The 144,179-nt window shown below is 40.1% G+C and overlaps 1 protein-coding gene across 1 annotated transcript; it reads right to left on the bottom strand.

Annotated features, from left to right (window-relative positions):
* Positions 1 to 35,539: 35,539 nt before the first annotated feature.
* Positions 35,540 to 97,516, bottom strand: EDNRA (endothelin receptor type A). The gene is made up of 8 exons (XM_081242253.1): positions 97,148 to 97,516; positions 92,525 to 93,011; positions 62,381 to 62,508; positions 48,721 to 48,919; positions 44,121 to 44,273; positions 39,354 to 39,487; positions 38,606 to 38,714; positions 35,540 to 36,102 (listed from the first exon to the last, which is right to left on the bottom strand). Exons 2-8 carry the CDS (start codon positions 92,942 to 92,944, stop codon positions 35,962 to 35,964), a joined length of 1,284 nt encoding a protein of 427 aa, XP_081098379.1. The 5' UTR covers positions 92,945 to 93,011; positions 97,148 to 97,516; the 3' UTR covers positions 35,540 to 35,961.
* Positions 97,517 to 144,179: the final 46,663 nt, after the last annotated feature.

Raw genomic sequence — 144,179 nt, 5'->3', positions numbered from 1 at the left:
CAGTCTATGGTATTTAGTTATGGCAGCCTGAGCTGCTTAAGACACGTGGTGAGTCTCAGTGGGAAAGACAGGACAAGAATGAGGTGGGAGTATACTGAAGGCAGATCTGCTCTCTTGTTTTGTTCCAGGCTGGTTGTACCTTGGAGCAGGAGATGATAGATTCAGGCAACTGTGTGAGTTTATCAAAATGGCAGTCCTTCTCACCAATCCTCTCCTCCTCATAAGTTCACCAGGCACAGAGAGGCACGCCCCAGCAGAGAGCCCAGTGCTGATGCTGAAAACGTGGCCTCTGTGCACCGGTGCCAAATTGAATCTCAGAGACAGAGTTTTGGGTAAAGTAGAAAAGAATGGCTTTATTGCTTTGCCAGACACAGTGGGCTTGTGCCTCTCAAAATTGTGTGTCCCAACCCGGGAGGAGTTGGTGAGGAGTTTTATAGCAAGAGTTCAAGGGCGGGGTTGCTGATAAGATCAGGGTGTGCACAGGGCCTGCACTCCTTTAATCTGGTCTCAGGGAATCACTTGATGAGCTTCTCTGTTTCCTTTCATCTGGCCTCAGGTGGTCTCCTCTGGAATGAAGAATGCTGACATCTTCCATTTGTTGGGGGTTTTAGTTCTGTAAAGAGCTTAAAGATAGTGTTATATGTATCCCTTGCACTATTGTTTCTTGGCTGCTCCTCCCTTGTCTCTGCTCTCCTCTCTTCCCTGATTAGCAATTGTTCTAATCTGCCCTTTTGGAACTCAAGGAAGGTCATGAAGTGTGTGTGTGGGGGGTCTGTTCCCTGGAAACAAGGAATGGGAGACACAGAAAGGCTTCCATGCCCAGGAGCCCCACAGAATCCTGCTCGGTTTCAGTGCTAGCCAGGAAACAAGGCGACTGAAGCATCACCTGTCCCTATGTCCCTCAAGAGACCAAAATCAAAGTGAATATGTATTTGAACTTCTCTGACGAAGAACCATCATGTTCTTTGACCCACATTCCTGAGTCATGAATGTACCATAAAGTATTTGGAGTAATTGCAACTATGCTTGTTTACTTCTATTGATGGTTGCTCAATGACTTCTTAATACTGGAGAGAGGGTGGGGCGTGGGGACAGGAAGATCATCACCCCCATATGTTTGCCTGGAGAAGAGCAACAACTCCCAAATAGGCCTCCGTTTTCCATAGTTGTACTTTTCAGCAACCATGAGGGTCCAATGACTTCTTGGTGTTGTGTGTGGGGAAACGCTCTGAGTTTGAATGAGTACCTCGAAGGGGAAGTTTCCTAAGTCACATCTCCATGTCTTGTTGGATTATTTGGCCCTTGCAGTCTGGCTCTCACTTAGCTCTGCAGACCTACCTCGTCATAATCTCCTTCCTTTCTCCCTCCTCCACCCTACACAGCCCCTTGCTGCAGGCACATTGAACTACTTACTCCCCCTGCCAAGAAAGCTGGGGTCTTTGAAGAGTCTGTGCTTTGCATATGCATTTCCTTGGCCTGGAAGTCACTCTCGCCTTCTTTGTTTGGCACAATTTCTCCAACCTTCAAACACCCCGATATTTTATGAGCTGTGAGAAACCTTAGACATCACATCACACTGGCCTGCAATTAAATGTTAGAAATGACTCTAGGGAGAATGGAATTTGGTTTCCCCCCCGGGTCTTTTCTTTAGATAGAAAAGATACCATCTGAGTTCTTAACTGAACTTGGTAGAAAAATATACAGGAAAGCATTTTGTAAGAGCAGATTCCCTGAGGGTGGTTGACCTTGAGGACTCTTGTTCTGTTCTGTGAAATGCAGGAAAAGAATCAGGAACTCCTGAGTCTTTGCCATTTCAGGCCTGAGCAGTCAGTCGTCTGCTACAAAGGGATCCTTAGAATGTGCATTCTCCTGACCCAGCTAAGCAAGGGAAATTGTAGCGAAGAAAAAAAAAAAAAAGCTCATTACTTGTGCTATTATTCATCTACCTCTGGGTTAAACTGAACAGTGAGATCAAAGTGGTTTGTTTGTTCAACTGGTTTGTTTTTTAGTGAAGTACTTGTTTTTTTTATTTTGAGGTAGTTTCTTTGGGGGGGCTTAAGGGCAGAGCAGAGTGGAAATGACTTGTTTCTACCATGTAATCCTGTAATAAGTACAGGTTTGTTATAGTCTTTTGGTTCCCATAAAGGGGTCTGCATCCATGTGTGTGTGTGTGTGTGTGTGTGTGTGTGTGTGTGTGTGTGTATGTAGGGATGTGGGGAGGCACGAAGCTGAATGCAGGGGAATTGCGCCTTGAGAAAGTAAGAGAAGGAAAACAGGGAATGCTGTGGTGGAAAGTGAAATAAATACAGCAGAACCTGTGTAAAGGGATGAGAAACTCACAAAGGATAGTGGGGAGAAAACATAAAGGTATGTAACACAGTCAGAAGGAATTAGAGCTGAGTTGGCTCTTCAGAAATATTGAATCCATTCTCTTTATTTCAAAGATGAGGGAACTGAAGTCCAGGGAGGCTATATGAATTAATGAATTGGTTAAGGTCTGAGCTAAAACCAGCACCTGGGTCTCCTGCCCCATGAAGTACATGGCTGTGTGCAGTGGGTGGAGGTCAGGGGTGGGGGAGAGCTCTGAGCTAAAGACAGGACAGTGATGTGATTTTCCTGTTCACTATTGTTAGAGAATAGTATTTTTAAGTGGCAAAATCATGCCTCTGATACAAATATAAGATGAACATGCATTATAGATTTTAACTCATCAGTTGTTGAGGGAACCAGTAGGATGTTATAGGCTGAAAGAATTCAAAGTAACACACATATACACAGGCAGATAAGGAATGCTGAAATGAATTAACAAATAAATGCAGCATGGCATAGATTTTATTGAACTCATTAATTATTGAGGGAACTTGATAAGAAGTTACAACTTGTTGAAAGGAGAATTCAAAGTACCACACACTTATACAGCAACATAAGGAATGCTGAAATGAATTTTAACATTAACAAACACATGTAATATGGATCTATCCACAGGCAATAATCAATTGCTTCTATCTGACACAACTAATTTGCATTTGTGTGGACAAGAATCGTTTGTATTGTTTTCAGCTTTCTACAAATTATAGAGTTGTATAGCTCAGAAACAGTAAAGGGCAGATATAATCAGGAAAGGTACAATGAACAGGACACACAATAATCTTACTTATTTTTCCAGTCCAAAGTCTTGCATAATTTCTCCCAACAGAAGTGTATAATGGGGGCTTCCCTGGTGGCGCAGTGGTTGAGAGTCCGCCTGCCGATGCAGGGGACACGGGTTCGTGCCCCGGTCCGGGAAGATCCCACATGCCGCGGAGCGGCTGGGCCCGTGAGCCATGGCCGCTGAGCCTGCGCGGCCGGAGCCTGTGCTCCGCAACGGGAGAGGCCACAACAGTGAGAGGTCTGCGTACCGCAAAAAAAAAAAGAAGTGTATAATGGGAGCTGAAAAAGATGCTCCTTTTCATCTCTTTCGGCTCGCAAAATTGTTAGCAGTGATGAAACCAAGCTGGTAAAATGGGAGGAGTCAGCGCTCCAGCCAAGGTCCTGCTGCGGGCGCTTTGGGTCAGGGTGCTGCCGCCGCCACTGCCGCTGACGGACACTTGCCACCAGCGTTGCTAGACGACCCATATTGGACTACCCCTCAGGATTTAAAGGCTAGGGCAGGGGCATCAAGTTGGGCCAGGCCCCACGCTCTCACCCCGACTGCCACGGGCTAGGGAGAAGGAATATCTGGTCATTTGGTTTCACTCTGGCAAGCCGAGGCTCACAAGTGGGGACTTCTCTCCAAATAGGAAGGATATGTGATATGTTGGATAGTAAAAAAAAAAAGGCAAATATTTATTGCAATTACTATACTAGGGATACACAAAACAATTGGAGAGGCTGTAAGCTTTGTCTGGAGAGAGATAATACAATGAAGTGGAAAAAGCAAGGGTGTTAGACCCAGATGTACGTTGGGTCTATGCTGGGCTCCACCATTTACTAGCTAAGTTATTGCAGGCAATTTACAAACCACTCTGAATTCCAGTTATCTCATTTGCACCACTAGTACTATCTGTCTCACAGATACCTAAGACTCTACGTGATCTGGTTAATTGCTGTTTCAGTGACCTTATCTACTACTGCTCTTCCCTTGCTAGCCCTGCTCCAGCCCTACTGGCTTCCTGGATGTTTTTTGAGCATACAAACACCCACCTGCCTCAGGCCCTTTGTGCAGGCTGATTCCATATATCTCCCCACATGACTTGTTTCCTCACCTCTTCATCCAGCTCTGTTCTCAAATGTCATCTTGGCTACAGGAATGCTTTCTCTGACAACCCTATTGAAACTTTCAAAAATTATAATTCCTTCTACCTAGTACTACCTATCCCTTCTTTTTGCTTTCTTTTTCTCCGTAACATTTGTTACTTGTCTGTCTCCCTTCTCTAAACTGTAAGATCCACGAGAGCAGGAAAACAAGTCTGTGTCTACACGGCTCTATCCCCAGCACCTTGAACAATGTCTGACACATAAAAAAGTGCTCAGTAATATCTGCTGGATGAATGAATGATTGCAAAGTGCATGGCATGCAATAGGCACCAATAGGCTATTTTTTTTTTTATCAGGCTTTTCTTTCTTTTCCCTTTCCTTGGCCAGCTACCCACAAGCTGACCTGCTTTCCCAGAGGGCTTCTGATCTAGTAATAGAATTTTACCAGTCCAGGACCTTAACCTCCAAATTTCCCAGCTAATCAACGTAAGACAGCCAGAATAGTACAGTACTCCTTTTAGCAGTGATGTTTGGGAGTTCATTCTCATTCTGCCTCTTGGTCCATTAATGTATCTGAACTATGGTGGTGGTACCAAATGGTTTATATGGAAGCTGTGCAAAAGCTTGTAAAATCACCTTGAAAGTGTATTTTGAGGCACCTGAGAGACACAACATCTGAACATTAGGAAAGCTCACTTATTAGTCAGGATTCTCCAGAGAAACAGAATCTTTCTTCCATGCCTCCCTTCCTCCCTCCCTTTCTCTCTCTCTCTCTCTCTCTCTATTTATTATAAAGAATTGGCTCACATGTTTATGGAAGCTGACAGTCCCAAGATCTACACGGTGCATTGACAAGGTGGAGGCCCAGGAGAGCTGATGGTGTAGGTTCCAGTCTGAGTCTGAAGGTGTGAGAACCAGTGGTGTAGTTCTAGCCTGAAGGCTGGCAGGCTGGAGACCCAGGAAGAGCTGATGTTTCAATTAAAGCCTAAAGGCGGGAAAAAGCTGTTGTCCCAGTTCAAGGCTGTTGGGCAGGAATTCTTTTCTTAATTGGGAGATGGTCAGCCTTTTTGTTCTTTTCAAGCCTTCAACTGATTGAATGAGGCCCACCCACACTAGGGACACCCACATGAGGGAGGACAATGTACTTCATTCAGTCTACTGAGTTAAATGTTAATCTTATCCAAAAAACTCCCACAGAAACCCCCAGAATAATGTTTGACCAAATATCTGGGCACCCTATAGTCCAGTCAAGTTGACATATAAAATTAACCATCTAACTCACTCTTTTATATCCACCATTAATTCTTTTTTTTTTTTTTTTGCAGTTCGTGGGGCTCTCACTGTTGTGGCCTCTCCCATGGCAGAGCACAGGCTATGGATGCACAGGCTCAGCGGCCATGGCTCACAGGCCCAGCCGCTCCGTGGCACGTGGGATCTTCCCGGACCGGGGCACGAACCCGTGTCCCCTGCATCGGCAGGCGGACTCTCAACCACTGCGCCACCAGGGAAGCCCCACCATTAATTCTTTAGTGTCATGGTACAGCTGTTTTAAAGAAACTGTGATGACAACAATATCCCAAGTAAAAAGAGATATAGGTCAGCTACCTTATGTAGGTAAACCCTATTTAGTGTATGTGTAAAGGCTCTTAACGTTGAAATTAGCACAGAGAGACTACAAGCAAAATAAAATCAAGACTGCAGCACCTTCATTCTAGTTACTAACTAGAGATTTGGTCTTTAGCAATTCATTTCACCTTTTGGGAATTTGCTCTCTTCTTTTGAAAACTAGGTGATTTTTACTTTAAAATTTTTTTTATTTACTTTCTAAAAATCCCCACTTTATTAATTTATTTCATTTTTTATTTAAAAATTTTTTGTTTTTTTAAAATTTTTTTATTGAAGTATTAGTTGATTTACAATATTGTGTAAGTTTCAGGAGTGCAGCACAGTGATTCAGTCATACATATATACATGTGTATTTATATATTCTTTATCCCTTATAGGTTATTACATAACATTAAGTAGAGTTCCCTGTGCTATACAGTAGGTCCTTGTTGGTTATCTATTTTATACATAGTAGTGAGTATATATTAATCCCAGCCTCCTAATTTATCCCTCCCTCCCACCCCCCAGGTGATTTTTAAAGATCCCCAGCAACCCCAAGATCTTGGGTTCTTGATGAATGAATAAAAGGGGGAGTCCTGTGTGTTGACCAGCAGTGTCACACACAGTGACACATCCTTGAAGTTCTGTGCATGGTGTTACCTGTATTTGCAACCGAATGATAAAAATAATTCAGCCTGGCCTTTATTTGTTCCCAGTCAGTGGAAAGTAAACAGTTCATCCTAGGAAATATCATGTCTTCTTTATGAATGTCCTCACCCCGAGTCTCTTCCTTCCCCAGTTACCCTGTCCTCACACGGAATCCGAAATGGCTTCCCACCTCACCTGATTAACTTTGATTAAAATGTATTTATGCCGCAACATTACCTCAGCCAGACTTTGGAAATTTAATCTTGTCATTTCCTTTTTTGAAGTGAAAGACTTAGCCCTGGCCTTTAAGAAAATGTGGAACTCTGCAGTCCCCAGAATTCACATTTTATTTAAATCAATGGATCAGGAAGACTTGAATACCAGTTTTACTTTGCACAATGAGAAGAAGGAAGGTCAGAAGGGATGGAGAATAGCTTTCCCACACTGCTTTCTCCAACCCCACAGTGAGGATGGGGGTGAGGAGTCAGGTCCAGATTGCTGGTGGGAGCTCAGGAGCGCCACCTGCAGGCCCTGCGAAACCACACCCTGGGGCAATTGAACCACCTCTTTTTTTTTTTTTTTCCGGTACGCAGGCCTCTCACTGTTGTGGCCTCTCCCATTGCGGAGCACAGGCTCCGGACGCGCAGGCTCAGCGGCCATGGCTCATGGGCCCAGCCGCTCCGCGGCATGTGGGATCTTCCTGGACCGGGGCACGAACCCGTGTCCCCTGAATCAGCAGGTGGACTCCCAACCACTGCGCCACCAGGGAAGCCCAAACCACCTCTTTTAACTGACTCTATCCTCCCCTGCCTCTCCCCAGGGTCCTCGGATATGTTCTGTGTTTTCTAATACAACAAAATTCCTTTAGTCTGAGTTTTGGATGGTAACTTAACTGTTTTAAAAAATACATCCATGGATCTCTTATATTATTAATCCATTGCTGCATAGTTGGGTCATTGGAACATATTCCCTTTATCAGGAAAGATGTTTTTGCCATATATAGAAAGTCAGTGCTGCTAAATCCGCTAAAGAAGCCTGATTGCTAAGAGGAGTCAGAGTTCAAAATAGAGTAGTGAATTTATTGAAAAGTTTAAAAATTGGCCGAAAAGTTTACACAGTGAATTAACAGTGGTTGTCTCTGGTATTTAATTTTCATCTGCATTTGTCTTCCCCCCCCACCCCGCAGTATGAGCAGGTGTTATTTTTGTAAACAGGAAAAAACAGCATTAAAACATTTACAGAACAAACCATTTTATTTTAAGCAAATGCACTTCCATGAACACCAGCACAATGAAACCTTTTGGGAAAAAAATCAAGAATAATTTTGCAGTTGAGAAGACGTTGCATGTCCATTTTCACAGATCTGCTGCCCAAGAATTGTGAAAAATTTTGCCCCCTTGAGTAAAGCTTACATCTCACCTCAGTGCTGAATAAGATATTTCCTTATCACATTTGGAGTATTATTAATTTTATTACTTTTTTTTTTTGCTTTACGTAACTCCTTAGAAACTAAATGTTGTATTAAGTGGGACTTAGTTTGCAAATTGTTTTCCTTATTAGGAGAAACCCAATCTCCTTGAAATAATAAAGCAATTATCAGGAAAAAGAAGAATATATTATTTCCCACATTACTGTGACATAGTTATCTTCCTTGCTTTGGCTCATTTATTGTAGAATTGTCTAGGTGCCCAGGATTTCCGATGAGTTCAGTTTTACTGTGTACCAAATTTCTGAAGATGGTAATAACAACAAGGACATGTGATTACAACAGCAGTAACATGTGCTTAGTGTTTTACAGTTTACGGAGCACTTGTATACATATTCTCAGATGATCCACAATATTGTTATGTCCCGATAAGGAAACTGATTCTGAATGGTCAAAAGGTCGGCCCAGTGTCAGCAATGCATGGTGGGCTGAAAAAAGATCGTGCACTTTAGAATTAGACAGACTTGGATTCAAAACCAAGGCCAGGCAAGGACTCACTGGCAAACAAACCATTTCTCCACTTAAAGACCCGTTTTCTTCCTTTTTCCTAAGGACGTCTTGAGATAATCAACGTTAAGTGCCTACAGTAGACTTCCAGGCAGAGTGGGTTCTCGATAAATCTTAGTTCTCCTGCCTCTTTCCTTTTACCAACTGCATCCGGAGTTCAGAGCATCGTTTGGGAAATGGACCTCTTGGTCATGGAGTGTCTGGCCTCTCTGTTCTTTCTTGTTAATTATACTGAGGGACTCTTGGGCACCTTTATGCTCTGGTAGACCAGGACCCTAGGAGAACCAGGTGCCTACTCTCGGCACCTTGCACCGTACCTAGCACATAGGTCCTTGATACACATTTGTTGGGTGAATTATTGAGCTATTGAGCCAATGCATGTTTAACTCCTGGAAACAGCACTTGGGACATGCTAGGGTGCCTGACCCACTTAGGAGTTTGCTCTGGCTGGTTAGTTGCACAGTAGCCTGTGAAGCAACCCCACCCCCCTTTCTGCCTGCTTTCTGCCTTTCCAGTAGAGGTCAGATAATTTCTACTCTCCATTCTGTCTCCATTAATTTGAATCTCTGATACTGGTGACAATGGCCCTCTTGCCCATGCCCCAGGGATGGTTGCCCCTGACATGGTGGCAGAGGTGGGATAGATATGAATGTCCCCCATTAGAACAGCCATGAGCAGGAGCTGTAAGAGTAGGGGTTTCTGAGGGTATGTTTCTTCATCCAGGCCTGTTGCCCCTTGTGAGCACTGAGGAAATGAGAACGTTTTTGGTGTTAGTTCAATGCAAATCTTTCTTCATTTGCCAGTAATCTCCTCCCGTTTTCCACTTCAGGACCATTTTATCAGTTTTGAGACCTCTAATTGAATTACGTCTGCTTTCAGCACAGGGCAAAAGGAGTTGGCACAAATACTGATGAAGTCTTGACAGGGACAACCCAAGAGAGAGACCACTAAAGAGGACAAGCTTTATACAACTTGTTTCGAGATCCTTCTGTCGATGTCTTAAATCTTGCCTCTCTATTTAAAAAAAAATGTATTAAGACTTTTGGAACCACTTTTCAGGCTTCTGTATTTAAATATCTATCATAATAACAGATTTCTATAGCACATTATAACTTATAGTGTACTTTCATACACATTATCTTGCTTATTTTTTCACAGCAGCCTTATGTGTTAGGTAAAGCAAGTGTTACAAAATCTTCACATCGTAGGTGAACAATCTGAGCTTCAGAGAAGTTGGATTATTACCCAAGCTCATTCCACTGTTTTGTAGTAGAGCTTAAATTTGAGTTGAGGTATTTTGCTCCTAGAACCAGGATTACTCATCATGCTGTCTCGTGTAGTATATAGTACTCATGATGCATTATCTGTGTTGTTTTGAGATGTCCACCATTCCTTGTCTTTCTGCCCAAAGTAAAACTAAAGAAAAGTGATAGAACTTTTGAAATCATAGAGAACCTTGTGGAGGAGTTCTGAATCTGGGGGGGGGGGCTGAGTATGTGAATGGGAAAAAACTGCAATTTTATATTCACTCACTTCAAACTGGATAATAAACATTTCCTTCAATGATGAACATAGGCAACACACCTCAGTAGTTAGCCAAACCTATGATTTTGTGATCAATAGAAATCACGGATATTTTCACGTCATATTACAGTTATTGGTAGATCTTTCAATATATCACCTATACTCATCACTACTTTGAAGTGATGATTGTTATTTGTCCTGCCACTAGATCTTATTATTTAATGTGTCAATACAGAAGACGTATGTTGCCTTATCACAAATTTGTTTTCAAAAAAGATTCTGTATTTTAATGTAAATGGTATTCTTGTATTATTTCTTTCTTTTTAGGGGGTGCAGAATTGATCCCTAAACCAGAATTCTACCTCCAAGTAATGTTTACTGTCATATATGTGGGTGAGGATGTGTGTGTGCATTCACATACACAGGCATGTATGTTGTAGCTTTTCTAGTCTCCCTAGGAATACATTCCATGTATTGCAAAACTGCATTTAAGAATATTCTTCACTGGCCTCCCAAAGGCGTGCATGATCCCCAAAAGGTTAAGAGCCCCTGCTGTGGTCTAAATGTTTGTGTGACCCTCCAAATTCCTATGTTTGAAGCCCTAACCCCAATATGATGGTATTTGGAGGTGTAGCCTTTGGGAGGTAACTAGGGTTAGATGAGGCCTAGAGGGTGGAGCCCCCGTGATGGAATTATCGCCTTTACAAGAAGAGGAAGATGGCCTTCTCTCTTTCCACCATGTGCGGCAACAGCAAGAAGGTAGCCGTCAGCAAGCCAGGAAGCAACTCTTACCAGACACTGAGTCTGTGGACGCCTTGATCTTGGACTTCGCAGCTCCAGAACTGCGAGAAATAATTGTGTGTTTTGTTTTTTTTTAGCCACTGAGCCTATGGTATCTTATTATAGGAGCTCAGAGCAAGACAGCCCCTTGCACCAAAAAGAATTAGTCACACAGGTGGAGTTGGTGGCACAGTGTTCATTGGACGAAATATCCTGTATTCAGGTCTCACACAATTCTTGTAATACTACTTAGCAAAATTTTGATATCAGAATTGTTCCCAACTAGCTATTAGCCCCATATCAGACTCAGCTAGTTCTAAAATATGAGAATTAATAGGTTAAACTATTAAACTATTTAACACAACAAATTAAAGTGTTTTCTTGGGAGCAGGACTCTAGAAAAACTTAACTGAGACCCATTGCCTCATAGGCCTTGGCGTCTTGACAGATAATTCCCCCCTTTGGTAAAGACTCTAAAGCCACAGCGAATGGCTTACGTCTCACTTTTTTTATGTCCTGTGGGTTTGTGGGGAAGGATGTTTCTTCCTTTAAATGTCATTTTATTTATTTCTTTCTCCACACATAAACATTTCTCTTTGGAGAGATCAAAAGATATAAATTATATTGATTTATTTACATTGAATGCTTTTATTTGGCCTTGTATGCATGCTGAGTGCTCACAGAAGTTATTAGATTAATGAGTCTGGAGACTAAAGTCTTCTGTTTATCTACGTATTTGGGAAACAGAAGATCTCTAAGACATTTAGTGTAAACTTGCCTGCACTATGTAGCTAATTGCCTCAAACTCGACCCAGGAAACTCTAGAGCTTCATCTATGAGTATATCATAGGGCCATAAAAACACTAGCTACCACTCTAAATCATTGTATAAGGAGGCCCTTCCTTTTCCTGTCATCCTTTAACCCTCTCCCCTGGTGTTACCAGGAGGCCACAAATTGGTATTTTGTGACTTTCCCTCTCCCAGATACTTATGGTGCCCATAACCGTCTCCTCTCCAGCCCTTCATAAATTCATTTTATTCTTCCCTTTACCTCTTCTCTTAGTCCTTATGTAGCTATTTTGCTCTATATTCAGGGTATTTATCAATTGCTTCCTGAACTAAACAGAAAAGTAGATAAGTGCCAGCTTACCCATAATAATAATAATAAATAGTTAACATATGTTAAAAAAAGTAGATAAGTGGATTTCCAGTAATATTCTGTGAAGCTCCTTTCCTCATAATCTGATCCAGGATGAGGAGACCCTGGTCCTTCTAGCTCCACTTCTACCAGAGAAACTTTTATCCATTATATTTGTCTGAATACTCCTAGTAAAACTTCATTTGAACAGAGGGTTCTGTGGGTAAAGGAGTTTAGAAACCATTGAACTAGAGAGTGTTCTTAGCAAAGTTTACCACTACACTTTGGCTCTGGCACAGGCTAGGGGAAAACTTTAATTGTCCAGTTATCCAATGATGTACACCATGATAAGTGTGTAGTAATACCTACTATGTTGGCCCCTGAAGCCGCATGTCTATGTGGACAAATGGCCAGATCTATCTGGTTAGTTATTCGTCTTTGGGGACTGTACTGGGCTGAATAGTGTCCCTCCAAAATCCATGTCCACCAGGAACCTCAGAGTGTTACCTTATTTGGAAATAGATTTTTACAGATGTTATCGAGTTAAGATGAGCCCATATTGGATTAGATTAGGCCCTAATCCAACAACTGGCATCCTGATAAGAAGACGGGAGTTTGGACACAGACACATAGACATACAGAGGGAGAACACCATGAGAAGTAAAGATTTGGGGAAAGAAGAAGGTGGACCTATGAGTGTGGGCACAAAAATCTTTGGACTTATAACAGTGTCTACTAGGAAGCATTTATGGCAGAGAAGGCACCAGGCAGTAAGGTGGATAAAATGATGCATCTGGCGGATGTCAGCCAGACGCTGTTGGTACTTGTGCACCATGAGTGCAGTGGCCATGTGTTCCAATGATCCTTTGAGATGTAACAAACCACACCAAAATGTAAGGGCTTAAAACAACAATGATTGTTTTATTTTTTAATTTCTCCTGATTCTGTGGATTGCATAGCTCGTTCTTCTTCATGATTGATTCTGGTTGAGCTAGACCTATTGTCTAGGGAGCTTCGGAGCTCTTCCACAAAGCCCCTTGACTTAGCCAGCGTGGGCTTCCTCATAACATGATGGTCTCAGAGTATCTTCTGGCTTTTTACATGGTGGCTGGCTTCTAAGAGAAAGGATTCCCAAGAGCATGAAAATAGAAGCTACTGGCTTCTTGCTGCTAGTAAGTCATCCCAAAACTTAGTGGCTCAAACTAAAAGTGATTTATTGTTTTTTATCATCCTGTGGGTGAGGAATTTGGGCCAAGCTGTAATGGATGGTTCTTCTGCTCCCTGTGGTGTCAGCCATGCACCTTGCTTCATTCAGTGAGAAGCTGGTCTGGTTTTGTGGTCCAAGAAGTCTTACTACTTGTCTGGCACCCCAGTGCTTTGGTGCTTCTCTGTGGTCTCTATTTTAGTTCAGGCTCATCATTCATTCACCTAGATCAAGTTTTGTTTAGCAGAAGATGGGTTTACATTCCCTGCCATTAGTAGTGTCTTATGACCTACAGTACCTGATTTACTGACATGGATTCTCCATAACATTGCCTTGGACCAAGTGACCTAATTTGGGGGTAAAGGACGTGTGTCCATGGGCTTATGACCATAAGATCCATGAGTACTACAATAGACCACATCACTGGGAAGCAACGGCCTGATAAAATGTTGGGAAAATCTATTAAAGGGTCAGATAAGATGAGAGCTTGGAGACAACACCCTGTGGGCTTGGGGCACTGTCTCCCAATTCTGAGCTGCATAATACCAGGTTCTTCAGAGGGTCTCCAGCAGGACCAGATCCTAGTTACCTACAGATGTCATGAGCTTAAAATAAACCATTTGTTGACTTTTCTTTCTTCTCTCTCTTAATTTTCCATCTCCTATATTATGTTTCCTAGAGTCACCTTTCAAATAAGCCACCTGTCCAAGTCTGTGTCTCAGTCTCTGTTTTAGAGGGAAGCCATATTCAGACCCTTCTTAAGATGTATTACTTTTTGCTAGCATGAAAAAAATGGAAATTGACATTGTTAGTATACAATTTGCTTTTCAGATAACTTTTTGGGTAGATTCCCAGAATTGCAATTGTTGGATCAAGATGTGTAGATTGCACTTAAGGCTCTTGCTATGTCCATTGAAAATAGTGTTATTTCTAGAACAAATTTGATCTGTTATGTCTCGTTTTCCTTGTCAATTTTCATTTCTGGAGTTGCAAGAAAAAAGCTTGGGAAATCACTGGCTTGTTTCAAAAGTCATGAAATAGGAGTGACTTGAAATAATGGTTCTCATGCCATGTTTCATTAGTCAAGTCCACTTCTCACTAATTGACAAAGTACAGCTAGAAACAGCTAAATACAGTTGTCCTTCACAAAAGAAAATTCTCAGAAAAAAATATGTTCATGTGAAAGGAAATTCTGGGACTCTGAACACTTTCTGATAAATCATTTCAATAAAATTGCTGTGGGTGTTAGGGAAACAAATGAAAGTCTCTTCTCACTTAAAGTCTTTACCAGGTAATAAAGTATCACTTAAACCTTTCGTCTTTTGATGGGGGTGGAGTTTATGAAGATAGAAAGCAAAAAATAATAAGCTAAATCAGAAAATTCCTTTCCCCCCTCAGATTTATAGTGTTCATTTATCTCTCTATATATAAACCACATCCTTTGGCTCAAGAAAAATGGACCTTAAAAATAGTTGACTTTCCTGGTAAGTGATGGTTGTTTGTGCAATGGAAAACTCCACTAACTTTGAAGATTGAGAACTTAATTGATATCAAAGTTGTTTTTAATATGAGTTCACGTAAGAAATAATGTGAAATTTTTAAGGGGAAGTTCACAAGTGCCCCAGAAATGTATTGTGTTAGTGTGTAACTTAAGCTCTGGTGGCTATGACTAAGGTTAACAAATTATAGGTGACCAGATTGTTTTAAAACCAGTATACCACTCACATATTTCTGATTACTTAAACATTTGTCATTAAAAGAAACCAGATTTTGGTTCAAATGGACACTAATTCCTCTTCTTCTCAAAGTTCCAAAATAATAGAAAATATACTTTGCAAAAGAATAAGACCAAAAAAAATCACTTGAAAGTGAGGAAAAGTACCATCAGCAGCAAACTAGAAGATCTGGAGAATTCCTGATTGAAAGCAGAAGGTGTTTTATTGATGGAAAAGGCACAACAGAGGAAAAACAGAAAAATGCAATGGCAAAGAGTTTAAGGATATTTATTGGTAGAAAAACTTGGTAAAATGCCCAGTGGGGAGTCAGGGCTGTCTCAATGGGCATGTGACCTGTACAGTGGCAAAGTGCCTATGCTTGAAAGAGACCTCTGCTTGGTTTAGTGCTCTGACATTGTCTTGAAATTCTTAATAATTTTTAAACAAGGGACCTTGCATTTTTGTTTTGCATCAAGACCTGCAAATTATATACTGGGTTCTGTTAGTACTATTCTTCCACCCCCTAAATTGGGGCTGTGAGGAGCAGTTGCTTTACTCTTAGGCCCAAGTTAACCACGGCTTTTAGTTAACAATGGGCTTGCATGAGGCTCCTAGAGAGATCATTCTGAGCAAAAAGTAGCACAGAATTTAAGATAACTGTCGACTTGTGAAACAAAACAAGAAGAAGAATGAGGAGGAGGAGGTGGAGGAAGAAGTTATCTAGGAGTAAAATACACTAAAAAGTCCTTCATAATTTGATATTTGAAAGTGTTCTTGGCTGCTCACCCATATTGGCTGCCTGGAAACAACCCACTGTCCACTTAACTACTGTCAGATTCCAAGGGAGAGCCCACTGCAGAAAGGGACCCACACAACTAGAGAGAAAAACTGTCTCAGTTCCCTATGTTAACTAATAGCATCCACCATTAATAACTATGAATAGGTAACAGCTCACCAGACACAGGAGGAAAACAAACAATGGGCAGTGGAAGACTAAAGTTGAAACAATAACCAGTCCTGGAGAAAACAGATAATTCAGGGGACAGAAGAGAATTTTTAAAATTCTAGACTATCCTCAGAGATATTTAAGAAAATATTGTGTCTATCAAAACCAGGCTGCTATATAAAAGGAGAAAGCAGAGTTTAAGAAAGAATACACGTAAATTAGAGAAAGAATGCCCCCCCCCAAAATGTATGGACTAGCTGAGTTATAAAATTAATGGGGAAAAAGATCACGTTGATAGTTTAAGGATAAAATGAGATAAGCTCTTAGAATTTAGAACTGAAAAGAAAAAGAGATGGAAAAAATGAGAAATCTTTTCCTTTAACTCTTATGCCCTGCTTTCTTGAGTAAAATAAAAATACAAGTAAATTATAATTAATACATTTCCCTGAATCTTAAGACTCTATAGTTTTCAGATGGCAAGGGCTCACAGAGCTCCAAGCAAAGAACAACAACAACAACCAAAACAGAACAGAAGAGAACATTAATCTGTTTTGTTCCCAGCTATATTGCTTGCACTCCTATATCACTTGTTCGGTAAAAACTTGTCGAATGAATGAACGAACAGATGAAAATATCCCCATAAAGCCTCAAAATTCCAAGGGAAAAGAGAAGAATCTCGACTGTGACCAGAGAGAATAAAAGAACATCTTACTTCAAAAGAATAAACATTTGATTGTTAGCAAATGTCTCTTCAACATCTATGGATACTGATGACACAAGCGATACCTTCAAAATTTTGAGGGAAAAAGAGTTTGTACCTAGAATTCATTACACAGCAGAATTATCATTCCAATATGAAGGAAAAATAAAGACATTTCCAATACTTCCAAAAGAAAGACATTTTTCTCCCATCTGAAAAAATTACCTAAGGATATTCACTAGGAGAAAAAAAAAACAAGAGGAAGATACAGAATCCAGAAGCAGTAGAAGCCAGGAGTTCAATGATAAGTGATTGCAGGATGGCACTTGTATAGAGGCTTAGAAAGCAATAATCCATAACAGAACAGGAAGACAGAGGCTCTGGAAAGAACCTCTTTAAGAAGAAAACGATTTCTAACCACAACTGGTGTGATTAAAAACACAGAGCATCTTAATATCATGAAAGCATATTTCTCTTTAGCTGTCAAAATAATAAAAGACAATTAGAAGGTAAAATGCTTTATCCCATTCATAGTCCAAATATACACCGAAGCAAATCTTACTCCTCTTTTGGTTTGTAGGGCAATTTCTAGATAGTTCTGCCTGGTCCCATCTTAGCTGGAAGATGAGGCTTTCTCATTATGTTACTGTCATCCCACAAAGTATTAAAGTCTCCAAAGGTTGATGAGCATTATTGCAACTGGATACTCACTGATGATGAATGGTGAATGCTCCTTGGTTCATGGCCTGAGTGAATTCATTTTGCTAATATTTTGTTGAAAATTTTTGCATCTATGTTCATCAGGAATATTGGCCTGTAGCTTTCTTTTCTTGTAATGTCCTTGTCTGGCTTTGATATCAGGTTTTGCTGGCCTCAGAAAATGAGTTTGGAAGTGTTCCCTTCTCTTCAATTTTTTAGAAGAGTTTGAGAAGAATTGGTGTTGATTCTTTAAATGTTTGATAGAATTTCACCAGTGAAACCAGCTGATCCTGAGCTTTCTTTTGTTAGCAGGGTTTTGATTATTGATTCAAGCTCCTTACTTAGTAGTGATCTGTTCAGATTTTCTATTTCTTCATGACTCGTTCTTGGTAGGTTGTATGTTTCTAGGAATTTATTCATGTCTCCTAGGTTATCCAGTTTGTTGGTAGATAATTATTCATAGTCATCTGTAATGATCCTTCACATTTCTGTTGTATCAGTTGTAATGTCTCCTCTTTCATTTCTTTTTGTTTTTTGGCCACACTGCAAGGCATTCAGGATCTTAGTTCCCTGACTGGGGATCGAACCTGTGCCCCCTGCAGTGGAAGCATGGCTTCTTAACCACTGGACCACCAGTGAAGTCTCTCCTCTTTTATTTCTGATGTTATCTACTTGAATCTGTCAAAGCTCACTCTCACCGCTGTTGTGAGCATGCACAGGGAGCTGGCCATGGGGTGGAAGGTACGTGTGTGGGTGAGGTGTGTGGCGTGAGGCATGCTGGGGGTGTCTGAGGGCCACTTGGGGACATCTGAGGCAAGGTGTCCCCAGGTGCTTGTGGGCGGGCTTCCTGAAGGAATCTGTGACATGGGTGGTAGGATCTGCTTCCCTTTCACGCCCTCTGAGAGTCTTATCTGCCTCTCTTTCTGTCACTCCCCACTGCCCCCAGTCGTGCATCTCACGATTCAGTACTCTTTTGGTGTGAGCAGGAAATGGGCCTCTTCGGCAGCATCCTGCACAGTTGGAGAAGCCAGGTGCTCACTCACACATTCCCTCTCCCTGCACCGTGCCCTCCCACCCTACCCCCTTGTGGGAGGAGTCACAGCCGAGGGCTCTCAGGGCCTTAGGCTGTGCTATTTTCCAGGAGGGGTGGTGCAGATAAAGTCAGGCTGCTCCTCTTACCCTCTCCAATATGTCCAAGCTTGGTTGTTTGTTTGTTTGTTTGTTTTCTTCTTCAGTGGTGTACTGGCACTTCTCTGCTGAAAACTTGGACTCCCACAGAGACTCCCATCTGTGGGTGGCTGTCTAAGGCAGTGTGCTCCAGGGGCTCCCAGACTGAGGCTGAGAGGAGCTGGAGCTGGCTCATGGGCCACGTCAGGGTCCACAGCTGGGACCAAGATCTACAGGCCTCTTACCCAATGCAAAGTGGTGGGAGATGGGGCAAGAGTGTTCCTGGGTCCCTTGGCCTATGATACTGAATCCCACAGCTCCCACAAAGGCACTTTTGTCTGAGGATGAGTGCTACATTGTTGTTGGAGTAGGCACTAAGAGTGAGGGATGGGTTGTTTGGCCATCTTGCTGATGTCATTCCTAGTCTGAATAATTTTGGAGAGCTCTGGGGCTTAGGGGCTGTCCCAAGTGGTTTGGTACTTGACTCTGGGGGTACTTAGGGCAAGAAGTTAGTGTCCCTGAGTGCCAGAGCCATATAAAGGTGGTGGTGGAGTGTGGGCTTGGAATTAGTTGGCTTGCATATGAAAGGTGTGCTTTGCAGGCCAGTTGTTTGCTGTTTTAGCAATTAGCGAACTCTAAGAGGGGCAGTAGGAGGAGAATAAAAAACCTCTTCTTTTATTTTACCCAATTAGGTTCATCCTGCTTAGTAAACTGATGAATTCCTATGGTGCTGTTTGAGTCGTGGGCCTGGGTTGGGGAGGAAAGATAGACTTTAATTTTTCCTTTTATACTTTCATAATTGTTATCATGTTCCTGTATTCCTTTTATAAACCAACAAGTATCATTTCAAGAAAAAAGATAATCTTGCAAAAGAAAGAATAAGAAAGTGAAGAAAAAGTTTGTAGAATCCATATTTTTGGGTTTCCCAATGCAAAAGACTTCATAAAAATTGCGACTGTGTCTTGGATGAAAACTTTGCGTCTGATCTTTCACCGCTATCTAATTTAGCATTTATCAAACTCTCTGCAGGATGGAAACTAGTTCATTTCTTTTGCTCTCTCTCTTCCTCCCTCCCTCCCTTCCCCTCCCTTCCTCCCTCCCTCCCTCTCTCCTTCCCTCCCTCCCTTCCTCCCTCCCTTCCTCCATTCCCCTCCCTCCCTCCGTCCCTCCCTTCCCCTCCCTCCCTCCCTCCCTCCCTTCCCCTTCCTCCCTTCCTCCCTCCCTCCCTCCTTCCTCTCCTCCCTCCCTCCCTTCCCCTCCCTTCCTTCCTCCCTTCCTCCCCTCCCTCCCTCCCTTCCCTCCCTTCCTTCCTCCCTTCCTCCCCTCCCTCCCTCCCTTCCCTCCCTTCCTTCCTCCCTTCCTCCCTCTCTTCCTCCCTCCCTCCCTCCCTTCCCCTCCCTTCCTCCCTCCCTCCCTCCCTCTCTCCCTCTCTCCTTCCCTCCCTCCCTTCCTCCCTCCCTCCCTCCCTTCCCCTCTCTCCCTCCCTCCCTCCCTTCCCCTCCCTCCCTTCCTCCCTCCCTCCCTCCCTTCCCCTCTCTCCCTCCCTCCCTCCCTTCCCCTCCCTCCCTTCCTCCCTCCCTCCCTCCTTCCTCTCCTCCCTTCCTTCCTCTCCTCCCTCCCTCCCTTCCCCTCCCTTCCTTCCTCCCTTCCTCCCCTCCCTCCCTCCCTTCCCTCCCTTCCTTCCTCCCTTCCTCCCTCTCTTCCTCCCTCCCTCCCTCCCTTCCCCTCCCTTCCTCCCTCCCTCCCTCCCTCTCTACCTCTCTCCTTCCCTCCCTCCCTTCCTCCCTCCCTCCCTCCCTTCCCCTCCCTCCCTCCCTCCCTCCCTTCCCCTCCCTCCCTTCCTCCCTCCCTCCCTCCTTCCTCTCCTCCCTCCCTCCCTCCCTTCCCCTCCCTTCCTTCCTCCCTTCCTCCCTCCCTTCCTTCCTTCCTACCTTTTCTGCTATTTTTCACGTAAGCAGATTTCCAATGACCTGAGTACCATTGGAAGTAGATCTATCATACCTAGAGTGATAACTAGGGTTATCATTCTTAACCAGGACACATTGGAATGTGAAAAGGAGCACTATTAATTAAGAATTACCCTGGGGCATCCGGCATCAACTGGAATAGTCTTGGTCAGACTGGAACATATGTTCACCCTAAGCAAAGCTCTTCTTCATTGGATCGCCCTGAGTGGAGGAAGAAACTTCAAGCTCTGCAGAAAGGCACACAGCCCTGTATGATTTGGCCATAGGCTATCTCTCATGTCACTCTGTGCTTCCAGTGCCTACTTGGGCATCATATAACTGCTTGTAGAGCCATCTCTGACCATGGACCATCCCTGCCTGCAAGCTACACTCAACTTGATCCTTGCTTTGGGACTTTGCCCATCCTGCCCTTCTCCTGGAATGACCTCTCTCTCCCCACCTATGATGCCTTTTCCTACTTTAAGATTTTGTTAATTTCCTTCATAAAAGCTTTGAGTGCCCTCCTCCATGCTACAATGTGCTTATTTATTTATTTATTTATATTATTGTCTGCCACATAGTTTATACTTGTCTATTTGATTCTTTGTCCCTACACTAGAGTATGAGCTCCTCCAGGGCCACAGCTGACCTTGTCTGCTCCTGACACACTATTAGACACTTAAATATTTGTTGAATGAATGAATGAGTAATACACTTCAGATGCACTTTCTTAAAAGCACAAGAGTCTTTAGAAGGCAGTGTGACTTATTCTTGTCCAGAAATCTATGGCTGTATCCACCTAGAACATCGTTTTTACTTTTTCTTTTGACCTTAATGACATCATTAGTGTAAAACATGCTACTCAGATTAAATGATTATTTTGGGAGGATGGGTATTGGAAGCATTGAGATTTGAGACCTAGTTTTCAAGATCAGTTCTTTCTTTCATATATTTGTGTTCTTTTCTGGTTTCACTTTTTCTTTTTTTTTGGCCACGCTTCGGGGCATGCAGGATCTTAGTTCCCTGAACAGGGATGGAACCCGGGCCCCCTGCAGCGGAAGTGCAGAGTCCTAACCATTGGACCGCCAGGGAATTCCCTGGTTTCACTTTTTCTAGAACCCCTTCAAACAGGGTGACTTAGGGCTGGGATTTTGAGTTTTAGTTGTTATGTTTTTTCCTGACATCTAGCAGTTTGAGTTGCAATATGCTACCCAGAAGCTGAGTTAGCTATGTATATATATGTGGACACTTCCTGGATTTAAAAGAAGAAGGCTTAATGATTCTATAACTGCCTATGGAAGTTGTAAAGATAGGAAAGGAATTATCATAAGAAGGGTAGAAATAACTACCTTCAGTTTAGAGTAGGGGGAATATTGCCACGTTGCCTAGCCTCTGATTTTATGACTCAGGGAAATTAAAATTCTGACCTGATAGAGTACATAGTCTCTAGAAAGAACAACAACCTAAATATCCATCAGTAATGTGCTAGCTAAATAAATTATAGTAAATCCATATAGTGGAATATTATGGAGTCATTTAAATTAATAAGCTATATCTTTAAGTGCTGACTTAGAAATAGGTATTAATACAAAATGTATTAAATGGAAAATGTAGATAATATGTAAAGTATGACACAATTTTTGTTAAAAATATATAAATGTGACAAGATACAAACATTCAACTCTTCAAGTTATTTAAAAAATTTTTCATTTTTAGGTTACTGTAGAGTCTTATGCAGTTGTAAGAAATAATAGAGAGGGACCCCACATGCACTTCCCTCCGTCTTCCCCAATGGTAAAATCTTGTATAACTACAGCACAGTATTGAAACCGTGACATTGACATCAATACAATCCATTGACCTTATTCAGATCAAACTATTTAAAATTAATTTCTATTTTAATGAAAATTGTGCATGTACATTTAAAAAATTGTCACTAAAGACTCGCTACTCTAGTACTACAAGACTTAAGTTCTAGTTATCTATCACTGTATAACAAACTACTCCAATATGTAATATGTTAAATCAACTGCAATTTTATTATGTCTCATGATTTTGCCCATCAGAAATTCAAGCAGAGCTTGGCTGGGTGAGTTTTCTGTTCCACATGGTGTTAATTGGTTGTGGTCCTCTGGTCTGGTCTGGTCTGGCGGTTTGAAGACAAGCTTCATTCACGTATCTGGTGTCTTGGTGGGGTGGGTAGAAGGCTGGGCTGAGCTGGTTATTTCTCTCTTAATGCTGTCTCAGGGCCGCTGTATGTGGCCTCTCAAGGGAGTGGTTGGTCTTCTTACATGTTGGTTCAGGGATTCATGAGCCACAGTGGAAGCTTCTAATCAGTTATAGGCCAGCCCAAATTCATTCATGGGGATGTGAAATAGACTCCACCTCTCCATGGGAAGAGTGGCAAAGAATTTGTGACCATCTTTAATCCACCATAGCTAATAATGAAGAAAAGAAGCTCCCTGCCCCATCCTTTACCTCTCCTGAGACCTGCTCCCCAGAGGCAACCACTTTCAACTTTTTAACTGTTTTTACTAGTATTTAACTCCATATTTTTGAACAATGTGGTTACACTGCATTCCCTAGATTTGTCAAATTTATACATTATTTTTTGGCTTCTTTTCAGGGTAAATGAGATCTTACCTCAATCAATCTCCCCACCCCCACCCCGCCCCCATCTTACACACACACACACACACACACACACACCTATATTTTTCCTTTCTCTGATTACTACAATGGAGCAAGGTCATAATTTGGACAATATTAGATCATCTACTAATTCTGTCTTTTTCCTCTGGAGATAAGACCCCCTTCCCAGAACTTTCTGTCCTCCTGCTCTCATCTGGACTGGTTGCTCTAGGCCAGCTGCTGCTCAGCTGTCATCCTGGGACTTCTCTTCATCTTATTCTGGGACGTCTCTTTGTCTCTCTACTGTGTTGGAGCCTCTGTTTTTCTGGATCCCACATTTTATCTTGGTTAACCATCTTGTTTTACTAGTGTCAATCTCTCTTGTTCACCAAACTCTCTTAGGTTTATCTTTTCTTTTTGGCATTGGTAGAAGTCATTTGTCTTTCTGGGGATGGGAATGTTTGCCTGACCTTCTCCAGCATGGGAAGCAAAGCTCTCTCTTCCCTTCCAGGAATGGGAGATCTGGAAAAACTGTTCCTGCTCCTGAAAAAAAAGAACTGGTGCTATGGGACCTAGGTTCAATGGATGATCATGACTCTACCTATTAGCCATTAATACTGTGTTAGAAAAAGAGAAGAGAGAACTTTTTTGTAGTGGCAACAGGAAAAGTGGGAAATAGGTTTAACTGGGAGAGGCTAAGGAAGAGAGGAGAAGTATATGGGGGGTGTGGAGGTGAACACAGGGCTTGGAGAGCCCTGATCACTGCCTGAGAAGTTCAAGGTCATGCCATCAATGGTCCTGGCCATTGGGGAATTTCATATTGCCGGCCTCAAGTATCCTACCCATAAATCACACAGCCACTGTGGGTGTGGAAGCAATGCCCAGCTGAGTCTCCTCTCCTTGACTCTACAGCACATAGAAGAAGCAACTCTCTTATTTGCACCATACCTCTGCCTCCAGGACAAGTAAAGATCAAAGGAATCCTCGGGCACCCAGTGAGGTTTGTGAGTTGAACTAAGCATGCTTGAGCTTCTCAAGCTGGAACGTTAGGAGGGGACACTTGCACTGTACATACAGGGTATGGTTAAACTGGAATCAATCTAAAGTCACTGTGTGACAAGTTTAGCTTCTCTGTTTCTATACCTGACTTCATCTTCCTCTGCACCTACTTAAATTGCTGGTGATTGTAGAAAATCATTTTTTAAAGCTTACAATCAGAAGGTAATTTATACTCATATTCAAGCAATTTAAAATCCAAACTCCCTCCCAGAGTTGTTTCTCTTCTGGAGAGTTTCCCTTCCTTCTCCTTATACCCAAGATAGTGTCTGGGTGCAAAAGGGAGCTTGTTTATCTTCATAGCTTTGGGGAAGATCTCCTTGCCCAAGTGTTACCATTCTCTCTGTTTTCCTATTGCTCACCACTTGAGCCACAGCCTCACCTCTGCAGGGAGTGACTTCTGTCTTCGCTGCATCCACTGCTGACATGTCCAGCCTTGTCCTCCTGGCTCTCTGGCAGACTCTGTCTCACCTGGGGTCTTCAGTGTCATTGCAACTCTCTCTCTAGTGGCCCAAGGGCAAGCTCCCTCATCTTGACCCTTGGCTAGCTTTCATGACATTCTCTGGGAGCAAGTGGAACTTCTGTATCCTTTCTGCACTGCATAGGGAAGTATGGGAGACTTGAGGATAGTTAGGACAATCCTCTCTCTCTAATAACTCATGCTTATTCCTCCTTTGCTGCAGACACCCATGTTGATTTAGGTCAGCAGACACTCTGTGAGGTGGTCTGTTTATGTGTTCCAAATAGGAGCTGTAATGCACTGGACCTTTTTTCTACATAGGGCATGATTCACCATCCTGAGGCTTCTAGCTTGTCTCTCTTGGCCTGGTTTCTGTCTCCATAATCAACAAACCCCTCAACAGGCTAAGTCTTAGGAGTGTAGGGTAGGAGCATTGAAACCCTGAAGAACCCAGGTGGGATGTGCACATAGTTCCCCCCAGACTTTCCCACTGCTCATCAGAAGAGCATGTATTCTCCCCACTCTGGTGGATACTTCCCCCACCATGTCTTCCACGTGGACTTTTGTTCTAGATGGTATCTGCCATCACTTCCCTTCAGGTGGTTAAGCCTTAATGGTGGAAGGAGCTTCAGGGACAAAGGAAAAAAAAATCTGGCATACTACAAAGGAAAATGTTCTGGGAGGCATTGAAAATGATTTCTCTCATTACCTCTTTTTAAACCCACTCTGTAAGTTCAGTCCTATACCTGTTCTGTTGAAATCTTGGGTCAAGACCATAATGTTTTGGGTCACTCTTCAACAGTTAAAAAGCCCTTTGTTAACAAGAACAGTCTCATATCAAAGTAAAAATGAACAGGCCAGTGTAATAATCAAAACCTTTTTCTTTTTTTTGGCCACACTGTACGGCTTGCGGAATCTTAGTTCCCCAACTAGGGATTGAACCCAGGCCCACGGCAGTGAGAATGCTGAGTCCTAACCACTGGATCGCCAGGGAATTCCTGTACTCTTATCAAATTGTCATTATATAGCTTTTAACTCAAAAATCGTCTCCCCAGAAAGACCTTCTCTGACCATCCTATATTAAAAGTAGCCTTGAGGTGGCCTCCTAGCCATTTTTTTTTATTGTTTCACCTTGATTTAATTCATTTAACATATACATACTGGGGGCTTCGTCTGTGCCATCCAGAATTATTCCAGGCACTGGGTATATTACAATAAACAAGATAGACCAGATCCTTTTTATAATAGAAGGGACTAGACAGTAGACAGCCTTAAATGAGCAGGAAAAATATCATTCAGCGATATGTGCTGTGCAGAGAATTAAAACAGACTGAACGATAGAGTGCGTGGGTGACTAATTTACATTGTGCGGTCAGGAAAATTCTCTCTGAGGAAGTGACCTTTCAGCTGAAATCAGAATGACAACCTTTTTCTTGTTGCATTCTGTGTAATCAGCAGTGGCAAGAGCTTGTAAGATCGTACGTCATGCAGCATAAATTTCAGATGCGAGTACTTGACTGTTACCACACAGTGTTCCCAGGAGTACTGGGACAACCTGGTGGAATGATGACTAATCCCAAGTGTGGTCAGAAGTTGTGCCATTATTTTGCCTGAACTAATTCATTGTTCGGTAGAATAGTAAGTTCCCATGACCCTTCAACTTTTTGATTGAATGAGACCATGGGATGGTGGGCTGATGACAAAAGCGTGTGGCTGTACCAACTAACTAAGCCCAAGGTATTGTGCAATTTACAGTATAGAGCAATTGCTGAATACCTGCAGATGACGCAGAATCTGAGAAACAGAGGGTCAACGTGGAAGAAGTGCTGAACTCCAGGTTGAATTGATGAATTGTGGAAACGGAGCATTCAGTGGAGTGGGAGGACTTAGAAAAAGTCTAGCATTTTATAGATTCTCCATGGATACACAGACGAAGGGGAGGAAAAGGTGTTAGACCACTTCAGGGTTTAAGCTCCACCAGCCATCCTGACTGATGGATTTGGAAGGCTGAGAAAGACTCTTTAATGTGGAACAGCTATGAGATTAGGAAATGTTTGTAAAATAAAGGCTTTAAGGCATAGGTATGTGGATAGTATTATTATCCAGCTTAATGAAAATTTATTTTCCCTGACAGAGTCTCTGAGAAAGCATGTAATAAAATGATTTTGATTTATCTTAAATATTTATTGCATAACTGTGATGATTAATTTTATGTGTTAATTTTATTTTTACTTGATTGGACTAAGGGATGCTTAGATAGTTGGTAAAATGTTCTTTCTGAGTGTGCCTGTGAGGGTGTCCCTGGAAGGATAAACATTTGGTAGACTGAGTGAAGAAGATTGCTGTCAGCAACGAGGGAGGACATCACCCAATCTGCTGAGGGCTTGAATAGAACAAAAAGTTGGAGGAAGGGTGAATTTGTTCTCTCTGCTTGAGCTGAGTGATGTATCTTCTCCTGTTCTTGGACATTGGAGGCCCTGGTACTCGGGCTTTCAGACTCAGGCCAGGATTTATGCAATCCCCTTCGATTCTAGGGGCTTTTCACTTGGACTGAATTATATAACTGACTTTCTTGGTTCTCCAGCTTGAAGTTGGTAGATTGTGGAACTTCTCGGCCTCCATAATCATGCAAGCAAATTCCTGTGATATATCTCTTATATGTAGCTATGTATGTATGTTCTATTGGTTTGGTTTCTCTGAAGAATCCTGACTAATACAATTGGTAAATTGAAGAAAGTTTAACACTATCATCACCGAAAACCAAAGATAAATTTTCTCTCTTTCTATGTATATGCTGTTTACAGAGCAACACATGTTTATTACAGGAAAGTCATACAGTTATGGTTTCCACTGGCATCTATGGACAGCCTGGAGTGTGGATGAGATGGTCTGACTCTAGCTGTAGGTCAGTCTTCCCTGAGTCCATCTAACGAGGAGCTGACCTAGCTGAAGAGTTCATTCAGACAGTGCACTTGGGTGGGTATCTTTCCAGGATGTTCCTGTAAGGTACCATTTAAAAGGGACACTCTTCTACCTATAGTACAAGCAGGCCTTTTCTTGTTCTTAATATAGACAAAGGACATTCATGAGTAGAAACTCACAGGAAATCACATGCCTGAAGAAACAGATGCTGTTGATTAGTCAGTGAGGAAGAATCCTTCTTCCTTTCCAAGGCTGCCATTTGCGTCTCCTCTGGGACCTTGATCCATCAGTTATCTTCTTTTTTTCATCCATCTGCGATCTCTTCCTATCACGGGCCTAATTCTACTGTCCTAAAAATGCTGAGGTTGTCTTTCTCTTGAAGAGATAAAAACCTTTCCTTTGGCCCTGCCTTCCTCATGCTGTCATCTTAGCTCTTAGTACTCTCACGGGCAAACCCTTTGAAAGAGTGGGCTGTGCTTGTGACCTGCATTTCCCAACCCACAGCTGACTGATCTTGTTACCCGTCTCATTGATTTCCAGCTTCATAGATGACCTAAACCTTCATTTGGCGGCCACTTGGGAGAGGCACGTTCTTCTAAGGGCAATAGCAGTGGAATTCTGATATGAAGAATGTTTGGATACACAGAAAAACTTAACAGCCATGCTCCAAAGAGCCCGAAATGGTGTTCCTAAAGTGGTCAATTGGGCCTTCACAGAAAATGGGACTGAGGCTGAGGAAGTCTGGATTGCCAGTTAGCAGAGAGCTCTCATACACACTCAGCTGCCCCAGACAGAGAAAAACTGAAAGAGTGGTTTCAAATACCAGATGCCGTTTAGTTTGCTAAAGAACCTGACATGTTCAATGCCTGCAATTTGCCATTTAAGTTCAGCAGTGAGATAGAAATGTGTGCTGTCTTTGGTCAGGTTCTTCCAGAGGGAGACCTTGAGCCAGGGATTTGGGTGTCGGTGGTTTGTTAAGGCACAGCCCCCAGAAGAAACCAGTGAGGGGGTAGAAGAGGCCGGCTGGGGAAAGGGAATAAGCTTCCTCACCTTTCTTAGGGTGAGGGTTCAGGTGAGGCTGCTCTCCGGGGGTGCTTGCTGTTTACCCCACCGGAGGCACAAGAGCTGGGCTTTTGCACTCACACGCTGGTAAGTCCTTGGCCACAGGTCATGGTGGTGCTCGAGGTGGATATAAAATTCCCAGGCTCCCCTTCTTCTCCTTACAGGCTAGAGGGCTCCAGTGTCCAAAGGCAGGCCACTGAAAGTTACAGGAGAAAATAGTAGCAAAAACACTGAAGGTGGGGATGGGTGAACAGAGCTGGTATAAAGGATCCAAGAGAATCTGGTCAGGTCTCCAACAGTGTCTGCTACAGAGACCTAGAGGTATGTCCCCCTCCAGTGTGATGGCGCCCGTGTAAAGAGGAGCAATATCAAGGCACCCAGAGCCCTGAAATCTTTAATAATGGATCAATCCAGGACTGGTGGGGCCATTGTGGAGACAATCTGGCAGGATGTATGATTCAGCTGCAATCCTGCTTCTCTTTAATTTTCCTAAAGAAATCACACACGTCTCCATGGAGACTTGTAAAAAGATGTACAGTCAGTGTAGCTTGGTTGTGGTAGCAAAGAACTGGATAAATTAAAAGTAAGATATTGAAGTGTAAGACATTATATATATATATAAAATGCCCCATGTAGAGGGATTTCTCCCCTTGCATACATGGATCATTCATTAATTATTGTTTTGTTCTGCAAGGACTTTAGATATATCCTACATCTATTTTATATATTATTTTTTATAATTTGAAGAGCAAAAATTATTTTTAAAGAAAAGAATAAAAATCAAGGAATTAACTGAGCTAAAAATGTGAAAAAGCAGCAGAAAACAAGGAGGAGCAGGATATATGAACAACATCCTTAAAGATGGAGAAAAGAAGTGGTGCAGCTGTTCTCCTTTCCCCCTTTTTCAAAATTAATTAATTAATTAATTAATTAATTTTTGGCTGTGTTGGGTCTTTGTTGCTGCGCGCGGGCTTTCTCTAGTTGTGGCGAGCGGGGGCTACTCTTTGTTGCGGTGTGCGGGCTACTCATTGCGGTGGCTCCTCTTGTAGTGCAGTATGGGCTCTAGGTGCGCAGGCTTCAGTAGTTGTGGCACGTGGGCTTCAGTAGTTGTGGCTCACGGGCTCTAGAGCACAGGCTCAGTAGTTGTGGCACACGGGCTTATTTGCCTCGCGGCATGTGGGATCTTCCCGGACCAGGACTCAAACCTGTGTCCCCTGCATTGGCAGGTGGATTCTTAACCACTGAACCACCAGGGAAGCCCCTCCTTTCCCCTTACTAAGGCCACATGAGTTTTCCTTTGGGAAGTAACTCCTCCCTACCCTGTCCCAACTTCAGCTCCAGGAGTTATCCCTTCTTGGCCTAAGCTGGTCAGCAGAATTCCATCCCTCCCAACAGGGGCTTGATTGAGAGTGAGTGATCCAGGCCTAACCCCACTGGGTTGCCTAAAATAGAGAAAAGACTGGATCTGGGAGATCAAATTTTCATTATGCGCGAATGTTTGCCCTGAAAAGCCTAAAAAGGCACATATGTTCCCCTTACTTGATCGCATTTCGTAGATTTTCTCATTTCAGGATCCTTTAAAAGACAAGAATTTAATTGTAGTGAATCCCAATTGTCATACTCTGAGAGAAATAGAGAGGTATATGTCATGGAGAAATGGCTTATTCTGTAAAAACTTGTGTAAATGGAGGGAGACAAGCTGTGACTTGTAGGTGCCTGGGGCCTGTGGTTTGGCTGATCATGTGATACTACATAGTCTGGGCAGCGTCGGTTACTCTCTCCCATCTGGGACAAATCTGTCACACAACACCAAGCACACAGTTTCCTCCACTGTCATGGAATCAGATTCAAATAAAAGATGATCAGTTCCATGTACATAAATTAGGTAAGGAGACTATGTGGATTAGGACCAAAAAGGAAAAATCTGTGGAATTCTCTACATTCCCTTAGGAAGATTCATGACTCTTCTGATTCTATCTAGGGCGGCATTGCTCTTCCTAATTTATTACCTCCCAGGAAGAAACACAGAATCAACTGAATATTATTGATGCTACAACCTTGGGAAACCATGAGATATTAGGACTTCTGGCTACATCAAATCAAAAGTGAACTCTGTTAGCATGCTTCATGGGGAAAGCTGGCTTTGCAGTTACAATGTTATTTTCAGTCCTTGATTATTCCCTGATTCTAAGAGCTGTGGCCTGTCTCCTTTCAGTTTTAGAAACAAAAAAGTGGAAGTATCAGTGCAGACCAAATATAGATGCTGGTTTTTCTTTGTTACTACTTAGAGAAGAGTGTGACAGAAGCTTCTCTAATGTAGGATTATTAAAAAACACTGGGATTTTTCAATGTGAAGACTCCCTTGGAATTTCAGAAAAGATCAACTGCATGTGGTGGACTTGTACCTTGATTTAACTTTGCTTGTTTGAAGTATGGAGAAAAATCAATAAGTACAGTACTGTGTTAGGTTATGTTATAGACAAAAGAATCAGAATTTCAGGCCTAGAAAGGTTTTGGAAGACTGACTGCATTTTCTTCACTCTACACATATATAGTGTTTAATACTCTCTCATGGACTAACAATACTACTAAAAATAACATTAGAGGTAATAGACTAGTGAAAGATTCACATGTGTCTTGGCTGTTTCTTGGACTTAATCTCCAATTTGTTTTACTACTGTAATAATTTAAAATTTCCTGGGTGGGTTTATTTTCAGATGGTGAATAACGTGTATTTACAGACTTTTAAAAAGCTCCTAATGTAGAGACAATGCTATATTGCTTATTGTAATGCCATTGTCTCAGCTGTGACATGATTATATTGGCTAAAATAAGAACTGTAGAAGCAAGAGCCCTCACACTGTGCTCATTGATGTCACTCGCTGAAGTTTAAAGAATTTTGACTGCTTTTGCCTTTGTGCTCTTACTGTCCCCGATGCTGATGGCTACAGATTCACCACTAGGCACTTCAGTGCATGTATTTATTTATACATCCGGTTTTACATTCTCAGCAACTAGAACAGGGTAATATGCTGTTGCTACATCTGTGTTGAGTGAAAAGATAAATCAAGAGGGAGGGGAGGAGGGAAGGGAAGGTGGAGCACAGGGGATTTTTAGGGCAGTGAAACTATTCTGAATGATACTATAATGGTAGATTAACTGTCACTCTCCATTTGTCAAAACCCATTGAATGTACAACACAAGGAGCGAACCCTAATGTAAACCGTGGACTTTAGTTAATAATATCATATCAATATCGGTTCATCAAATACACCACACTAATACAAGGGGTAGAGAATAGGGGGGACTATGTATGAGGAAGCAGGGAAAAGAGGCTATATGGGAACTCTCTGGACTTTCTAATCAATTTTTTTTGTAAACCTAAAACTACTCTAAAAAACATAGTCCATTAATTTAAACAAGTAATAAGAAGAGATAAATAAAAATAACTTAGATGAGATGTTCTTCGACCATGTGATTGTAAGCAACAGAAAACCAAATTTAACTAGCATGGGCACAAAGGTAAATGTGTTCGTTGGCTTACTCAAGCCACGGAAAAGCATCAGGGCAAACTAGACCCAGGGACTTAAATGTGCTTTTTCATCTCTGTTACACTCTAGACTGACTTTCTTCACAATGCCCACCCTCCCAGGCTTGCAACAGTGAGAAAGGGCTCTTTCTTACGTTAGTTGTTAGTAGAAAACTCCCTAGGGGTTGCTGATCAGCCTAGCTTGGAAATGTGAACACCTTTAGACCACTTATGGGGGTTGAGAGAGAGGCTCCAGTTAGAGTATGGTGTTTCCAAGGCTGGAAACGAGGAGGCATGTAGGATCTGATTGCAATTATCCTGGCAAGAGATGTTGTGGCTCAGAAAAGGGAGGTGGGAGGTGTGTGTGTGTGGCGGGGGGAGAGAGAGAGAGAGAGAAAGAGGGAGAGTCAGATTCTGGAGATGGTCTGAGGATGCGCCTGTCACAATTTATTGAGAAGTTGGGTATAAGCTGTGAGAGAAAGAAGTGGGACAGGACTTCAAGGCTTTTGTCCTGACACCTCAAAAGTTGGGCTGTGATGGTTCATTTTCTGTGTAACTTGGCTGGGCTAAGGGACAGACACCCTGTAGCTAGGAATATATTCTTTCTGGGTGTGTCTGTGAGGGTGCTTCTGGAAGAGATTAGCATTTGAATCAGGAGGCTGAGTAAAGCAGATCTGCTCTCACCAGCATGGGCAGGCATCACCCATCAGTAGACGGCCTGAAAAGAACAAAAGGAGGAGGAAGAATGAATTTCCTCTGTCTCTTCTTGGGCTGGGACATCCATCTTCTCCTGCCTGTGGACACTGGTGCCCCTGGTTCTCCGGCCTTTGGACCCTGGGACTTAACACCAGCGAGCTGTTCACGGTTCTCAGGCTTTTGACCTCAGACTGGGAGTTATACCAGCAGCTCCCTTGTTCTTCAGGCTTTAGGATTTGGACTGAATTATATTCCTGGCTTTCCTGGTTCTCTAGCTTGTAGATGGCACATCATGGCATACATATCTCAGCCTCCATAATCATGTGAGCCAATTCTCACAAAGAATCTTCTACGTATATATGTATGTATCTATCTATCTATTCATCGATCTATCCCATTGGTTCTGTTTCTCTGGAGAACCTTGACTAATACACGAGCAGAGGAATATTATAGCAGCACAGGTTAGAAGGATATCAGGACCTTAGTTTCAGCTATAGTAAGTCTATTAGTCATCCAGTTGGAAATGTCAAATAAGCAGTTGTATGTAGATGAGTCTTTCCTCCAGGTATCCACCTGACACATTGTTTATTGATCCTAATTGTTTATTGTCCAACTCCTTCTTCTAGAACACAAGCTCCATGAGAGCAGGCATTTTGCCTGTTTTGTTCCCTGCTATATCCCCAATACCTAGAACTCCTGGTGCATAGCAGATGCTCAGTAAAATTTACAGGAAAGATGAAGGAAGGAATGAATGGGAGAGTTAAGTGTTCAATACAGCAAAGTTGGTTGAGAGTAGAGTACAGTTAGGAAGCAACTGTTTGAAAGTAAAACTGCTCACCTGGCTATTACTAGGGAGATGTTTTCAATAGGTATTGTGTAACAAACATTTCCTACATAGAACTATATGCAAATGAAGAGACACCTGCAAGGCTTCTGTAAACTTTTATTTTATATTTATGGGCCACTGCCAGTGCAGGGCCTTGGCTTCTGGCTCATTTCTACAGATTTACTTGAAAAGATGTGATAAAGGTAGAAATTGGAAATATTCCTACTAGTCAACCACGGTCACTTAACTGGTCCATAAACAAAATGCACATGGAAGCCTGTGTGGTTATTCAGAAATCTATGACTTTTTGAACTTGTAAAATGCATTTTAACATGCAAGAGACAAAGCATCTTTAAAAAAAGACAACTGTCTAAACAAAATGGTGTGAACGTATGGCTTACATTATAGAGATATATCACTGCATGTGACACACCAGTGGGCTAATGGAACTTGACTGCTAACACGTAAAGGAGCCCTGCAGTTGGATGGCTGGAACCTGATATCATTTTATACATGACTGTGCTAAAGTACAGCCCAAAGAATCAGCTGAGCTAATTTATTATCAGCAATCTTTCTGGCGAAGTCTGATAGAAACATCTGCTCACTTGTCAGTCTCATCACCATGCTGAGTTAGGAATTGGGACAATATAATACTTCAAATGTTAATGACTTTTGCTCCAGCACAGGAAAAAATATAACCCCAAATACTGCTTTTTTCTAACCAACCAACCAGCGAACCCAAACCCCATTGTCTACCCATGGCTCGTCCTTTTTCATGCTGCCTGCCACATTCCATTTGTAATACTAACACTGTCACAAGATTTATGAACACAGACAGATTAAAACTGACTGAGGCTGGTTGTCGAGAGGAACATCTACCTAGATTCCACTTAGAGTGTGTGCTTTGGCACAACTGCTGGGCATTGGTATTAGATTATGTGAACTCCATATAACCGTCCCACCACATACAAATACCACACCCAAGAGTGCATTCCATAGAGACAATCACAGAAAAATTGGCTAAAAGAACTGTATGGTTGTTTATATATATATATATATATGTTTATATACACACAGTAAAAGATTTTCTGCTGTACTCACAGTCTGTAAACATCGTGGAAAACGCCCGGCAGAAATCACTGTGGGCCTCTTGAAATGGTGACTATGTGAGGAGTTGGGGTGAGGGAGGTGTTTAGGTGCATACTGGAAATCCAGAGAACCTTAAGTTCATGGTGGCAATTATATTTCACAGACATGATAAACTCAGCTGGCCTCTTTGAAATTATGTTTCCTATATTCCTATATGAAAAAGGGAATGACCAAAAAAGTCTTACTGCCAGTTAACATTTTAAAAGTAATCAAGAGACTATGAGGTGATTTGTATACCTATGTATGTATATATGTATGTACATTTGCATACATATACACATGTATACATGTTACTAAAACCAATAATAAACCTCAATGAAAATTTCCAAATCTTCTAAAAATACTCAGTCCTTTTCTCCTGGCCGTGCTTTGGACTTCTGTGCATTGCACTGAAAGTCTTGGGCATAGTTAAATGACACATACATTTAAATTTTAGTATATGGTATTGATTTTACATAACATGCTTCCATTAAAAAAATTGGGTTTATGAAAAATAGAACTATTTCATTCAAGCATTATTTTTAAATTTAACATAAAAATATGCACAAGGTCTCCTGTAATGAAACACCATTAAAAAAAGAAAATATAGATTCTTAAAAATTGTTTGAATAGCAGCTATTAAACTGCCATATGTGGATATCGGTCTGTGCTTTAAGTTCTTGTAAGCTCTTGCAGCTTGAGAATTTATGTTTTAAAACTAAGCCAGTGACATGAGAAACATTAACCTAATTGCTCACCTGAAGTCCATTTTATGTCTTCTTCTTTTTGGGGGGCAAAATATGCGTAAATAAGCTCAAATCATCATTTGTATAGGCAACTATGCAGTTAAAAAATACTGGCACTGAATGACATTTCAAATAAAAGAGACTTAAACCCATACCGTGTTTGGCCAAAAAAACAAAATTACTTCAAAAAAATAGAAAACCTTGTTATAATTTCTAAACTTTTCATGGTGACCAGTTCTTACGGAACATTCTACAGAACCGCCATGAAAGCTAGCCACGTACTCGAAAACTCTATTTTCATGCAAAGATAGTATATATCCTTCTGGTTTAACTGAACAATCTCCTTTCCCCCACCAACTCCCACCACTTTTTAGGGCTGAATATAACATGCAGAATATGTAAATTAGATAAATCAAAGTAAGATTCGTTGAATTTGTGGGTATAAACCAGTCGACCCTTCAACGTTTTGGAAAACATTTTTCCAGGGGGTGGTACTGAGTCATGGGAGAAGGATGGAAGAAGAGATTTCTGGAGATGCAGTTGTGTTGATTTTTTTTTTCTCCAATAGGATTTGAAGTATATTGATGAATGTTCCTTAAGATATTTAGTTTATACTGTCCTTATGGCTGCTCCTCTCTGTGTTATGGTTGTTTTGTTCATGGTTCTTCCATTGGATGCTTGTTCCATTCATGGGGACTGAGGTCATCAGACTCTTGGACTGGTAACAGCAGCAGCAGAGGCAAGACTGGGAGAAGGAATAGACTCGAATTAAGACGAGGCCACCAGGGCTTCCCTGGTGGCACAGTGGTTAAGAATCTGCCTGCCAATGCAGGGCACATGGGTTCGAGCCCTGGCCTGGGAAGGTCCCACATGCCGTGGAGCAACTAAGCCTGTGAGCTACAACTACTGAAGCCTACAGCTACTGAAACCCGTGCACCTAGAGCCCGTGCTCCGCAACAAGAGAGGTCACTGCAATGAGAAGCCCGCGCACTGCAACGAAGAGCAGCTCCTGCTCACCACAACTAGAGAAAGCCCACGCTCAGCAATGAAGACCCAATGCAGCAAAAAATAATTAAAAAAAAAAAAGATGAGGCCACCAACCTGTTCCCTGCAGAACCTGGAGGCCTACCAACAAGGGGTGAATGTCTGTAGACATTTGAGGACAGAGTGTGAGCCTTACTAGTAATGCAGGGTAGGGAGTTTGTAACCTCTAGGGAGAAGTTAAACAAGTGTATTCTAGTGCAAAGCGACAGATCCCTTGTTTCTTGTTTGAATTTATTCACCAAGTCAAAGAGTAAGGGAAGGCAGTGTTGGTGGAGGGAGAGTGTTCAATGACTTGGAGTGGGTATGGGTGGAAAGCGCTGGGAGGGTCCTGGCATTTCATTTTTTTAAAGTGTTTTTAAAAATTATTATTATTAAAAAAATATTGATTTGGTTGTGCTGTGTCTTAGTTGCGGCACACAGGATCTTTCAGTTGCGGCACACAGGATCTTTCAGTTGCGGCATGTGGGATCTAGTTCCCTGAACAAGGGTTGAACCCAGGCCCCCTGCATTGGGAGTGTGAAGCCTTAGCCACTGGACCACCAGGGAAGTCTCAGGCCTGGCATTTCTTCAGTGTGTACCACCTACTTGGCTCTCTGCATTGGCCACCTCATCTGATGCTCTTAACAGCTTTTGGGGGTAGGTGCTATTTTCCTCATTTTATGAATGAGAACAGGGAGGCTTAGAGAGGGTAATAAGAGGCAGAACTGAACTTAGAACCCAGGACTCTCTCTATTGGGCTCTTACCCCTGGGGATGCTGCCTTTTTATGAAGATCAGTCAAAACTGTGTTCAATGTCTGAGGGTTTGCACCTTCATTTTTTCCCCTTTCCCTCTAGTTAATGTGTAAACGAATTAGAAACTGATATTAACTCCAGATGACATCATGTATTTGTTAGGACCTGCATTTTAGTCAATCTTTCTTAGGGCATTTCATGACTTGTAAACATGACCCACTAGACTTCAAAAGTGTGGCAACAAGAACTTCCACACCAGGTTTCATCGATTCCTATGATTTTTTTAAAAAAAATATTTGTCTGTTTCCTTCTAGATTATAAGTTCCACAAGGGCAGTCGCTTGTGTTTTTCCTCTCTTCTACCCCTAATAATAAGAACTCACACTGAGCACTCTCTGTTCTCTCAAGCACTTAACATATATTAACCCACTGCATTCCACCTTATGAGATAGATACAGTGAGCATCTGATTTTACAGATGAGCAAACTGAGGAAGCAGGAGGGGTACCACTGGGAACTGATAAGACCGTTAGCTAGGGCAGAGCTGTGATCTAAATCAAGATTGTTGGCCTCCAGATCCTGCACCCTTGAACTCTATGCTACCCTTTCTAATACGTACCATAAACTGAAGTTAAACATCCTGGCCAAAGATAACAGAATCCAGTTAGGATTAACTTTAGGCTAAAATCATTCTAGGAACTGGAAAAATGACACCTCTGTAAGAAGTGCTTGGAGCTTCGGGAGGACGAGGGTTGGCTTAGCTACAGGGAACTTTGAAGAACGGAAGGAAACTGATTTCGAATTAAATTACATTAGTTCAGATTTCCAGAGCCATAAACATTTACTTTCCTTGAAAAGGCTATTATTAAGTGTACTATTAAATAGCATTTAGCAAGAGATTTCTTAACAATGAGTTTATGTTTTGTTGAGATCATGAATAAGTTTTATCTATTCTGTTGGCCTAGAGCTCAAGTTGGAGCATTTCTTTTTTTTTTTTTTTTTTTGCGGTACGCGGGCCTCTCACTGTTGTGGCCTCTCCCGTTGCAGAGCACAGGCTCCTGACGCGCAGGCTCAGCGGCCATGGCTCACGGGCCCAGCCGCTCCGTGGCATGTGGGATTTTCCCGGACTGGGGCATGAACCCATGTCCCCTGCATCGGCAGGCGGACTCTCAACCACTGCGCCACCGGGAAGCCCTGGAGTATTTCTTTTTAAGGCAGGACACTAAATTGGCATGTTATTAAGTTAGCTCTTTTTGCTTTAACCTCTGAATATGTTGTTGTCTGAATAGATATTGCTTTTCTGTTATGCTGACAATTTGACCCCCTTTCTGGGTAACAAAATGTGATTTTTCACTTCTCTACTGAAAAGTATAGCTAATGAAAGTGATATTTACAACTGGAATGAACCATGCCTGTTGGTTACTTAATATACTCATTTGGTTGTTCTTAAAAAATGCTTGCAAAATGTCTTACCTGGAAACAATTTTTAAATTTCTTGCTCACAAAATATAGAGCTATTGGGTTTATACATGAATTCATGGTTGCCAAGTTAATACCGATGTAATCCATGAGCAGCAAGAAACTAGAGCAAAAGAAAATAGAGGAGATAGATTAGAACATGTTTTCAAATCTGCTAACTAGCATTTATCTCTAGAATAAGCATTTTTCTTGCCCAGAAGCCATTTCTTATAGGTGCAGTCAGAATTTTTCTTTTTAAGTCCTTTTTTTTTTTTTGCGGTACGCGGGCCTCCCACTGCTGTGACCTCTCCCGCCGCGGAGCACAGGCCCCGGACGGGCAGGCCCAGCGGCCATGGCTCACGGGCCTAGCCGCTCCGCGGCATATGGGACCCTCCCGGACTGGGGCACGAACCTGCGTCCCCTGCATCGGCAGGCGGACCCCCAACCACTGTGCCACCAGGGAAGCCCTTAAGTCCTTGTTTAAATGGTAATTTCAGTTCTGCAGAACATTTACACATATACCCAGCACTTGGTTAACCCAAACTATTATGCACAGCCCCAGGAGGGGAGCAGCAAAATTACTGATATGGCTTGTGCACATTTTTGAGATCAGTTATGGGCTATGTCAGCTAAAGAAAAACAATCAACTTTGCAGTTTTAATTTTCAGGGCTATTGAGAATGTAGAGTAGGTGGTTTTGTAAAAGTCTTATAAGTATGAAATCAGAGAAACTCCAATTTCCTCCTGAGTACAGAGGATCATACCTAAGTAATTCACATCGGTTCGTGTCCATTTCATCATACACGGTTTTCTTCAAAATACGGCTTAAATGAAGAGGGAACCAGCACAGAGCGAAAATTACGACCAAACAGAAAACTGTTTTTGCCACTTCTCGACGCTAAAGGAAAGTGAGAAAAAAAAAAAAGACAATAAGTTTAGTGTTTTTCTACTAGAGGAAAGAGCTACACAAAAGGAAGTAGTAAATTGGGGAAGAGTAACTCGAAGAAATGTCAGAGCAGCCTGCCCCTCACCATGCCTCCAGTTCTTCAAGATTTGGAGTCCAGGGAATTCCCTGGAGATCCAGTGTTTAGGACTCTGTGCTTCCACTGCAGGGGACACAGGTTCTATCCCTGGTCGGGGAACTAAGATCCTTCACGCAGCACAGTGTGGCCAGAAAAAAAAAAAAAAAAAAAGAAAGAAAAGAAAAAGAAAACATTTGGAGTCCAATTTCCAAGCAAGGAGTTGCTAGTGATTCTTTTGGGGCAGCTGCCAGGAAGGATGTTGGTCTCAGGCTGGTCATCAGGGCCAAGACAGAGGTTCGATGGTGGGCAGAGGTGGAGACTGGCTGGGGTTGAGCCAACACTGTGGCTGGGTCTGTGTGTGTGTGTATGTTGAATATGTGGGGTGAGGGTTAGTTAAAAGTCTCAATAGCAGTTAATTCACCAGCATTAATGACAGCATGGCAGTCAAGGTGACTGACCCTAGCATGATAAAAAATGGACAAATCTAGGGAATTCCCCGGTGGTTCAGTGGTTAGGATTGTGTGCTTTCACTGCCAAAGGCTGGGTTCAATCCCTGGTTGGGGAACTAAGATCCCGCAAGCCGTGCATCATGGGGGGGAAGAAAAAGGACAAGTCTAAAAAGATATTTGGAAAACAAAACAGGAGTAGGAAACAGAAAAGAAAAAGGAAGAGCAATGTGTTTTTTCCATTTCTTGATCTTAGAGAAACCTGGCATTGGGATTTTTTTGCTTTTAAAATTCTTTCATTAATGACATGGACATGTAGTTTCCAAGGATATATTGTTTACAAATAGAGGGATGAGGGTAAAGGATTATCAGCAATGACGATTAGAAAAACTGGGACATGTTGACCCTGGCTTGACTCCAATGGCAGGTTTACATGCTTTGGAGTCTGCATAGGATCAGCAAAACCATAGGTTAAGAATTATCTGCAACCAGTCATTTGTGTGCATTGTACTTGAGTATTACAGGGCATGCGTTTGGAAGCCCAACTGGGAATGTAAAATGCAACTTGTCTGTAACTGGAATCACTTAATGTCAAAATAAAACTGATTGAAAACAGGGTTTGGAAGGGTAATGCTGGTTCAACCCGAAGCATATAGTGTTAAGTATGGGAAGCCTACAATAAACCCACATGATTAATAGAGCCATTTAAAAAGATTTCAGGGCAGTTGTCACAAATTGTGGCTCTAGTCCCAAGAACTGGGAGTTCTTTAATCTTGCAGAGTTAGCTGGCTAGTTAGCTGTTATACATTCAGAGAATGTATAAACTGAACGATGATTGAGAGAAATAAAGGATTCCTTTATTTATTAATCTAGAGGAATGGGGGATCATTTTAAAGGGCCAATTTTGTATACACAGAAAAACAGTGTGCCCAGAAAAATAGAAAAGGAGGGTACTGGGGAGAGGTTACATCCCCTGTGCACATCCTCAAAGAGGATAATTTTTTTTTTTTTTTTTTTTTTTGGTGGTATGCGGGCCTTTCACTGTTGTGGCCTCTCCCGTTGCGGAGCACAGGTTCCGGATGCACAGGCTCAGTGGCCATGGCTCACGGGCCCAGCCGCTCCGCGGCACATGGGATCCTCCTGGACCGGGGCACGAACCCGTGTCCCCTGCATCGGCAGGCGGACTCTCAACCACTGTGCCACCAGGGAAGCCCAAGAGGATAACTTTTTAAAAGGTAATATTAGTATGTTGCCATGATAGTCTGATATTTGGTTAATCAATATCCATTCTTCTGTTTTCCTTACTATCAGTCAGATCCTTGATTTTGTCATGGCAGCACGGGAGCCTGGCCTCCTCATCTGCATAGTTCTTACCAATTACATTAAGTAGAAATCGTTGTGTGGAGTTTCTGGAAAAGCTACTTAAAAGTGGGGGATAGGACTTCCCTGGTGGTCCAGTGGTTAAGATTCTGTTCTTCCAGTGCATGGGGCACGGGTTCAATCCCTGGTCAGGGAACTAAGATCCCACATGCTGTGGGGCGTGGCCAAAAAAAAACGTGGGGTATACTCCTTTGGTGCACACACATTAATGTGATCTGTGTTCTTCCCTTTCTTGCTGCCTGGATAGAAGACATAATGGTAGAGCTATAGCGGCTGTCTTCCAATAAAAATGGAAAGGTCAGTACACCAGCAGAACCCTGGCTTCTGAGTCCCTTGACCACTGAGCCAATGACATCTGAACTTCTTGCCATGGGAGAAAAATAACCCCCTACTTGGTCTACTCCCTGTTATTTTGGGTTTTCTGCTACCAGCATCCAAAAACAATCCCTAACTGATAAAGGTATTGTTGGGGGCTTCCCTGGTGGCGCAGTGGTTGAGAGTCCGCCTGCTGATGCAGGGGACATGGGTTCGTGCCCCGGTCTGGGAAGATCCCACATGCCGCGGAGCGGCTGGGCCCGTGAGCCATGGCCGCTGAGCCTGCGCATACGGAGCCTGTGCTCCGCAACGGGAGAGGCCACAACAGTGAGAGGCCCGCGTACCACAAAAAAAAAAAAAAGGTATTGTTGGTATAATGAAGAGAAATTTGAGAAAAACACACAAGAAGCAAGACCAAAAGCCATATTGGATATTGGACAGGGTGGCAGGGTCTTTCACTCTGAGCTAGCTCTCCTGCCATCCCACTTGAAGGCCTTCCAGCCAGGCTTGCTCTCCTGCTGTTAGAACCTGCTCTAGCTTTGAGTAAGACACGAGGGAATGTCTATTGCATGGGGGCCAAGTCTTGGGTTCTAATCTCCATTTGGTTGAGTCAATCTCTTAAACACCTGTATAATAAGGGTAATGCCTGTCCAGCTTATCTCACAGGGTGTTTGGAGGAATCAAATACGAAAAGGACATGGAAATGCTCTTTAAAAACTGCTATGAAAATGTGAAACAGCAGCATCTTATTACCGCTCCCAATCCCTATTCAATTATTTTCAGAGCAGTTACCACTCATAGCTTAAATAGGCTCAATCGTGGTGCTAGTGCAAAATCAACATTTTAAAACAGTTTTTCACAAATCTATTCTAATTAGTTATCTTCATTGCAGGAATGAGCCATAATAATTGCTTAATATGTTTCACATCTGGAGTACTTGAAACATTCATGCCTGGATGATGTCATACTAAAGTTTCTCAAGATAATTTTCCTGTTAAATTATAATAAAAGATAATAGCTACCATTTGTATAACATGTTAGATTTTATAAAGTATGTGTATGCACATTAATTCCTTAGATTCTCATAATAACACTGGTTCATATATTATTACATCCAATTTACAGATAGGGAGCTGACGCTCAAAAATAATCAGCCCTCTAGCTGAAAAGTGTTGCCGATGAAGAATGATGCTTGTTGTATGGTCATCATACAGGGAAGATTTCCAGGCTCCATCAACAACTCACGTTAACTTTTGGTGTGGTTCGTCATCCTTATACACTTGTCTGTTGAAACTGAAAACTTACCCACAGTCCTAGTTTTACTCTTTGAATTAATATATATCAACATTTTCTGACTAAACTATGAGTTGGGTTCTATTAGACACCACACATGCATTAGGTCATCCCTTTGATGTATTATTATATACATTTCATTAAAAATTTTTAAGACTCAAAATTAAGTTGGTATTTGTACAGAAAAGTGCGGTATTATTATATACATTTTCTGAAGAACTAGAAGTTCAGAGAGATTAAGCAATTTGCCCAATGTCACAGAGCCAGCAAATATAAGCGTCACAGTGTTATCTGTTCCGTTTCCTGCCTGGGAAGGACCAATAGCATCCTAATGACACGTTCAGATTTCTTCTAGAACTTTGGGCTCTCCAAAACGTGGCTTCTTATGTACCCAATCCCATTTCCTATCATGAGTCTTACCTTAGATGTTGCTCTAATGAGGTCCATCTTTTTTTCCAGTTCCCCAAATGCATGGTGCCCATGCTGTGTTCTACTAGACCCCTGTCCACCCACCTGAAATGCCCCCTGTCCTCTTCTTCTTCCCCATGGAACCCACTTATCCTCCATGAACCGTTCAATCTCCCTCATACAATTTCTCCATGACTTTATCTCATATCCTCCTTGGCTTTCTATAGCAAAGGCTACTTGTTACCACAACTTGTGATTCTATTTTCCAATTATTTCATGTTTGTGTTTTATTTCCACAACAAGACTGCAAAGCCTGCCCGTGGAGAAAGTCATATACTTCTTTTTTTTTTGTCCTGGCACAGTTCCAACCCCAGTTCAACGTACTGCTAATCACAAACACGCATGTTTGATACACTCTAGGCAAAAGAAATGAATAGCTTCTCTCTGTTTGGGCCCTGCCCGCAGGGCCACCTGTTTCACAGGTCGGATCCCTACTTCACAGAAGAAATGCCGAATACTCTAAAGAAAACAAGACATACAGACAAACAAGACAGTCTTTTTATTTTTAGGAAACCAGGCTAAATCTGCGAAATACCATATTCATAGGCCTTCTGTTGTCAAGGACAAAACGGTCTTGGCCACATCTTCCTGATCGTATTAGATTTACCTGTTTCAGGTGTTCACTGAGGGCAATTCTCAGGCTGCCGTTCCTTCTGTTTAACATCTCACAAGTCATGAGGGTGTAAAAGATCGCGGTGCACACCAGGGGCATGCAGAAGTAGAACCCAAACAGCCACCAGTCCTTAACATCTTGGTAGAACTGGAACGAGAAGAGAAGGGAGAGAGGACGAGGAGCATTATAATGAAAATTAGCTGTACAGCGCCTCTGGTGGCTTCAACGTTTGCGTGCTTGCAGATAGGTTTGTCTATTCATGCTCTCTGGCTGTGGTAATGGGCTTGGAGGTGGTAGTCAAAACAACTAAATTGGAAACTCCAGACATTATCTTGGCTTTATAATAGCACACAGAGAAATTGCATTAAAAATTATCCTGACAAACAGCGCTATTCACCATAGCCAAGACACAGAAGCAACCTAAATGTCCATTGACAGATGAATATACAATGGAATATTGCTCAGCAATAAAAAGGATGAAATAATGCCATTTGCAGCAACAAGGATGGACCTAGAGATTATCATACTAAGTAAAGTAAGTCAGAAAGAGAAAGACAAATATCATATGATATCACTTATATGTGGAATCTAAAATATGATACAAATGAACTTATCTATGAAACAGAAACAGATTCACAGACATAGAGAACAGACTTGTGGTTATCAGGGCGGGGAGGGAGGGATGGATTAGGAGTTTGGGATTAGCAGATGCAAACTATTATATATAGAATGGATAAGCAATAAGGTCCTACTGTATAACCCAGGGAACAATATTCAATATCCTGTGATCAAACATAATGGAAAAGAATATGAAAAAGAATGTATATATATGGATAACTGAATCACTTTGCTGTACAGCAGAAATTAACACAACATTGTAAATCGACTATACTTCAATAAAATAAATGTAAAAAATTATCCCAACAAAGATATTTTGAATAAACTGAAGTTGGTTTTAATTACACAGGGCAAGAGCCCTAATCAATAAAAAGAGTTCCCTTCCAAAGCTCATAAAACATGATTTTGAGACATACAGACTCTTATCTTTGTTGGTGATTCTCAACATTTTGCTAGTGCCTGGTTTACTTCTGACTATTGTGGTTAGAGTGTACTTAATGTGTCTGTCTAGTTTGGAAACAGTGAGGGTTATGAATGGCTTATCTGTGGAGTTTCGGTTACTGGGAATTAACCCTTTGTCTGGTATGTCTGCTATGTGACCTTGCAGCCAGCCAGTTTGAGCCATCAATAACTGTGCCCTTTCTCCCTCTCTTTTAATACTTACCACCTGGAAACTATTGAGGCAGTGTAGCTTATCTGAAGGCATACTGAGCATTATCTCCCTGAGGACAGGATTTGTAAATACCAGGATTACTCAGTTTTATGTGTTCTTGAAAGAGAAAATATAATACCCCAAAAAAATGGAAATTAGAAAATTACATCTAAATTCTTCATCCCACTAAGTTAATCACCAGCTTGGGAAGAAATGCTGTTCCTTTTCTTATGCTGTTTCTCCAGATTGTTTATTTACTAAGGATAATGCAGCCTCCTGTAATATCTCAGTTCCCACAGTAAAAAATAATCACACTGCTCTGTGAAAAAGTGGAGAGCTTCTGAATATAGAAAGAGGCCCAGTGGGCTGCACTTATAACATGTCTATTAAAATGTTCTTTAAATGGTTCCTGAGGAAAAAAAGTTCTGGGCAGGGGCTCTTAAATATTTTTATGCCATAGATCGCCTTCTGGTGTAGACTATAATTCTTTCTGAGAATAATACTTTTATGTGCATGAAATAAAATATGTAAGATTACAATGGAAACCAATTACATCAAAACACAGATATCAAAATATGAAAAAGAAAGCTCTGATGTAGTAATATATGTGTTTATTAACAAATTAAATCACAGATCTAATGGTGGTTCTATCAGAATGTAGAAGCAATGATGAATGTAAATGATATTTCGAGATTATACAACTGTTATGTGGTATGAAATGCCTGTTATTTCTATTAGTGAAAAAATCATGGTACTGCTAAATACTACTGTGGTTTGTTGCCTACTTTCATATTAGAAGGAAATGATAAATTTCAGTTAGAAGTTAGTGAAAATAAACATGTAATTTCCTTTCCATTCAAGTTTACAAACCTCTGAATTCTAGCCTCAGGTTAAGTGCAGACTCCCAAAGGAGTTGGTTTATTCAAATCTGTTTATACAAATATTTTCCTATTCACATCACACTGTAGAAAGATTTTAGTCCTGAACTTAAAAAAACAAACACAAAATCAGAAGGACTCTCTCTTCATTTAAGTGCAACACAAACAAACACTCCTTGGAGGACCCCCTTCCTTTGTACCCACTTCTTCTGGGTGCATGGCTGGCTGGGTGTGACTGCCTAGAAGCAGCTGCAGAGGGCCTGGAAGCTGACCCTACCTGGAGGGGACTGGACGGAGTTCCCTGCCCCTTCTGTGGTAGAGGCCTGTAGAGAATGGGGTCACACATTTCTTTTGAAATGATGTCACCAGAAAGGGTATGGAGGGACCTCCCTCCAGTCTAGCTTAGAGCAAAGTTGAGGAGGAAAGAGTGGAAAAAGAGGGGGAATCACATTAGAAAAAGAGAACAGGAGGGGAAAGAGAGTCCTAAAACTGTAGACTTGGACTGAAATCTTCAAAATCATCAGTTCAAACTCATACCCTATACTGCAACCCTCCGGGCACCCGCCAGCCACAACGCCCCCGCCAGCCTGAAGGGCAACTACTCTTAGCTTCATCTCTAGAAAGGATATACGTCCTTGTGAAGAAACCCATTTCATTTTGTCCAGCTGGAATGGTCACTAAGTTCCTCTTTTTTTTTTTTGTTTTGGCCACACTGCGCGGCTTGCGGGATCTTAGTTCCTTGACCGGGTATTGAACCCATGACTTCCATGAGTCCTAATCACTGGACCGCCAGGAAATTCCCAGTGAGTTCCTTCTTATGTTGAGCCTCTTCTCTCTAATGTTTTAGTCAGGGGTTTTCTAGATTGCTCATTGACACTGCCCAAATTCTGATAGCCTCCTACTACTTTGCTTTTCACTGTGGAGGTTGACTTCATAAAAAAGTCAGTAGATCAGCAGAAGACTTTAATTTTAAGGCTGCTAGTTTGGCTGTGTTCATGAGCACTTTTAATTTTGAAACAAGAATTTCCAAGCAGGATAACTGGTCAACTGTAAAACCACTAATTTTGTGAATTTTCCATGGAAAGAAAACATACCTTAAGATGTCTGTAAATGATTAGATGTGGAATCTGAACTGCATGAAACTTACATCAAAGTACTAAATTATGCTGATTTAAGAGAAATAGTTATTCTTGGTTTTCCTCCTCGTTCTACATGTGACTAGTTTTGCAGAAGAAATATGCATTTTAAATGTGTTTCCTAATACTCTCAGTTATGTAATTAAGCTTTAAAGAAACATTAATGTGGTCAGGTGTATTAAGCAACAATTGAATTTGTTACACTAAAATGCTTTTTTAAAAAGTTCTGGGGCTTCCCTGGTGGCGCAGCGGTTGAGAGTCCGCCTGCCGATGCAGGGGACACAGGTTCGTGCCCGGGTCCGGGAAGATCCCACGTGCCGCGGAGCGGCTGGGCCCGTGAGCCATGGCCGCTGGGCCTGCGCGTCCGGAGCCTGTGCTCCACAACGGGAGAGGCCACAACAGTGAGAGGCCCGCGTAACGGAAAAAAAAAAAAAAAGTTCTGCAAATTTACATTATTTGGGGCTTCCCTGGTGGCACAGTGGTTAAGAATCCTCCTGCCAGTGCAGGGGACACGGGTTCGAGCCCTGGTGCAGGAAGATCCCACATGCCGCGGAGCAACTAAGCCTGTGAGCCACAACCACTGAGCCCGCGTGCCACAACTACTGAAGCCCCCACACCTAGAGCCCATGCTCTGCAGCAAGAGAAGCCACTGCAATGAGAAGCCCGCGCACCACAACGAAGAGTAGCCCCTGCTCTCCGCACCTAGACAAAGCCCGTGTGCAGCAATGAAGACCCAATGCAGCCATAAATAAATAACTAAATAGATATTTTTTAAAAAGAGAAAAGAATCCAAATAAAATAAAATTTAAATTTAAAAAATTATATTATTTATATATTAGACAGAACCTGTACTAACATAAGCACACATGAGAATGACTTCCTACTTTGAATTAGTAAATCTGTCTTTAAAAACTGTGTGAGCAGTGTGCATTTCCCCAAGTAACATCAAATAAGCATCAGTGTGTCTGTCAGATGGATATTGTGCTGTACTCCTTATTATCAAAACAAATAGCACTACATGCATACACATCAATCTCTCTTAGTAAATCTGTTTCAGAATTCTGAGTTGTTTGGTGCAGAGCAATAGTTGTGTCTACAGTTGTGCTATAACACAAGAGTGAAAACACAATAGTTGTTTTATTCAAGAAGCTAAGCCCTGGTTTACATCTGCTTTTCATGCAATTAAAGAATATTGGACTGAACTAACAGAGTAGACCACACTCGGCAGTGTAGAGATATCAGTAAATCTTGGTGATGGTAAATGAAGACCTTCTCCCCTCCCCAATTAATTTCCTTTAAACTTTTCATACCTCCATGAATTTTGACGTGGCATTGAGCATACAGGTTTTGTGCTGTTCACCCTTGTATTCAAAGGGCACCATGACAAAGCCGATGGCTTCGGGGATGGCCAGGATAAAAGAAAGGATCCAGATGGAGACAATCTCAATGGCTGTGACCAAGGGAATCCCAATTCCCTGAACACGACTCCAGGAGGCAACTGCTCTGTACCTAAAAAAAAAAGGGGGTGATGGCACCAAGTGGTTAGGAAATGTTAAGTTTATTTCAATTAAATGAAAATTATAAATGCTGGAAAGATCCTTCCTTTGGCCAGTGACCAACCATTAGCTCTTTAGGAATTTTCTGTGAGTCCTGGTGTGAAAAACAAGTGGGGCTATTAGAAGTTCTACTCATTTGGAGTTCAACTGGCTGGCAGGCCTGAGTCTGAGATCGTCACTTGGGGCCTATCGAAATCTCATGAGAATTTAGGATGTTGCAGCAGAGGTGGGTGTGCTATGTTTATTAAGCCGGGGGGGAGAAATTGGATGATGGAGGGGGTAGTGAAAGCTGCTGGTACTTGTTATGGTAATGTCTTATTTCTGTTTCTATATTAAAAAAACTTGAAATATTATCTATGAAGTGGATCCAGATATCCTCAAGTGAATAGTGACCATAGATATTCCATTGTTTTCTCCCTTCCTCTACCCTCAAAATACGATCACAGTGGGCTTGTACCAGGTGGCTGTTGTTTAGTAACTAAATATTTCTAATAATTATATTTGAAAGTCTCAAAGAATAACTACATCTCTCCCATATGGCCCTGTGCTAGACTATATAAAACGGAACTAAAGATAGCTTGGTTCCTAAACTTTAGGGTTTACAGTTTATTAGGAAAGAATGGTTCATACAGAAGCATAGGATATAAATATAACTGAACAATCATGCCAATCAAAGCACTAACTGGGGGACTTCCCTGGTGGCGCAGTGGTTAAGAATATGCCTGCCAATCCAGGGGACATGGGTTCGAGCCCTGCTCCGGGAGGATCCCACATGCCACAGAACGACTGAGCCCATGTGCCACAACTACTGAAGCCCATGCACCTAGAGCCCATGCTCTGCGACAGGAGAAGCCACCACAATGAGAAGCCCGCGCACCACAAAGAACAGTAGCCCCCGCTCACCCCAACTAGAGAAAGCCCACATGTAGCAACGAAGACCCTACGCAGCCAAAAATAAAAAAATACGTTAAAAAAAAAAGCATTAACTGGCATTAAGAAATTGTGTTTGCCTTATATTTTACCTTAATATTTTATGATAATATTCACATTTAAATGTTAAGTCTAAAGAAAGTTTGGTTTCAGAAACTATGCTCTTTGACCTGAGATGATGGTCTGGTGCTAACTGCTTTCAGACTTACTATTAAGAAGGGACCTGTGGTACAGTATTTTTGTGACTTCATTCTTGAAATTTTTGCTGTTGTTGTAATGGAAAGGAAACATTTTCTTTTAATAGCTTTCATTAGATAGTGCCAGAAGAAGGCTGTAAAACAGACCAAGGCATTGAGACAGGTGCACATGGGTTTGCAGGCCAGGCAGCTTAATGGGAAAGATTAGTCAGCAACGCCAAGACAAGATACAAGCTACCCATAGCCACCAAAATGAGCCCCTATCATTTATAGTTAGTGTTCTGTCTCAGTACAACTAAAAGTTACACCTGTGAAAACACAGCTCCTAGGAATTATGCTACCTTGTTCTTCACTGTAGATTAGAACCTATAGTTTTGGTATGCACGATGATGCCACGTGGCATATATACAGCACATTTTGCTGGAGAAATGGTTTGTGAAACATTTTTAGGATAAATAAGATTGGTGTACAATAGGAATCTCTGAAAAAGTCCAGATTAGTTCAGAATGGAATAAAATACAGCTATACAAACAGACCAAGAAAATCCTTTCACGATGTAGCCAACATTGCATTTTAAAATTTATGGTTATTACCAGTGGGATGAAGACTGCTATACATTCTGCTTTCTATTTCTGTTTACTTTTCTTTGCTGCCTTATTAGACTGGCAGCCTGATGTCCAGTAAAAGCTAAAAGGAACGGAGACAGAATGTCTATATCCCAAGTCTGTCAATGAGTTATATCTGTTTCTTCTCCCCTCCTCTTACCAGGAAAGGTGATGTAAATAAAACACTTTCTCTCTTAAGAGAGAAAGCCAGATTTCTTAGGCAGGATTGGAGATAGAAGGTGGTTTAGTGAGAAAGTGTGATCTACATGTTCTAATGATGAATATATTCACAGACCAACTTCATTTTATAATGTGCCCATGAGTTCCCAGAATATGACATATCTATAATCCAATGTGAATTCAACATTTAAAAATAAATAGAAGTAATTTTTAGTGACTAGTTGAGCAAATGGTTCATAATCAGTCTGCTCCTTCATTAACCCACATGACTGAGAATTAGAATATTTCCCATTTGTAGTCACACTGATCTTGATAACATCTCCAGGAGATGAGAAAACAACCATAAGAGCGATTAGAAACACTCACTTGTGATGATGGAGGTGCAGAAAGGTGTGGAAAATAAGAAATACTGGATGTTCCCAAAATGATTTCTATTTGGGTGATAATGACACAACAGATAATATACAATATGTTCGCCTTACTAGGTGTGGTTATGAACAGCCTGCCACCAAAAACTATTCCGGAAATAATCCCTCCTCTTTGAAATGCTTTCTTCACTTGGCTTTGACCACATTCTGCTAGTTTTCCTCCTGCTGATGGGATTGGCCACTCCATCTCATCTCCTTGGCTGGATCATGCCCATGCCTCAAATTCTTAGTGTTGGATTTCTCCTTAGTCCTCACACCTCTTTTCTTTTCTATCTACACCCTCTCTCTTTGTGATCTCATCTAGTCTCATGGCTTTAGTATCATTTAAACTCTCTATATGCTGATAATTAATTCTCAAATTTATAACTCTAGCCTAGAGCCTCACATCTAACTCTAGACTTGTATATCCACCTGCCTACTTGAGGTTTCCACTCGGATATCTAATAGGCACTGAACCTCACCCAAACCAGACTCCTGGTCTTCTTCCTTGACCCCTTCCTTGCCTTCTCTCTAGTCTTTACCATCTCAGGCCCAGAACTTTGAAGTTAGCCTTCCCTCCTCTTTTTCTCTTCCACCACACATCCAATTCTTTAGCAAACCTTGCAACATCTTCCTTCAAAATGTATCCAGATGCAACCACTTCTCACCATCTCGCCAGTTACCACCTGCCTGGATTATTGTAATAGCTTCCCAACTGGTCTCCCTGTGTCCACTTCGCCCTCCTGCAGTTTGCCCTGAACATAGCAACCAGGGTGATCCTGTTAAAATGTAAGCCAATCATGTCACCTCTCTGCTCAGATCCCCCAGTGGGTTCCCACCCCAGTGGGAATGCCTACAGGTGTCCTCAGAGCTGCCTCCTCACTTCCTTCAGATCTTTACTCAATGGTGTCTTTTCACAGAGGCCTTCCCTGAATACCCTATTTAAAACTGCCAGATTCCCCTCCAGATGTACCCTGTCCCACTCAGCCTGATTATTTTTCTCCATAGCACTTACTACTATGGGACCAGTCAAATATTTTACTTATTTATTTTGTTTATGGTCTATGTCCACCTCTCCCTTTTGAATATAAGCTCCATAGGGTAGACATCTTGCATGTTGGTCACAAGACCTACAACAATAGGTGCTGAATAAATATCTGTTGAATTAGAATCTTTCTTTGTTCGTTTCCTTACCACGCATTTGTCTTTATTGGCCAAAGCCAATATACATTCCAAAGAATTTCTTATTTTTCAAGCCAGCCCTGAATTAGGCAACAGATAAAGAGCTAATACTTTCAGAATCCTAGAACACAATAATTTAAAACCAAGCAGGACCTCTGGGCTGATCTTTCTCCCTTTGTGTTCTCTTTGGGAACCTGAGGAGGGGTGTGTCACCGAGTCCTCTGCCTGGTCTCCAGTGAATGTGGGGCGCCTGGGCCAGGGCTCTGGTCTGCTAAGTCCCAGGGGAGTCTTTTCCCATGACACCACTGTGAACTCTGTCATGTGACATGCCAAAATACAAGAATAAATTACATGTTTTGTTTATGTAAAGATGTTTGTTACTGTATATGTCTATAAATAGATTTTTACATGTTTTCAAGGCTAGAGGCTTTTAATGCATGTCTTTGAATCTTTAAGGTATGATCTGGGAAACTCATTAAACTAAAAATAAATATTATTGAATGTACTTTAAAACAGTGTAAAAGAAAACTTCAATTCAAAAGATCAATTCAGCAAAATCTATTTTCATTTCTTCTTATTCTTTGCCCATTTCTATTCTCATAAGTATAGTTTGAATATAATTATATTATAATCTTGTCAGTTACAATTTTGTTTTTGGCTTTATTTGCTTTTCATGTTTCTACATAGGCATGGCATTTATTAATTTCAAGGCTACCCAGTATGACAAGATATTGATACAATTTACCTAAATCTTCCTCCTATGGTCACATCATTTCTAGTGTTTCAAGGTTGTGAATAACCTGCCTATAAATATGTTTGCACATACAGATTTTTTTCTTTTTGAATGATTTTCCTGGGTTAATTATCTTGAGTGAGATTACTAAATCAAGGGAATGAAAGAGTAGCTTAAGTACCTTTAAAAATGTTTCTCTTAAGTGCCTGTCAATGCTTGCTTTCATTAAAATTTATTTTTCTTCAGTTTTACCACTTCCATAAGGTAAAGTGGCACTTATATCTTTATGTCTGCACATTTTTTTTTTTTGCAGTACACGGACCACTCACTGTTGTGGCCTCTCCCATTGCGGAGCACAGGCTCTGGACGCGCAGGCTCAGCAGCCGTGGTTCACGGGCCCAGCCGCTCCACGGCATGTGGGATCTTCCCAGACCAGGGCACGAACCCGTGTCCCCTGCATCGGTAGGCAGACTCTCAACAACTACGCCACCAGGGAAGCCCGGCACATCTTTAACTGAGCAAATGTGACCCTTTGTAACGTTTGTTTATGACTTGTGTCTCCTATGTGTTAGGCAAACCAGTTGCCATACAGAGGTTTGGGAGCAAAATGCCAGCAGGAAGAACTTTAAAGAGAAGCCAGGTGAAGTGGATTAAAAGATAGCTGCAGGAAGGAAACCATAAACAAGATGAAAAGACAACCCTCAGAATGGGAGAAAATATCTGCAGACGAAGCAACTGACAAAGGATTAATCTCCCAAATATACAAATAGCTCATGAAGCTCAATGTCAAAAAAACAAACAACCCAATACAAAAGTGGGCAGAAGACCTAATTAGACATTTCTCCAAAGAAAATATACAGATTGCCAACAAACACATGAAAGGATGTTCAACATCACTAATCATTAGAGAAGTGCAAATCAAAACTACAGTGAGGTATCACCTCACACTGGTCAGAAAGGCCATCCTCAAAAAATCTACAAACAATAAACGCTGGAGAGGGTGTGGAGAAAAGGGAACCCTCTTGCACTGTTGGTAGGAATGTAAATTGATACAGCCACTGTGGAGAACAGTATGGAGGTTCCTTAAAAAAGTAAAAATAGAACTACCATATGACCCAGCAATCCCACTACTGGGCATATACCCTGAGAAAACCATAATTCAAAAAGAGTCATGTACCACAGTATTCATTGCAGCTCTATTTACAATAGCCAGGACATGGAAGCAACCTAAGTGTCCATTGACAGATGAATGGATAGAGAAGATGCGGCACATATATGCAATGGAATATTACTCAGCCATAAAAAGAAATGAAATTGAGTTATTTGTAGTGAGGTGGATGGACCTAGAGACTGTCATACAGAGTGAAGTAAGTCAGAAAGAGCAAAATAAATACCGTATGCTAGCACATATATATGGAATCTAAAAAAAAAAAAAGGTTCTGAAGAACCTAGGGGCAGGACAGGAATAAAGACGCAGATGTAGAGAATGGACTTGAGGATACGGGGAGGGGGAAGGGTAAGCTGGGACGAAGTGAGAGAGTGGCATGGACATATACATGCTACCAAATGTAAAATAGATATCTAGTGGGAAGCAGCCGCATAGCACAGAGAGATCAGCTCGGTGCTTTGTGTCCACCTAGAGGGGTGGGTTAGGGAGGGTAGGAGAGAGATGCTAGAGGGAGGAGATATGGGGATATATGTATATGTATAGCTGATTCAATTTGTTATGCAGCAGCAACTAATACAACATTGTAAAGCAATTATACTTCAATAAAGATGTTAAAAAAAATAAAAGATAGCTGCAGAGAATGAAATAATGCCATTTGCAGCAACATGGATGGACCTAGAGATTACTAAGTGAAGTAAGTCAGAGAAAGACAAATATCATATGATATCACTTATATGTGGAATCTAAAAAAAATGATACAAATGAATTTATTTACAAAACAGAGACAGACTCACAGACATAGAAAACATATTTATGGTTACCAAAGGGGAAAGGGGGGGAAGGGATAATTTAGGAGCTTGGGATTAGCAGATACAAACTACTATATATAAAGTATATAAACAACAAGGTCCTACTGTATAGCACAGGGAACTATATTCAATATCTTGTAATAACCTATAATGCAAAAGAATCTGAAAAAGAATATATATTTATATATGTATAACTGAATCACCTTGCTCTACACCAGAAACTAACACAGCATTATAAATCAACTATACTTCAACAACAAAAAAAGAAAAATTAATAATAATAAAAAAGAAAGCTGCAAATATTTGGACATTTCTTCAGTTGGGTCCTTCATGTGGGCTGGCCTGTGGCTCCTTTGACCAGCTGAGCACAGCTGGAATGATGCTTTGTCAGTTTCATGCCTGACCTCTGAATGGAGCAGCAGGTTCCACCCTGGAGCCCTGAGCCTGCTGGAGGGGTGTTGAATAGCCCTGGACTCCATGGAGAGGGAGATAGGCTCCGCTGAGCTCAGATGTCCAGCTGTTCTTGCCCAGGGGCCAGTCATGTCAGTCTAGGACCCATGAAGCAAGCTCAGTGGCCAGCTGAAATCCACCGTGAGACCGCAGTCGAAGTAACAAGGAGCCGAAGAACTGCCCAAATCCCTGATCCACAGCATGGTCAGATAATAAGAAAATGGTGGTTGTTCTAAACCCCTAAGTTTGGGGGTAGTTTGTTATCAAAGAAAAATGAGGTAGCAAGATTTAACCAGTCACCTGATCTTGACAATACAAATAAGATAAAAGAATGAATAACTATGTGCGACAGGGATCAGACCCCCAAATGAGATCCCAAGTTGCCCTACACCCAGCGTGAAAGGAAAATCATAGCACTAGGAGAATAAGGAGAAACCAAGCCCTAGTCTAAGTAAAAATGAAGGTTTTTAGAAAATCACTTCCATGCCTTCTTGAGTTAGGATAAACCTTTGAGAATATCATAGAGACCACTAAGCAATTACTTGAAATGAGGGATGAAGAACTGGCTTTGAGTTTGAGGCAAATCAAAGTGCCTTAGTAATGGATCCTTACAACTTTCCCAGGTATCTAATTACACATCATCTGGAGTAGTTGTTAAAAGAGTTATATCTTTTTACAGCCTCTTTCCCTAGGCAACTTTTAAGTACAGTCTGGAGCTGTACCCAGACCTTTTTTACTGGTCTGACCCCCATCATTTTCTACTGTAAACATGACTGTTAACCTTACAAGGAATAGCATTGAATTCCTCTTCCCAATCCCTGCCTCTTCTTTTTTTTCCCTCTGAAACAAACTCAAGAGTAACTTGTAAAGCTTGTCACTTATGGCAGGTAAGAACACCTATTTGCACTATTGGTAATGGCTGGTTATTCATGTTTTGTTGGGAAAAATTCATTCATTTTAGAAGTATACTGCTTTAGCATTAGACAAAACTATTTCACTGATAAAGCTTGGATAGAGGTCAAAATATGTTTCTAAATTTCCCCAGTCTTTTTCTGAAATTCCTGTTTTATCTTATTCTTAAGTAACTAATGATGTGAAATAAAAATAAATAATAGATTTGAGGAAGAATTAGTGAAAAACTTTAATAAGTCAAGTCCATAGTTGAAATGAACAATGGGAACTCATCCATTCTGGTACAAAAGATGTGCTTTCTCTGTCTTGTTTACTTTATTCAGATTAAAAGCCTGGAGTGAGGAAGCTAGACTTTTTCTTTGATCCTAAAGTATTAGTATTCACTGATCAATCAATGCAGTAATGGAGAAATTGTATAAAACTTGGATGAAGATTTACATTCATTATTTTCCCTCAAAAACAACAACTCTGAAATGAGAGATAATCATCATATTTAAAAAACAAAACCAAAAAAATCACGGGAACTCTTCCTGGGCCGTAATTTGATTCAGCTCATAGAATGAAAGCAGGGATTCCCAAGTTGCAAATTGTTTCATAACAGGTTCCAATTTCCCTCTTTTTACTCCTTGCTTTGTTTTTTGTTTTTTTTAAAATAAAGGCATTTTCTTATTTTTAGAAGAATATAATGCAACCGAATCAAGATTCAAAGCAAATTGTATCTTATCTTCAGAAATCAAGTGTGAATGATTCATTCTCTAGTGTGAAAGCTTTTGAAATAGAAATGTCAAAGTAGATTCCCTACATACCGGTCCCAAAGTTGAGAGTCAGTACCAACTGATATGTAAAAATAATAAAGAAAGGACCCAGGGAACAAAGGACGGTGAGTTGATTACCCAGAAAAAACCTCCTGGATTCAGGCAGATTTTTGCAAAAGTGGAATTTTAAAACTGTTCTTCTCGTTGATGTAAAACTGAGGTTAAGTCTTAATGAAATAAATGCTTGGCATTCATTCTTCTCTCTTTCTTTTTTCAAACCAAGAACATTTCATGTGCTACATAGCTGATAGCTTGTGATTGAACACTGAGTTAATTTTTCTCCATGCGTGAGGTAGGGGAGGACATGGTGTGGGTGAGGTATTCCTACACCAGAAACAGGAATCTATGACCTAATCCCTCCATTTCCCCATCCCATCATCTCCCACCACCCCCTTCTCCCTGCATACAGGTAGGGTTTATACTGGGGAGATTGAAGCTCAGCAAGATCGTCCTCTGAGGCTCCCCCAAGGAAGAAAGAGGCAGCAGAACAAGGTGAGCTAGAGGAGGAATGGAGGGTTTTGATGATTTAGCTGGTTGGGGATCCAACCGCCTGAACACTTCCCTTGTGCACTTCTTTCTCCATGGTTGCCAGGTCATTGTCTTCGACCATGGAAACTCCTAAAGAACAGCAGCCAGGCCTGATTCTTCATGTCTGTACCTCATACTCTTCTTGCCAAGTCTCTCTGTTGAACTAAATTATGAATTATGCTTCTCAATCTAGGGATAATTCATGATACAGTATCTCACTGAGGAATAAGTGCCCTAAAGTATTTTTCAATCAAGAAAAAAAATTTATTAAATAGATTCATACGAACTACAAAAGGGACCACTATACCATGGCCCATAACACTCTTCAGAGCATATACTCTAATTTTTGTAACAAGAAAATATATTGCAGGGATGAAAAGTTGCCTATATTTCTTATCAAGCCAAGCAAATTCTTTCCTCTCCTTGGTCTCTCTTTTCATCAATGCCTCTCTTCTCAGAGGAGTATGCCCAGCTGCCTTAAAAAAGGTTTTACTATTTATAGGAGCCAAGCATCTTCCTTGTCTTGCTTCTCCTGTTTTTCATTCTTGTTTGTCATGGGCTGTTCTTGTCTGGGTTTGTTTAGATGTTTCCTCGGAGGTGCAGTTTTCTTAGAACACTGAGTGGCCCTTTCCTAAAACTCGTTATCATCCTATTTTTACCTAAACTTTGGAACAAAGTTTAATTTTTTAAATAAAATGCTGTTTTCCCAAATTTGATGGTGCTTTTGTAAAAGCAAGAGTAGGCATGGAAGTAATTCTGAGCTGGGCATGTACCTGTATTTCTCCACACACACACAGGCCTACATATGCTTGCGTTTTAGAGCTACCCAGTCATAGGAAATTAGTGTTAATTTAAAATAAAGGTCATAAGAATGAGCTGGGCAGATGAGAAAAATAAAATGTAGGGAATAGCATGAAGTAAATAAGGAAAATGGGTCACAGAAAATAAAATAAACGTTCATAAGTTTTCTTCTGCTTGCAGAAGAACGTTACACCTGTTACTCTATCCCTTGACATAACTACTACTAATATTTATCATATTCCTTTCAAGGAATTTTATATTCATATACTTATACATATAAATTTCATTTAACATCCCTATCCATTTCCCTAATACAAGGCTGCTTTCAACTCTTTCTTTAAATGATCTTGTAAAGCAGGGGTTCACAACCCCTGGGCCACAGACAGGTACCAGCCCATGGCCAGTTAGGAAGAGGGCTGCACAGCAGGAGGTGAGTGGCGGATGAGCGAGAAAAGCTTCGTCTGTATTTACAGCCGCTCGTATTACCGCCTGAGCTCCGCCTCCTGTCAGATCAGCGGCGGCATTAGATTCTCATAGGAGCGCGAACCCTACTGTGAACTAACTGCGCATGCGAGGGATGTAGGCTGCACGCTCCTTATGAGAATCTAATGCCTGATGATCTGAGGTGGAGCTGAGGGGGTGATGCTAGCGCTGGGGAGCGGCTGCAAATACAGATGATCATCAGCAGAGAGGTCTGACTGCACAGAGACCATAATAAATCAATTGCTTGCAGACTCATATCAAAACCCTATCAGTGAGTGGCAAGTGAAAACAAGCTCAGGGATCCCACTGATTCTGCATTATGGTGAGTTGTATAATTACTTCATTATATATTATAATGTAATAATAATAGAAATAAAATGCACAATAAATGTAAGGCATTCGCATCATTCCCCCCCCACCACCAGTCCATGGAAAAATTGTCTTCCATGAAACCTGTCCCTGGTGCCAAAAAGGTTGGGGACTGCTGTTGTAAGGAAAATCTTTGTACCTGACTTCTTTGTTCAAATTTTGGATCATTTCCATAGAATTGATCGTAAAAATGGGGTCAGAAGGCAAAAACATTTGTAGGACTTTAGTTTCTGGAAGGGCTATTCAATTCCCTACTACCACCAGATTTTGAGAAACATGCTTTTTAATGAGAATTTCTTTGATAATATGAATATGATTCATATGTTAGTCATTTTAATTTCTTCTTTGGTGATTTTTACACTCATGCCCTTTTTATATGGAAGTAGTAGGATTTTAATTACTATTTGTATGGCTTCTTTAAATACCAAGAATATTAACATGTTATAGTTTTGCTGGAAATATTTTCCCTGGATTATTGCTTTATTTATTTGTTTTTTAATTTTATGAATGTTTGATATTCACGTTTTAAAATTGTATGTCCTGAAATGCACTTATAGTTTTATTTAGATTTTCTACCATCCACTTTAGGTTCGAAAAGTCTTCCTTTTCTAGAGATCAAATAGATATTGGTTTATTTTCTTTTATTGCTCTATGGTTTGAGTTTTTGCATGCTTGTGCATAGTGGTTAACAACGCACACTACTTTTATTTGATATGGCTCCAAAACTTAGTAGCCAATTGGCCTTGATTAAGCCCTTTTGACCTCAGCTTCCTCATCTGTAAAATGGGGATAATTATAGCACCATCACAGGTGTTGTTATAAGGATTAAATAAAATAATTTCTGAAAAGTATTTTTAACAGGGCCTGGTACATACTGATACTCAATAAATGGTTATAATTATAAATGTTATTACTGATATATAGTACAAAATAAGACTTTAACATGTTTTTTTCCCCAGATGGTACATATCACTGTTTATTGATGAATCTTTCCTTTCCCCATTAAAGTGATTTCAGCCTATAATATGTTCTTGTACACTCTGACACCGGTTTCTGTTTTTCCCATTGATTTGTCAATGTGTTTATGTGTGTGTACCACATTGTTTTAAAACTGTAGCTTTATAACATTTAAGAATATCATATAGGAAGAATATGTGTATAGGAAACATAATTCTTTTTTAAATTATCATGATTATTTTCTTATTTCTTTTCCCCATATGGGTTTTAGAGTTATATTATAATTTAAAATTTTAATTAGATATTATAATGAAAATACCTAGCTACATCTCTAAATATACAACTTAATAAATACAGGTAGGAAAAATTTTTCATGTATTAGTAATGTAATAGATATAATTTAATATACTTTAATCTTTAGATAATACAATACTTTAGTTACAAGAGGAAATGATATTATTGGCGTGCTAGGAGTGGGAACAGCAGAATGAGAATTCATTAGTGAATGAAGTCCAGATTATAAATGCTTGCTCAATTTTTTAGGACATGGTCACAGTAGCATAATCTATTATTTGTCAAGGGAAAGTGATAGAGTGGCCATCTATTGTATGTAAATATTTTTATGCAGCAGCACTTAACATCTGATATGATGCAGAAGAAACCTATGTAGACCTCAGGTTTTCCTGGGAATCACTGGGAATCCTACTAATAGGTGATGAAATTATTTCTGATCTTTGTGTTTACCACTGCAGTGGTAGCATTTTTGTCAATAGCATTACTGCAATTTAAACTACTAATGGAATTTTTTGTTTTAATTTCAGCAATAAATTTATTTTTAATAACACTACTAAACATTTTGTTTAGTGTTTCACAATTATTATAACCATAAATTTATAACAAGGATACCATTATAATTTTCTACTACCAATGGAATGAGTATTTTTATGTTTTAACAGTAACACCTTTGGTCCTGAAAATTAATTGTTAATGATAAATAATGAATATCTGTAAACACTAAAATGTTCTTTATGAAAGTGGGACTTTTATTTCTATTATGATGGGACTTAGGTGCTCTGATAAAGTGATTGTCAGAGTGTGAAAGGAAAAATGAAAACCTCTTCTAAATTGTAGGTAAACCACCTAAATAAGACATTAAACAGCATTTGCAAAGGATTATTTTCAATACAAAAAAGCACCACAAAACGTGTTATAGAGTTCCTAACTTCATTTTTTATAACTCCTGCTATGAAAATTAGAAGGTATAGAAAATACCTTCTAGAAGTTCATGGAATTCAGAAGGACTTCTTTCTTGACGCCTTGACATCCATGTTTGAGAAGAATTCTGGAAAGACTCTGAGATACTTGATGGTTTTTTTCAGAGTTGGATCAAGGGGTGCTTCTGTTGTCCTCTTTTTAAAAATTAGGAAGCATTTCAGGTATTCAGAAAAGCATAGATTAGAACATAATTCTGAGTACTCACCACTCAGTTCAACTAATCAAGCATTAGAAACACAATTGAACAGTATCTTCTTTTTTCTAATGAGAAATCTACCATTGAAAATACAGAATTTGGATGTCCTAGAATTTCCTTTTCCAACATTCATTCCACCTAACATGTTCCTTTTTCCTTCGTTGCCATAAGGATGTCAAATGGATATAGTTGGTGAAATGCTCTCGGTACAAGTTGCCTGAACCAAAGATGGCTGGTAATCAGCAACTGTGGAAAGGAATTCTAAGCAGTAGAGCAAGATTGCTAGTATTTTCATTCCTGGGAACTAATGAACAACTGTCTTGAACACCAATTCTCAAGGCTCCTCGAGTTCTCTTCTTTCTGGCAAAACTGCTTTTCTAAACCCAACAACAGAGTAAAGGGAAAGAACCACGTTACCTGTCAACGCTGAGAGCGCAGAGATTGAGGACGGTGATCCCCACTGAGGACTTCTGCAAAAAGGGGAACAACTTGCAGAGAAATACGCCAAAGTCATTGTGATCAAAAGGCCAGCGCCCAGCCAGCAGCTGAAAAAAGGAAAGAGCATGGTAAGAAATGGCAGAGCCAGCATAGGATACACAGACACTTATATTTCTAATTAGGCTTCCAAACTTCTAAATTTTATCGTTCACTTTGCTTTTCAGTTAGTGTGGTAGCAATAGAGTATTATCATCATTTTTTTCATATTTTAAAGCCTCAGCAATTTTTTAATCCTGAACAATGTGGAGAGTGATAAATATAATAACAAGAGATAAAACTTTGATCTTATAGGAAGTAGTCATGCCGCCTAATTTTCAGAGAGGAGCAAAATTTGGGGGTTTGGATGACAGCTTAACTGAGAAGCAGACAGTCATCTCTGATCAAGTCTTACTAAATCATGAGTGAAATGAATCATTTTCAGCTAGTGGCATTGGGAGGTTATATTATCTCCTGACAAGCAGCCAAAGCTCTGAATAAGATGTTCTGGAGAATACTGGGAAAATGAAGTGGTTTAGAATGTACTGGCTTTGCCAGCTGGTTAACAGCTAAAGCCACTTGAAACTCACCTTTTCCTCCATGCTTAACTTGCCGACCTGCTTCAGCAGGTGTGACACCAGTGGCCTATGTTTATTTAGGCTCAGATTTTCCTTTATCATACAAGAAAATGTGGTTACTGTGACCTCTTTGTAGCATTTGCAGGGACATCTATTCTTCCATGTTGACAATTTGAAATTTTTGCTCCAGGGAGAGGGTGATGACCCTCTAGTGGCTGTGGTGAGTAGCAAGAACATAAATCCTCTGTGAATTGCTGATATCTAATTAGAGATATCTAATTAGGTATCGTACTAGAAGCATGGCCTTAAATAATAGCTCAACTACCTAAAAGGAGGCAGTCTCTGCTGAATATCTATGATGCCTTTTCAAGAGTAAAAATGGTATTGATGTCCTTTCTTATGTTTGCTTAGTGACTCAGAATTTAAACTTACTCCACTCAATAGGAAATAATATTGTACTAACTTGACAAACTTCTTTTTTTGCAGAGTACTTATTGTCATAGTAACTCTAAGTTGACCTTCCAATTTCGTTCTACCATTTCTAAAAGAGTAAGGTTTAATTTCATGGTTGGCGTGGTCATTAATATGAGTTCATGGAAAGAGGATAGGAAACTATTACCCGAGAAATACAAAATCAGAGCTTATGCATTTTGAGAGTTTATTAACATAAGGCTATCTATAATTCTATTTTTTATGGCTAAGATCCTGTTTGACTTAATTTCTGATGTTCTCTCTTTTTGGTTTTCAAACATATTTCCCTTCTTCTGAGTAGTTTTCTAAAAGACCTTTTCCTTCAATCCAGCCCTACTGCTTGTCTGTTCTTCCTCTCACTCTAACTGGTCTTGGTTGGTGTTTTCTCAGAATTTCCATAAATACCTTTGTCCAAGGACAACCAGTAGGCTCTTCACAGAAATACTGCCCTAAACTCTGACAGTTCTCACGAAGCTAAAAAATAATTATACCATTGCTCATTGCTAGTTATGAATGCCTGATGCAAGTAAACACATAAAACATTATTTCTGAGATGAATCACCACCTAAAAAGAAAACCTGAAAATTACTTTTTACACAGTGAGGGTTTAGTATTTTGTCCCAGAACTGTAATTCTCCACTAAAGACTAGAGAGATGTAATTAAAATGTGTAAGGATTGTTATAGGATAAGTTTTGGAACAGTTGAATTGTTATGGTTGGTTCATTCCCGGAGACAGAGGATCCCGAAATCTATGTGGATGGATTTCCCAATTCACACATCCAACAATGAGAGAAAAGAAAAGGATGTTTTTGGCTTAACAAGGGAGACTCTGAAATCCTGTGCAGGTCTAAGTAACAAGTGCTAAGAAAAATGATCTGGGAGAACACACAACAGAGCATGTATTGTTTCAGGCCCTTCCAATCTCAATTGAAATATTTTGTTTCATGCTTGCTTAAACTTTTAATTAGGTGTAAAGGAAGCACTCAAGAGAAAGATATCATGGAATTGGTAAGCACCAAATAGATCACAGAATTGTCTTTCTTTGACACAAATAGGTGTTTGGTTATTTTTGTTGTTCTTTTTTTTTTTTCTTTGCCAGCATTGATTCTTCTTGGGAATTACTGACAAAGGAGAGTGAAAGAAATCATTGGAAAAAGATTTTAGGTACAATCACGGTGTAGACATCCCTGACGTATATCCACTTCATTCTCAAGGGATGTATGGATAGTAACTGTTCTCATGCTGCCAGCAGGAAATTAGGGTCCTACCTGCAGGCAACTTCCCTTTCTGGTTAAAGCTGGCTTCCTCAAAGAGGCCCTGCTTAACTACCCAATCTCAAGTAGGACCTGCTTGTTAACCTCTTTCATGGAACCAATATTGGAGTAATCTTAGATTCAAAGACTCCTTTCAGCCCACTCTGTCTTAGCAAGAAAACATATACAAAAGGAAGACATCAAAGAGACATAGAGTATAGCTCATCTATTTTTCTCTTATTTAGAAGAGGCATTTTGGAGCTTATGAAAGACTACAGGAAATGTATCCTTTCTGTTATTCACTAGCGTTTAAAATGGAAAATACAATATTTAAAATGGTAAAAGTTAAGCATATAAAAACTTGTATAATGAAAAGTTAAGTCTCCCTTCTATTCAAGACCCCTTAATTCCCTGCCCAAAGGCAAGCACTGTTAATTATAAATTGTGTTTTCTTCCGGAAAACTCCCTATGTACATAAATCCTGTTTTGTTTTGTTTTTTTTTTAAGTCAGAACATTATGGAAATAATACCTTTCAGCAGTCTTTTATGATTTTGTTTCCTAGAGCAGACTTCTGGGAAGCAGTTCTATTGCCTAATTAAAATGTTTTGATATTTTAAAAGCACGTTGAGGAAAACCACTTAGACTAGGATAGGAAAAGATAAAGAACTGCTTAGCATAAACAGACCATGGTAAAAGAACTAGTTGATTTCATTATTGTTAACAAGCTAATATCAATTCAATGAAAGAAAAACCAAACCAGTCTGACAAACTAACAAGTCGGATTGGTTCAAGGGTAAATCTGGCACCTTGGAGCAGTCATAGCTTATTTTTGCCATAAGAGGGTCTGTGCTTTTATGTAACCCTCATATTTATAACTTCCAATGGCATCACAGGGTACCTCGTATGTAGTAGGTGTTGAACAAATTAATGATTTCAACTCACGAATTCAGGGAAATATTTTCACATTTTGAAATTTGATAGCAGCAATTTTCCACAGAAAACACATTCACCTTATAATTTACTTTCTATTTAAAAGTCATTTAACAGTATCTGAAAGTAGTATTTCCACTCTTTATGTTGAAACAAACAGTGCACCGTTCAACTAGTTGTTGGAGGAGGTGGGAGAATACAGTTCTGTTGAAAAGTCCACGGTAAAGAGGGGCTGCCAAACACTTTGCTTGGAGAGCCCTCCCTTTGTGCTGAGACTGTCCAGCTTGATAAGAGCCACAGAGCAGGCACCTGAAGATGACGCCCGTCCTATGGTCCAATCGGGTTCTCAACTGGACCACAGAGGAACAGCCCAGGGCAACCTAGGCAGCAGAGGGTCATCTGCTGAGCATGGATTTTGCTTTAGGACTTTTCTGAGGGGACTTTTCTTCAGCTGAAATGTAATTAAAGTCCTGATCTCCACCTGAAAACTAAAGCACTACTAAATGGCACAAATTAATGTAGAAATTCTGTATTTGTGTGGCTGATTCGGATTGTGGAAAAATCAACATAAAATTGATAGGCTGCATTTTTTAACCTGTTGAAACAGATTTACCTAAGGACTTGTACCACATGATCCACCGATAAGCACCCTGTTTTTAGAATGACTAGATCCAAAAGCAGGATGTCTGGCCACTACTATATTTGGTACAAAGCAATTTCTACTTAGTTGTGATCTTTAATTGATAGTATGTACAACGTACCTGCTTATGTCAGCTTTCTGGAACATACCTGACAACCAGAAAGTAAGCAAAAATGTAAGGCGCCAAATGGTTGCTGTGAAATTTATGCCCTGAAGTTCACGTCCTTGACTTATGGGCGAACAGTCTGAGTCTTCCCCGCAGGTTGATTTGTTTTTACTTTACACCCATTTTTATTGTTCTTTTTAAATGGTTCTGTTATTTGTGCATTGCACATCCAAAGCTACTCATTAATACGAGCCCTCCTGAGTAATGGTTCTCAGCCTTGGCTGTACATTAGAATGACTGAGGGAGCTTTTAAAAATACCCATGCCCAGGCCATGCCCCTAGATGACTGCTCTTCATTGTGGGGTGCTTTATCTCCCAGGGAACATTTGGCAACGTCTGGAGACATTTTTCATTATTACAAATTGTTGGGAGGCTACTAACATCTGGTAGGTAGAGGCCAGGGATGCTGTTAAATATCTTGCAATGCACAGGCCAGGCCCTCTAATGAAAAGTTATCTAGCCTAAAGTGTCAGTAGCGCTGAGGTTAAAAACCCTGTCCTAGGCCAATTAAATCAGTATCTCTGGAGTTGGAACACAAGCCCGGAAGTTTTTAAAGCTTCCAGGTGATTCCAATGTACAGCCAAGGTTGAGAATCACTGCTTTATCACACTTGTTTTCAAGCTTCAGCAGGTTCAGAATCATCTGGAGGGCCTATTAAACCACACTGCTGTGTGCCCCCCGCCCCAAGTTCCTGATTCAGTAAGTCTGAGGTGGGGCCTGAGACCTTGCACTTGTTTTTTTTTTTTTCTTTGGCTGCGTTGGGTCTTCACTGCTACGTGTGGCGGCTACTCTTCGTTGCAGTGCGCAGGCTTCTCATCGCGGTGGCTTCTCTTGTTGCGGAACACTGGCTCTAGGTGTGCGGGCTTCAGTAGTTGTGGCTTGTGGGCTCTAGAGCGCAGGCTCAGTAGTTGTGGCGCATGGGCTTAGTGGCTCCGCGGCATGTGGGATTTTCCCGGACCAGGGATTGAACCCATGTCCCCTGCATTGGCAGGCAGAGTCTTAACCACTGTGCCCCCAGGGAAGTCCGTGACTTTGCACTTCTAATGAGTTCCCAGGTGATGCTGATGCTGCTAGTCCACCAACCTCTGCTTTGAGAACCTCTGCTCTAGAGATGCCATGATCAGTAAAAAAATGATAGTTAGTTGACAGCCAGATAGTGCAGGATGAGCAGAAAATAGAATAAAATATAGACATAAATAAAAAATCATAATGGCTTGGGGCCATGTAGCTTGCATCCCTCTCATGCCGACAGTGCCTAAAGCCATCAGTATAGAGAGGTACAGCTCAATAGCAGGTGACCTAACTGGTATGCATGACTCTCATGTCCCAGGCCTAATGTCCCAGGCCTCACCAGCTTGGCATTATGAAATAAGGCTGTTATTTCCTTAAAATCAACTTAGATTGTCAATTCATAAGACTTAGGTTCAAATACAAGGTTTATCTCTTAGCAACAGTGACCTTGGGTAAGCCATTTACCCATTGTTATGTCTCATTCCTGTAGCTGTTAAATGGGGTGGCTCTCATACCTGCCACAGTGGTATGATGACCATCTGGGAGGCTCAAATGGGACAATGCTTATGAGAGAATCCACAAACTGAATGTACACCGCACAGACGTTAGTTATTTTGAACTGCTATAGTTTGCAATTATAAACTGAAATGTACCAATTATTCATGACCATGAAGAAAAGGATAATATAAATGAATTTACCCCCTCTTTTTATCCATTCCAGATGCTAATGCCATTACCTGGATATTATCTTTGTTATTGTCATGGCATCTTAATAATGCGATAAGTAAAACCAGCGGTGCATTTTTCTTTGTGCTAATTTTCATTCCAACCCATCCGGTGAGGATGAGGGCTTCTCTTCCTTCCCTTCATCCCACCCCACCCATCTCAGGAAGGAATGAGGGATTTATGAATATAGTCTGTAATAGCTGGAAACCTCAAAGTACATAAAATGTTCTCTTCCCCTCAACATGGATTATTGTTGGGTCACTTGAAGCTGGACATGACGGACCAAGTACCAGTCTTCAGAAAGTGGGGTTCTGAGGTTTTCTTTCTTTCTGGGGCAGGGGCTGGGATGTAGAAGTTGGTACATAGTCCAATCAGCAGTAAAGATGTTCTACATCTCCCGACAGTACAGACTGGGATGGAAATAAAGCCTGTGATGCCCAGGACAGGCCTTCCATGAGAACATATTTTCTGGCTGTTGCAAATCTCACATTGGTTACAAAAAACTAAATCACTTTGCGTGACTGAGAATGAATTTTGCCTTTCCCTTATGCTTTAATTGCTTCCGGATTGAGGCAGAGTTTTCACAGAAATCACATCAAATAAATAAAACAAAACCCATGGCTTCCACCCTAGCCATACACTTTTTCCTTTGACAGGTTCCTCCTGCTTCCAGACCAGCCCAAGAATTTGGGAAGCGTGACATCCTCAGAGCAGAGCAGACCCTCCACAGATGTTCTCGACTCTGGGTGCCCTCCGTGACCTGGGGGGATGGAGAAGCTCTCCTTCTAATGAAAGCAAGTGGCTTGGTGTAGTAAAGAGCGTGGGCCCTGAAGCTCGACTTCCTGGGTTGGACTGAATCCCAGCTCTGCTATGTTTCACACCATGTGACCTTGGCATGTTGGTTAACCTCGCTGCTTCTCAGTTTCCTCCTCTAGAAAATGGAAATGGTGATGGCAGCTACCTCACAGGGTTACTGTGTGTGACAGAAGAGACAATCCATAGAAAGCGGTTAACAGAAGTAAGTATCTGGAAGTGTGAGCTATTTGCACGGCCTGTGGTTATCAGTCTCTACTTTCTGTCTGTTTTTTCCAGTGAGATCGTGAAGGACGGTCATCCAGGTTACCAGGTACAGGGAGGGTGGCAGACCCCACAGATACAAAGGGCCCCATTCACAAGGAAATGACTACCCAGAAGATGAACAGATGTGACGGTCCCTAAAGCTGCAAGCAACATTCTGTGGGAACTCAGCCAAAGAAGGCTCTGGAACCCAGCTGCCTTGTACCCTACATGACTTATGCAAGTGAACTGTGCCTCAATGAAAACTGGAGATGAAAACTATGCCATATGATTGACGGGAGTGTGAAATGAATTAATCCAGGCAAAGCCCTTAGAACAGGGCCTGACCCATCGCAGGCTGTAAATGTTAGTTCCTGTAAGAGATGGGTTTTGAAGAACTGCTCCAGCTACTCTGCACTTAGATTAGAAAACTTGAGGTTGTTGCTACTACCCACTATCTATCTATTTCACCATTGAATATTCAGTGTTTCGGTGTTGGCTGAGGTCTTAACTTTTTAGAATCTGAAATACATAGATGTTAATAACAACCAGGTGAAGGAGAGAAAAAAAAAGAGGAAGAAATACTTTTAATTTTTTAAAGATTTATTTATTTATTTATTATTTATTTTTGGCTGCGTTGGGTCTTTGTTGCTGCGCATGGGCTTTCTTTAGTTGTGGCGAGTGGGGGCTACTCTTTGTTGTGGCGAGCGGGGGCTACTCTTTGTTGTGGTGTGCAAGCTTCTCATTGCAGTGGCTTCTCTTGTTGCGGAGCACGGGCTCTAGGTGAGCGGGCTCAGTAGCTGTGGCTCGCCGGCTCTAGAGCACAGGCTCAGTAGTTGTGGCGCACGGGCTTAGTTGCTCCACAGCATCCCAGACCAGGGCTCGAACCCATGTCCCCTGCATTGGCAGGCAGATTCTTAACCTCTGCACCACCAGGGAAGTCCCGAAAAAATACTTTCTAAAACCAAGTTCCAAACCCAGAGGTTATTTCATTAGAGGAAAGATGGTTCACCCAAGATATGGGCTTATTATCCCCAAGAACCTCAGTCACCTGAAGGCTGGGAATGAAAAGAAATGTCTCCGATAAAGCTGCTGTAAGGATGCCAATCTAGAATCAAGGGATTTATGACTTCTACTTTTTTGATATGCCTAAAACCAAAGGATCATTGGATGGAGAAGAATTAAATGTTTTTAAAAAAGAAAAGTTAGAAGCACTCAGTATCAAAATTGTATAGGTTAGTGCCAAATGTATGTGTCAGTATTTTAGGATTTAATTCATAATGGAGAGAAGATTTACGCTGGAAAGAATGAACCCGGCTTTTCCTGGTTGGAGAAAAGATAGTTAATTATAGAAAATAAGTGCTCTGACCTGGACACACAATAAGACCCAAAACCTACTGAAAAAATGTTACTGTTTATTTTAATCAGCACTCTCTATGGTAGTACATGCTAGTGCTTATTTAAAAGAAACTTTCAGTCGAAAACAAAGTAGAACAAAACAAAACAAAAAATAAACTGGTAATGATTTCCACATGTAGATTTAGGTAGTAGCCCCAAAGAACTTATCAGGAAGGTGGTAATAAGTAGAAAAAAGCAAAAGCCAACAGCATATTTGAAAGCATGCTGCCTAGTTAATGATGTAATGTGTGAAATCTTAAGAACTGAGGTTAGTTCTTCATTGTAAAGTATGTCATGTGGTCACAATTATCCTGTGTTGATGGAAACGATGACCCAACTAAGATACGGTATGCGGCATGAAGAAAATGATACCATATGTGTCTTTTGGGGAAAAAAGAACACTATTGATGCTGAAGCTGATGTGTTACAGTAAATAAGGTTGAGGTGATTTTGAATATTTAATAACAAATTCATTAAGAAATAAGACAATTTGCAATAGCTGAGGTATAAAGTGAATTAAGAAGACATGCTCAAGATGGCTGAGTTGCCAGTCATGTAATGATGCTTCACATAAGGATGACATGCATGTAAACAATTCACCCACTAAAGTTTTAGAAGAGGGAAGGATGTAATATACTGCAGGGAAGTTAGAAATTCTGGCTTCCAGCTCTAGCCCTGTCAGAAATCTTTGGGCTTTGCCTTCCTCCTCTGCCATATAATCTCGTTCTGGCCCAACATTTCTTATCTCTAAATTCTCTGCCAGCTCTTAAATTGCATGATTTTTTTTTCATATCAGAACTCCAGTCTGCAGCTGGTTTCTCTGAAACTATTATCAACTCCATTTATCCCTAAACTCGCTTAGCCTCAATCCCTCCTTTCATTTTATATGAATAATTTTGTCTTCCCAAGCTCTCTTTTATTCTTCCCAACTATGAGTATTTTAGTCCTTTTTGCCTTTCTTTTTTCTACCCAATAGGATGAAGGATGTCAGTACCTGTGGAATCCCATAGGTGAAGTCTTGAGACTATTTACTTACCTCAAATGTATGAACAGTATTTTATTCCTCTCCAGGGAGAAGCTAAAATATACAGAAAATTTGCCCAGTGAGCTATAAGCACCATACTGTAAATCCTGACTATAAGTAAAATGCAGCAAAAAACAGTAGGTAAGTGGCTATTTTAAGCTTCCAGTCAAGGGTCTGTTATAAATCATAGTGTAAAATTAAGAATTAAAAAATTTGAAAATGAGTTTGATCCTACTTTGTCCTATTTCCAGTCATTTGGAAATGAGATAACATTAAATTGTATAAGTCAAGAATAATAGATTTTAACCTAGTTTTACTTCTCAATCTTGATATTCGACACATACTGTATCTCCATTATAAGTATTTTGTTTATTTTTAGTGCTACCTAGAACAGAAAACATACAAATTTGCAGTCTAATGTAATTAGCCTACTAATTAGCTGGGCTTCCTTTCCTAGACACTTGAGTACTGAGAGAGACTTGTACCATTTTCTTGAGATTAGGGCCAATGTTCTATTTCCTTTTCATCTCTCTCAGAACACTTGGTACATTGTTTTACATGCAGAAATTGTCTAAGGAATATTGACTGCCATGAAATCAGCAACTTAAGCAAATGTTATTAAGACAAGTTTGGTAAATGACATTTATCTTAGATCTGAAAAATTACAGCATTTTAGACTTTGCACAGGTGCTTAGAGACCATCTAGATCAGTGGTTCTCTAAGTGTTGCCTGAGGACCCCTGGAGATCCCTTTTCACGGTTCAGGAAAACCTTTCATAGGACCTGCAAGATCAAGATAACGCTGAGATGCCTGCCTTTTCTACTGGTTGACATTTGCACTATTGGTGCAAAAGCAACAGTGGTTAAAACTACCGGTGCCTTAGCATGAATCAAGCAGTGGCACAAAACTGTTCTAAGAGTCATTGCATTCTTCGCCATCACACACTAGCTGTGGAAAAAAGTTGATGCTGCAAGTGTAATGGTGAGGACTTCAGAAAGGTCATAGGCTACAAAAGTAATATACAAACATTGGTTGCATTTGTATATACTAGAAATGAAAAATACAAAAATGAAATTGAGACAATTCCATTCAACATATCATCAAAAAAAGAATAAAATATTTAGGAATAAATTTAACTAAAGTATAAGACATGTTTGCTGAAAGCTACCAAATACTGGAGAAATCAAAGACCTAAATAAATGTTTTCGCATTGGAAGGATGAGTATTGTTAAGATGGCAATTTTCTCTAAATTCATCCAGAGTCAATACAATTCCTATGTAGATTCAAGGAAATTAGCAAGTTGATCTTAAAATTTATATAGAAATGTAAAGGACCCAGAATAGCCAAAATTTTTTTGAAAAAAAAAATCCAACAAAGTAGGACTTATAGTACCTGTTTAAAAAGTTACTATAAACTACAGTAATCAAGGCAGGATGGTATTGGCATAACAATAGACACATAAGTCATTGGACTAGAAAAGAAAAGACAGAAATAAACCCTTACATTTATCATCAATTAAGTTTTAACAAAGGTGCCAAGGCAGTTCTTTGAGGAGACGATAGTCTTTTCAATAAATGGTGTTGGGACAATTGGATATGTGTATGCAAAAAAGTGAACTTAGATGCTTACCTCATATACTACACAAAAATTAATTGTGATCATAGATGTAAATGTAACGGCTAAAATTATAAAACTGTTAAAAAAACATAAGAGAATTTTTTTGTGATTTTGGCTTAGGCAAAGATTTCATAGATATGACACAGAAACATGTCCATAAAAGAAAAAAATTTGATAAATTGGATTTCATCAAAATTTTAAAATTTTGCTCTTCAAAAGATACCATTTAGAAAATGAAAAGAAAAGCTATGGAGTGGGAAAAAATATTTGCAAATCATATATCTGATGAAGGATTTCCGTCCAGAATATGTAAAGAACTCCTACAAGTAAAAAATATAAGAGAAATAACATAATTAAAAAGAGTAAAAGATTTAAATAGACATTTCACCAAAGTAGAAATACAAATAGCTAAGTACGTGAAAATGAAAAATGCTCAGTATCATCCATCATTAAGGGAAAAGTATATTAAAGCCACAATGAGCTACCGCTACACGTCATTAGAATAGCTATAATAAAAACGACTGACAATAATAAGTTGGTGAGGATGTGGAGAAATTGGAACCCTCATATAATGCTGGTGGGAATGTAAACTGGTACAACCATATTTTTGACACTGATATGATCCAGTGATATTATTCAGATTTCTCCTGTGTTACTCATTGATTTGTTTGTACTTATGCAATTTTATCACATGTGTAGGTTTGTGTATCGACCTCCAGGCAAGACATGGAATAGGTCCATCACCACAAGGACCCCTTATAATGACCTCTTATAACCACACTCCCTTCCCCTCTCCCTTGAACTCCCTAGCCCCTGGCAACCATTAATATGTCCTCCATCTCAATAACCCTGTCAGTTCAAGGATGTTATATAAATGGAATTCTAGTATGTAATCTTTTGAGATAGGCTCTTTTTTTTCCCACTCACCATGATTCCCTTGAGATTCATCCAAGTTGTTGTGTATATCAATAGCTTGTTCCTTTTTATCACTGAGTAGTACTCTATGGAATGGATGTACCATAGTTTATTTAACCGCTCACCCACTGAAGAACATCTGGGTTGCTTCCAGGTTCAGGCTATTACAAATAAAGCTACTATGAACATGCCTGAACAGGTTTTTGCATGAACATAATTTTCATTTCTTTGGCATAAATGCCCAAGATTGCAATTGCTGGGTCTTATGGTAATTGCATGTTTAGTTTTATAATAAACTTCCGAAGTCTTTTCTAGAGTGCTTCTACAATTTCTCAGTCTCACCAGTGATGTATGAATGATCCAGTTTCTTCTCATCCTTGCCAGTATTAAGTGTTGTCACTATTTTTAAAATTTATCCATCCTGATATGTGTGTAGTGATATCTCACCGAGGTTTCAGTTCTGCATTTCGCTAGTGGATAATAATGATGAACATCTTTTCATGTGTTTATCAACCAGCTTTATATCCTCTTCAGCAAAATTTCTGTTCATGTTTTTTTGCCCATTTTCTGCCTGGATTGTTTGTTTTTTTGCTGTTGAATTTTGAGAGTTTTTAATATGTTCTAGAAACTACTCCTTTGGTTAGACATGTTGATTGCAAATATTTTCTCCCAATCTGTAGCTTGTTTTTTCATCCTGTTGATTGCACTTACTTTCTCACAGTCTGTAGCATGTTTTTTCATCTTCTTAAGAGGGTCCTTTGCAGAGTAAAAGTTTTAAATTTTGATGAGGTCCTATTTATCAGTTTTCTATAGATTGCACTTTTGGTGTCAAGTGTAAGAACTCTTTACTTAGTCCTAGATCTCAAAGATTTTCTCCCTCTTTGTCCCTAAATTTTTATACTTCTACATTTTCATTTAAGTGCAAAGTTTAAGATTTAAAGAAATTTCAACGGTGGTAAAGTATACATAATATAAAATTTACCACCTTAACCATTAGTCATGCACCATGTATGTCTTTAGCAAAGAAGAGGTAGTCTAAACAGAATGTGGAGATCCACTGAGGGTCACAGAACCTAAAAAGTGATCAAATAACAGATATTAAGCCCTAAGGCACTTGCTTCTCTCCAGTTGTTCAATTATCCAAAGTTTCTGGCTAAGAAATAATACTTTATTAGACATGTTCAATTCTAGTGCCAGCTTTTTCTTCTGGGCCATTTCCACAAACTAAGTATTTATCACTTCATGAGAGTTAATCAGAGTTATGGCAAACAAGTACAAATTTCCAAACCACAGTAGAGGTAGGATCGGGTCTATCAGCTGAGAGACTGCCTTTATTATATCAGCCTGCAAGCAGGGCCAATTTGAATTAGTGTCTCTGTAAATTATAAATAGCTCCAAGTTCTGGTTCACATAACTGGAACTACAAATGTTGACTCCTCACATTCTAAGAGTCTAGGTTCCCTCCCTGTCTCCCTTCCTCCTTCCTTCCCTTCCCCCTGCCCTTTCTTAAATATATATGAACTGTCTTGGGTGTGCCTGCTGAATTACAGAGTGGCTAAAAGTAGAGTCCCAAGGATGGATCTCCATCACCCATCTTTGTCTTCTTTCTCCCATCCCTGTAGCTCCCCCTTCCTTCACCAACAATTTTAAAAGGTCTGATGTATACAAGTAATACCTGTGTCACAAAATCATATACACACATACACATAGTGTTAAAAAAGAAGGAACATGGACTATCTCATATTTTTCCCCACCTCCCCCTTTGTCTATGACATGGCCTTTCTGTCCATTACCAAATATATATTCCTTGAATTTTATAGCCCAGAGATAAAAATTCATCTATCTTTAGTTATGACTGTATAATTTAATTGTTCTATCAAAGAAATATAAAATATAGTGATTTTCTGATCAAATAATTTCAAGTATGTAAATCTTTTATCTTTAAGATCTCCGGGGAGTACCTCTGTTTGTTTTTTTTTTTTTTCCTTTTGTTTGGGATTTCCCTAAAATAAATGGAAATGTCATCTTTACCTTGTTCTTTTTCTTGTTTAACTGCAACATGAATGGCTGCTCAAAGATCTAGCCTCCTGGTTCAGTGCTGCTATTAATTGCTTGAAAGACAATGTAATGGATGTCTCTAAGCACATGACAAAGAATTTAAAACTTCTTCAATTTTGATCAGAAAATGCATGACTTTTTCCAACAGGTTTCAAGGATACCCAGTTGCTATGACCTTCAAGGAGGCCAAGTTCAGATGTTTGCTAACATAAATGCAGAAGACAGAGGGAGGGTAGTAGCCCTGGGCTGTTTGTCTCATTTAAGTCAGCAGTCACCTCAGGAACAGACTTACTATGTGTCACTGTGCCTAATGGGATTCCATGAGATGGCCCGTCTTTATTTTTTCATACAAAGATAATGACTTGAAAGATCAAGTGATTTATTCAAGATCAGTCACAAACCATTTTAAAAAAGAAACATACTTTGATTTCTTGGGATTATGCCCATTTACTATTTTGGGTATTGTGGGTATAAGCCACTTAAGAACAATAAAGGTTATGAAGCCTTATTCATATTTTTGAAGCTCAGATCTTGAGCTCTGACCTCCTATAGGACAAAATATAGGAGAATGAGAGGCGAGGATGAAAAGCAGGGCCAGGGGACTTCCCTGGTGGCACAGTGGTTAAGAATCCGCTTGCCAATGCAGGGGACACAGGTTCGAGCCCTGGTCCGGGAAGATCCCACATGCCGCGGAACAACTACGCCCGTGCACCACAACTACTGAGCCTGCGCTCTAGAGCCTGCGAGCCACAACTACTGAGCCCACACGCCTAGAGCCTGTGCTCCCCAGCAAGAGAAGCCACTGTAATGAGAAGCCCGTGCACCGCAATGAAGAGTAGCCCCCGCTCGCCGCAACTAGAGAAAGCCCGAGCACAGCAACCAAGACCCAAGGCAGCCAAAAATAAATAAATAATAAACTTAAAAAAAAAAAAAAAAAAAAAAAAGTAAAGCAGGGCCAGGGCAGCGGGTGAGATGCCGCAGGAGTGGATAAACTTTTTCTGTAAATGGCCAGATAGTAAATATTTTGGGCTTTGCAGACCATCTGGTATCTGTCGAAACCATTTATGTAAGCAATGGTTATGGCTGTGCTCCAATAGAACTTCATTTATAAAAATAGGCTTTGGGCCAGATTTGGCTCATGGCTGTAGTTTGCCCACCCCTGGGTCAGAGAATCAGACAGGGTCAAGCCGAAGTGGTGAGTACTCAGTGCTTGCAAAATTAGGCCCTGGGATATTACCTTAATGTGCACAACTTCCCCCTGGATTTACTTCCCCTACTTTACGGTAACCCAGGAGCTGGAGGCATTTTAAGGTCACTCCATGAAACCAATAAAAATATTACTGTGAAGGTAACTATTTCCTCAGAACAAAAAGCAGGAAAAATTTCAACAAATCCTCTAAGTTTAAAGGCACAATCATAAGACTGCAAATCCCAGTGTTCACACATTTCACAAAGTTCTGAATACCTTCTTGGCAGTATGTATTCAGGGCCTTGTAAGACCGCCATTGAATTCCATTTAAAATCTACTCAGTGGTTTTGATATGTAAAATTTCTTTTTAGTGATGTTGCAATGCAAATTTTGGTGTTGATGTTAGGAAAGATTTTCTTTTAGATCTGTCTTCATATGCTACAATTTGGTAAATTTCTATAACAACCCTCCCTTACCATTTTGTCTTAGAATAATGTAGTAACCAGATTACAACTAAACCTCCAAGTTTTACCTAGCAACTGGCATCCCAAAATATGTCATTTAACCAAAATAACCTCATAGAGATTGTCTGGAAAATTTCATCAATCCAACTTAAACTCTCAGAACATTTACTGTCTGAAATCAGTGCTTTTTAATCGGTGTTTCATGGGGTGTTTTAAAGTTTTAAAATAAATGGCCATTTACTGCAGCAGTAATGGAAAATGCTGAAACCTAATTTTATTTCTGTGTCTCTTGAGATTAATTTGATTGATTTTGGTTTAGCTGTATATATTACTTTAGGAGGAGAGATGACAGTTTTTCTGTTTTCAAAGAAAATGTTAATAGGTGTTTTACATTCAAAATGTTATTTTTTTCAGTAAAATTGTGTTCAATGGTCTCCAAAATTTCAACAGAACACTGGACTATAAAATTCGCCTGGCATTCAGGCTAACTTGATGGAATATATGTATCCTCACACAGAATGCAAGCCAGTCAGAGGCACAGCTGTCCTAGATTTCTTTGTGTTTTCTATAGACACTTAGTAAATGTGTGAGTTGATTTGGGGATTATCCCATATGAAGGCAGATAATAGATTTGTTTGAAAGGCCAAGAAGAATTATAATGAACAAAGTTCAGACATATGCCACACAAGCCTTTAGAGCTTTTAGAAAATAATTCCATCTAGGAAATTCTGCCTAGTTCCCAGTACTGTACCATGCCCTGGTGGTTCTCCAAAATTACTGATCAAAATATAAAAGGATTATGATACAGATTTATGTTAAAAGCATATATTTAGTATATAAATATATATGTTGATATTTAAGTATTCATGATCAAGATTTATATTAAAAGCATTTATTTAGTATATAGGTATATATGTTGATATTTAAGTGTTATATATATTTATATATACATGTTAAGTTTTATATATCTGTATATATTTATTTTTTTTCAGGAATATATATGCACACAAAAAGATGCATGTGAGAATGTCCATAGATGCACTATTCATATGAGCTCAAAATTGGAAACTATTTAAATGCCTACCTAAGTAGAATGAATAAACACATTGTGGCATATTCAGACAGTGAAGTGCTATACAATAATGAGAATGAATAAGCTACAACTAAACTCAACAGCATGGGTTACTCTCACAAACATAGTGCTGATCAAAAGAAGCCAGACAGAAAAGATTATATGTCATATGGTTCCATTTACATGAAACACAAAAGTAGGCAAACAAATTCATGCTGTTAGAAGTCAGGAAGGTGGTTGCCTTAGGAGTTTGGGTAATTAGTGACCGAGGAACATCTGGGTGCAGGTAATGTTCTGATTCTTGATCTGGTTACGCAGATGTGTTCATCTGGTGAAAATTCATAGAGCTGACACTAAACGTACATTTTTTTGCATGTATATTACACCTCAATAAAATGTTGAAAATGTTTACAAAGTATTATGGCTTTTAAATGATGTAACACTACTCTAAATTTTCATAGAATTACCTTCTATAAGAACATCAAATTTGTGGAAACAAAGGAAATAGGTAGAGAAACACAGCATTTGTGACATACATGACATCATTTTGAAAGAGAAACGCTGGAGTATTCTAAACATTTTTGTTTTGTGAAACTAAGCTAAAAGTTCACAGTGGCCAGATTTTTAAAAATACACAGACATTCTACAGAATTGCTTTATCCTACATAAAACTCATGTGGGATGGGGCATAGTATGCTATTCAATATTTGGCAAAGAGATGTGTGCCCATTACCTTTTATATTTTGAAAGGAATGATTTTGGATATTTTGAACATGCTCAATATAGTTTGCTTTTAAAATTAGGGATATTAGGGACTTCCTGGTGGTCCAGTGGTTAAAACTCCACGCTTCCAATGCAGGGGGCACGGGTTCGACCCCTGGTTGGGGGACTAAGATCCCACATGCCGTGTGGCATAGCCAAAAAAAAAAAAAAAAATTAGGGATGTTAGTAAAGTTCCTTATTCAAATAGCTTCAGATTTAATGAAACCATTTCATTGTAAATTTTTTTTTAAATTGAGGATTTCTAGCTTATTTTATTTTTTTGAAGTATAGTTAATTTACAATATTACATTGATTTAAGGTGTACAGCATAGTGATTCAGTATTTTTATAGATTATACTCCATTAAAAGTTATTAAAAAATAATGGCTATAATTCCCTGTGCTATACAATATATCCTTGTTGCTTATCTATTTTATACATAGTAGTTTGTATCTCTTAATGCAATGCCCCTATCTCCCCCCAAACCACTGGTGACCACTAGTTTGTTTTCTATATCTGTGAGCCTGTTTCTGTTTTGCTATATACATTCATTTGTTTTATATTTTAGATTCCACAAATAAGTGATATCATACAGTATTTGCCTTTTTCTGTCTGACTTACTTCACAAAGCATAACATTCTCTAGGTCCATCCATGTTGCTGCAAATGGCAGAATCTCATTCTTTGTTTATTGCTGAGTAATAATCCATTGTATATATACATACAACATCTTTAATTTATTTTTTTAAATTTAAATTTATTTATTTATTTATTTATTTTTGGCTGCATTGGGTCTCTGCTGCCGCACACGGGCCCTCCCCAGCCACGGCGAAGGCCACCCTTGGTTGTGGTGCATGGGCCCCCCACTGCAGTAGCCTCTCTCGTTGTGGAGAACAGGCTCCAGGCTTGTGGGCTCTAGAGCACAGGCTCAGCAGCTGTGGCACATAGGCCCAGCTGCTCTGCAGCATGTGGGATCCTCCTGGACCAGGGCCTGAACCCGTGGCCCCTGTATTGGCAGGCAGATTCCCAACCACTGCGTCACCAGGGAAGCCCTACAACATCTTTTTTATCCATTTATCTGCTTCCATACCTTGGCTATTGTAAATAGTGCTGCTATGAACATTGGGGTTGCATGTATCTTTTCAAATTAGTATTTTCACTTTTTCCAGATATAAACCCAGGGATGGATCATATGGTAGTTCTATTTTTAGTTTTTTGAGGAACCTCTATACTGTTTTCCATAGGGGCTGCACCAATTTATATTCCCACCAAGAGTGCACAAGTGATCCCTTTCCTCCACATCCTTGCCAGTATTTGTTATGTGTAGACTTTTTGATGATGGCCATTCTGACAGGTGTGAGGTGATCTCATTGTTGTTTTGATTTGCATTTCTCTAATAATTAGCAAAGCTGAATATCTTTTTATGTGCCTGTTAACATATGTATGTTGTCTTCGGAAAAGTGTCTATTCAGGTCTTTGGCCCATTTTTTGACTGGGTTGTTTATTTTTTTGATATTGAGTTGTACAAACTGTTTATATATTTTGAATATTAACCCCTTGTTAGTCATATCATTTGCAACTATTTTGTCCCATTTCGTAGGTTGTCTTTTCATTTTGCTGATATTTTCCTTTGTTGCACAAAAGCTTTTAAGTTTAATTGATCTCATTTATTCACTTTTGCTTTTATTTCTTTTGCCTTAGGAGATAAATCCAAAAACAGATTGCCATGATTCATGTCAAAGCATATTCTATGTTCTCTTCTAGGAGTTTTATGGTTTCAGGTCTTACATTTAGGTCTTTAATCCATTTTGAGTTTATTTTTGTATATGGTGTGAGGAAATGTCCTAATCTCATTGTTTTACATATATTAATAACTGCCCAGTTTTCTCAGCACCACTTATTGAAGAGACTGTTTTTTTCCCACTTTATACCCTTGCCTCCTCCTTTGTCAAAGATTAATTGACTGAATATGTGTGTGTGTTTATTTCTGGGCACTCTATCCTGTTCCATTGATCTGTATGTCTGTTTTTGTGCCAGTACCATACTGTTTTGATTACTGTAGCTTTGTACAGTAGTATAGTCTGCAGTCAGGGAGGGTGACACCTCCAGCTTTGCTCTTTTTTCTCAAGATTTTTTTGGCAATTCAGGGTCTTTTCTGGTTCCATATAAATTTTAGAATTATTTGTCCTACTTCTGTGAGAAATTTCATGAGTATTTAGATAGGGATGACATTAAATCTGTAGATCGCTTTGGGTAGTATGGCCATTTTAACAATATTAATTCTTCCAATCCAAGAGCATGGGGTATCTTTCCCTTTCTTTGTATCATCTTAAGTTTCCTTCATCAGTGTTTTATAGTTTTCAGAGTATAGGTCTTTCACCTCCTTGGTTAAGTTTATTCCCAGGTATTTTATTTCTTGCTTCTTTTTAAATATCATTTGAGACATATTCCCAAATGTCATCCATTATGCTTTCACATTACCCTTTTAATTCCTATGCATCTGGTCAACTCCTAAGGAGGAAGATCTAGAAATGCAACATTTAGTTTTATCAATAAAACCAGATGTTTGTACCCCAACCGAAACCTTGGGATAGCCATAGACACTCACTTTTCTATCTCATGCCACAAATTGCCTAGCCTTTCCAGTGATAACTGGATGAGACACCAGTTTGGCATAAAGTGTTCCTCTGAGCAGATAAGCAGATGTATATGTCTAGGCAATCAGTCCATCAAAGAACTTAACATTTCTTTTCATTTTTAAAAAATTTTATTTTCTGGTTCCCTTCCGTCAGTTGATCTCACCAACATGACAATGAGTATGGAATACAAAAATCTGTTTGACAGATGTTCCCATGCAATCTGCAAGACTTACAACATGAATGCTATTCTGGAGAGCAACCTCTGTTTCATACACATCTTCCTTTATAGTGTGTCACTTCTGTCTTAAATAAGCAACTAAAGAAGTGTTGGGTTTAATGCAGGAGAGAAAAGGGGATGACTATTTTTGAACACAGTCTTTGAAAATATATTTCTGTACTAAGGAGGACAGCTGGATGACTATCAAGTTTGCCTTATGAGGCATATGGAGGAGAAGCAGTGTGGCAGCTTAGCTAACAGCATGGCCTCTGGGATCAGACTGGATCCAAATTCTGGCTCTGCAACTCACTAACTATGTAGCCTTGAGGACATTCCTTAGACACCATGCCTCAGTTTATTCATTTTCAGGCAACAGTCATATAGGATAAGTTTACTGTGAGTATCAAATGAGTTAGCTTGGTACAGAGTAAACAGTAATTAGGCTTTAGGTCATGTTATAAATTGGTATACATAACATACTTTAAGACTGCATATTTTTCCTTCATTGATTCAGGGAATGCTTCTCAGCACAGTAGCCAGAATGTTTTGTTAAAATGTAAACCAGATCATGTCACTCATCTCCCCATAACCCCCCTTTTTTAAAAAAATTAATTTATTTATTTTTGGCTGCTTTGGGTCTTCATTGCTGCGCACGGGCTTTCTCTAGTTGTGGCGAGTGGGTGCTACTCTTCATTGCAGTGCATGGGCTTCTCATTGTGGTGGCTTCTTGTTGCGGAGCACGGGCTCTAGGCACGTGGGCTCAGTAGTTGTGGCACGCGCGCTCAGTAGTTGTGGCTCGCGGGCTCTAGAGCGCAGGCTCAGTAGTTGTGGCACACAGGCTTAGCTGCTCTGTGGCATGTGGGATCTTCCCAGACCAGGGCTCAAACCTGTGTCCCCTGCATTGGCAGGTGGATTCTTAACCACTGCGCCACCAGGGAAGTCCTGCTCATAACCTTCTAAAGCTTCCTATCTCACTCAGAGAAAAAGGTTAAAGGCTTTATAAAGGTGTATACATAGGGTGACCACGCTTCCTATTTATTCCAGGAATATTGGTTTATGCCTATTGTCCAGATGCAATTATTGATAGTGTCTACTTTCACTCTCAAAGCATCTTGGTTTGGACAATAAATTATATGGTCACCTATTGTTAGGCCCCACGTTATCTGTTTCTCCCTATCACCTGCCCTACCCCAGTATCCCTGTGATCTCATCTGTTACTATTCTCTTCCTCCCACTCAACCACCATGGTTTCCTTGCTGCTCCTTTAACCCTCCAGGCACATTCCTGCCTCTGGGCCTTTGCACTTGCCATTTCCTCTGGCTGGATGCTCTCACTTTGGATAGTGGCATGGTTTGCTCCTTTTAAGTTCTAGTTTTTATTCAAGGTCACCTTGTATTGAGTTCTTCTTCAGCCACTCACACTAAGATGAATACCCTCTTCCTCTTCGTTTATTTCTCTTCCCTATTTTACTTTTCTCCTTAGCAGTTATCTCACATACTATATATTTACTTATTAACTTGCCTGTTGTCTTGTTCTTCTACTAGAATGCAAACTCCACGAAGACAAGGATGATTGCTTTTCTTCACTGCTATTTCCCCAGTAACTGGTATATAGTAGGAGCTCAATAAATATTTATGAATGAATAAATGAAGAACATTCAGAGAAGAGAGACCTGATGTAACTGAGTAACCAAATGGCCAATCAGTTGCCCATCCACATTATTTTCTAATATAAAATTTGATCTAAAAAATATTGGGTTGGCCAAAAAGTTCAGTTGGGTTTTTCCGTGAGATGTTATGAAAAACCAAAATGAACTTTTTGGCCAACCCAATAATAGGACTCCCGTGTTTAAGATAAGTGTTATGAGAAGCATGATTTGAGTAAATTCTGTTATCTATCCTAGTCTCCAAGTAAGTCATGATGGCAAAAAACGTGGATGAAACTTTTAGAGAAGTTTAAATTATACAAAGCAACCTCTAAATTTGCACATCCACAAAAATGGTATTAAATCTGAGGGCACACTTGATTTTTCTTCTTGAGTTCAGGAACACTGGGGATTTCAAACCTTCCAAATTTAAATAAATATTTTAGAGCATGTGGTTTTGTAAAATCTTTGATGTTCAAATTTAAAAATAAGGCTATCAAATATTAACATTGAATGATAGTTCAGTTCTATTATTGAGTTTAATTTCAACTATTAACTTTATAATGAAGGAAAGTTTTTCCAAGAAAAACTAGACCCAGTTAAAAATAAAACTGGAGCTATAGAAAGCAGTTACTCTAGCTCTCAAGAGAATACGGTAGCTCCAGAAAGCAGTTGTAGAATTTCTGGCTGTATATCAAATTTATTTTGACAGAATTTCTTAGAACATTCCTTATCTAACCACTCTAGTCTTCAAATCAACTTCAGAGACAGTAAACTTCATACCTCTTTCATTTCAGTTCACACACGCTTTACACGAACTGTGTAAACTTTGTGTGATAATAAAAAAATAACACTCACGTGCTAGCGACTCAAAAGATAAAGACACTGTAGAGATATTTCAGAATAAAATAGCCAGGACATCTGCTTCTACTGCACAGAGTGCTGGAATTACTGCAACATTACACACACACACACACAGTGTATATGTGAAAATTCTTTTCTCAAAAGTAAAACATTTATGCATCACTATTTAAGTGAAGTTTAGAATACAGCAACCTCTTCTGTGATCTGAAGTGTCTGATGGAGGAATATCTTCAGCCCCGAAGCTTTATACAGCCCAACACCTTCCTAATGAGAAGGGGACTGAATCCATCTCTCCCTCCTCAGCCATGGGAACGAACGATCTTGCAGTTACGGATGGTTTCCATCCCCCATCACTGAAACGGGAATAACTGTGCTGTGAACCAAATGCTGAGGGTTAGCCCAGTAACCTCACATGAGAATAATTACTTAACAGGACCATGAGAGAAAGCAATGAGGTTCCCAGACACAGGAAACGAAAAGTCAGAAGGGGAGGTAGAGTTGGAGAGGGTTCTGAAGCCTTTCCAGACAGCAACTTCCTTATAACAAACAGCAAGTTGGGTAATAAATGTATCACTGTTATTTTATATGTACATATATCCGTAAGTCACCTGGTTAGCATAATGAACTTTTGCAATGTGCTTGTGTTTTAGCCATGCTAGAAAATCAACATATTTCCTGTTCTCTAAATTAGTAACTAAAATCTTTTGTGATATGAATGTTCTTTTTTTATGTGTTTTTTTTTTTTTTTTTTGCGGTACGCAGACCTCTCACTGTTGTGGCCTCTCCCGTTGCGGAGCACAGGCTCCAGACGCGCAGGCTCAGCGGCCATGGCTCAGGGGCCCAGCCGCTCCGCGGCATGTGGGATCTTCCCGGACCGGGGCACGAACCCGTGTCCCCTGCATTGGCAGGTGGACTCTCAACCACTGTGCCACCAGGGAAGCCCTGAATGTTCATTTTGATATTCCAAATCACTTGTAGGTTTAATATTTCAATCAAACCCACAATTACAACTATGCTCAAAGAATGCGTATTGCACAGAAATCTTGAAAAGTGACTCTTCAATTGGTTATATGTACTGGAGAGAGAGGAAATTAAACAATATAATTCCGGAACCATAGAACAAGAACTCTTGACTTCTAAAGACAAAGGGACAAGGGGAAAACAATCCTGTTATGTGTCACTCTAGGTTGACAGATTTTTCACAGATTTATGGACCCTGAGACATCCCTGGTTTGCAGGAAAAAAGTAGAGGTCAGTGAATTCAAAAAGCAAGTCTGCCTTTAGATCTGGAATTGCATGGGAGAAAAACATTCTTACAGAGGCAAATAGAGTATTTGAGCAAAATGAGTATTTTGCTCATGCATCAAATATTTTGAAAGCTGGGCACAGTGCTGGATGTGGAGATACAATGATAAATGAGAATCATGGCAGTGTGCCTCAGGGGACTTGCAGTCTAGTGGGGCAGACAGGCAAGTGAATTGGCAGGGACAACAGAGCGTGTGTTAGATGCTCTTAGGGCGTTACTAGAGGGTGTCATGGGAGCACATGAGAAAGGCACTGACCTAGTCTATGTTAGGGATACTTGCCAGACAAAGAGATGCTTCAGCTGAGATCTGGAGAATAAAGTGGAATAAGCCAGAGAAGGCATGAGGGAAAATATTCAAGGTGGAAAGATCATCTTGGTACTCTTGGTTAGCTGGAGTGAAGAGGGGTAGATGAAAAACATGAAGAGAGAGGTGCCTGGAGATGAGGTAGGGTCAGAGCTATCTAACAAGACACGGTGAGCTGGAGTGCAATGTACCTTCAAGGGACAGAGAGCTTGGTGAAGGGACACATTTTCTCTCTTAAAATTCAGGGAATACAGTTTCTATACCTAATTTTACGATTATAGCGCTATTACTGGAATACCTGAGAAAGGCCTGTTTTTATTTGCTTGATGGTGAGTAAAAGGCAAACATCTATCACATATGCAACAGTGTGTAATTGGATCAGCTGGGGGGAGTAGTATGTGCAGACCACAGATAATACCCTGTGCCTTGTCTGTAAACGAAGAATCCCTCTAACAAATCAACATCATCATCATCATCAATATTTTAATTTGAAGGTCTCAGAAAAATTTGATTACAAGTATATTTTAGTGCTCCCTTCAGGAGCACATATACTAAAATTGGAATGATACAGAGAAGATTAACATGGCTCCTGAGCAAGGATGACATGCAAATTTGTGAAGTGTTCCCATATTTTTTACTTATCTATGAAAGAGAAACAGACTCACAGACATAGAGAACAGACTTGTGGTTGCCAATGGGGAGGGTGAGTGGCGGAGGGATGCAACGGGAGTTTGGGGTTAGCAGATGCAAACTATTATATACAGAATGAGATAAACAAGGTTCTACTGTATAGCACAGGGAACTATATTCAATATCCTGTAATAACCTATAATGGAAAAGAATATGAAAAAGAATATATATATATAAATGAATCACTTTGCTCTACACCAGAAACTAACACAACACTGTAAATCAACTCTACTTCAATTAAAAAAAAGAAGTTAATTTTAATCATATCAAAAAACATTAATTGAACAGCTACTATATTTGAGGCATACAACTTATATGTTGTGATATGTGTTTATCACAACATATATATGTGTTTCTTGATGTGTCAAGAAGCAACTTTTGTATGGCTGCCCCAACAGGATGGATCCCAGTTGCACAAGATGTCAAAGGCTGTGTGAATATGGAGATAAACTGGCTTTGTGTGAATGTCTCTGGTTTCCACATTGCTCAGATCCTCTGCCAGAGCAACATATTGGGAATCTTGGCTTTTCATTGCAAAATATTCCTGATAATTTCATACAGAAATTTTGTTTATTTCTCATCATTGTCCTCAGGAAGAGGTGGTTGCTTAGAGTGGACTAAAGTAGTCAACAGCTGATTACTGGATGTATCACTGGCTTCTTCGTTTGTTCTCGGAGGTCTGCTTTACTCCACACACTAAGTGGAGACATTATTCATCTACAGTATTATCTATGATGTCACTGGTTCCAACTCCCTGCTGTGCTGACATTTCTATGTCAAGTCATTGGACTCAACTGCCTCTCTCTTCCCATGGCCATCATTCTCATCCTCTCCATTCTACTTCTCTCCTACATATATTTCTCCACACTTCTGTTTCTACTTAAGAGGCTAAGGTGCAGTGGTTTATGGGCATATCCGTGTGCACATCTGGGTGACGGTTATCTTGAAAGCACATGACACCAAGCTTTGGCCCACCCATGCACAAACATCACTTTTAGGGTTTCCACTCTATTCAAAATTAAAACCCATCTCCCTATAGATGACACTCTAGGGCATAAATAAATCATTAAAGAATATGATTATTAAATTCTATACTTCTAATCTATATTGGCATTTAGTCACTGGGGGGCATTTTCGGATTCTAAACACAGATACAATGCTTTAATTATTTTGCCATTGTAATGAAAGTAAATATTTTATATACAGATTAATCTACTTGCGTAACTTTTTGCATTCCTTGAAAATTCAGGATATCAGATAGTGTAATTTCTTGACAAATTGAATCCATCATCAGTTTAGGTTACAAGTGTGAACATTTGAAAGGGTCTACTAACTCCTTTTCTTTCCTCTCTCCTGGTTTTGTCAGTCTGCTCATGAAATTAATGATATGTTTTTTGCACAATTCCAAATTAGAGTAAGCCTTTGATAAATAATACCGTTTCTTTAACATTGCCATTTGAAAACCAAGAAGGTAATTGGTATTTATTTGCATCTTTTGGTTCCTTCTGTTTTACATTTTATTGTCTCAGACTGTCTGATTTTTATCACCAGGTAGTGTATGTATGTATGTGTGTGTGTGTGCATGTGCACGAGTGTAACCAAGGGCTAGAGGAATTTCTCTCCACTTTCTGGGTTATTTCTTCTCTATGAAATGTATATAACTCCAGACCTAATTCATTTTTTAATTTAGGATCTGTACATGCTTCAGCAGCAGCAATTCGGCGACTATATCCAGCCTCTCTGAGAATGACATTTAGTGCAGAGAATGTTACTTAGGGGTAGTGATGACATTTGGACAAGAGCTGCACATGCGTGTTAGGAACCAGTAAGAAGCAGGAGCTCTTGGGGGTTTCTGAGCAGAGCAGCACTCGATAAGTACAAGCAAAGTCCAGTACAGCCTGGCAGAAGAAATCCTGAAGCTCTAGAGATCAACTAGGAAACTTGGAAATTCAGATGTGTAGTGAACCCCTCTTCCATGCCCACAGACGATCCAAAGCTACCCAGCACTAGCTGCATGGGAAAATGACAGAACAGAAACAGCCTAGCCATCTGATATACTTGCTGCATTGATTTTCAGTTGTGTTTTACAGCATATCAATATATGAAACAGTTTCAGTTTCAAAGTGAGAGAAAGATAATAAAATGTGAGTAGAAAGAACACTTTATCATGTGCTCTCCTTTTTCTTGTAATATAACTACAGTCTAATCAGCAAGTCTCACTTGCCCCAAGATTCAATCTTCATACTACTTTCACTCACTCTGACTCTAACCTAGCTCAGTGCAACGTTCTCCCTCTGGGGACACCTTAAAACTGAGTCTAAAGGCAATTGATAGAATTGTTAAACACAACGACCTGTGTGATTTGAAAACTTATCTTTCTTTGACGAACATAGCAGATCCTTTAAACCATTCTTCTTTCAACTTAATTCTAGTAATAGGGGAGATAAAGAAGCTTCATGCATCCCTTTAATAGAATGTTCTTCAAGTCTATGCATTTTTCATCAGTACCTAAACATAGTGGTAAACTGAGACTGGATGGCTACTACTTTGCCCTGCAATGCAGAGGTAGCTTGACATGGTCAGAGGAATCCACAGGTCTGATATATGAGACTCCAAAGCATCAGACTCTTAGAGCAGGAGGCAGCTGTGGAGAAAAGGCATGAGGACCTAGAGCACACATTGCTTAGAAGGATTTCTCTTGACTCTCCCGGGCAGAAGTCAGAGAAACAGTAACATCTTATGGTTTCCTAACCTAGAGGAATGGACTGCCAGGAGGAAGTAGAAATAATGCTCAAATATTGTGAGGCTTTTCTGTTCACTCCAATGCTTTTCTCTTTTCCTCTGGAAGAAGATTGAAATGACTGACTAAAGAGTATTTCTTTCTCTAACCCCAAAGGTTTACTTTCTAAAATTAATGTTGGTTAAAGGACTCATTACGTGAGTTTTAGAAAAACAGGAATTATACAAATGTACTCCTGCTATGAAAAAAACACATCAAACTGTCCACATTGTTGAGAACTACAATAAGGTATATAAAGTATTGGATTCCCAAGATGGAAGAATCATAAGGTCAAATAAGGAAGTGTCAGTTTTTGTCCATTGCTGTATGAATGTAAAACAAAGTTTTATTGGAATTTTCACCGAATTTGGAGATATTTCAGATGATCTGACTTAAAACGTTGCTACGGAATAGAAATGAAGTTTAGTCTCATGAATAGCAGGTAGCACCTCAAAGAGATAAGCAAGTCACCTTCTCAGCAGATATGGTTATGTCAAAAGCTGCTTTTGCACATGGTCAAATGGGAATTATTAATCAGAGATGGTTATGTTATTTTCCTGAGCCATAATGGGTTGGTTAACTAGTTGTGTAAATGTGAACAATCAATGTTTAATGCTCCACGCCATGATTGTGAATGAGTCATGTCAACATTTTCAAATCTCTTATTAAAGAGAGATGTCCCGAGGAAGTCATGTTGAGTATGTGTAATATTTCACTAAGAGAAAATCAAAAACTTTTGAAAAGAAAAAAAGTTCTGTAGCATATGCTAAATATTTAAAATTATTTACATATTTTCAATTTTGCCTCCTAATTTGTTTCCGAAATCCTGCTTTGAGTTCAAATAGAAAACACATGTATTCATGCTCTTCTGTGGAAAGAGATGGTATGTGATTTAAAAATTTTTTCTTTTTTGAAAATTTTTGGCCATACTGCGTGGCATGTGGGATCTTAGTTCACCGACCAGGGATTAAAACCATGCCCCCCGAGGTCACCACTGGCCTGCATTGGAAGGTGGAATCTTAACCACTGGACCGCTAGGGAAGTCCCTTAAATTTTTATTTGTTGTCTAATTTCCCCAATTTTGCAAACAGTGTACTGGAGTAATTTTGAGATGATTTTTCCTTGTAATATTCAAATTTTTCATCATTGTTTTCATCTTTATGGTTAGACCACTGCTTTTTCTGGTAGGCTAGTATCATTTCACCACAGTTGGAGTGTATCTATTTGAAACCAAGATGCTACTATTTCACTTAAAACTAATCATGTTTTCAACTGACAAACTTTCCATTTCAAGTCATATTTCAGAATATTCTTGCTCAGAATAGGTTTGTTTCTACAGATAATACATAGAAAACAAAAAACTAAAGGCTGAGGAAAGTGCTTTCCCTGTGCTAGGAATAAAGGCATTCTAAAACATCTGACACAGATGATGAAATTTCATTTGAATTTTAGCTCACTTGAATTCTTGCAGCAATTTCCCCCACACAACCACTAGACCAAATATGGAATAACTAATTCCTTTTGGCTTTAGTTGTTTTGGTACTAACTAGTCCCTAGAGCAAGGAGATCACACCAACAGTGGGTGAGTTCTCTTCCTCTCCCACTCAGGCTCTAACTTTGATTGTCCTTGGACCCTTGTTGCCTAGCTCTGCAGCAGGCACACAGTAGGTGCTCCATGAATGTAAGCTGAAGCAATGCGGTAGGCAACAGTAAACTGATGCTTTTAGTAATGCTGCTCAGTGAGGTCACCACTGGCCTGCCATCACGTGCACCCGTTATCCCTAAGTTGCCCTAACTGCGGAAGCCAGCATGACCTTTGTCTTCAATCATCCAGACAGTCAAAATAAAATAAGCCCTTCTCATTTCAAGCTATACTATGGATATCGGGCTTCCGAATAGCATCACATTGAAAAGGTAACCGAAAGTGAAGATAAATTTATTTTAAGTACTTTTTGGGCTCAGCAGGTCCTACCCTGGAAATGGAATGTCAGAAAAATCCAGTGATCTTCCCCAGATTGCCCATCTACCCAGCAAGCTCACGGCTGGCATGAGAATCCTATTCATGCAAGACCATGACTTTGAAGAGTCATCCCTGAAATACTATTTTGTTAACAATTAAGTTAGAAAATCAGTGTCACATTTAACAAACAATAAAAATTTCAAATGTCACCCAGTTTTAAGAGAGCAGAAATGGCTCTCAGTAAAAACACAGACTGAAATTCCAAAGGACAGAAAAGTCTTCAGCACCTCTCTCAACTGTGGAATCAGAGCATATGTCCCAACCTGCAAATGCATTTGTGGTTACTTCCTACCTTAAATACATTGATAGGGAGATCAATGACCACATAGATAAGGTCTCCGAGGGCAAGGCTGGCTATCAGTGCGTTGGGGCCATTCCTCATGCACTTGTTCTGGTAAATGATCCTGAGCAGGGTTGCATTCCCCACCATTCCCACGATGAAAATAGTACACGATATCACAGTGTTAATGTATTTGAAAGCTGAAGTAATCTTAGTCTGCTGTGGGCAATAGTTGTGCATTGAGCCATTGTTGGGGAGGGCCAAATTCGTGGGTCTATGTGTGGTAACCATGAAGCTGAGTTCTGTCCCACGAAAAGTGGTGAAATCGTCCACATGGGTGCTTAGATTTGTGCTGTAGCTCTCAGGATTATCACTGATGACACATCCAACCAGCGCCAACCCAAACAACACCCTGAGGCAAAAGGTTTCCATCTTGATGCAAATTTGAGGTAAGGTCTCTTATTCTTTTGCTTTGACACCCTTTTATTTTTTTTTCTACCTGAAAAGAGAAAAGAGAAAAAATAATTTTGGTTACAAAATCTAGCTGCCAATAAGACTGTAGTCAATGACAATTACTGCTTTAATTAAAAAAGCAGGATGTATCTGGTAATTAGATAAGATATATCTGTGTCAGTTTACCCCATGGAAGAACAAAAGAAGAAAAGATCAAAGCTCTACCAGGGCAAGTTTCATCTCTGTATCCTGCCTCTGTCTCTGTCTCTCTCGCTTTTGTCCATAGCTATAATTACATCTAGATTATAATATGAGGACATGGCAGTTTTTCCTTCAAGTAGTAGAGAAGAAGTTACATTACACCTAGGCTGATAGCCTGAATTACAAAAAATCTTCACGAGTTGAGATAACAATATTTTAGTTATTAATGGAAGAGAAAAGACATTATATGCTGAGTGAAAGTTATGTAGTATTAAGGTATAAAATCACCAAATTCTATAATTAACAATTCAGTATTCCAACATGTGTGTTGTTTTGCCAATGGCAAATAATGAACATGAGAATAACATGCAGCTCAGGTAGCCATTTGAAGTGTTATGAAATGTTCATTTAAAAACAGAACTCTGATTAACACCATCAATACATCAATACATCTTAGTCATTTCAAATTGAGATAGTTGATAAAGACAAAATATTTATTTTATTGAAAACTTGGATGATTACTGTGTACAATCAACATCTTCTGACAAGAATTTTTCTGCTTTTCCATTTGTCAGAAATTATTATCAGGATATTTGCCAATGAATGAAACTAGGAGTAATAGACTTTCTCAGGCCAGGCATACTATTTGGTTTTCCAAACATCCTTTATACATCCTTTAAACATCCTTTATAGCTACATTGATTATGACCAGTCACTGTGCTGAGCACTTCACATGCGTGATGACCTGTAATCCGTACAATGACCCTCTGAAGCAGATACATGGTTCCATTATAAACACAGGGAAACACAAGGTCAAGTACCTTGTCAAGGCCATAGCTGGTGTGGTGCCGCTGTGATTCAAAGGCAGGTTAGTCTGACTTTGAGCCTGAGCTCTTAACCACTAGACTGAACCGTCTCTCATTCTCATGACTTCTTAGCATCTAAAGTGTTTTAACAATGTTTCCAGCGTTTTGAAGAAGCAATAGACTTTGGAGGTTGGTTAGATATTTTCAAAAGACCGTTTCATTGTTTTGTTTTGTTTTGTTTTAGTCACTTGCAGAGAGCAAGTGGTCCTTCTTGTTCAGGAAGTCTAGGTTTCTACTTGAAGAAAAGATGCTGGGAAAATGAGGGAGGTTGGTGGTAACACAACAATTAAAGGTAAATAAAAATGGATCTTCCCATTTTAATATTTTGTATATTTTCTGTGAATTTTTGTGAATCTTTAAATGAAGGCCATAAGCTCATTTATGATGTAGTGTGTGTGTATGATGAATACACCCAGGTCACAATTTAAGTTTTAAGAATTGTGTCCTTTTGAGTCTATTCATGGTTGATATGAATTTTGATATGAACTTTTAGGAATTTTGACAGTTATCTTGGTTATCAACAAAGTTTAGGGCTTAGTCGATATATGGATGAAATGAGATTTATTCAAGTTGTACAGAAGGTCTAAAATAAATATAAGGTGCAAATACTGCATACTTCTGCCTTCCCCAGAGATTCCCCCCAGGAACCTGAATTAATAATAACATTTTACGTAGAGTAGTAATCTATTATATACAGTATTTGTTGTCTGACTTGAGCTTTACAACTCTAGGTAGGCAGGGACAATATCATGAGGAAACTGAGCCTTGAAGAAGTTGTCACATTTTTGTGGCCAAGAAGTGGCAGGACAGGTAAAACACCTCACTCTACTTTGCTCATAAGACTTGACTCAGTCAAGTCTTAAAATATCAATTTTTCTAAGCTAGGGGCATACTGGGCATACAGTTCTGCCTAGACTTAATTATAAGTAGTTTGTAGGTTTTTTTTTTTTTTTTCCTGCTGCTTACAGTTTGGGGTATTTGACCAAATGTTGATAGACCTACAAAACGCTGCTATTTCCATTCCGCCGTGGAGACCAGAAGTCTAAGAACAAAGCATATCGTCATCCTCCCCTTCAGATCAGAGATGGGAAAAAAGAAATCCTTCAGTATTTTGTGAAGGATTTCACTAAATCCTTAATGACTAAAGCCTCCCAGTTGCCCAATAGGAATGAACCTTCAGAAAGAGTTTTCTTAACAGTAAAAGAGAGAAGGCCTTTTCCAGAAATGGAATGGCTCTTTGCCCATCAGAGCCTGCTAGGAGGCTGTGTCGTGAACTGACCTGGCTATCTATGGTGGGTTGACACCACTCACAAAAGTACCACTCGTGTTTGAATGTCAGCACATTGGTTTGCTTGGTGAGCTGATTACCGCAGGAGCTGAGAAGTCTTATCAAATCTGTGGGTTCTTATCAAAGTGTGTGCCAGCTACCATGAAAACCACTTTCTTTCTCCTCCAACAGTGACGCCACCACAGAAATCATTTCTGAAGACATCTCTTTCACATATGAAGCTGCAGAACTAAGGGATACCTGGCAAAGGCACGTGGCTGCCATGTCATCATTGGGTGAAAAATACAAAACCAAAGGAAAAAACCCTTTCAAATGCATGTTCCTCCAAGGATGAGTCTGTAGCTTATTTCTCTAAGTCACGCTGTGCTTCAGATCATCAGTCATAATCAGTCATAGCTCTAGTGAAGCACCTCAGGTTCAGACCTGAAGGACATGGTTTATAGATTCAGCGTTCTTCATATTTGGGGTCTAAGGATTTGCTGGAGTTCAAAAGCTACCGTTAAGGGCTTGCCTGGTGGCGCAGTGGTTGAGAATCCGCCTGCCAATGCTGGGGACACCCGTTCGAGCCCTGGTCCGGGATCCCACATGCTGCAGAGCAACTAAGCCCGTGCACTGCAACTACTGAGCCTGTGCTCTAGAGCCCACGAGCCACAACTATTGAGCCTGCGTGCTGCAACTACTGAAGCCTGCGTGCCTAGAGCCCGTGCTCTGCAACCAGAGAAGCCACCGCAATGAGAAGCCTGCACCACAGTGAAAGTAGCCCCCCACCCACTTGTGCACAGCAACAAAGACCCAATACAGCCAAAAATAAATAAATAAAATAAATAAATGTATTTAAAAAAAGCTATTATTAAGCAAGAGGACTGAATCCTTTGTGCTTTAACAGTTTAACATCTCAGACTCCCAGGATCAAAGTTCCCTCGTAATTAGCAATTTGGAAATTCCGACCTTACCCACAAGGCAATAGGTTAGAGCAGGTAATTTACATGAAATGACTGCCAAGGTGTTTCTCAATTACTTAACACAAAACAGAGGGAATGGGAGGAGTCATAAATATCTACAAGAGGAGAAAGAAACCAAATAAACTAGGAACTTCGAAATAAGTTTTTTTGGTGGGTCTTGCTCGGTGGGTAAGAAATTAGTAACTCTCCTGACGGCCAACGCCTGACTTTATTTGCCGCCCAGCCCACCCCCCTCCGCCGTCAGGTCTACCCCGGAACGCCATTAGGATGGTGTAAACGGAGGCTGATTATGGGGAAACAGCCCTTGTTCTCGGCACGTGAAGGGCAACAAGTGTCCATGAAAGGAGGGCACAGAACAAAACGCCCAGACCTCCGCGGGCAGGTTTCCAAACTAGTTGCCCTGGGGTTTTTCCAGACACATCTGTTCCTCACACCCAGTGTCCTTGGCTACCCTTGGCATGCCCCGGGCGTGCGGGGCGAGAAGCAGGCTGCGGGGCAACTTCACAAGTAGGCTCTTGAGCCAACAACAAGGGCGTGAGGTTCCACAAAGTTCTCTCAAGCCTCGGGGAAAGGGAGACCCGGGGAGAACTGCTGGTTTTCTTTTGACTAAAAATCCGACGCCCGCCTGGGGAGGCTGAGGCGCTTTGGATCAGTTTCCCAAACCCCCAACGTGCCCGGAGCGCACCCCGCCCAGGAAAAGCGCCCGCGCCGCCTCGCGCCCTCTGGCAGGTGATGCCAGCCCTGGTGCAGGAGGTGCAGGCGCCGGGCTACAACGCTCCCGGCTCGCCTCTCCTCCCGACCGAAGGGCCCGCCGGTGTCTCCCCTACCCAGCTCGGTACCCCTAAAGGAAAAGAGTTGCACCGACCGTGGAGCTCGGCGGGCGCGGACGGCTGCCTGGTCCGCGCGCGGCTCCTGGGCGAGAGGAAGCCGAGACGGCGAGGGTGGGTGGCAAGTGTCCCGGGCTCCGGCGCGGCAGGGGCCCCGGCTGCACCGCTGCCTCCGCTTCGCAAAACTTCCTGGGCACGGCTTCTCTGGGGAGGTCCTCCCCGAGCCGCCCGCCTCCGGCCACCCGGTGGGATGGAGCGTCTCCACCTCCCGTCCGCAATCGCCAGACCAAAGGGATGACTGTGCGCGCGCACGAGGGCTCGCAAGAAAAGGAAAACTCGGAGGAACACGCCTCCCGTCTGTCCTCCCCTTCTCCCAAAGCTCCCAGACCTTCTACTCCACTCTAGGGCGGCAAGAATGTCCAAACCTTCCAGCCCTCCAGGGATGCAGCCACTATAAAGCACTAGGCTGCCGCCCCCTCCCAGGCCCTGAAGGCTAGGAGTCGTTTTAACTATTTCCTTCCTGAAATGAAAGTGGTGGTGAGGGGACGGGGATCGAGGAGGAGGGTAGTTTAACAGACAAGACTCAGAACTGAGGAAGGCCTTGCAGAGAAAACGTTCCTTTCCCAGTAAGTGCAGGCAGACTTGATCTGGAGGGAGAGACTGCAGAGTCAGGATCCGAGAGCGTGGTTTCTGCTCTGCGTTCCCTGCCCCTTTGCTCGTCTTGTACGTTCCCTCTTAAGCTTATAGCAAGTAAAAGAGCCAACGTGGACAGCAGTTTACTGGATCAAGGACGTTTTGTTTCTATCTTGTCCCTTGAAGCCAGCATCCCAGGGCTACCTAGTACTGGCCCAGGGCAAAGCAGGAGCCCCTGGAGAGATTGTGGAAGGGTCCAGTCTGTGGCTCCGAGAAACCTATGATTCCTCAAGAAATCCAAACAGGGAGGATGCAGATGCTGCAGAAGGTGGGTTTCAACATGTCTATACCATAGAGAGTTTATCCTAAATGGGGTCGTGGGAGAGGAGATGAGGGACAAAGGCCATTGCCTGTGACAGGTGAGAAAAAATCAAGGCCCCTTGAAAAGGAAACACTTGTACATTGTTGGTGGGAATGTAAATTGGTTCAGCCACTGTGGAAAACAGTATGGAGGTTCCTCAGAAAACGAAAAAATAGAACTACCATATGATCCAGCAATCGCACTCCTGCGTATATATCTGAAGAAAACTGAAAACACTAATTCGAAAAGATACATGCACCCCAGTGTTCATAGCAGTGTTACTTACAGTCACCAATATATGGAAGCAACCCAAGTGTCCATCAGTAGATGAATGGATAAAGAAGATGTGGTATATATATATATATATATATATATATATATATATATATGTATTATGGAATACTACTCAGCCATAAAAAAGAACAAAAATTTGCCATTTGCAACATGGATGGACTTGGAGGGTATTATGCTTAATGAAATAAGTCAGACAGAGAAAGACAAATACTGTAGGTAATCACTTATATGTAGAATCTAAAAAATAAAAAAAACTACTGAATATAACAAAAAGGAAACACACAGAAATAGGGAACAAACTAGTGCTTACCAGTGGGGAGAGGGAAGAGGGGAGGGACAAGATAGAGGTAGGGGATTAAGTATAAACTACTATGTATAAAATAAATAAGCTACAAGGATATATTATATAGCAGTATTTATATATTACATAGCAGGGAATATAGCCAGTATTTTATAATAACTTTAAATGGAGTATAACCTTTAAAAATTGTGAATCACTATGTTGTACACCTCTAACTTATATAATATTGTAAATTAACTACACCTTGATAAAATCACAATATGAGACAATATTTAATAACCTGAGTAAATGTTCAATATCAAGAAAAGAATAAAAATAAAACATTCTATGGAAAAATATAATCAAGGGCTCCTTAGAGAAGGCCTTGCACCCCGGGAGTCCTTCAATGCATTGTTGGTATGAGGCATATTGTGGAAATGTGAGTTTGGAGTCACATTATATTACAGACTGTTCTGATTATCAGCTGCAGCTAAAGAAAATCACCCTAAAATGGTAGTGGTTTAAAACAACATACCTTAGTCATCAATCTGCAATTTGGGCGGGACTTGGCTGGAACAGCTCGTCATCTTTGCTGGGCCTGGAGGCTCCACTTCCAAGATAGTTTGCTTTCTTGGTAATGAGTGTTGGGTTTTCTCTATGTGTGTCTCCCTACAAAGTGGTTTATGTTTCCTCACAGCATGGTGGCTGGGTTCCAAGAAGGAGTGTCCCAAGAGACAGGAAATGGTAGCTGCCAGTTTCTTAAAGTCTGGGCCTAGAAACTGATATAGTGTCACTTCTGCGAATTCTATTAGTGAAGCAGTCACAGATCCTAGATTCAAGGTGAGGGGATATAGACTTCACCTGTCAATGCAAGGCGTGTCAGAGGATGTGAGGGGCATTTTGTAATACTATCAAAGAGATCCACAGAATACCACTGTTGAAAGGGACCTTAATAGTCACCTAGTCCAATGGGCTGGGTATTACCCTGTGCATTAATCTGTTCTATCTACAGCTTCCTCACGTTGAAGAGTCAGCCAGAATAATTAATAGCTTTTATATGTGCCTTTGTTTGCATTTTAAAAAGGTGCCCCTTTAGGCACAAGGCTTGGCAAGCTGACAATATTTTCAGGGAAGAAAAAGTCCTACACCAGGGTTCAAACCTTGGGATGTGAAACATGTGCTGGTTTTTAACCCCCATTCACCCTATGACCAGACACACTTGGACAGTACAACTTGCACAACTGAACATGGCAGTCTATTCGGTCCTTGGTAGAGCACATCTATCAGCCTCTACCTCCTGGGACAGCTCATCCCACTGTGGTGCAGGTCTAATTGTTCAAAGTCTTTCCTTCATACTCATTAGGATGGCTATTATCCAAAAGCAGAAAACAAGTGTTGGTAAGGATGTGGAGAAATTGGAACCCATGTGTGTCGCCGGTGGGGATGTAAAATAGTGCGGCAGCTGTGGAAAACCATTTGGCAGTTCCTCAAAAAATTAAACAGAAAATTACTGTGTGATCCAGCAATTCCATTTTTTGAGTATATACCCAAAATAACTGAATGCAGGGACTTGAACAGATATTCATATACTTATATTCATAGCAGCGTTATTTACAATAGCCAAAAGATGGAAACAACCCAAATGTCCATCTATGGATGAATGCACAAATAAAATGTGGTATATATACGTAACCTGAAATATTATTCAGCCTTATAAAGGAAAAAAATTCTGATACATGCTACAACATAGATGAAACTTGAAGACATTATGCTAAGGAAAGTAAGCCAGATCCAAAAGGAGAGCTATTGTATGAGTCCACTTATATGAGGTAGATAGAATAATAGTCAATATCTTAGAGACAGAAACTAGAATGCTGGTTACCAGGGACTTGAGAGAGGGAGGAATGAGTGTTTATTGTTTAACGGGTTTCAGAATTTCAGTTGGGGGTGATGAAAAAGTTCTGGAGGTAGATGGTAAGGATGGCTGCACAGCAATGTGAATGCACTTACTGTCACAACCATACACTGACAAATGGTTAAAATGATAAGTTTATTTTAAGTATATTTTACCACAGTAAAAGATATTCTTCCTGACATTAAGCTGAAATCTGTCTCCCCATAATATTACCTTTTGATCGGCCCTATAAGTTCATAAAAACAGTTTTCTCTCTCTTCTGAGAAAGATCTTCAGATATAAACAAATAGGTTTATGTGCATCACCAGCACAGATCTGCCTTTGTAAGACATTGGGGTTGCCTCATTCTGGATGAGAACAACATGAACTTTAGTTGTGGAAGATTTATTTTCTCATCTTCTCCGCTTTACTTTCGGGAAAATGACTCCAGTGGATTTAAAACAGTGGTCATTCAAATTAACTACCTCCAGTAACCCCTCTCCCTATAGCCAAGACTTTAAATACTTGCCTCACTATTGTATTCCCTGCTTTGTACTTTTAATGAACATATAATTCACATATTTGACTAGGTTTCTCAACTCAACTTCCAAAGGTTATTTCTTTTCCCTGAAAGGTGGGTTGGAAGCAATCTGCAGGTCTTCTGGGTTTCAGGGAGACTTTCTCAATCACACTTGACTTCTAGTTCGTGCAGCTCATTAAGTGGAGCATTACTGTAATGGTATTTACAATGGTTTTTCTCAGCATCACATTATCATTATTGATTTCCTGAACAATAATTGCAGAAGATTAAGAAGTACTCAAGATATCACTTAAAAGGCAACTTTTCATGTGTCCTTGGGGGTAAATGTTCTTATGAATTTAAGTTTCTTGATTCAAATGTGCAGATCCATTTCACAATTGCTAATTCCTTAGCTCCTCATATCTGAACTGCAATAAAGGATCTGAATCGCACAGTATTTGCTAGGAATGTTGTGTTCACTTTAAGGCTCCCTGGGGGCAATAAAACACAATGGGTTCAGGGAAGAACCACGGAAATAAAGAAAGACTGGACAGCCGGTTATGAGAAGAAAGATGGAGAGACTGGGGAAGTGTACACCAAATCCTGAACCTGTCACTGCAGCACTGGGCAGTATCATGGCTGAGACTCACTATTGGCAGAGAACATCACTGACCTGGAGGAGAAAAAGCAAGTCTTGTGATTTGAAGGTCCATTTTTAATTAAAATTCACCAAAGGCAGTTTGTTTCCAAAAGGAAGTATTCCAAAATGCTAGGTTGTAGAGGGGTTGCTGAAGATTCTAGAAGTTTTCTCACTGCAACAATGTTGCACCTGGTGGTCCAGACTGCAGGGTATCTCATCAAAATATACCAAAGGCCTAATTATGTAGCCCAGTGTTTTGTAAACTGCTGGCAGCCTCATAGGAGGGCTGAAAAATCAGTCAATCTTAGCATCACTAATGACTGGATGAGCAGATATTAGGTGTCCTCTGATGACATAGTCCATCTGGCCCCAAATGTTTAACCTGAATCAAGACTTTAGCTATTCTTGTTTCCAGGAAAGATAGGAGATAAACACACAAGTTAAACAAATACCATGAAGAAGCAAATAGATAAATCCAGAAAGTATGACATTTTACTCTTCAGTGAATTAATCGATAAAAAAGGGATATTTTTCTAGATTATAAGAGACTTAAAGGAGCACAACAACCAGTTACACCATCCTGGATTGGATCCTGGCTTTGAGAAACCAATTATAAAGGACATTTTTTTGAGAACTGGGAAAATTTAGATTTGGACTAGGTATTAGATGTTATTAAGAAATTGCTGGGCTTCCCTGGTGGCGCAGTGGTTGAGAGACTGCCTGCCGATGCAGGGGAGGCGGGTTCATGCCCCGGTCCGGGAAGATCCCACATGCCGTGGAGCGGCTGGGCCCGTGAGCCATGGCCGCTGAGCCTGCGCATCCGGAGCCTGTGCTCCTCAATGGGAGATATAATTTACTTTTAACTACCATAGCAGAAACAAAAATGACAGGAGTTAAAAAAAAAAAAAAGAAGAAGTGTAAAAAAGTACCTGAAGTCTTGGCACATAACAGGAGCTCAGTAAATGATAGATCTTTTCACTTTCATTTCTTCCTTCCTTGTTTGTCTGTGAGGTGACTGGTAGAGCAGAATAAGCAGCATCACGTGAGAATCTGGCTGACTTCAGGAAGATGTCATAGCAGTAGGGCTAAGGCCAAGGAGACCAGTGGCATCCAAAGAGCTACAAGGTAAAAGCTGTAAAGGGATCTGATGCCTTGCATTGGCCCAGAGGAGACCAACCATCCACAGCAGAGTTTAATGTCGATGTTGCAGCAGGGATCCTTAACAAGATAGAAGGAGCCTGGGACTTCCCTGGCGGTCCAGTGGTTAAGACTCTGTGCTGCCACTGTAGGGGGTGTGGGTTCGATCCCTGGCTGGGGAACTGAGATCCTGCACACTGTGCGGTGAGGCCAAAAAAAAAAAAAAAAAAAGAAGGTGCCTGAGAGTTCCAGTGTTTGTTAGTGAGGACAGGCCCAAATGGGTACTATCATGAGGTCATTATGACTCTGACTCTTGAATGTTCCTTAGGCTGATGTGGGCTTGGGAACTGTGGATTGCACTTGCAATCAAAGAAGACAAACAAACAGAAAGCCTGATCTTGAGTGAAGGAGACAGTGAAAAGAGGTGCATTGGGCTGCTCCCCCCAGGCCTGCAAGCCCTGTACTTGCCCAGCCTTGAGACCGAAGACAGAGCCTGGAGTCAGTGACAGAGACACCAATAGTTTAATAAATGGGAATCTTAAATGTCTGAGCAAAAGGGTCCTGGAGTGATACCCCACCGTGGACAGCAGACAGCAGGCAGGACACGGCAACAATCTTCACTCCTGGGAGGAATAGGGAGACTACTCCTTATAGGGGGAACTGACTCATCGGTTACCAGGTAAATCAGCAGAGGGGCATGGCCCTCTTAGACCCTCAGGCTAAGTACCTTCATGGTCAGAGGTCTTCCTTTCGATAAACTTGTTAACATTTTTAAAATATTTATTTATTTATTTATTTGGCTGTGTCAGGTCTTAGTTGAGGCACATGGAATCTTCATTGCAGGACTGGGGATCCTTCCTTGCAGTGCAAGGGCTCCTTATTGCATGGCAAGGGCTGCTCTCTAGTTGTGGTGAGGGATCTAGAATTCAGGCTCAATAGTTGTGGCACACGGGCTTAGTTGCCCTGCGGCATGTGGGATCTTAGTTCCCCAACTAAGGATTGAACCTGCGTCTCCTGCATTGGAAGGCAGAGTCTTAACCACTGGACCACTAGGGAAGTCCCTTGGTAAACTATTGTAGGGGAGCCATTCTGATCTAAAGACTAGAACAGTCACTAGCTCAGGCTGGGGGCAAGTATGTAGGTATTTACTGATTAGTCTCTATGGTTAAGAGGGGAGTTCAGTTATGTGAGTAGAGTGTAAATAAAACAGGGATGGGTCGAGCAGGGGATGTACAGAGAGCAAGAGAACAGCCATCCTGAATGGCCTGGCCATACAAGGTGACAGCAAGTCTCATGTGTAGTAACTTCAGATCAGGAGAGGGAAAGGCCATTAGCTTATAATTTTTGTTTAGATATGTCAGGGAACCATGATAGACCTTGACAATGGCAGAAAAGATTGGTAGGTGTCCTGTCTAGTGCACTCTTCTGTGTTATCTATGCCTTTCCTCATCTTTGAGCTATTTTATAACTCTGTTAATTGTAGAAAACTGACAGAAATGCAAGTGATTCTTGTCCGTAGAAATGAAAATTAATTTTGACTGGTAGAGATGTAAGTGTTTCTTGTCTTGTGGATGTTGATGTTGTCAGCTGGGCTGCCACCATAAAATACCCACAAAATGGGTGGCTAAAACAACAGAAATTTATTTTGTCACAGTTCTGGAGACCTGGAAGTCTGAAATCAGGGGGCCATTATGCTCAAGATGTGGTGAGAGCCCTCTTCCTGGCTTACAGATTTCTGCCTTCTTGCTGTGTCCTCACATGACAGAGGGAAGAAAAGTGAGATAGGTAGATAGAGTACTCTGGTATCTCTTCTTTTTAATTTTTTAAAAATAAATTAATTTATTTATTTTTGGCAGTGTTGGGTCTTTGTTGCTGTGTGAGAGCTTTCTCTAGCTGCAGAGAGTGAGGGCTACTCTTTGTTGCGATGCACGGGTGTCTCATTGCGGTAGCTTCTCTTGTTGCAGAGCATGGGCTTTAGGCACGTGGGTTTCAGTAGTTGTGGCACACGGGCTCAGCAGTTGTGGTTCGTGGGCTCAACCGCTCCGCACCATGTGGGATCTTCCTGGACCAGGGCTTGAACCCGTGTCCTCTGCTTTGGCAGGTGGATTCCCTACCACTGCACCACCAGGGAAGCCCTGGTGTCTCTTTTATGAGGGCACTAATTCCATCCTCAGGGCCCCACCCTCATGACCTCATCTAATCTGAATTACCTCCCAAAGCGCCATCTGCAAATACCATTACATAGGAGGTTAAGGCTATAACATATGAATATGGGGGGGACAAAGACATTCAGCCCATATCATCCCACCCCAAAATTCATGTTCTTCTCACATGCAAAGTACATTCCTTCCATTCCAACAGCCCCCAAAGTCTTAACTCATTCCAGCATCAATTCTAAAGTCTAAGGTCCAAAGTTTCACTTAAACGTTATCTAAATCAGATATGGGTGAGACTTAAGGTGTGATTTGCCCTGAGACAAAATTTCTCTCCTGCTGTGAATGTGTGAAACCAGACAGGTTATGTATTTCCAAAATACAATGGGGAGATAGGCATAGGATAGACAGTTTACTCATATGTAAGGGGAAGTTGTAAGATCATATTAACTATAGGCTTTTTTAATGCTTTATGATTCTATGATTATCTTACAATGATTTTAGGACCAAAATGGATATTTAGGATATAAAATGGACTTTATATTTAGGAAATAAGATGTCTTTATTTATCATTGATCAGGTTATGTGAAAGAAAAGCTTTTGGAAGATGAATTTGGCAGAAGTGTTTCACATATCTGAATAGTAACTAGTGGCAAGAAGACAGGTTAGGTTGGTGTATTATTTTAGTATGAAGCATGTGGTAGAGAATAAAGTGGTGATGAACACTGCTTTGGTGGTTTGGGGATAATGTTTAAGGCACAAATCCTAGAGACATTTAAAATGAAGAAGACTGATGTAGCAGCTAGCTTATGCTGTATAACAAATCACCCCAAAACAACACGTTGGCTTAAAACAACAATTTTTTACTAGCTCATGATTTTGTAGGTCAGCAATTTGGGCTAGGCTCATCTGGGTGGGTTTTTTGCTGGTCTTAGCCAGGCTCATTAATGCAGTAGAGTGCCCTCACATATCTGCAGTCACCCAGATTCTATGGCCTTGCTAACATATTTGGCTCTTGGCTGGAGTAAGGGGTTAGTTATCAGTGTTATGTGTCTTTCATCATCCAGCATGTTATCCTGGCTCATTCGCCTGGAGGTATCAGTGTTTCAAGTGCAGCAAGAAAGGGCAAGCCCCAATGCTCGTGTACTTTTCAAGTACTGGCATCATGTTTGCTATTATCCTGTTGGCCAAAGCAAGTAACATGGTCAAGCCCAGAGTCAGTATTGGTGGAGACTGGCCAAGGGCATGAAAAGAGAGAGAGACAATTATCGCAATCATTTGTGCAAACAATCTAATGCAACCCAGAATTTTTTTTTTCTTGAGGGGGCTGGGGGTGATGTGAGGAACAGATTGGATCTATGGGATGAAGTTAGAAGAGACTAAAAAATGACTAAAATTTCCTGGAGTGAGCTCAGAACCGTTCATCAATATTTATTTAGTAAAAACCGTGTATCAGGTTCTGTGCTAGGAATAGAGATTTGAAAAAGCAACAACAAATAAGGCATGACCCTATCCTAAAGAAGCCTCGGGTCTAATGGGAAAAAGATAATCAACAGCTTAAAAACAACACAGTAAGTGTTAGGATAGACCTATTTGCTAGATAAGGGGCTGGGAAATATTTTCTGTAAAAGGATATCTAGTAAGTATTTTTGGTTCTGTGGACCCTACAGCCTCTATCACAACCAGTGAACTCTGCTGTGATCACACAAAAGGAGCCCTAGACAATATGTAAGCAAAGTGACCAGGTGAGAAAGATGGACAGTGAATCCATTAGGGTGTCTAGAAAGGGAAGCCAGGTTTGGGGGGTAAGAGGGGTTTATGTGGGAAGAAGAAGAATTCAGTTTTTAAATAGCTTGAGTCTAAGGGCATATGAGGGCTTCAGGCTTGAAATTAAAGCATGTAGAGATCAGTAACTGAAGCCAAGAGTTGGATGCATTTCATTTGGAGACAGAATGTGAAAAAGAAAAGGGCAAAGAAACGAGGATGAGCTTTGTACAAAGCATTCAGTTAGAAGCTTGTCAAACAGAGAGAATCACCCGAGAAAGAACCAGAGAAGAAGGGCAGAGTCTGTGACACAAAGAAGGAGGAGAGTTTCAGGAATGAATGAATGGTCAAGAGAGGTCAAAGGGAATGAAGAGTGGGAATGGGTCACGGAGACTGGCAATAAGGGGGATATTGTTCTAAGGCTGTCAAGCTGAGCCTTTAGGCAAACTTTTCTGCTTTACACACATACAAAATACCTTAGTAATTAGAAACAGTGCAAAAAGACATGCAGAAACATTGCTAAGTAGTGAGTATAAATCTTTTCGCTAGGTTTACTTTCATAATAGGTGGAAGAAAAATCAACACCATCTATAATTAGCATGTGCTACATTAGCCTTTTTTTCAAGACTTCTTGGTAACTTTTGGAAAAGGAAAATTATTTTCTTGGGAAATAATTCTATTTCTATTTTTTTTTTTTTTTTCTTTTTGCGGTATGCGGGCCTCTCACTGTTGTGGCCTCTCCCGTTGCGGAGCACAGGCTCCGGACGCGCAGGCCCAGAGGCCATGGCTCACGGGCCCAGCCGCTCCGCGGCATATGGGATCCTCCCAGACCGGGGCACGAACCCGTATCCCCTGCATCGGCAGGCGGACTCTCAACCACTGCGCCACCAGGGAGGCCCTATTTCTATTTTTATATGGAGGTGAACAATGACAAGGAAGCTTGCATGTCAGGTAAAGCCTTTTATTGATGCTAATTTCTAATTTACATTTTTAAAAGGTGAATATGTTTTCCATGGTTTTATCTGAATGCTAAGTTAAAACAACCTACACGTCCATCAAAAGAATGGATAAAGAAGATGTGGTACATATATACAATGGAATATTAATCAGCCATAAAAAAAGAATGAAATAATGCCATTTGCAGTAACATGGATGAACCTAGAGATTATCATACTCAGTGAAGTAAATCAGACAAAGACATATCATATGATATCACTTAGATGTGGAATCTAAAAATATGATACAAATGAGCTTATTTACAAAATAGAAACAGAGCCATGGACTAAGAAAACAAATTTATGGTTACCAAAAGGGAAAGGTGGGGGGAAGCATAAATTAGGAGTTTGGGCTGAACATGTACACACTACTATATATGAAATAGATAATCAACAAGGACCTCCTGAATAGCACAGGGAACTCTACTCAATATCCTGTGACAACCTAAATGGGAAAAGAATTTGAAAAAGAAGAGATATATGTATATGTACAACTGAATCACTTTGCTATACACCTGACACTAACACAACATGGTAAATCAATTTTACTCCAATATAAAATTAAAAATAAAAAAAAAAAGAAAGAAACAATAACTGAGAGAGGGAGAAGGCCAGGAGGCAGAAGCGGGAGAAGCAGCCAATGAAGGTGGGAAGGCTGGGGCTCCAGCGGTGATGAGAAAGGGCCCTGGGAGAGCCACAGGGATGCCCTGATCGAAAGAGGACGCAAGGTCCGGACCTGCATGGGCTTCAGGGAGCCAGAGGAATGCGCGTGCGCGGTTGAGCAGGGAAGCGGCACTCCCTCGCCCTCTCCCCATGCACCGTCTCCTCGGGTTTCCCTCCCTTTCTCGCATCTCCTTCCCATTGCCGGCTCCTCCCGCCTTCTTCTGTGAGGGCTCCAATGGAGGTTCTGCCACCACCCCTGCCTGCCCTCGTGCCAGACTGCAGATTTCATGGTTTCTGAAGTCTGCCACCCACCGTCAGCCCAGAGGAACACGCCAGGTCAGGACCCGAGCTCAGGCGTGAATCCTTCCCCGTGCTGCCCGCTCCAAATCTCCAAAGTGTGACCTCAAGTTCAGGGCCCGGGTGGGTAACAGGGTGAACCATCTGTCTGTAGGCTGTAAACCAGAGCTGTAAGACAGGTCCTAGTCTTTGAGAACCTCACTTATATGCCAAGGGCTGAAAGAAGGTTTCAACCCTCAGAAAAGGAGGTGGGAGAACTGGACACCTTGCCTTCCCCGACGTGTGTTTGGTGCCTTGGTTGGATTTTGATTCTCAGTGTAACCTGCAGCTGGGGCTTGTTCCCAGCCGCCACGCCCCCCCAAGGTTAACAGTTTCAGTCTCTAGTTACGATTAGAAAGGCACCTGAGATAGGACCTTTTTTGTTGAAATTGATGCTGAATCTGGACTCTATACCCTGACATGGAAATAAATCTCCGAGACAGAGGTTTGGGTGAAGTAGAAAAGGATAGCTTTATTGCTTTGCCAGGCAAAGGGGGCCACACCAGGCTAGTGCCCTCAAAACTCTGTGTCCCTACCTGGAGGGGGTAGTGAGGAGTTTTATAGTAATGGTTCAAAAAGGAAGGTATGATCAGCTCATGGACATTCTTCTGATTGGTTGGTGGGGAAGTAAGTGGGAGTCGGCATCATCAACCTTCTGGTTCCAACTGGTCTGGGGGCTACGTGCCTGTGGGCAGCATACCTGTTACTTCTCTTACCTGGTAGGGGTTTCAGTATCTGCAAAACAGCTCAAAGATATTATGTGTATCCCTTGAGGGGAACCAGGACCCTGCCCCAAGGTTGCACTATTGTTTCTTTTATTTATTTTTATTTATATTTATTTATTTATTTAATTTTTTGTATTGTTTCTTTTAACTGTTCCTCCCTTGACTCCACAACTCCTCCCTTCCCTGATTAGCAACTGTTTGAACCTGCACATTGGAATGCAGGGAAGGTCATGGAGGCTGAATGAAGCCTATTTCCTGTAATCAAGAAATGGGGGGGTGGGATTCCCTGGTGGTCCAGTGATTAGGACTCAGTGCTTTCACTGGGGGGCCTGGGTTCAATCCCTGGTCAGGGAACTAAGATCCCGCAAGCTGCACAGAGTAGGAAAAAGAAAGAAAGAAAGAAAGAAATGGGGGACACAGAAAGACTTTTGTGCCCAGGAGCCCCACGGGGTCCTGCTTGGTTTCAAAATGAGGAAAAAGGAGCCATTAGATGGGACAGTGAGTTGGGTTATGGAGTGTTAATGGCTGGATCAAATAGATGTGGGAGATTTACCAGTGAACAGAATATAGAATCCAGAAATTGCTGTGTATGTGTAAGTGTTTGATATAATCATAGTAGCCCACATTTGCTGAGTGCTTATGTGTCAGCTACTGGAGCCATTTCTCAGGTTATCTTATTTAAGTCACTGTAAGTTAGGCACAATGACTCTCTTGATTTTACAGCATTACCCAGAGCCATTACCGGTAAGTGTTGAAGCCAGGCAGTCTGACTCCAGAAGTCTCAGTGGTATCAATAAATTATCTGTTACAAATCATTGGTCAGTGGGAAAAAGATTATCTGAGGAATGACTAAACACTGGGGACAGGCTTTACATCTATTTCATTTGTTAAATATATACTGGATGAATCAATAGTTTAAATGTAAAGAATGAAACCATAAAATATACTACAAGAAAAAAACCAATAATTGAGACTTCTGGCTTTTCGTGTATATTTATTGATGACATTTAAGTAATATTTAATGCAGAGTGTATTCTGTCACAAAGCTTTCCAATTTTTTTTTCATCTTAATTTGTCAATCAAGGTTTTAGGACTACTACTTAGATGTCCAAAACTGGGTGATGGGTTTGGTGCTGTAAAGAATTTAGAATTCAGATTTCAGAATTCTCTTAATGTGCCATTACCAACAGCTCAGTCATCTCTCATGGATGAGGTCTCCTTCTCAGGCACTCTTGTTATCCCTCAACTGGAAGACTTAGAGGTGGCTTTGCCTAAAGGAGGGTGGATGGATTAGACAGCATCTCAAGGACATTTGTCGACAGCTTTCTGATTTGAATATTTTTGGGCGGGCATCTGTATTTGTTTGCTAGGGCTGCAATAACAAAGTACCGCAGACTGGGTGACTTCAGCAACAGAAATTTATTTCTCACAGTTCAGGAAGCTGCAAGTCTGAGATCAAGGTCTTGGTAGGTTTGGTTTCCTCTGAGGCCTCTCTCTTTGGCTTGCAGGTGGCAGTCTTCTTGCTGTGTTTTCACATGGTCTTTCATTCTGTGAGTATGTGTATGTCTTAGTCTTATCTTTCTACAAGGACACTGGTCCTATTGGATTAGGGCCCACCATATGATCTCATTTTGCTTTAATTACCGCTTTAAAGGTCCTATCTCCAAATAGAGTTGTTGAGGGTTAGGAGTTCAACATATGAATTTTAGAGGGGACAAAATTCAGCCCATAAATACATCTAATGCTTGCACTCTGTGTCTTGGAATGGCAGCATGATTTTGCAGCCATGGAACCCCTGCATTCCAGGCCTTGCTCCCACTTGCTGCTTCATGTACTGCCCTTTGGGTTTGAGTGATTTAAAGAAAAATATTCACAGTTTGCTTCATGTGCTTCACAAATGTATATATTTCTGTGGAAGCATTTTAAAGTAAATTATATACATCATAACCTTCACTTTTAAATATTTGATTATCTCAACTATAAGAAACTTTTCCTATTGGAAGAATTTATTTGCAATTTTATTAAATGTTTATTTCTTCTCAAACATATGAATTCAGTTTTGATATTTTCCTGATGCACTTATTTTTTGCTGTCCCCTTTTAGTCAAGTGTGCAGAGTACCTTCTAGGTTGGTGTTTCGTCAACATTTTATCCTGGCAAAGTGTTCTGTGGTTAAGTAGCATTCGGAAATGCTGGTGTTAGGTGAGTCTCAAGGATGTGATGATGTCATTAGTCACCATTTTAGTCATACTATGTTGCTAGTAGTCACTACAGGGAAAGTTTATTCATGCTATAGTTTTGTGATTGCTGTCCGTGTGAGATTTAAAAAAAATTATGCCTTGAGGATATTGCATTTTAGACATTGCTTTTTTAAACAGCATTTTAAGCTTTTTTATATTGAGCCCTTGCCTACTTTATTCCTTGGAGATACTCTTGTTTTTCATTTCTGGGCTGTGGTAATATTTCCTCAGAACATTAAAAAAATTTTTTTTGATACATGGTAGGAACTAACTGAAGAGTCATATAAATGACTCCACCCCATCCACTCTTCCTGTCTTTATTCAGAGCCAGCTGTATATCCTTAGACCCACATATAGTTAACTTCCATCTACACTCCTATCCCAGGACCCTGTGAGTATTTTCACTGTCTTCTACCTTGAACTACGCGAAACTAAAACACCTTATTTCTTGTCTTATCTCTCCATAGCATTGCAAATTGAAATCCTACTAGTCTGTATTTATCATCTGTTACAGGTCAGACCCTAATTTTTTTCTTTTTTCTTTTTTTAACATTTATTATTTATTTCAAACCATTTCTTAAACATTGAAGTATAGTTGATTTACAATGTTGTGTTATTTTCAGGTGTACAGCAAATTGATTCAGTTATACGTTATATATCAATATCTATATTCTTTTTCAGATTCTTTCCCCTTAAGGTTATTACAGAACATTGAGTAGAGTTCCTTGTGCTATGCAGTAGGTCCTTGTTGGTTATCTGTTTTACATATAGTCGTGTGTATATGTTAATCCCAAACTCCTAATGTATCTCTTCCCTCCCTTACTTCCTCTTTCCCCTTTGGTCACCATAAGTTTGTTTTCTATGTCTGTGAGTCTGTTTTGTAAATAAGTTCATTTTTTAATATCCCACATATAAGTGATATAATATGATATTTGTCTTTCTCTGTCTGACTTACTTCACTTAATATGATAAACCCTGGGCCCTACTTTTGAGCCTACGTGTTCTCTGAATTTCGTCAGACAAATATATTTGACAACTCTCAAGCAAGGCTCTCCATTTCCGCCCTCTCCTGCCTTCTAGCCTTGGCACTTACCACCCACTCCGACCAGAGTGCCCTCCCAGGTTCGTTTCAGAAACACACTCATTCTTCCATTGCAACCTCTGACTTACCTCACCTGTGAGCTCTTTCCACATGTGGCCAGCTGAGTCCACTTATACTTACTACCGCAGGGGTTAGAATGTATCCATTTTCCCTGTCTTCTACATTGCTTAAATGCTTATTTATTGCCCCCCCCTTTTTTTGGTTTTTCTTATTTAGGCTTTATAATGGAAAGGATTATAACAGATACAGTCCCTGGTCCCACAAATTTTATTTTATTTCATTTCATTTTATTTATTTATTTATTGTAACATCTTTATTGGAGTATAACTGCTTTACATTGTTGTGTTACTTACTGCTGTATAACAAAGTGAATCAGCTATATGTATACATATATCTCCATATCCCCTGCCTCTTGCATCTCCCTCCCACCCTCCCTATCCCACCTCTCTAGGTGGTCACAAAGCACCAAGCTAATCTCCCTGTGCTATGCAGCTGCTTCCCACTAGCTTTCTATTTTACATTTGGTAGTGTATATATGTCAATGCCACTCTCACTTTGTCCCAGCTTACCCTTCCCCCTCCACGTGTCCTCATGTCCATTCTCTACATCTCCGTCTTTATTCCTGTCCTGCCCCTAGGTTCTTCAGAACCTTTTTTTTTTTTTTAAGATTCCATATATATGTGTTAGCATAGGGTATTTGTTTTTCTCTTTCTGACTTACTTCACTCTATATGACAGATTCTAGGTCCATCCACCTCACTACAGATAACTCAATTTCGTTTCTTTTTATGGCTGAATAATATTCAATTGTATATATGTGCCACATCTTCTTTTTTTTTTTTTTTTGTGGTATGCGGGCCTCTCACTGTTGTGGCCTCCCCCGTTGTGGAGCACAGGCTCCGGACGCACAGGCTCAGCGGCCATGGCTCACGGGCCCAGCCGCTCCGCGGCATGTGGGATCCTCCCAGACCGGGGCACGAACCTGTGTCCCCTGCATTGGCAGGAGGACCCTCAACAACTGCACCACCAGGGAAGCCCGCCACATCTTCTTTATCCATTCATCTGTTGATGGGCACTTAGGTTGCTTCCATGTCCTGGCTATTGTAAATAGGGCTGCAATGAACATTGTGGTACATGACACTTTTTGAATTATGGTTTTCTCAGGGTATATGCCCAGTAGTGGGATTGCTGGGTCATATGGTAGTTCTATTTGTAGTTTTTTAAGGAACCTCCATACTGTTCTCCAGTATGGATGAGGCTGCATCTTGTCTTTCTGGTGGGGAGGACTGCGTCCGGTGGTGTGTTTTGGGGTGTCTGTGAACTTATTATGATTTTAAGCAGCCTCTCTGCTAATGGGTGGGGTCGTGTTTCTGTTCTTTTTTAAAATATAATTAATTAATTAAGTTTTGGCTGCATTGGGTCTTTGTTGCTGCACATGGGCTTTGTCTAGTTGCAGCCAGCGAGGGCTACTCTTTATTGTGGAGCGCCAGCTTCTCACTGCAGTGGCTTCTCTTGTTGTGGAGCACGGGCTCTAGGCACAGGCTTCAGTAGCTGTGGTACATGGGCTCAGTAGTTGTGGCTCGTGGGCTCTAGAGTGCAGGTCAGTAGTTGTGGCACACGGGCTTAGTTGCTCCACGGCATTTGGGATCTTCCCAGACCATGGCTCAAACCCGTGTCCCCTGCATTGGCAGGTGGATTCTTAACCACTGCGTCACCAGGGAAGCCCTGTGTTCCTGTCTTGCTTATTTTTTGGCATGTGGTGTCTAGCACTGGAAATTGCTGGTTGTTGTTTGGAGCTGGGTCTTAGCTTTGAGATGGAGGTCTCTGGGAGAGCTCTCGCCAATTGATATTACATGGAGCTGGGAGCTCTCTGGCTGTCCAATGTCCTGAACTCGGCTCTCCCACCTCAGAGGCTCAGGCCTGACACCTGGTCAGAGCACCAAGACCCTGTCAGCCACACAGCTCAGAAGAAAAGGAGAAAAAGAAAGAAAGAAAGAAAGAAAGAAAGAAAGAAAGAAAGAAAGAAAGAAAAATAAAATAAGTAAATTTATTAAAATAAAAAATAAATAAATATATTATTAAAATAAAAAAGTAATTTAAAAAAAGAGAGCAACGAAAGCAATAAATAAATCCACCAATGATAACAAGTGCTAAAAACTAAACTAAGATAAACATATAAATCAGAAAGTAGTCAGTTGCATACAGCAAACCCTAAGTCTACAGTTGCTCCCAAAGTCCACAGCCTCAATTTTGGGATGATACGTTGTCTTTTTAGGTATTCCACAGATGCAGGGTACATCAAGTTGATTGTGGAGATTTAATCCACTGCTCCTGAGGCTGCTGGGAGAAATTTCCCTTTCTCTTCTTTGTTCGCACAGCTCCTGGGGTTCAGCTTTGGATTTGGCCCCGCCTCTGCATGTAGGTTGCCCTCTGGCATCTCTTCTTTGCCCTGACAGGAGGGGGTTAAAGTAGCAGCTGATTAGGGGGCTGTGGCTTACTCAGGTTGGGGGGAGGGAGGGGTACAGATTGTAGGGTAAGCCTGCGGTGGCAGAGGCCAGCGTGATGTTGCAACAGCCTGAGGTGTGCTGTGTGTTCTCCCGGGGAAGTTGTCTGTGGATCACGGGACCCTGGCAGTGGAGGTCTGCACAGGCTACCGGGAGGGGAGGTGTGGATAGTGACCTGTGCTTGCACACAGGATTCTTGGTGGCTTCAACAGCAGCCTTAGCATCTCATGCCCATCTCTGATGTCCGCATTGATAGCCACGGCTCATGTCCATCTCTGGAGCTCATTCAGGCGGTGCTCTGAATCCCCTCTCCTCGCTCACCCCAAAACAATGGTCTCGACTCTTAGGCAGTTCCAGACTTTTTCCCAGATTCCCTTCCATCTAGCTGTGGCTCACTAGCCCCCTTCAGGCTGTGTTCACGCCGCCAACCCCAGTCCTCTCCCTGGGATCCGACCTCCGAAGTCCGAGCCTCAACTCCCAGCCCCGCCCACCCCGGCGGGTGAGCAGACAAGCGTCTCAGGCTGGTGAGTGCTGGTCGGTACTGATCCTCTGTGCGGGAGTCTCTCCGCTTTGCCCTCTGCACCCCTGTTGCTGCGCTCTCCTCCATGGCTCCAAAGCTTCCCCCCATCCCATGCCCCCATCTCCACCAGTGAAGGGGCTTCCTAGTGTGTGGAAACATTTCCTCCTTCACAGCTCCCTCCCAGAGGTGCAGGTCCCATCCTTATTCTTTTGTTTCTGTTTTTTTCTTTTTTCTTTTGCCCCAGGTACGTGGGGAGTTTCTTGCCTTTTGGGAAGTCTGAGGCCTTCTGCCAGCGTTCTGTAGGTGTTTTGTAGGAGTTGTTCCACATGTAGATGTATTTTTGATATATTTGTGGAGAAGAAGGTGATCTCCACATCTTACTCCTCCGCCATCTTGAAGGTCCTCCCCCACACACATTTTAAAAGCTAAAAGTATGACCATGCGTAGCAATCATGCTGCCTACCTTAGGATGGAATATTTCCAGGGTAGGGATTGGAGATTTTTTTTTTAAGGGGGGTAATAGTTTGCATTGAATTCACTTAACTTTTTCAAATTGCATTTATAGCCGACATTTTTAAAGCCTCATAGTATTCCAATAAGAAAAGTAGGGCAGGTATAGGCAAATCTTATTTTCTTATCAGAGTTTATCTGGAAACTGCATCATAAGATGAATCATTGTAAGGACATCCTATTTCCCCCCAAAAGAAAATGTTAACTTTTGAGATTGCTTACCTTACTAAAGACTCCCACATATCTTAGAGCTATTCTAAAAACCGTATAGTAGGTTCTCAATAAAAAACCTGACAAAATGCTTTCATATTTTTTTCTCACTCAATTGTTCTTAAAAATAACACCCAGTGACTTTCACCTTTACTCTCTTCAACATCCTCAATTTATTCAGAGTTATAAGTGTGGTTGCTTGATACCAGATGGTGGACGCATCCATCCTTGAGAGACACTGGACCTCCTAACACTTCATTGATGGCTATCAGATATCGAGACTCCTCACACTTTATTGATATCTGTAAATACTGTTACCAGGCTATAAGATCAGAAATAAAAAATAGAGCATTATCACAGCAGTACTACAACTGGAATAAGATAGTGTCTTGAGGACTTCCCTGGCAGTCTAATGGTTAAGAATTCTCTGTTTTAATTAATACGGTTTTATAGTTTGTTTTAATAGTTGCTAGGGAAAAGTCTCTCATAATTATTCTTTTTCAATGTTAAGCTCTTTTTCTGGTCACATTTACTTTACAAATAAACTTTAAAATCAATTTTGCAAGTGTCATTGAAAATAGTTTGGATTTTTGTCAGAATCATACTGAATTTGTAGATATCGATTTGGCCAAAACGGATACATTTACCAATAGAATATTCCTATGTGTAAAAGAATAATGTATTTTGATATTGCTTCAGATTTTTCAAAAAGTTTTTCAGAAATATTTAATAATTTTCTTACACCTTTTTGTTTGGTTATTCTTAAAAATAAGAATAAATGTAAGAATATGATTTTTTATTTCATTTAATGGTATTATTGATTTATGGTGATGTAATTATTTTGGTATATCTATCTTATATTTTGATCCTTCAGGAAACTCTCTCATTAGTTCCAATAATGTTTAATTGATTATCTTGAACTATAACTATTCAAAGCATTGTCTATTTTCTTTCTAATATTTCTGCTTCATTTCCTTTCTTGTCTTATTGCATTATCTAGGAACTTCAAAATAAGTTTGAATAATAGTGAAGATTTTTCTTTTTCTTAATTCTTATCTTTTACCCTTAAGAACATCATTTGCTTTATGTTTCAGATACATTCTCTTTATCAAATTAATAGTTTCCAAATAGTTTCCTTCTATTCTTAGCTTACTAAGAGTTACAAAAGAATCAGGAATGGATATAAAGTATGTGTGTGGGTGTGTCCATCTATCAAATGGTTCTTTAATATGTTAACGTACTGAATTCTGTGAATTAATTTTCTAAAATAAACCAGTCCTTGTATAAGCCATATTTAATTATGATGCTTTGTTCTTTTACTCTATGCTAGATTTGATTCACTAATATTTTAGTAAGAATTTAAAAATTTACATTCACAAGTGAAATTGGTTTATGGTTTATGGTAAGAGCTGTAATCTCAGATGCCTAGAGGAGCCAAATTTGTCTAAAAAAATTGAGTAGATGAGGCTCACAAAGAGAAGTGGAGACTGCGGTAATAGGAGAATGGATGTTGGGTCTCATAATGTGTATTCAGCATTAAAAAATGCTATCTAAACATGATCATTGGCAAGACAGGTATGGCCCATAGAACTCAGCTTGTAGCATTTAGTATTTGTGTATGTGTTTGTGCTAGCCTTACAGAATGAGTTAGGAGGCTTTTTAAAAAATGTATAGAAACAATTTAAATTAAATAGAGTTTATTGGTTTTATTGAGACAAATTCACCCATAAAATGGTCTGGACCCAGGACCACCCTTTCGGGGGCAAACATATTTATTTAATTTGTCCTAAAGTTATTATCGAATTTGGGTTTACAACTTCTTCTGGAACTCTGTATATTTATGTTTTCTAGGAACATAGTGTTTCATATAGAATTTTTAAATTTTTGTGTAAACAGACATGCATTCTTTTAGACTGAGTTAGCTGGGAGCAGCTGTGCAAGCTGAGACCCCAGGCTTGCCAGTGCAAGAACTGTTTGGGTGCGGAAGTTGCCCCCTTTCCTGGGTGTGTGTGTGTGTGTGTGTGCGTGCGTGTGTTGATTGTGGGTGTCTGGAGTTACCTCAGTCTTGGCTGTGCTTCTGTTTCTTGCCCTATGCTAATAGTCCTGCTCAGTTAGACCTTCTGGAAGCAAATATCCAGCCAGAAGATTTCCATAGACCGAGAGATTCAGGGACAGAGCTGGCTCAGGTATTCTATAGGTATTTCTTTAATTGCTTACCTTGATAATCTCCTCATTATCCACTCTGCCCCTCACATTTGTGGATTCAGAACTTACAATTTCTCTGTGACGAGGCCTTAGAGATGAATGTCTCTTTCATGGTTGTCTTTCCCACACCTATTTTGTGTTTCAGTTTTCTCTGGTTTGGATTTCCATCAGTCTGATCTCATCTGCTTTTTATTTCCTCAAAGTTTCTGGTCTACTGATTATAGTTTTTCTTGTTTCCAGCGCTGTTAGGGGTTTATACTTTAGAAAAAACTTTTTATATTTTCAAATGGGTTTTGGGAAGGAATGAAAAGTAAACATATGTGTTTCTTCTGTCACCTTGAACTGAAAGCTTTGTGAGCTCTGTATAATTGCTTATTACTTTATTAGACTCTTATTCAGTCTCCTTTCTAACAAACATACACTTTTTTTCTCTAACAGTTGGGAAGTTAATATTAGATAGAGGTTTTTTTTTATGGTTTAACATTATGGTATGAATGAAATATTGACTAGAAATATTTCTTTTAATCACTTCTAAATTTTTAGACTCCTTATTATGTTTGAACCATGAACTTATTTGAGCATTACAAGTTTTGTGGTTTAAACATTTTTTAAAAAAATTATAAATTCTATGGTCTTTGCAGTAGTCCATTCAGTAAGGCCAGTATGGAATTCAATTACTAAATCAGCTGAGAAAGGATTGATATATAACCCATTGGAAACAGGGACTGTAGAGGTGGATACAATGTCTTTTGCTCAGATACACAAAGGGGACATAAGTGATGTCATGAAAGGCTGTGGAGTTGGTGTTTGAAATCATATAATTGGGTTTTGCCTCTAGCATTCTGAATTTTGGGACCTCGAGCAAGTCCCTTAAATTTCTGAACCTCAGTTTCCCCATCTGCAAAATGGTAACGATTGTATCTGTTCATCCTTATCTTGAAAGTTTTGAGAAAATGAAGGTGAATCTCCTTTAAGAAACCAAAGTTAAGTAAATGTGAGTCAGTTATTAAGTGTTCTTATACCTTACCAATGACTATCTTCAAAGATGTTTTTAAAATCAATAGAATTCTTGACTTCTTTCGAGGTGGGGACAACTTGAATTCAAACATTTATTATTTTTTATTATGAAAATGAGACCTTATGTCTGGGAAAACGACAAACGCAGAATAATAAGTTCTTTGTTTAATAAAGTAGAACAATTCATTAGATCTGATGAAAAATAGAGGTTTCATTTCTAATAGAGCTTTCATCAGTGTTTCAAAATTATGTTTCCCAAAAGGAACCAATTTGGAGATGTTTTCATAGAAACATCTGGATAGTGGGTTAGAAATGTTTAGAATGTGCCTTGTCTAAGTGTACTTAATTTATTTTGGCTGGCTAAGCCTTTTCTCTAGAATAGATATTTAGGACTCACCTTTCCTTGGTTAGTTTCTCCCAATAACTAGTGTCACCTGAAGAGACTCATTCTTTTAATCAGAACGCCCAGTCTGGCAGCCCGTGTGAGTCAGTCTTCAGTTTGAGAATTCTGCCAGGCAGAGAGAATTATTAAAGAAAAAAAAAATTGAAGTCAGGCCATGAAAACTCAGGATTCATTTGTACCCAGCTAATTCACCAGGGAAAATAACCTTGGGGTATATTTATTGTAGAAGAAAATTAAGCATTCTAATGGATCAGGATCAAGCCTTTGGAAAAAGAGAGGGGTTCTTTAACAAAAAGTCCCTCTCTCCTACCCAACCTTCCTGTGACCTGAAGTTATGGAAACAAAATGCTCCAAAGAACAAATACTGTTGAAAGTTTGTTTGTGGTGGTTGAAGGGGAATGGCATGCCACAGAAATGGAACTGAATAACAGATGCCTTACGGAAAGTCCAAGACTGTCCTCTTCATGGAAGACAATCTTTTCTAACATACATATTTAAGATTATAATTGCCACTTTAAGTATCACTTTATTGACATTGTGCAAGTTTTATATGTAGTATTTTTGTCAGCATTCAGTTTTAAGTATTCTGTAATTCCAGTATACTTTGTATTTCTCAATTAATTATTTAGAAGTATGGTTTTTAGTTTCTCATTGTATTTTTTACAGGCTTTTTGTTATTAACTTTTAACTTTGTTGCATTGCTGTCAAAGAATACTATCTCTGTAATATCAATTCTTTTGTACTAGATGAAACTTCCTTTGTAGTATAGGGCATGGTTAATTAAGATTTCCATGAGATCCTGGAAACATTTAAGGCCTCCAGACATCTTCTCTACTTAGGTCCTTTCTTTTTGTCTATTCTATGAGATTCTTGACCAGTGGTTCTCAAACTTTAGTGTACATCTGCACCACTTGGATGACTTGTTAAAACACATATTGCTGGGCCCCAATGCAGAGTTTTGGGTTCAGTAGGTCATGTGTGGTTGAGAACTTTGCATTTTTAAGTTTCCAGGTGAGGCTGAAGCTGCTGGTCTTGGGACCACACTCACAGAACTGTTGGTACAGACCATAATGCCTCCTCTATTTCTCATTACTTTGTTGTTCACTACCCCTGATGTTCAGCTGACAACTCATTTTTGATCTTTGCTATACTAATAACTCCACATGTTTGCTGGGACTGTTTCACCCAAGAAACTGAGCTCCGTTTTACAACCTGACTCCAACTTCTGATTGTTCCTTTCCCTTTTTCCAGACCTTGAGCTGTAGCTCTGCTGATCAATCTCATCATGGGTTAGTAATTTCCAACCCTCATTTCACAATAGAAAGACCTTTCCAAAGATATATGTTCAGATTCTCTCCTAGAGATTCTGGGGTATGGACTGGACATGTGTAAATATTAAATGCTTCATAGTTCATTCTAATGTGTAGCAAGGATCAAGATTCACTGACCATATGGTTTGGCAGTAAAGGCTTGCATTTTTGGCTTTGTTGCCTGCTGTGCCATTACTTTACTTATCGGATAACATATTAATATGTGATGTCTCAAGTGTCTCCAAGTGGAAGCCTTAGCCCATTAGAAGAGATGTTGAAGTCAGGAGACAGACTGAGGCTGGATATAGATGTGGAATTAAGGAATTATGAACATTCAAATTAACATTGAATCTATGAGAATGGATGAGCTGTCTGTAGGGTAAAGGATGGGAAAGAAGAAAAGAGGGTCAAAGGCTAAGCCTTGGGAAATAGAAACATGGAGTGTCGGACACAGAAGTAATACAACGAAGAAACCATTTGTGTAGGAGAACCAGTGACTTCAGGGAAATGGTCAATTTAATTCATCATTGTCTTTGTAAAATCAACTCTCCAATATGATACCATATTCCTATTTGTCCAGGTTGAGTTCAGAGTCATCTTTTGTTCTTCATTTTTTTTCTGACCGCTCAGGTTCATTCAGTGAGATCTGACACTTCTTTTTGTAATGTTTCTCATTCATTTCTTCCTTCTCATTACTGCTTGTCCAAGTCTTTATACCTGCAAACCTGACTTATAATGAAGGTCTGCCAACTAGTCCTTTAGCTGTTTGAATACATCTTGCACATAATTGTCAGTCATCTTTCTAAAATATCATTTTGATTTTTCTGTTTCTTGCTTAAAAGTCTCAGAGGTTTTGTTGTTGTTACCAATAGCTAATCTTTCCATTCTTATATTTCTCCACTTCTGGCAAACTGTGACTTTTCTCACCTTTTTGCTTTTGCTCATCCCTTTCCCCACCAATCTCCTCTTCATTTAGTGAAATCTTATCAGTCCTTCAAGACCCAGATGAAACCTAACTTTCTTTGGGTTTGTACTTTGAAGCCAGAATGTGTGGATTCAAATCTCAGCTTTGGTATAGTACTTACTAATTGTGTGATCTTGGACAAGTCACTTAACTTTTCTGAGCTTCAATTTCCTCAGCTGTAAATGAGGATAATATCACCTGTCTCACAAGTTGTTGTAAATATTATATGAGTTAATACATATAAAGTACTTAAACTAGCCAGTGTACATGATAAACACTTTTCACATGTTAGATATATATATGGTGGTGATGGCGAGTTTGATGATGATGATGGTGACACGATGACAAACAAGTCTTCTTTGAGCATCTTACATCACCCCTCTTAACTCAGCATTTATTGACTAAATTACTCATTTAGTAATTGGCAGAATGATGTCTTTTCTTGTGTTGGTAATTATCTTTTGAACTGTTTAAGTATTATCTCCTCTTTTAGATGCTAAACTCCTTCAAGAAAATGGGAGAATCTTCCTGACACTACTCTGTAAAGATTCAAAAGGGTCTAAAAACATCTTATAGCTAGTGTTTGAGGACTGAAAGGAAATTGATAGTGGTCACCAAGTGAAAAGTCAAGAAATCTGGTTAAAAAGTAGAACCAAGTACCTCTGCCATTTTCCTAAGTTGATCTTGGAGCATATGCTGATGTCAAAAATAAACATAAACCAAAATCCCATTCCAGGTATTTTTTAGTGACTTTTAGTGACTTTTTAGTTTGAACTTTGAAACAATGAAAGAAAGAACTGAAACATATTCTTATATTCCCTGCAAGTATTCAACAATAGGCCTCATTGGCTGGAACATATAACTTTTTTTTCACAAAAAAAGGTTTTTTTTTTTTTAAATTTGAGAAATACACTTTCTGGCTGCAATTTAAAAATAACAGCCAAGGGTATAAGGCATTGAAAAGGATCTATGTTATTATAGCTGCTAGGATTTGGCTAGAATAAGGGAAAATGTATCAAGAAGCACTGGTTGCCAGGAACTAATGATTCTGGTATTAATTGTCATGTCTGGGCTAAATTGTCTTCAGAGGCAGTGGTTACAGTAACAAAGAGGTAATACTTATTTACTCCAAAGAGTAACATGCTCAGTCTTGGCAGTCTTATAATGAATAAAATGTTCAAGAGATTCTTTAAGTTTATATTTAAATAGAATCTGAAACACTATTCATTAAATTTAGGAGAAAGTCTTCAAGTGACTAGGCCAAAAGCAAGTAAAAAATTCAGGTAATACATTTTGGAAATTTAGGTCAGCCAGGGCTGTGCTTATCCCCTGTTTATGGTTATAAGTAATCACCCAGCCTTGCCTGACATGAATTTTCTTTTCTAAAATGACTATAATAGATTTTTTTTGTTTTCTAGAGAAGAAGTCTATTGCAAACACACAGTGTGATCTTGAGTTAGAACCACTTTGGGCTTCAGTTTAACTATCTATAAAATTGGAGTTGAATTCAATAATTTCTGAGGGGCGTGGCTAGTCCATTATACTACGTCCAATAGTGTATAACAGCAGGGGCTTTCTTTGCTATTTTATTTGGCTATCTATATTTCTTTTCGAGCTCCCTAAGTAGAGATTCCTTTCTTTCTTTGCTTCCTTCCTCCTGTCCCTTTGTCCTTGTTTCTTTCTCTCCCTTTCTTTGTTTCTTTCTTTTCCTTTCCTTCCCTCACTCCTTTCCTTCCTCTCTTCCTTCCTTTCCCTTTTTCTTCCTTCCTCCCTCTCTTTCTTCTCCATCCCTCCTCTCCCCCCTGCCCTTCCTTCCTTTTTTCTTCTCTCTTTCTCTGTCCTCTCTGACCCCCAGTCCCTGTAAATGCCTCAGTAGTCCTTTTTTTTTAAAAAAAAAATTTACTTATTTGGCTGCACCAGGTCTTAGTCACGGCATGCGGGATCTAGTTGCCTGACGAGGGATCGAACCCAGGTCCCCTGCATTGGGAGCACGGAGTCTTTTTTCTTTTTTTTTTTCTTTTTTTCTTTTTTTGCGGTACATGGGCCTCTCACTGTTGTGGCCTCTCCCATTGCGGAGCACAGGCTCCGGACGCGCATGCTCAGCGGCCATGGCTCACGCACCCAGCCGCTCCGCGGCATGTGGGACCTTCCCGGACTGGGGCACAAACCCGTGTCCCCTGCATCGGCAGGCGGACTCTCAACCACTGCGCCACCAGGGAAGCCCGGGAGCATGGAGTCTTAACCATTGGACCACCAGTGAAGTCCCTGCCTCAGTAGTCTTTGTGGAAGGCACTGTACTAGGTATTTTTTCGTATTATGCCACTTACCTCTCCTCATAACTCTGTTGTTATCCTTATTTTATGAATGAGGAATGTGAAGCTTGGAGAAGTTTTGTAACTTGTCCCATATCACAGAACAGTGAGTGGTAAAAGGGGATTCACATCCAAGTGCGTCCAACTCCAAATCTAGGCTCTTTCTATCTGCTTTTCTATGCGGCTGCTCTCTGCACGTTGTCTTTCTCTCTTCTTTCCTTATTTCTGTACCGAATCACCTATCCTGTCTATCCCTTTTGTTTCCACTTTAACTGTGTTAGCAATAGTCACAGGCTTTAGATCCTCATGTGGATATAATTATTCCTGTTCTTACACAACATACACTTGATCTATTATATATTCTAGAATTATGCCCCTAAACTCTAAGTAACCCCTTGGATCTCCAGAATATCTGTAGTCGTTGTTAAGTTTTTCTTCCTATTGGTTCTTGAGTTCTGCTTTTAAAGCAGGATTTTCAGCAACTTTCATTTCCAAAATTTACCTTTTCCTTGAAAATCTACCTGCATATGTTTCTTGTGTCCCTCATAGCTGGCATCCTTTCCCTTGATATCTGCACTCCCTTGTTTTGTCTCTTGCTATCAGCCTTTGTTTTTCACTTCTTAATCTTTTCTATAATGTTTTTCCATGTGCCAGAGTTAGGCTTTGATGGAGACACTTTTCTCCATCATTCCAAGGAAGAAGAATAAAACCATTCCTCTACTTCTGACATTAAAATGGAAACACACCCACGGTACTCCAAAGAGCTTTGGACTATGGTAAAATATCTAAGCTATTTTAAAGTTCCATTGGAACTATTATTCTCTGGAGAATGCTCACTTATTTATGAAGCTAGAGATGGCTCCTTGTATCCTTGTATCCCTTAGTAGATTTGAAGATGAAAACCAGTTCTACCAGGTGTCACCATGGACTGGCATCTGGCTTTGATTAAAATGGTAAAGTTTGCTTATAAAAAACTAAGAGAAGGAAAGACTTTAACATATTGTCCACATTCTTATACATTTTTCTACAATAATACAATTGTAGCATCAGTCACAGACATATTAACCTCTCATAAGTAAGAGATGAATTATACATTTATGCCAAGATAAAAAAAATAGCACTCTTTCAGAAATACAAATGCAGGCTCCTTCCATGAGACCTCAACTGTTATCAATTATTGTTTAATCTAATGATGAATGCCTTTTGGAAAATTTATTACCAGAAACAAAGGTTTTCTCCCTTGAAGCATTTGTATGCTTTCTTTCATTGGCATTGTATAAATCACTGTGTTTTCCTTTTGGTCTTGACTGCCAAGAAGCTTGGGGCCAGGCGTGGAGTTCAATCACAGTAACTGTATTATCCTTTGTGGTTAGGATATTTGTTTCTTTCTCCTTTTCTGGTTTTAATTTCTATTCCATCAGTGTTTATGCCTGACTTTCACAAAAAGCTATATCAAATCCCCACACCCTCTTTTGACTAAGCAAGAAGTAATAATACATAAATAATAATGGATTTGCTTCTTCAGATAAAATACAGTCCATTTGGATTTTTCTTTCAGAGTCAAAACTGTGCTTCTAGGTTCTACTTGTCTGATAGTCATTTAGAACTTGATTTAACTTTGCAGTATAACATACATGTGCACACACGATACAGCCACCCTGTAACCAAGTCTTAAGTTTCTTCTTCTTGATCAGGAAAGGAGGAAGAGGTTTTTCTGTTTAGCTCTTAGAATTAGCCATGGCCTCCAGCTTTTCAAAGACCCCTCTTCTGAGTTGAAGGGTGATGCTCTTTTCTGCTTCACTTCCGAGTGGCTGACATCTGGGGGTGGTGGGTATGCGAATGGCTGAGGGCAAGTCCCCTCTTTCAGTCTTTCCCTTTAGCTATCTTTTTGGACCAGCCAGGAGAAAATTCCCCTATCAGCGTAGTCATTTAATCTTCCCAAAATTTGTTTCTTTAGCTAAATTATTATTCTGTTTAGCCTAGTGAACCCAAAGTTCACAACTGGCTTCCAATCTCTGAGTCTTTGCCAGTATTCTTAAAGAAAAGTATATATATATATATATATATATATATATATATATATATATATATATATATATATACATACTTTTATATTTTATTACACATAATATACAAAATGCATATAATATAGGTATAATTATATATATTACACACACACTTATACATATTCACAATACATATTCCAAACAATATTAGAATTATCTAAACTTAAAAAGTGTTCCCAGTCTACCATCTCAGTAGATTATACTATATTTCAATATTTCTATTTAAAAAGCCAAACTTTTTACATACTGTAAACCTACTGAAGCAAAATGGCATTGTATTTAAATAAATTTATGAAATAGTACTCTTACAATCTATGTTAAAGAGTAAAATCTTTTTTTGATGAGCAGATGTTCATATTTATAGAGCTTTGCTTTTTTTCTGTCTCAGTTTTCACTTCTTTCCATCATCTTGGGTAGCTTTTTTTCTCTCTTGTTATCAGCTGTATCATTTACATTTGTTCCATGTTGGCTTAATGTATATATTAATGTTGGTTTCATACCAAATGCCAAAGTCAAAAAGTTTTCATAAATAACCTTGCCTTGCATTGTGGAACACCTTTCCTATCCAGCCTATCACTAGCAGATAACCATGGCATTGGGCTAATTCCCATCAAATGACACAACATTGAATTTGACATCCTTGTCAGCAGCTCTTGTCCACGAGAAGTGTCTGCTGCCTGTGGCTGACTGTCGTGGACTTTAGTCAAGGAGACACTTGCACTCTCTCTCAAGATCGAATGTCTCAAGATTGCATATTTTGAGAGATCAAGGGACCCTGACCTTTTCTTTCTTCTTGAGAAGTGGACAGTCCCTTTCCCTCCCTCTCTGGAGCAATGACTCAGGAGCTCTCTCATTCCAGCCCACCAGCTGGAATAGAGTCCTTTACTTTAATTTGACTTGGATAATTTTGATGACTGATTCTCTTTAAAGGGTTTATCTTAACTTAAAAGAACAAAGTTTCTGCTTCTAGAGGAAAAGATCCAACAGACTATCTGAACTTCCCTGATAGAATAAACCCAAATCTCGGGGCTCACTCTCTTCCCTCCTCCCCGCTTCTTGCCTTGCCTGAGCCTTTCCTGCTTCCACAGCTGGAGCTGCTTGCTCCTCTCCTCTCTGCAACCCCCAAACGTTCAGTGGTAGTCAAGGCTTGGAAATCTTACTTCTACAAAAGTGGGAGTGTAGACAGCACCTCCAATTCTAAAACAGAGATAAAGGAGACCTGACTTACAGTCCCTGCTCTGCCATAAACTACTTATGGAACCTCAGGAAAATTACTGAATCTCTGAGATTCTCTTTCTTCATCTATAAAATGAGTAAAAACTACCCTTACAAGGTACATAAGAATGGAATGTGGAAGTGTGTGCAGAAGAGCTTTAAACTCAATTTATTCTTTTATTATAGTCTGTGATGGGGGAGGTGGGGAGTCATAGTTGACCACTGCACTTGGCTGGGGAAGATTCAGTGGCAGAGTTAGGAGATTCTTCTTGCAAGAATGAGGAAGTTGAGGCAATTCCAGGAGAGTGAGTACACCTTGGTTCTTGCTAAATTCTCCCCTTCACTGGACCCCCTGTCCTTTTCTACTTCTCTATGTCATTTTTCTAAGGACATTTTCTCCCTGGTCTTTAGGGTCCCATGGGCTAATGACATTGTGTTATGCTACGGAATCCCTGAGCCTTCAGAAAAGTTGTTTTAGCAGCTTAACCTGGGCTTGTGAAACTGTCCTTCTTTGGAGCTATTGACTTTTCCATCCCATGACATCTTAAACATTTATTTGGGCGTGGGGCGTTAGGTGTTGAAAAAAAATGACACAGTAAATTTTTTGAGTCAGAGCTCACAAATAATGAGAAAGATACAAGGAACCCCAATCTGAAATGTGATAAAGGCTCTAATTTGTGTAAAGACAGTGCATTCTGAGAGTACAGAGGAGGAGAGATTAAATTCTCAGTGATTAGAGACATGATAGGGAAATGATCTAGAAGGCTTATGGAAGATATGGGAATTGAGTGGTAAGTACATAGCAGACAGGACTTTTGATGGGTCTAAAAATGGGAATGGATTGGATTAATTCAAAGGGAAGGATGAATTTGAGAGGGTAGGTGAAGGTAGCAGGAGATAAGTCTAGAATATAGAAAGGTGGATAGAGGGCCAAGTTGTAGCATGGGCATGTTCTATTTTTTTTTTACCCCATATGAATGAATTTACTACTAGTTTCATTTCAGTTAATTTACATTGACCATTGGAAACTAAGTCCCTTTAATCATACGCAATTCTTATACTTCCTATGAATCTCAATTATGGTGGCATTTGGTCCATGGAATCTTTCAAAGTCTGCATGTAGTGGAAACAAACCGATGCTTTTATGATTTAAAATAAATGTGCTTTTGCTAATCTTTTCTCATTAGCAACTGAGGGTAACTGGTAATCATGGATTTTAGTGGTGTCTTGTGGAATAAGCAGATACAAGGAATGTGGCTTGTAATATTCCAAGTGAGGCTCTGTCTCTGACCAAAATGCTTAGAAAAAAAACGCCCTAAGGATTATGCCAAGGCATGGCAAAAAGACTGCACTTGGATTGCAAGTTGGATATTAGAACCTGTGATTCACAAAGTTTATAGTTAGACTTTGAAATAAGTGGTAAAGGAAATCAGTCCAGAAACCTGCTCCCTCAATATTTAATATCATCGTGAGGAGGAAGGATTTCTATAGATTTATAACTTAATTTCCTCTTCTCAGATAATACCACTGCAGTCTATGTATTCATCAGTTCTGAATAAAAAATTAGGAATAAAGGCAGAAGCGACTTTGTAGTGGGAGGATAAACTTATATCTTTCATAGACCATGAATTCCATGGTCTGAAAGAATTATTTTTTTTTTTCTAGAAGATGAGCAAATTCCCTTCTCTTCCATATACCAAAGCCAGGGGCAAATTCAAGTTTAGCAGGCTGGAAAGGCTCTTTTAATGAAAACCCTTTTTTCCTTTCATCAGTGCTTGTTTTTTGAGATGCTCAGAGTAGTTGACAAACATTTATTTTCCAGATTTCCCAAGTGATCATATAATCAGCCAAATGTAATTTCAATTTTCAGTGTCTTGGGTGGGCTTTGGCAAGGGAGAGTTTGGGGAAAAGAGAAAGGCCAACACTTTCCATTCTCCCCTTGTCCTAGAGCAGTCTCAGTGCTGACATCAGGTGTCCCCACCTGAAAGCTCATGGCGACTTTGCGATTGTCCACAAACTGAACTGGACAGGTGACAGGTGGCCCCCAGAGCTGAGTATGCCTTGATTACAGCATCACTATCATTACAGTTTCCACTGGTGTTGCTGTTGAGTTGGAAAAATGAAGCAAGAAATGGAGCTGGTAGGGAAGCCTCAAATGCTAGGCACCCAGAGCTAAAGATTTTATATAACCTCTGTGCCCCTGTACCTGTTAATTTTCTGTGTCAACTTGGCTAGGCTATGGTGCCCAGTTGTTTGGTCAAACATGAGTCTAGATATTTCTGTGAAGGTATTTTTTACATAGGACATTTAAATCAATAGCCTTTGAGTCAAGTAGATTTCTCCGTAATGTGTGTGGGCCTCATCAAATCAGTTGAAGGTCTTAAGAGTAGAGCCTGAGGCTTGCCACAGAGGAAGGAATTTTGCCTTCAGACTGCCTGCAGACTCAAAACTACAATGTCAACTCTCCCTGGGGTTCTAGCCTGCTGGCCTACCTTGTGGATTCAGACATGCTAGTCCACACCATCACATGCACCAACTCCTCAAAAGAAATCCCCTCTCTCTAATAATAAATCAATTATTAATTAATACATATTAGAATATAAAATTTAAATTTCATATATATAATTCTAGCTCCTTATATATCTATCTATCTCCTATTTGTTCTGTTTCTCTGGAGAACCCTGACTAATACAGTCTTTTTTTTTTTTTTGTGGTTGTTACTTGTATTAAATAGTCAAGAGTTGAGTATTTCAGAGAGAGCTGAACATAATGTGGTGCTCCACATACCTAGACTTTTTTTCTCACTGGTATTAGTTTCCTCATCAGGTCATGAGATAGACTGATAAAAGTTAAGGGTAATGAGAATGGCTTTGGAATGAAGCATGCAGAGTATGGGGCCTATTCTGTTAAGCTTCAGCTGCTCTCTGTTACCCATCTTTCCCTTTTAGCCCATGAATGTCACGTTCCATTTGAGGTTGAGCTGTACTGCTCTTTGCTGGGAAGAAAGAATGTAAGCTGCTTTTATTAATGGGTATCATGTTGTCCTGACCTATCCTTCCTTTTTTTTTTTTTTTTTTCCTGAGCAAAGGTGGCTGGAGTTTTACAGATAGTTCAAGATTTCACTTTTTGATTTGTTTTAAAGTGGAGTAAACTTTATAGTTTATTCTTTAAATTTTTGCTTGGTAACTGAACCATCTCACTGTTCGATAGAACTTTCTATGGTAATGGAAATATACTTCCATGCTCTCTGATATGGTAGCCACTAGCCATATGTGGCTGTTGAGTACTTAAAATGTGGCTAATATGGCCGAGGAAATAAAATTTAAATTTTATTTCATTTAAAGTCATTTAAATTTAAAATGAAATAGCCACACAAGGCTAGAAGTTACCATATTGCACAGCACAAATCCAATGGAGTCTTTATACATCAATTTCCAGTATTTTTTTTAAAGAAAGAATTGGAGAATTTTATTTGAGCCAAATTTGAGGATCATAACCGGGGAAGAGCATCTTGGAAAGTTGTGAGATCCAGTTTTTTTTTAATGACTTTTTTAAAAGTGGAGTATAGTTGATTTACAATGTTGTGTTAGTTTCTGCTGTACAGCAAGGTGAGTCAGTTATACATACAAGACTCAGTTTGTTTTTACTCAAGTGTATTAGTTAGGGTTCTCCAGAGAAACAGAACCAATAGGAGATATAGAGATAGAGATAGAGATAGACACAGGTAAGAGGAGATTATTATAGGAATTGGCTCATGTGGTTATGGAGGCTGAGAAGTCTCATAATCTTCTGTCTGCAAGCTGGAGAACCAGAAAAGCCAGTGCTGTAATCCAGTCTGAGTCCAAAGACCTGGGAATTGAGAGGCTGATGTCCAAGGGCAGGAGAATATGGATGTCCCAGCATAAGCAGAGAGAGCAAATTTGTTCTTTCTCCACCTTTTTGTTCTATTCAAGCCCTCAACGGATTGGATGATGCCCACCTGCCAGGGGTGAGTGGTGATCTTCACTCGGTCTTACTGCTTCAAATGATAATCACTTCTGGAAAAATTCCCACAGACACACCCCATAGTAATGTTTTTCTAGCTTTCTGGACATCCCTTTGTCCAGTCAAGTTGACACATAAAATTAACCATCATACCAACTAAAATCAAGTCTCCTTCTACATATCAAATTATTGACAAAAATATAATAAATAGCCTTACTCCTGTAACTGAGGTCCTCAGACCAGCAGTGTCAGCACCATCTATCAGTTTCTGTTAAGTGTAGAATCTTAAGCCCCAAACTAGACCTTGTGAATCAGAATCTGCATTTTAACAAGACCCTCAGTTTATGAGCTCATTAAAGTTTGAGAATTACTGATTTAAACCAACCATATAGTCTTAGTTCACAGATGGAGGTGGCGGGAAAGTGGTGAAGATCTTACCCAAATCATTTGTGTGACTTCTTCTGAGGACCCTCTCTACATGCCTCCCAAACTCAATTTTGGAGTTCAGGCACCTCCAACCCTGGTTCTGGCATGACCTTTTAAGGGGAAGTATTAGAATCTCTCTACACATGTTTTTGATTTTTCAAGATGCTACACCTGCTCACAAACGTCTTTTTTTCTTGCTGTCTTGGAGTAGGGGGTGGGTAGCATGTTTGAATCTTAGGACTTTCCTAAAGTGAAAAATCATTGCTTCTGAATCAGTACCTACTTGTGCTATGTGATATCTTATGCAATGTACCAATAGTTCATTGATAAAAGAACTCACCAAAGTACAAATCAACCTCTGCTTTGGTTTTCTGTTTAGTATCTATCAAATCAATTATATCTTATTAATAGCATTACATACAATATATGTTGAATGCTCTATGTTTGTACTGTTCTATCATTATTTTGGGCAGTGAACATTGTAGCATAATCGAGGCTGGAGGTGGTGAATTTAACATTTACTTGATTTTAAGTTAAATCTTTATCCCCTGTAGGCACTGGTAACCACAACCAGTGTGATAGAAAAGTCAGATAACTGCTGTTATGAGTCCCGCAAGGTCTTTTGGTCCACAAGCCATGTTAATGTATTAGTTAGGTTCTAAAAAATATTCTGAACTACTAAACTTTTCTGACCTATGATGGGTGTCATGTAAAGCAACTTATACCAAAGCTGTCCTGTCTGTTTAGGACATAATGAGATACTAGGTAGTCAATCATGCTGACTTCGAGTTTTACTGGCACAACTCTAAAACACCACTCTAAGTTTATAAAAGAACGAACGCCCAAGCACAAAGAAGGATGTTGTGCTGTGATTTTGTCTTGGCCTCAATCTTGGTACCTTTTTGTGTCCCTACCTGTGTTCACTTTTCTTTCTCACCTACCTCTAATTCATATTATTTTGCTACACTTTATGCATCTTTGTAAGATATTTATTGGTAACAAAGTGGGGCTAAAAATTAACAAATGATAGTTTGGATTACAAGTCAAGATTTAGTTAATTTGGATCAAAATTAGGAATTGCCATCAGGCCCATGGCTTCATCCACTCCATTAGGTTAAACACACTCTGTATGCAAATATTAGTACAGGGCTTCCCTGGTGGCACAGCGGTTGAGAGTTCACCTGCCGATGCAGGGGACAAGGGTTCGTGCCCCGGTCTGGGAAGATCCCACATGTCCCAGAGTGGCTGGGCCCGTGAGCCATGGCCGCTGAGCCTGCGCGTCCGGAGCCTGTGCTCTGCAACGGGAGAGGCCGCAACAGTGAGAGGCCCGCGTACAGAAAAAAGAAAAAAAAATTAGTACAATGCTTTCCTTCCATAATCTTAATAGGGAGCAGATGGGGAGAAAACTGAAAGCCTAGGTTAAAATTTAGCCTGAGGTTTGCAGTCTGACATTTTGAATCCTGGGTTGTTCATGTATTTTTACAAACGAGATAACAGCACTGACTCAGAGGTAGCTGTCTCTCAGAAAGGATGAGGTCTCCTATTCTCCTAGGAGGTGGCTTTGTAGGTTAGAAGCACCCACAATGTAAGATTCTGATTATTGTAGCCACATTCAAGGTGAAATGTTATGATTTGGGGTGATCTGGCCCCAGATGTTTTTGTTTTTTTAACATCTTTATTGGAGTATAATTGCTTTACAATGGTGTGCTAGTTTCTGCTTTCAGATGTTTCATATAAACATGTATCAGTGGCAGGTTCTGTGGATGATATTCTTTAATAGGTCCAATTCCAAAACGACTTAACACACGGAAGGAGCTTAAAAAGACTCTCCTGTGTTCTGACTGGGGGCCAGTATATATCTGACTCCCCTGAAGTACCTGTAGATTTCCTTGTGAGTTCCTTTCCTTGAGAATTTCAGTGATATAAGTTCTTTAACTGTAGTGTGGTTCTACTCATACCCACAAAACTTCTCCCAGCACTTGCACCTGTGGTGACCTTCAATGTGCGATGATTCAAATGTGCAATGGCTGCCCAGACCAAAAACTGGCCCAGGGAGCCTGACCTTGAATGTGAGTAAACTCTATGCTTCTTAGTATCAATTGATTTCAACATACTTATCCTAGGCACTCGACAACTATGCAGCAGAAAATTGAAGTTATCTGAAATGCCACTACTCAGAGATAATGGTTTACATTTTTGTGTATTTAATTTCAAAGGTCTTTGGGGGGGGGCGTTTAAACATATACACACACATATTCACTTCCATATGAATTATATTGGTATCTACCAATATTCTACTGTTTAATATGAGAAATAAAGTAATATGGGATAATGAATGTTATTAAATATTTTCTGAAAACAGGATTTTTTTTTTTTTTTTTGTGATACGCGGGCCTCTTACTGTTGCGGCCTCTCCCGTTGCGGAGCACAGGCTCCGGACGCGCAGGCTCAGCGGCCATGGCTCACGGGCCCAGCCGCTCCGCGGCATGTGGGATCTTCTTGGACCGGGGCACAAACACATGTCCCCTGCATCGGCAGGCGGACTCTCAACCACTGCGCCACTAGGGAAGCCCTAAAAACAGGATTTTTAATGGCTGTATTCTTTCCTATTAGATGGATGTTGCACTACCTTTTGAACCATCTTCTTATTGTTGGACTTGGTGTTTTTCAATTTGTTGCATTATAAATAGCACTTCATTGCTACTGTTTCACATGATATGAATTCTTTCTTGATACATATTGCTAAATTTAATTCCTGGAAGGCTGTGTCAATAATGTTCCAAGTGGCAGTAGCTGAAAATAGCATCCCAGGACCCTAGCAAGCACTGAGAATTAACATTTAAAAGATGCCCATTTGGTGAAAAAGATGAATTGTTTTAACTGATGAATTATTTTAGTTGATTGTTTTAGTTGTACTTTTTTCTTTTTTCTTAACTGGAGTATAATTGGTATATAACTTTATATTAGTTTCAGGTATAGAGCACAATGATTCAATATCTGTATATATTGCAAAGTGTTCACCAAAATAAGTCTGGTTAACATCTGTCACCAGACATAGTTACAAAAGAATTTGTAGTTCTTTACATGGTCACGTGGGAATTTATTTTTAAATATTGCAGTGTTGAAGTTTTTGTTTAAATAGAGTTGTCTATTTCCCATAATCAGAGTTACAAATGTTTACTGCAGAAAATCAGAAAATGCAGAAAACAATATAGAAGAAAATAAGTCACTTATAATCCACTCACTCAGGAGTAACTGCAATTGACACTGATGCCTAGAAGCCCCTTCATATTCTTTCCTGCGCCAACATAAACCCATGCCGCAGCCATCCCCACTTTCTTTTCTGTCACCAAAATGGAAGCAGGTACCGTTTGTGTAATCTGATCTTTCTCACAGAAAAATATATTGTGGGAAAAACCGACAGCATGGTGTGATTAGGAACCTGGCCTTGGAAGTTCAACTCCCTGGGTTAGCATCTCTGTTTTGCCACTTATAAGCTATGTGACCTTGAACAAGTTGTTTAATTACTCTGCATTCATATCCTTATTTGTAAGGAAATGGGGACTGGGAATAACTGAGAATAATAATTAATGAAAATAATTTACAGTCTATTCACAGAGTTGTCATCAACAGCAAATGAAATAGAGCAAGTAAAAAACACCCAGAACAATGCCTGACACCTAGTAACACCCAAGTGAACTTTTATTAACTTCTCATCTCAACAATAGATGATGGCTAGGAGGATAATTGCATTCTATTCTATCATTGGTGGTATTTGATTGTATCATCTTTTGTATCTGTATGATAATTTACCGAAACAATCCCCTGGATTTTTTAAAGTACTTTTCGGTTGTTTGTAATTCCTCATTTTTAAACTTTACAATGATGAATGGTGAGTGGAACAGCACAGAGTGGAAGAATGCTGGCTCTTAAAATTGCTATATCCCTGTGAATCCTGGCTCTGCCACTTACTAGACAAACTGCTTAACTAAGCCTAAGAATCCTCATGTATAAATTAGATGTAACAAAACTCTCATAAGGTTATTATCTATTTCTGCAGAACAAACTAGCCCCAAACTTGGTGGTTTGAAACAACCATTTCATTTGCTCATGAGTCTGTGGGTCAGCACTGGGGCTGGACTCAGCTTGGTGGGTCTTCTGCTTCTCTCACCCGGGGTCACTCATGTGGCTAAAATCATGTGAGAGCTCAGCAGTAGCTGGATGGTCTCAACTGGCCTCCCCTCCCCACCATGTCTGGTGGTTGGTACTGGCTGTTGGCTGACCTTGAAATCTTCAGCGGGTGAGGATTTCTTAACACTGTGGCAAGATTTCAAAAGCAGAGAGAGGGAAATCCTCTATTTGTGATGTGTGCTTTATATCTCATTCTCCAAAAGAAGTGACATGGCGAAACCCAGAGTCACTGTGGGAGGGACGATGCCAGGGAATGGACACAGGGAGACATGGCTCTTGGAGCAGGCCATTGCTGTAATTAATACTTCAGTTTGGTTGTTACAAGGATTACAAATTAGGTTTCTCATCCTTAAAATGTAGATGATCATAATAGTATCTACCTCATAGAATTATCCTCAAATGATCCAATGCATATGTACTAGTTTTCAGTGTCTGGAACATTATAAGCGTTCAATAAATATTAGTTATTATATTGAGTATGTGCTTGTTTCCTTAGGAAATGAATTGAAGTATGTATTTGATAAAGACATTATATTCTATTGGCAGATTATATATTTTCAGTGTTGAAGTTTTTGTTTAAAAAGAGTCATATGTTTCCCATAATCAGAATTATAAATTTTAATTGCAGAAAATCAGAAAATGCAGAAAACTATATAGAGGAAAACAAAAGTCACTCATAATCCACTCACTTTTAAGGAACTTTGGGTGTTATCACTTTTGAAAATCATTGTCACTCTGATGGGTGAAAACTCATTGTTGTCATTTACACTTCTTTGATTATTTGTATTTTTTTAATTCATAATTTCCATATATTTTTGACCATATGCATTTTTTTAGTGATTTGCCTATTCATTTTCCTTGTCCATTTAAAGGAAAATAAGTGTTTATTTTAGAACAATTTTAGATTTACAGAAAAGTTGCAAAGATAGTACAGAAAGTTCCTGCATATCCCATGTAACATTTTGCCTCACCTTGGTCCATGTGTCACAGCCAAGAAACCAACATTAGTACATTACTGTCAACTAAACTGAAGACTTTATTTAGATTTCACTAGTTTTTCCATGAATGTTCTTTTTCTGTTCTAGGATCCAGTCTAGGGTATCATGTTATATTTAATCTTTGTGTTTCTTTTGTTGCCTCTGATATGTCGCAGTTTTTCAGTCTTGGTTTTTCATGACCTTGACAGTTTTGAGAGTACTGGTCAGATATTTTGTGGAATATCTTTCACTTTGGGTTTGTCTGATGTTTTCTCATGATTCAACTGTGATGATGGGTATTTGGGAAGAATACCACAGAGGCCAATGCCTTTCCCATCGCATCCTATCAGGGGGCACATGCTGTCACCATGACTTAGTACTTCACTCTGTATGACAGACTCTAGGTTCATCCACCTCACTACAAATAACTCAATGTCGTTTCTTTTGATGGCTGACTAATATTCCATTGTATATATGTACCACATCTTCTTTATCCATTCATCTGTTGATAGACACTTAGGTTGCTTCCATGTCTTGGCTATTGTAAATAGAGCTGCAATGAACATTTTGGTACACGACTCTTTTTGAATTATGGTTTTCTCAGGGTATATGCCCAGTAGTGGGATTGCTGGGTCGTATGGTAGTTCTATTTGTAGTTTTTTAAGGAACCTCCATACTGTTCTCCATAGTGGCTGTATGAATTTACATTACCACCAACAGTGCAAGAGTGTTCCCTTTCCTCCACACTCTCTCCAGCATTTATTGTTTGTAGATTTTTTGATGATGGCCATTCTGACCAGTGTGAGATGATATCTCATTGTAGTTTTGATTTGCACTTCTCTAATGATTAATGATGTTGAGCATTCTTTCATGTGTTTGTTGGCAATCTGTATATCTTCTTTGGAGAAGTGTCTATTTAGGTCTTCTGCCCATTTTTGGATTGGGTTGTTTGTTTTTTTGATATTGAGCTGCATGAGCTGCTTGTAAATTTTGGAGATTAATCCTTTGTCAGTTGCTTCACTGGCAAATATTTTCTCCCATTCTGAGGGTTGTCTTTTCGTCTTATTTATGGTTTCCTTTGCTGTGCAAAAGCTTTTAAGTTTCATAAAGTCCCATTTGTTTATTTTTGTTTTTATTTCCATTTCTCTAGGAGGTGGATCAAAAAGGATCTTGCTGTGATTTATGTCATAGAGCGTTCTGCCTATGTTTTCCTCTAAGAGTTTGATAGTGTCTGGCCTTACATTTAGGTCTTTAATCCATTTTGAGTTTGTGTATGGTGTTAGGGAGTGTTCTAATTTCATTCTTTTACATGTAGCTGTCCAGTTTTCCCAGCACCACTTATTGAAGAGGCTGTCTTTTCTCCACTGTATATTCTTGCCTCCTTTATCAAAGATAAGTAGCTTTTTATTTTAACTTATATAACATACTATTATAATTTTTCTGTATCTCCAATTTCATTTAGCACTGCTAGTCCTTGAAAAATAATGATTGTATCTATTTTTTTAAGAGAAAGGATACTGTATCATACTTTTCCTTTTTCTCAACAGTTAAAAACAGATGTAAAGAACTAAGAAGGAGACTTTGGTGTCAATGACATCTTAATGTCCACTGCATTGGTTAGGGCTATACATTGCAAGTGACAGAAAATCCCATACAAACCAAATATACAAGGGGATATTTTGGTTTACTTAAGTGGGAACTTCAAATGGTAGGTCTGGTTTCAGACACAGTGGGATCCAGAAGTTCAAACCATGTCATCAGCTCTCTGTCTGTCTGTTACTGTTTCTGTCACTGTCTCTGTTGTCTGTCTCTTCTTGTTTCTCAGTATTGCTTATCAGTACGCTGTTTTATCCCTAGACTCTATGGCAACATATCCCTGGTGGCCACAAGTATTCTTACAGCTTGGGATCAAAGTGCAGAAGAGCCATTCGTGTTAATCCCTCAGAAAGGACTTAGATGAATGCTTGTTGGGCTGCCATGTGAGGAAGATAAATTTTTCAGATTGGTCAGCCTGAGTGACATGTCCAAGATCTATGGCAGGGGATATAGAGCTTTTTGATGGATGGATTCAACAGAATCACATGGAGATCCAGGAGACACTTACCAAAAGGAAACCATGCTGTACTGCTAGCCTGCCCGCAGCTCTGAAAGTGATTCCACCAGAGAAGGGGCTGTGTAGTATTTGTAATATAGATGGTGAAGTTCAGCAGTGAGATGACTTTTAGATCCCCGGAGTGACTCTAAACTCCCAGGATTTTTCATTATTCCATCGATTTGGTTTAGTAATACTGAAATATTTTCATGCCTGGATAACATTTTTTTGTCTTGAAATATCTCCACGTGAAAATGAACACACACACACACACACACACACGTAAAACCACAGAAACAGAGACTTAATGAAGACCAAGGAGGTAGTTAGTAGCAGAGGTAGGACAAGAAAACAGGCCTTATTCCTGGCTCTTTCATCTAACAGCTAGAGGAGAGCTTACCCTGAGGAGCAGGGAGCGGGCAGTCACATTTGAACATTGGATATGAAACTTCTTGCTGAGTCAAAGCCTCTGGGACTGTCAGCACTGATTCAGGAATGATGACTCTGTACCTAAGCAAGCTGTTTATGTAGGGAGGCAGGAGGGAGTGGGAAGGGACCAGAGCTGGTTTCTGAGCACTTCACTCTGCCCAAAAACATCTCATAGAGATCATATTGGTACAGAAATTACGGTGACAGCATACCCTGAAATTTATCAAATTACACACTGTTCAGTGCAATGTAGTGGTTAAGCTGGTAGTCTCTGGGTCAGGGCAGTTTTGTCCATTTCCTCCATTTCCTAGCCCTTAGATCATTGTCAAATTACTTAACCTCATAAAGCCTTAGTTCCTTTATCATTCAAACAGCAGAAAATAAACAAATTGACCTCAGAAGGTTGTGGAGAGTATTATAAGAGATAACACGCACCAAGTGTGTAATACACTGCCTGGAACAATAGTAAATACTCAATAAAAGTTGGCGTTTCTTGTTATCATTATTCTTATTACTGCAACTATGTTACTGCTCTATATCATCATCATTGCCACCACACTTGAGTCACCTAGGCCTTGTTCTAGCCCAGTATGTAAGCATTTCTTTCTTCTTTTTTTTTTTTTTGGAAGTCTTCAAACTTTATTTTTTAATTTTAATTTAATTATTATTATTTTTAAACATCTTTATTGGAGTATAATTGCTTTACAATGGTGTGTCAGTTTCTGCTCTATAACAAAGTGAATCAGCTATACATATACATATATCCCCATATCTCTTCCCTCTTACGTCTCCCTCCCTCCCACTCTCCCTAACCCACCCCTCTAGGTGGTCACAAATCACCGAGCTAATCTCCCTATGCTATGCGGCTGCTTCCCACTAGCTATTTTACATTTGGTAGTGTAAATATGTCCATGCCACTCTCTCACTTTGTCCCAGCTTACGCTTCCCCCTCCCCTTGTCCTCAAGTCCATTCTCTAGTAGGTCTGTGTCTTTATTCCCATCTTGCCCCTAGGTTCTTCATGACCATTTTTTTTAATATTCCATATATATATATATATATATGTGTGTGTGTTAGCATACAGTATTTGTTTTTCCCTTTCTGGCTTACTTCACTCTGTATGACAGATTCTAGGTCCATCCACCTCACTACAAATAACTCAATTTCATTTCTTTTGATGGCTGAGTACTATTCCATTGTATATATGTGCCACATCTTCTTTATCCATTCATCTGTCGATGGACAGTTAGGTTGCTTCCATGTACTGGCTATTGCAAATAGAGCTGCAATGAACATTGTGGTACGTGACTCTTTTTGAATTATGGTTTTCTCAGGGTATATGCCCAGTAGTGGGATTGCTGGGTCGTATGGTAGTTCTGTTTGTAGTTTTTTAACGAACTTCCATACTGTTCTCCATAATGGCTGTATCAATTTACATTCCCACCAACAGTGCACGAGGGTCCCCTTTTCTCCACACCCTCTCCAGCATTTATTGTTTCTAAATTTTTGATGATGGCCATTTGGCTGGTGTGAGATGATATCTCATTGTAGTTTTGATTTGCATTTCTCTAATGATTAATGATGTTGAGCATTCTTTCATGTGTTTGTTGGCAATCTGTATATCTTCTTTGGAGAAATGTCTATTTAGGTCTTCTGCCCATTTTTGGATTGGGTGGTTTGTTTTTTTGATATTGAGCTGCATGAGCTGCTTGTAAATTTTGGAAATTAATCCTTTGTCAGTTGCTTCATTTGAAAATATTTTCTCCCATTCTGAGGGTTGTCTTTTGGTCTTGTTTATGGTTTCCTTTGCTGTGCAAAAGCTTTTAAGTTTCATAAAGTCCCACTTGTTTATTTTTGTTTTTATTTCCATTTCTCTAGGAGGTGGGTCGAAAAGGATCTTGCTGTGATTTATGTCATAGAATGTTTTGTCTATGTTTTCCTCTAAGAGTTTGATAGTTTCTGGCCGTACATTTAGGTCTTTAATCCATTTTGAGCTTATTTTTGTGTATGGTGTTAGGGAGTGATCTAATCTCATACTTTTACATGTACCTGTCCAGTTTTCCCAGCACCACTTATTGAAGAAGTTGTCCCTTCTCCACTGTATATTCTTGCCTCCTTTATCAAAGATAAGGTGACCATATGTGCGTGGGTTTATCTGTTCCATTGATGTATATTTCTGTTTTTGTGCCAGTACCATACTCTCTTGATTACTGTAGCTTTGTAGTATAATCTGAAGTCAGGGAGCCTGGTTCCTCCAGCTCCATTTTTCTTTCTCAAGCTTGCTTTGGCTATTTGGGGTCTTTTGTGTTTCCATACAAATTGTGAAAAATTTTTTTCTAGTTCTGTGAAAAATACCCTTGGTAGTTTGATAGGGATTGTATTGAATCTGTAGATTGCTTTGGGTAGTATAGTCATTTTCACAATGTTGATTCTTCCAATCCAAGAACAGGGTATATCTCTCCATCTGTTTGTATCATCTTTACTTTCTTTCATCAGTGTCTTATTGTTTTCTGCATACAGGTCTTTTGTCTCCTTAGGTAGGTTTATTCCTAGGTATTTTATTCCTTTTGTTGAAATAGTAAATGGGAGTGTTTCCTTAATTTCTCTTTCAGCTATTTCATCGTTAGTGTATAAGAATGCAAGAGATTTCTGTGCATTAATTTTGTATCCTGCTACTTTACCAAATTTATTGATTAGTAGTTTTCTGGTAGCATCTTTAGGATTCTCTATGGATCGTATCATGTCACCTGCAAACAGTGACAGCTTTACTTCTTCTTTTCCATTAGAATTCCTTTTATTTCTTTTTCTTCTCTGATTGCTGTGGCTAAAACTTCCAAAACAATGTTGAATAATAGTGGTGAGAGTAGGCAACCTTGTCTTGTTCCTGATCTTACTGGAAATGGTTTCAGTGTTTTACCATTGCAGACGATGTTGGCTGCGGGTTTGTCATATATGGCCTTTAATATGTTGAGGTAAGTTCCCTCTATGCCTACTTTCTGGAGGGTTGTTTATCATAACTCAGTGTTGAAATTTGTAGAAAGCTTTTTCTGCATCTACTGAAATGATCATATGGTTTTTGTTCTTCAGTTTGTTAATCTGGTGTATCACATTGATTGATTTGTGTATACTGAAGAATCCTTGTATTCCTGGGATGAACCCCACTTGATCATGGTTTGTGATCCTTTTAATATGCTGTTGGATTCTGTTTGCTAGTATTTTGTTGAGGATTTTTGCATCTATGTTTATCAGTGATATTGGCCTGTAGTTTTCTTTCTTTGTGACACCTTTGTCTGGTTTTGGTATTGGTGTGATGGTGGCCTCATAGAATGAGTTTGGGAGTGTTCCTCCCTCTGCTATATTTTGGAAGAGTTTAAGAAGGATAGGTGTTAGCTCTTCTCTAAACGTTTGATAGAATTTGCCTGTGATGCCATCTGGTCCTGGGGTTTTGTTTGTTGGAAGTTTTTTTTTTTTTTTTTTTTTGGCAGTACGCGGGCCTTTCACTGTTGTGGCCTCTCCCGTTGCGGAGCACAGGCTCCGGACGCGCAGGTTCAGTGGCCATGGCTCACGGGCCCAGCCGCTCCACGGCACGTGGGATCTTCCCAGACCGGGGCATGTACCCGTGTCCCTTGCATCGACAGGCGGACTCTCAACCACTGCACAACCAGGGAAGCCCTGTTGGAAGATTTTAAATCAGTTTTAATTTCAGTGCTTGTGATTGGTCTGTTTATATTTTCTATTTCTTCAGGGTTCAGTCTCGGAATGTTGTGCTTTTCTGAGAATTTGTTCATTTCTTCCAGGTTGTCTATTTAATAGGCATATAGTTGCTTGTAGCAATCTCTCATGATCCTTTGTATTTCTGCTGTATCCTTTGTTACCTCTCCTTTTTCATTTCTAATTCCATTGAGTTGAGTCTTTTCTCTTTTTTTCTTGATCAGTCTGGCTAATGATTTATCAATTTTTTTCATCTTCTCAAAGAACCAGCTTTTAGTTTTATTAATCTTT

Source organism: Mesoplodon bidens (assembly GCF_964165515.1).
Source record: "Mesoplodon bidens genome assembly, chromosome: 1".
Classification (NCBI taxonomy): domain Eukaryota; kingdom Metazoa; phylum Chordata; class Mammalia; order Artiodactyla; family Ziphiidae; genus Mesoplodon; species Mesoplodon bidens.
This window is presented reverse-complemented; position numbering and strand designations above follow the sequence as displayed.

What these genes read in the sequence shown, in the direction of transcription:
- EDNRA (XM_081242253.1), bottom strand. Translation starts at nt 92,944, where the DNA reads ATGGAAACCTTTTGCCTCAGGGTGTTGTTTGGGTTGGCGCTGGTTGGA. An exon ending in TCCCTATCAATGTATTTAAG is followed by an intron (nt 62,509 to 92,524) that starts GTAGGAAGTAAC and finishes TCCTTTTTTCAG; the next exon opens with CTGCTGGCTGGGCGCTGGCC. An exon ending in CCACGTCAAAATTCATGGAG is followed by an intron (nt 44,274 to 48,720) that starts GTATGAAAAGTT and finishes TTCTCGTTCCAG; the next exon opens with TTCTACCAAGATGTTAAGGA.